This window comes from Amborella trichopoda, chromosome 5, assembly GCF_054954075.1.
Source record: "Amborella trichopoda isolate Santa Cruz 75 chromosome 5, AtrichopodaSantaCruz75HAP2 v2.0, whole genome shotgun sequence".
In the NCBI taxonomy this organism is placed as follows: Eukaryota; Viridiplantae; Streptophyta; class Magnoliopsida; order Amborellales; family Amborellaceae; genus Amborella; species Amborella trichopoda.
Window position 1 is genome coordinate 42,648,074 of NC_142340.1, and position 144,179 is coordinate 42,792,252.

At 35.7% G+C, this 144,179-nt stretch overlaps 6 protein-coding genes, 2 long non-coding RNA genes, 5 other non-coding genes and 1 pseudogene across 45 annotated transcripts; 4 read left to right on the forward strand and 10 right to left on the reverse strand.

Annotated features, from left to right (window-relative positions):
- Window positions 1-3,556: 3,556 nt before the first annotated feature.
- On the reverse strand, window positions 3,557-6,570 carry LOC18434241 (uncharacterized). 2 transcript variants are annotated; one of them, XR_016056360.1, is made up of 2 exons: window positions 4,151-6,570; window positions 3,557-3,891 (listed from the first exon to the last, which is right to left on the reverse strand). XR_016056360.1 is itself a non-coding variant. In XM_006844315.4 (2 exons), exon 2 carries the CDS (start codon window positions 6,060-6,062, stop codon window positions 4,326-4,328), a length of 1,737 nt encoding a protein of 578 aa, XP_006844378.1. In that variant the 5' UTR covers window positions 6,063-6,113; window positions 6,293-6,570; the 3' UTR covers window positions 4,027-4,325. The 2 variants fall into 2 exon arrangements, 1 of the variants encoding a protein (XP_006844378.1); XM_006844315.4 differs by lacking the exon at window positions 3,557-3,891 and having other exon boundaries at window positions 4,027-6,113; window positions 6,293-6,570.
- Window positions 6,571-15,117: 8,547 nt separating this feature from the next.
- Window positions 15,118-43,959, forward strand: LOC18434236 (ATP-dependent caseinolytic (Clp) protease/crotonase family protein). 7 transcript variants are annotated; one of them, XM_088868046.1, is made up of 11 exons: window positions 15,118-15,388; window positions 16,430-16,531; window positions 17,502-17,566; window positions 17,715-17,779; window positions 20,686-20,820; window positions 21,209-21,305; window positions 21,653-21,782; window positions 22,160-22,338; window positions 42,664-42,791; window positions 42,990-43,091; window positions 43,569-43,959. In XM_088868046.1, exons 4-11 carry the CDS (start codon window positions 17,732-17,734, stop codon window positions 43,668-43,670), a joined length of 921 nt encoding a protein of 306 aa, XP_088724172.1. In that variant the 5' UTR covers window positions 15,118-15,388; window positions 16,430-16,531; window positions 17,502-17,566; window positions 17,715-17,731; the 3' UTR covers window positions 43,671-43,959. The 7 variants fall into 7 exon arrangements, 4 of the variants coding, with proteins under 4 accessions (XP_088724172.1, XP_006844374.4, XP_020522868.2 ...); XR_016056363.1 differs by lacking the exon at window positions 42,664-42,791; XM_006844311.4 differs by lacking the exon at window positions 17,715-17,779.
- A 4,355-nt stretch (window positions 43,960-48,314) lies between these two features.
- On the reverse strand, window positions 48,315-57,271 carry LOC18434235 (nudix hydrolase 20, chloroplastic). 6 transcript variants are annotated; one of them, XM_088868049.1, is made up of 9 exons: window positions 56,984-57,271; window positions 56,204-56,268; window positions 55,627-55,799; window positions 55,331-55,411; window positions 54,004-54,129; window positions 52,809-52,888; window positions 51,643-51,758; window positions 49,542-49,662; window positions 48,315-48,612 (listed from the first exon to the last, which is right to left on the reverse strand). In XM_088868049.1, the coding sequence occupies exons 3-9, from the start codon at window positions 55,642-55,644 to the stop codon at window positions 48,543-48,545; spliced, it is 612 nt and encodes a 203-aa protein (XP_088724175.1). In that variant the 5' UTR covers window positions 55,645-55,799; window positions 56,204-56,268; window positions 56,984-57,271; the 3' UTR covers window positions 48,315-48,542. The 6 variants fall into 6 exon arrangements, with proteins under 6 accessions (XP_088724175.1, XP_006844373.3, XP_088724177.1 ...); XM_006844310.4 differs by having other exon boundaries at window positions 55,613-55,799; XM_088868051.1 differs by lacking the exon at window positions 54,004-54,129.
- Window positions 57,272-61,993: 4,722 nt separating this feature from the next.
- On the forward strand, window positions 61,994-64,061 carry LOC148782117 (protein FAR1-RELATED SEQUENCE 5-like; annotated as a pseudogene).
- Window positions 64,062-80,188: 16,127 nt separating this feature from the next.
- LOC148782118 (U6 spliceosomal RNA) lies at window positions 80,189-80,287 on the reverse strand. Its single transcript, XR_016056717.1, has one exon. It is a non-coding gene; the product is annotated as a U6 spliceosomal RNA (small nuclear RNA).
- A 1,606-nt stretch (window positions 80,288-81,893) lies between these two features.
- Window positions 81,894-82,001, reverse strand: LOC148782119 (U6 spliceosomal RNA). The gene has a single exon (XR_016056720.1). It is a non-coding gene; the product is annotated as a U6 spliceosomal RNA (small nuclear RNA).
- Window positions 82,002-82,680: 679 nt separating this feature from the next.
- Window positions 82,681-82,785, reverse strand: LOC148782120 (U6 spliceosomal RNA). Its single transcript, XR_016056718.1, has one exon. It is a non-coding gene; the product is annotated as a U6 spliceosomal RNA (small nuclear RNA).
- A 312-nt stretch (window positions 82,786-83,097) lies between these two features.
- Window positions 83,098-83,205, reverse strand: LOC148782121 (U6 spliceosomal RNA). The gene has a single exon (XR_016056721.1). It is a non-coding gene; the product is annotated as a U6 spliceosomal RNA (small nuclear RNA).
- Window positions 83,206-83,467: 262 nt separating this feature from the next.
- LOC148782122 (U6 spliceosomal RNA) lies at window positions 83,468-83,567 on the reverse strand. The gene has a single exon (XR_016056719.1). It is a non-coding gene; the product is annotated as a U6 spliceosomal RNA (small nuclear RNA).
- A 686-nt stretch (window positions 83,568-84,253) lies between these two features.
- Window positions 84,254-93,860, forward strand: LOC18434233 (Enhancer of polycomb-like transcription factor protein). 7 transcript variants are annotated; one of them, XM_020667196.2, is made up of 5 exons: window positions 84,254-84,690; window positions 84,961-87,759; window positions 88,088-89,806; window positions 92,366-92,615; window positions 92,759-93,860. In XM_020667196.2, exons 1-5 carry the CDS (start codon window positions 84,661-84,663, stop codon window positions 93,409-93,411), a joined length of 5,451 nt encoding a protein of 1,816 aa, XP_020522855.1. In that variant the 5' UTR covers window positions 84,254-84,660; the 3' UTR covers window positions 93,412-93,860. The 7 variants fall into 7 exon arrangements, with proteins under 7 accessions (XP_020522855.1, XP_020522858.1, XP_088724179.1 ...); XM_020667199.2 differs by having other exon boundaries at window positions 84,270-84,690; window positions 84,951-87,759; XM_088868053.1 differs by having other exon boundaries at window positions 84,270-84,690; window positions 92,789-93,860.
- A 3,115-nt stretch (window positions 93,861-96,975) lies between these two features.
- Window positions 96,976-105,735, reverse strand: LOC18434232 (UDP-Glycosyltransferase superfamily protein). 11 transcript variants are annotated; one of them, XR_016056366.1, is made up of 5 exons: window positions 105,629-105,735; window positions 102,497-103,693; window positions 101,112-102,026; window positions 98,073-98,129; window positions 96,976-97,494 (listed from the first exon to the last, which is right to left on the reverse strand). XR_016056366.1 is itself a non-coding variant. In XM_011625069.3 (5 exons), the coding sequence occupies exons 2-5, from the start codon at window positions 103,551-103,553 to the stop codon at window positions 97,249-97,251; spliced, it is 2,280 nt and encodes a 759-aa protein (XP_011623371.1). In that variant the 5' UTR covers window positions 103,554-103,693; window positions 105,629-105,735; the 3' UTR covers window positions 96,976-97,248. The 11 variants fall into 11 exon arrangements, 6 of the variants coding, with proteins under 6 accessions (XP_011623371.1, XP_006844370.1, XP_020522873.1 ...); XR_016056364.1 differs by having other exon boundaries at window positions 102,497-104,073; XR_016056367.1 differs by having other exon boundaries at window positions 105,424-105,735.
- Window positions 105,736-115,861: 10,126 nt separating this feature from the next.
- On the forward strand, window positions 115,862-117,288 carry LOC148782123 (uncharacterized). Its single transcript, XR_016056371.1, has 2 exons — window positions 115,862-116,114; window positions 117,067-117,288. It is a non-coding gene; the product is annotated as an uncharacterized LOC148782123 (long non-coding RNA).
- A 1,542-nt stretch (window positions 117,289-118,830) lies between these two features.
- On the reverse strand, window positions 118,831-129,842 carry LOC105420652 (uncharacterized). Of its 5 annotated transcripts, none has more exons than XR_002280943.2 (5): window positions 129,537-129,823; window positions 128,339-128,504; window positions 127,953-127,988; window positions 126,887-126,963; window positions 118,831-119,966 (listed from the first exon to the last, which is right to left on the reverse strand). It is a non-coding gene; the product is annotated as an uncharacterized LOC105420652 (long non-coding RNA). The 5 variants fall into 5 exon arrangements; XR_966670.3 differs by having other exon boundaries at window positions 126,887-126,976; XR_016056370.1 differs by lacking the exon at window positions 118,831-119,966 and adding an exon at window positions 125,362-125,781 and having other exon boundaries at window positions 125,818-126,976; window positions 129,537-129,842.
- Window positions 129,843-137,463: 7,621 nt separating this feature from the next.
- LOC18434231 (putative strigolactone esterase DAD2) lies at window positions 137,464-139,641 on the reverse strand. The gene is made up of 2 exons (XM_006844306.4): window positions 139,153-139,641; window positions 137,464-138,671 (listed from the first exon to the last, which is right to left on the reverse strand). Exons 1-2 carry the CDS (start codon window positions 139,530-139,532, stop codon window positions 138,212-138,214), a joined length of 840 nt encoding a protein of 279 aa, XP_006844369.1. The 5' UTR covers window positions 139,533-139,641; the 3' UTR covers window positions 137,464-138,211.
- Window positions 139,642-144,179: the final 4,538 nt, after the last annotated feature.

Sequence of the window (144,179 nt, forward strand, 5' to 3'; positions counted from 1 at the left end):
AAGACCTGAGAACAGGAAGAAGCTCGATAGAACTCTCTTCTCCCCTGATATCACTGATAAGGAAGCTCGATAGAATAGCAAGGTTTTTGGAAGGCCTGCGTTTCATTGAAAACAGGGCATGCTTCTTCAAAATAGGGGATGGGGGTTTTGCTTTGTGAGTTTGGAAAAAGCTCAAAATTGAGTATGGGGGTTTTCTCTGTTAGAGAGAGAAAATCAAATGGGGTTCTTGGGGATGGGGGTTTTCAGGAGCATGAAGATTATGAAATTTGCAGGAACATGAATATTAGGTTTGTTGATGGAAATAATGCTTTTTTTCAGACACATGAAGATTATGAAATTTGTAGGAATAGGGGTTTTCTCTATTAGGATTTTTTTTTATATAAATAATATGTTATTTTAGAAATTATACATATCAAGATTTTTTTTTCTCATTTAAAAAAAATACAAGTAAAAATGCGTTTTGCCCGTTTAATTTGTTTTCCAAAAAAACAAGTTTTTAATGTTTTAATGAAAAAAACGTGATTTTTTTGACAAACTTTTCAAAGAAATGTTGTTTTAAACGTTTTTAAAAAAAATGCCAAATTTTTTAAAAAATCGGCGATTTGTTAACTATGGATAAGACCTCCAAACCAAAGCAATATATTTTCTCACTACTTCCCACCCTATTTAAACTTTATACCTGAACCAACTCGTACCTCTTAATCAATCCTGTAATAAGTCTATATACCATACGAAAAAACCCTTGGATCGATCTAAAGGAAAAAATAAACAATCAAGTAGAACGCATTTTTTGTACAAATAAGTGTACCCGTACGGAATTCTTTTGTTTGTCAGTATGATCTCTGTCATCATCTCTATTTCCTTTTTCAATTTGTGATAACCCAAGTTTAACATTGTTTATACACAATATGTAAATCTCTACCATCTAGTTTTAGCGATCGATGGTATAGATGAATTATCGTCTATTGTTCACTCAAAAGGAGGAATAATTCATTGCCACCGTCTGCGATTGAGGCGAACTAACAACATCGGGTAAATGAGATTGTTTATTATAAGATTATTATTATTTTTTTGTTAAGAAAAATTATTATTATTATTTTAATATAAACAGTTTACAACTATTTTTAACCATTGAATATAAAATCTGTTCGAATAAAGAGCATTTCAATATTCAAACAATAATTTTTTGAATTTTATGTACAATTCACGAGACATACCAGCCACCTCTGGGTCAGTAATTGTTGTTTTGAGGTTTGTATGAGGCGCCCTTTTTATACTGTAGAAGTAAGTCACACCTCTAAAATTTGTCTTGAGATATAATTCGAGCGTTAGAAACCTTATGATGGCTTAAAAATCTATTGTTGTATAAACTTTTTTTTCAATTATTTTGACCTCGTTATATCAAAAATAATTACATATACAAATCCGTAAATAATACAACATGGTAATATATACATGGTATACAATCCACTGCCCGTTTGGGTAGGAGAAAAGCAAGAATCTTGAATTTTTGAATTTCAATATTTGATGAATTATATGTTGCGAAAATATAAAATCTTGGATTTTGAAAGTCCAAGGAGAAAGGGTAGGATTCCTCTTTCCCAAATGAGGCTTTAGAGTGCTTGCTCACCTCATAAAAAGAAACAAAAGGGCCAAAGAACATTACAGGTCCAAGAAAAGTAAGACGAACCAAATGTTGAAGTCCTGAACCAAAAAACTTAAAAAATACATAGTTAGATCTATTCTCTATAATACATAGCTAGACCGATTTTTTGGGCTGAATATTTGCACATAATTGATTCTATAAAGGGAAAAAAAACATTAATTTGGTATCCTTGAAGTCCTAATCCCACTGTCTATCAAAGAGAAGGCTTGCATTCACTAAAAATAATGGGACTCATTTTTTTTTGTTTTTTGTCCAATGTCTTTGTTCATTTTTTTTTTTTTTTATTCTTTTTCATCATCCCGATAAGATGCACTCAACAAATTTTTGTGGTCGAACAAACCCTCGTAACTCCAATTGCATATGATGCAATATAAGCTGGGCTTACGATGCAGTAAGGTTCGAGGTTGAGGGCAGGAGCCTCAACATAACGTCCCACCGCCCATTCCCACCATTAACTTGTCCAAAAAAAAAAAAACCAAAAAGAGCCATGGGCTCATGTAATTTTTTTTTCTACATAGAATGGAGAATAATCCTGCTTGGGTTCCAATAAGCCTGGCTCTTAGATCTGATTAATGCTCATTCCTAGATTTCAAACCCAAAGAAGCATGGCTCATGGGATCCTTCCCCAAACAAAATACCCCATCTTCCAAAACCGTTTCTTCATAATACATAAAAAACATGCATCCAATTATTGCTTTTCGCCCTGAACCATTTTTACTACGCAACTAAAATACAAAGGGGAATAGGACGATAGAGAAAAAGTTCCATACAAAAAATAAATATACAATTGTTTTTTGACGTAGATTGTCATCATCTGATCATGGTATGTCATTTTGCTCTATCAAAGGTCGTACCCTCATTGAAGCCAAAAGCCCCTATATTATTTTCTCACTACTTCCAATCATGTCTTTTTATGCCTACCCCTTACCCTTTTTTAACTATAAGTCCCCATATTATTTTCTCACTACTTCCAATTATGTCTTTTTATGCCTACCTCTTATCTTTTTTTAGCCTTCCATTTGAACTTACTCGTACCTCCTAACATGTGTTCTATTTGTACTACACATGGCCAGCCCATCTATGTGTACTTTCTCTCATTTTATTGCCTATTGATATCACACCTAAGTTATTTCGAATTCTATCTCTTCTTATCCTACCACTCATCCATTTCAACATCCTTTGACATGGATCCCTCAATATCCTTATATTCTTTGACATAGATCCATTTGGGAAATCACCAGCCTCAAATATTAAGAAAATATCTGATAAAATGTATGAAAAATATCTTATAGAACCCTAATTTCTCGTATTAATTCATGTTAAACCCTCTATCCGCTTTTCTTTCAAGCGGCATAAGAAATCCCCAAAGATTTCACCGTACCCCTCGTCATTTAACCTTTTTTTTACCTTTCCACCTATTAAAAAAGTTCTCAAGTTGAAATGCTATAAAAGGAGTTGTTGGAGCTAATTTTTATGATGAAAAAATCAATAAAAGCGAGAGATAAGATATGAGAGGGTACGGTGAAATCTTTAGAAGTTTTCTTAAACCGCTTGAAAAGAAAACAAAAGGAAGGTCTACCACAAAATAATATGTGGAATTAGGGTTCTATATGAATTTTTCCTAAAATGTAGTCACCATGCTATAAGCTCTCTAAAGAACATGACCATGTGGATCACCACCATCCAAACAATGGGTTGGACAGTCATGGAGAGAGGGGTAAACATATGAGTCAATGAACTTATCAGCAAGACCATTCCCGTCCAATACCATCCAACACACATTGATGGACGGTGATAAGCCCAAGGCATAATGTCAATATGACCCGACATATCATAGTATATGGTCCTAATTTTTTTTTCTTTTTTTCTAAAAAGAGTGCGAAAGCAATCAAAAAAGCCAAAGAGCAGTTCTGGTTGAAGATCCATACGATCCATATACTCCAACTTCACGATCTGATACTCTCTTAGTCACATTTCACATTCTGTATTTACATGGTTCCCATGTAGCAGTATAGAACGAAATGCGATTTGAGTTTTAACAAACCAGTTTTCTTCCCTATGTCTCAAGTCATGTCTGCCACTTTTGGATTGTGTATGGTAATCATCGTCTTCGAAAGCTGTGGTTTTCTCCATAAGTTTCCTACCTTTGCAGGGTATCGATTTGACATTTCTGAGTAGTAGTTCAGGGTAAGTTCAAGATACTACTACCTGCTATTAACCTGCGTCTGCAATTTAAATTTGTTATATGCAGAATTTGGAAGTAATCATGTTATGAACCCTTTGCATTGTTATGTAATAGATTTACAAAACCACATATCAGGCTGTGTAAATCCTCAAGAGAACTTGCATTGCTCCCAATTCCATGATAAATATTTTTTATTTTATTTTTTTTAAAAAAAAAAAAAAAAAAAAAGACAACCCACAATTGGATATATTTTTTAACATAAACAGAATGCATGGATTGGAAATAAACAATAAACTCACCATTCCTTTTTTAGAAAACTTGAATTTGAATTGCCATCCAAATTTGAAGACCAAGTATACAACAAGGTGCATATAACCTGAGCTTGTGCATTAAAGAAAAAAAGTAAATATTAGGATACAAATCAAATGAACCAGTGTACAAAACTGAGCAATAATGGATGCTGTTTGTATGAGTTCACTTCCTCCTCAAGCTCAAGCTCGTCCACTTCTGAGACCTAACACAACGCCTTGCCATGGCAGGGTTATAAAACCTCCTCATATGATCAGAAAGCCTATAAATAGTACGAAGATCACCAGCTCCCGAAAGTCTCTTCAGAAAAGTATCAAATTTCTGATATGGGAGCTTCATTCCCTTGTCCACAATTTCTTCTAAAAACGCACATGCATCCTCTAATCTATTACTATTGAATAACCCCTCAATCATAGTGCAGTAAGTGTCGATATCTCTTGGGCATCCCTTCTCATCCATATCATCCCACATTAGGAATGCCCTATTGGGTTCACCCACGTCAAAGAACAATTTGATTAGCATATTGTAAGTGTGAACGCTGGGCAAAATACCGACTTCAAGCAACCGGTTGAAGAGCCTGTTTATTTCATCAACATTTTTAAGGTTACAGAGAACCTTAAAGATGCAATTATAAGTGACAATATCAGGTGGGTAACCCTTATCTCCCATCTCATCCATGAATCTGTAAGCTTCTTCTAGTTTCCCAGCCTCACACATGCCTTCGATAAGCTCTAAATAAGTGGAAACATCAGGAAGGCACCCACTATTTCTCATATCTGATAGAATCTTAAGGCATTCATCCATTCTATTGGCCTTTGCTAAAGCTACTATCATGATACAATAAGTCTGTGCAGTGGGAGAAGATACAGTAGAGCCTTTAGTTCTCATAAATTCAAATAAATGGGTTGCCTCAGATACCATCCCAGCCCTGCAAAACGTGCCAATTGCAGTGTTGTATGTGAAGTTTTCTGGGGTAAAACCCATTCCAATCATTTCATCCAAAACTTGCATTGCTTTTATTGGTTTTTTCACTCTACACCAACCAAAAAAGATAATATTGTAAGTTTTCCCATCAGGGTTCAGCTTGGGTTTCAATTGCCTAAACATCGATTCAGCCTCTTCGACCAAACCACATTTGCAAAGAGCATCTAAAAGCAAGTTGAACCCATTGATTTCAGGTTGGGTTCTCACTCTAATTCTCTTCTTCTTTGCAAACTTCTTAAGAGAATTGAGATTCTTCTCCGCATATTGCCTCAATATAGCAAAAAGCACATCAATGGGTACCTTTTCCCTCTTCTTTCTCTTCATATATTCCAATAGATCGCAGAGAATGCGATATTGTCTAGTTTTGTACTTTGTGCTAGAAAGAATATCCATCATCTCATTATAGGTTTGGGGTTGATGCGTATAACCATCTTGTTTACCAGCCCAAGAAAAGAACCGAAACGCTAATTTCTCCTCATATTGGAACCTGTGCAACACCTGTTCTACTAGTTCTCTGTTCATTTGTATGCCAAGTGATTCTAGTGCAGTTTCCATGCCCTTATCAGTGTTATTCGATTCTATTATAGCCTCACAAACCCTAATGCAGTCACTAGAAATTTCGGCATGGTCATCATTTACAGGTATAGATTCACAAACATTATCAGATTCATGGAGAATTCCATTCAAAGAGAAAGAACAGAAACCTGAAATAAAGGATGGAGCTGCATTACAAGGATTCTGATGCGTTTGTATGCCTAAATTTCTAAAGTGGTTTGAATACAAAATGGAGAGAGGGCGAGAAAATGAAGGGGAACAAGAATGTGGGCTCTTGATGGAGCCATGGGATTCAATTGCTGCCGTAGAATGAGACTGAAAAACCCTGATTAATCCTAAACATAGCTTTCCTCTCTTTTGCATGGTGTTCCTTCAGAGAAACACTTTCTCAAATAAAACCCATTAAAAATGACACTGCAAAATCAGGTTTTTCATTATGAAAATGTCATCATTAATCCCAGAAGGGTTATAAAATCCACTAATAGTAATCATCTGAATCAATGTTGAAATTTAATATAGAGAAAAAAAAAAATCCTAGGTATCGAAGTTCATGGAAAGCCAGTGCAACTAACGAGCAGCTCAGGATATGGTACCTTGATGACTCAATGGCCGGAAACTCCTTTTACGGTGGCTTTCCCGGCAAAACCATGACTGTAAAACGATTAATCCCCCAATTTGTACTGCTTGAAGATCAAGCTCCAGGATTGGGAATAACTGGGCCATGAAAACCAGTTGAAACGGGTTTTAGGGCAAGCTAAAGCTCTCGAATAATAAAATTTTGAACTGAAATTAAGGCAAAATTCATCTTCTTCGAATGATCCACAACTACCCTAGAAGAGGAATTACAGGCAAGGATATGCCACCATCTACTGTCTACCGAAATGTAATATCAACTCAAATATAGCCTACCCCTTTGGCCCATGCCAGGCCGCAACGGGCCATAGCTCGGGCCTGGTTGGGCTAAGACAAGCCTTGTCCGTTTCCACGCCAAATTACCATTATTATTAAAAGGAAAAGTTTATATAGAGTCAAAAGGTTCTAAACAATCAAATTTGAAACGTACCTCAAATTTTTTACTAGAAGACGTTGTTTTGATGCTCAAATATCTTCAAATTGATCATTTTGATATCAAGATGCTTGAACATGAGAAAAAAAATAGATGGCAAGTTTTAGAAATAATGTATTCTATAAATAAGCATGAAAAATATATTTTAAGGGTATCACAAAGATTTCCAATATTAAAACCACATTTCTCAATGCTATTTGAAAGTAGGCTCTAATTTGATTGTTTGGAGCCTAGGCTCTATACAAACCACGCCCATTATTTAATAGATTTTCACTGAGTGACCGTTTTAAGTAATTTGGTTTAGACATCCCAATTTTCACGAGACATTGACCATAATTAATCAAGGTAGTGAGCACCTTCACCTTCTCAAAAGATGAAGTTTTGGCAACACAATACCTAATAATCTTTTTTCTACCTTGCTATGAATTTTACTAGGGTGCAGTGAGAAATGAGCAAAGTTATGACTATTTTCTAGAAGCGATAAGCCACAATGATATAATGGTCACTTAGGGTTTGACTGAGGCTATAGATGTCGATAGAACAGTATTGAATACAAGATACCTGTAGCTGGCCCCAAATATTTGGGATAAGGCTCGTATGATGACGATGGTAATGAAATTTAAAGCTTCAAAAATAGTGTAAAATTGGTATATTTACAAACATGTAAAAATACTGAAAATAGCCGGTCTTGATAATGTATTACAAGATGTGTTATTTTTAATAAATAAAATATTTAAAAATAAATAAATAAATAAATAAATATATATATATATATATATATATCCTTACAACTCAAGGCCAAAATTATTGACTAAAGCGTTTCTTAGTGGCAAACAATCTTTTATGGTGGGCTTTCTAGTTGCACGTTACTTTATAGTATAAGGTGCACATTTTAAGTAATGGGATTGTTTACAAATAGACCATTTACTTTTTGTACAAGGATATCACAATCATTATTGTCCCTTAGATTTCAAAATTGGTGGTTGTAAGAGTATAATTGATTAAAACAAAACTCAAAACAAAAAGATTTTTCTTAGTCTTCATGACTCTTTACAAACCATCCAATTTGACATCTAATGAGTGGGAATAGTTGTGACATCCTTGTACAAAAGATAAATGGTCTCTTTGTAGACAATCCCATAAGTAATTTGGCACCACTCCAAGCCAAGTGAGATAGCACCCTCGTATGTTGAGAATACAGAACATGCTTTCTATATTATCTTTCATACTGATCTCTATGATATCTGGTCTATGCTTTTATATTTGAGTAGCAAGCTTTATATGCTTCCTCTACAACATAAAACTTATATGATTCCCCATATCCAACTGTCCATTTTGAATGGAAGGTTAAAATTGACCCAAATCAAATATGATATTCTTCAATTATTTGAGGGGTAAAATTAATATTTCCATGAATTCTATTTTTATTGCTTTAATCCCAGAGAAACATGTCATTGCGAATATCAAAGATATTCGGCCTATTAGTCTTATTGGCAGTCTTTATAAAATCATTGCAAAGATTTTAGCTAATAGATTGCGCCAGGTGATTCACATGGTTATTAAAGGACCACAATCAGCATTCTTGAATGATAAGCAAATTATGGATAGTATTTTTGTCGCACAATAATGTATTCATTCAAAAATCAGGGATGATAAACCATGCCTTATTTGTAAGCTAAACTTTTAGAAGGCATATAATAATATTGGTAATAATGGTCTTAGTGTATCACATTTATATAGTATGTTGATGATACCATTATATTTCGTGATCTCACGGTTACTAAAATCACTTACCTATGGATTTTCTTGAAAAGCGTGGAACTCTTAACTGGACTTAAAGTTTTGAGTAAAACCAAGCTCATTGATATTGGTTGTCCGCAAATGGTAGTATCAAGAATGACACATTTATTAGGTTGTGGTTTTGAGTCCTTACCATAAACTTATTTGGGAATTCCCCTAGTGGATTCGATGTCTTCAAGATCAATTTCAGATTCGGTGGTAGAGAGATTTGAGAAAAACTAGACACTTTGAAAGCTAAAACTATTTATATGGGAGAAGATATTGATTAAATCCACTTTGTTTAACCTCCCAGTATATTTTATGTCTTTATTTAATATGCAAAAAGAAGTTGAAAAACAACTGGAGAGAATTATGATAAATTTATTGTGGGGAGATGACATAAGAATTATGAGATTTCATCTGGTGAGTTGGGAAAAAGTTTGTAGACCAATGAATGAGGGGGGATTGGGTGTTAGGAGACTAAAACATATGAACTCAGTGCTGTTAGTAAAATGGTGATGGAAGATCTATACACAACCTAAGTCTTTTTGGGTGCTTGTTCTGAGGGAAAAATATGGAATGGATTTGAACTTTAGCTGCATTAAAAGTCCAAGAAACAAGATAAGTTTGTCCCATGTTTGGAAAGGTATTGACTTTGAAAGACCTGTGTATCTATGACAATTTCAAAAAATAGTGGGAAATAGAAAATCCACTCTCTTTTGGCTTGACAAATGGATTGGAGATGAACATTTAAGATACATTTTTCCCGAGTTTTCTCAAAAGCTTTAAACCCACTAGCATTTGTAAAGGAGGCTAGTGAGGGTGCTTATACTAATATTGTTTAGTCCATTCCTTGTAGGTACATAAGAGGTACAAACAGATTCATCGAGGAGTATCAAACATTATTAAAATTATAGAATGATACATATTTGACTCCAAATATAGATGATTGCTTTATTTGGGATCTTACAGCTTCGGGAGACTTTCGGTTAAGCCAACCTACAACCTATTATTTTCTTATCGTTGGAGAGAATTAGATGCTGATTTATTCAAGATTAATAAATCGCATGTACCTCTTAAAGCACAGTTATTCTTATGGATCCTGTGTCAAAATAATTTAGCAATTGTTGACAACTTAATAAAGAGGGGGTTTATTATCACCAATGTATGTATCATGTGCAAAGCAAGTGATGAAACTTCACAACATCTTTTCCTATCATGGCCTTTTGTTACTTATTTTTAGAATTGGGCTCGCCAGTGTCTCAATCTGTCATTACCTTTGCCCCAAAATGTCAGAGCGCTTATTAACCAATGGATCACACTCGATATTTCAAAGATGGGAATTATCCTTTGGAGATCTATTTGGGTTAGCCTTCTCCAATCCTTGTGGCATCACAACAGCAAATGAGGCGGAAGCACGAGGTTATTATCAGGTTTGAAATTGCTATGCACTTTGGAAGGTGACAAGATTATCAAATAAGGCTCGGGAAATGTCATTACTTGAAATAACGGAAAGATCAAAATCCCTTGGAGAATAAGGACTAATTTTCATTAAATTTTTGATATTTTGCCTACCTCTATGGCAACGGACAATCATTGTTATAGAGAGGCAAATGAAAAGGTCGATGTTCTTGCTAAATGAGGAGTCCGTACTCCCTCTTTGTTGGTTAATTCTTTTCTGTGATATTGTGACATTACTTGAACATCTTGCATTTTACATATCAATTAATAATAAATAATACGTTACCGTTAAAAAAAAAAAAAAATTGGGCCAGATTGGGGTAGGTAAAAAATAAATAAATAAAAAACAAGGAAAAAAAGAGGGCCAGGACGAATCTGGCCAGTACTGGCCTAGCCCACCCCTTGGGTCACAATATGTCGCCTAAGCCCAACTTTTTTGAGCCACCTGGCCCATTGCCGCCCTTGAGAAAGCTTCAGTTACAGGTTCCTAACTAGGGTGGCAATGGATCCGGATCCTATTTGAGACCCGAGGGATAAACCCGATCCAAATCCGGGTCTAAACCCGGCCGGCAGGGTCTAGATCCGGCCAGACTCGAACCCAGCCCTACCCGTTGCCAACTCTAGTCATAATCAAACATGGTGAGAGAGAGATTAAGTGACCCTCGGTTAACCAGCATTATAATTTGATCCTTCCCGTATTTGGATCACGAACCAATGACTAGCTCTCTTTAGATTGTACTCGTATTTTTATTGGGTCCAAAAGTAGGACTAAATCACCGAAGTGCCCTTATTTATTTAGTGTTGCAAGTTGCGAACGAGATAGTGTATTTTTACAAAAGAAAAATAAAATCCAGTAAAGTAACCACTCGTTGTGCAACTGACAGTGATCATGCTTTTTGTATTACCTTTTGAAGTGGTCAATAATTTTACTAATATTTATTATTTTTATTAAAATTGTTTGAAAAAAAATTATTAAGATATATCAAAGGGATTAACTATTACGTGTTTTACTCATATCTTTTGATTTAATTTCAAAAACAAGGTCATGGAACCCAATGCTAGTCTGAGTAGCCTCGTGGCATATAAAAAATATTTTAAAAATTATTATTTAAAAGAAGTAGAAATGGTATATGATACTTTTTATATGATTTTGGTATCTTTTGGCAAAGATTGATGAGTATCTTGTGCCATAGTCCTTATTTGTATATTTTCTATGTTTTAAAATTTTTTAAAGTGTACTAAGCTGTAAATCAGTTTTTTTTTTTTTAAATCCATTTTCTCTCTACTTCGTAAAGCTTGTTTTAAAATTTTAAAGTTGTTCTTTACTTTATTTTATTTTGTCTCCATTTTTCTTTATTTTTCAGATATTTTCTATTTTTTTTTAGCCATGTGCAAGACTCTGCGGGTCCACTTGAATTCCACCGAATAATTATGCTTGGCCAAGGTCTGAGTCCCTTGGTTGGCTGAGCCGAGTTTCAGAACCTTGTTCAAAATCATATTGAAACGTATACGAGCTAATTGAAATGTTTGAAACTCATAAAAATATTAAATAATTGATAGCCCCTGATCACCAGGCCATTACTAATCCATTTTGTTCAGTGGTTATGCCATTCTTAAGCCATTTTTTTTATAGGTTAGGCGAGGAATAAACCTGCGTTTGGCAAGCGATATTTTATATAGTCTGTAGTTTATACTAGTGTGTAAGAGAATGGAGATTCGGATTAGGATTTGCTGATTTGGATGGAGAATCGGGATTCAATTTCAGATGACCAATTTTGGATTGATGAGTCACTCAGTTCACATCCATTATATATTTTTAATATTTTTATTTTTATTTTTTAGACTACTTCTAGCGCAATAATAATCAATCTAATTTGTTGTTCCAAATATGCAATTCACTTATTAGGTTAGGACTCTAGGGAAACTTTTGTTTGCTAGAAGATAAACTTTCCTTAGAAAAAATAAGTTATTATTCATTGGAAAGTGTACTTATTTGTTCTGAAATGTTTAAATAAATTATAGTTACGGTATTTGATAACCTGTTGGAATGTTACGAGAATTCAGAGTACTATGTTTGATTACCTGCAGAACTGTTGAAAAATATATATGTATTAAATATATTATATAATAAATATATAATATATTATATTGTTAATACTACTATTATAGATAATATTATAATATTATACTATATTGATATATATTATGTAATGTCATATAATACATAATAATATAAGGGCAAGTTTTCTATGTTTCCCTGCAGCATAAAACTTGTATACTTCCTCTTATCCAACCGTCCATTTTGAATAGAGGGTTAAGATTGCCCCAATCACAATGTCATGTCTTTACACTATTTTATTTTTAATTATTTTTCTATAAACTATTTTGACACCAAATTTTGGACGTCCAGTCCTCTATTAAACTCGCACTAGCAAAAAATATAAAAAAAATATTTTTAATAAAATTAAATGACTAAAATACCCCTAAAATTTTTAAGGGGTATTTTGGTCATTATATTTTATTAAAAATTATTTTTATTTTTATTTTTTTTTAGGTGCGCCCCGATGAGAAGTTGACATGTACCAAATTTCATATTCATAAAATTTGTAGAACAAAACTAAAAATAAAATACTTTGATATGTCAGATCTAAGATCAAACGGTGAGTGGCTCTCTTGATCAAAATTGGACGGTAGGAGAAAAATAGATCTTCTATGTTGTAGGGAAAGTATATAAACATTTCCCATAATATAAAAGGTGTGGTTTCCATAAGGTTGCGACCTTAAACAATCCAATTAAGGCGCACCTTCAAATTTGATCATAACATATAATTTTGATGTAAAATATTCTTAGGATTATCTCAAAATCTATTTTCATATCTAATTATAAAATTTTAAACTCAAAAAATGATTTAAATCAAGTAGATCTATAAACATATGAAAAATTTTAAAAATGGATGGTCTAGATAATGTATTGTAAAACGCTCTATTTATGGGACTCAAAGTCATTTTTTCTTTCATAATCATACATCTCGATGTCGAGATGCTAAATTAGAGGGTTTTTAAACTTTAAAATAATATTTTCCGATGGATTTTTTAGGTGCATCCGGGTTCTACATTTTAAGATTGCAGCCTTATATAAACTTTTTCATAGTATAAAATATGAAGAATAACACTATGAGACCCTCTTACACCCATATAAGGAGGACCCCAAAAGATTACCATTAAATTTTGCACATACATATAGAGAAGTTATCACATGGGTGTGGGACTTATTTTTGTAGAGATATGTGCCAAATTTGATGGTGGTCATTTGCGATCCTACTCATATGGGTGTAGAGGGTCTCATAGGAACATTACTCATAAAATAATAATATTATTATATTATTATATATATGTTTAATATATAGTTATATATAATAAATAATATAAATATATTTAGTATAAATAATATATAATATAATTATGTTATTATACTAATGGGTGTGGTTTGTGTAGAGCCTAGGCTCTAAACAATCAAATTAGAGCCTACCTTCAAATAGTGTTGAGAAATGTGGTTTCAACACTGGAAATCTTTGTGATAGCCTTCAAATATATTTTCATCTTTATTTATAAAGTTTAAAGCTTAAAAAATAGTGTAGATCAATAGATATATGAAAACTTAAAAATCTTGAAAATTGACGGTCAAAAAATGCATAACAAAATATACTATTTCCAAAACTTGAAATCTATTTTTTTTTATGTCCATGCATCTTGATATCGAGAAGATCAATTTGAGGGTTTTTGGGTATCAAAACAACCTCTTTTAATATAAATTTTGAGGCAGGCTCTAATTTGATTGTTTAGAGCCAAGGCTGTATATAAACTTTTGCTATACTAACAGTTTTATAACATTATATTATACGGAAATATATTATCTAGTGTGATATATATATATATATATATATATATCCAATAAGTTCCGGATACTATAGCACTTCATGTGTGCCAAACACGAGATTGCTAAGTGTTAGGGACTTAATTGTTATGGAGAAATAAGCTCCTCCAAAACAAACACACCCTAGGAGGTTTGAAATATTGGCTTAAAACTTGACGATTTTCAATCTGGATCGTTAATTTAAATGGGAATTAGTTGGGACTTGCTCAATTCTAGGATGGTACACGTTCTCCTAAAACCCCCATCATGTGTTTTTTTTGTTTTTGTTTTTTTTAAGCTAATTGAATGCTTTTTTAGTTCCCATCTAAATCCTTACCCCATAAACCCTACACTAATTTTTTATTTATTTAATTTATTTTAATGGTGCTATGTGACGGTCAAAGGCTCAGGTAGCTCATGCAAGAGTACATGTTCGAATCCCTTACCCCATAAACCTTATACTAATTTATTATCTTTCGCCTCATGACTTAATACCTCATCCGGATTACCAGTGCCAAAGTTACGTGGTTGAACGATTCGCGCTAAAAATCAGCGATACGAACAGAGGATGGATATTTGGACTTAATTGTAGGGAGAGAGCGACGAAGAAGATTTTGCAATATTAATGGTGGCACTGGGCTGATGACCCAACCCGCCCCGTTAGGCCCACTCCGAAAAAACTAGTGCATAGCCACAAAACGTGGCCCGAGGGTGAGGCCTGGCGAAAAGAGTGGTCCCACTCCTAACGCAAGGGTCGAAATAGGGTTTTAAAAGATCATTATTAAATTTCATCCAGATATTTAAAGAAGTGGTTAAACTACTTTTTTTTAGAAATATGTATCAAATTTAATGGTGATCTTATGATGTCTTACACATAAGGGTGTGTGAAGGTTTCGTAAATTTGTTTTTTTAATATAATACATAAATATATTATATTTAATACTATAACTAAATAAATAATATTTAAATATTAACTCTATTTGGGTCCGGAGGTCTAAGTTGGGTTTGCATAGACCTGGACCGGACCTGAGTATTATTTGGGTCCAAGGTTTAGACTCGGACCCAGACCCGGACCTGGTCTGGTCAGGGTCCATGCCACCCGGCCCAGGGCCCCAACGCTCTACGAACGTTTTTCGTCTCACTGATTCCTCTTGCGCCCCGAAGAAACCCAAAACATGCGATTGCTCCGCTTGCCGAAAGGGCTCTGCACTCTCCCTCTCTACTCTCGCTCTTTCTCTCTCTACTCTTCACAAGACCGCTGCTCCATTCTCTGTAATCTCGCACTGAATAGGTCTCCTTCTGCTAACCCGAAGACCATAACTCTGCGAAACCCCAACTCATTCAGAACTCATTATCGTCCTTTGTCCATAATGGCTGAATCTCAGGATTTTGTGAAGGGGAATGTGTTTCCTAATGGAGTCGCTATCATCACTCTTGATCGACCCAAGGCCCTCAACGCCATGAACCTTGGTATATGTCTCTCTCTCTCTTGATTAACAATCATGAACTGTGTACACTTCTCTCTCTCTCTCGAACTTAGCAGAAATGGCTTACTGTGCATCTGAGTTGAGTGTGTGTATTGCTCTCTCTCCAAGCATGAATGCTATCAATCTCTCTCTCGCTCTTCCATCTTTCTCTTAAGAGACACGAGTTACTCTGATGCATTACTTTTTGGAATGAACATGGATCCTATAAATTTCATTTGGGCTTCTCTCAACAATCATGATTGAATGCCAGAATTGGATCTTTCTCTCTCTATGTCTCTCCCTTGATACCATGAATGCTACCCATCTGAATTGGGTCTCTCTCTCTCTCTCTCTATATCTCGCACACACACGCACAGACGCACACACCTCAGAAAGCATGAACTCTTCACATTCAAGTTGGGTTTTTCTATATATCTATGTATCCATAGAAACATAAAGCCTGTATGTGAAGTATTTGAGTCTTTCTCTCTCACACAAACACACATAACAATATGGATTCCGTTAATGGAGTTGGGTTTCCCAAATCACACAGTAGTGATTTTACACCATCATTGACAACATCGCATGCCATGTCTTTCTCAATAGCATATCACCCATGGACAATAATTTATATAATATGTGACATGTGACACTTTCAGTTTCCTCCGCATGTGCCTGTGATCGGTTACTCTCTGCCTTGGATTACATGAGATTTTAATCTTTATATACATATCCGAGTAGTTTAGTAGTAATTATTCAAAGTTACTTATCATAAAAAAGAGCGGCAGTATTTCAACTTGGGATGCAGTGTTTCCTCATAACGGGTTAAATTTCTTATTTCTTTACTTTCTATTTGTTAGTAAATCATGCTGTCTATTTACATGTCACTACCCCAAGTAATATTATTGTTATTTGATTTTCTTTGTTGTTGATCGAGACTCTCCATTTAAGCATTTTTTCTTATCATTACTTTTTATATTCATAGCTGTAATCCATTTTTGGAGTGTTTCATAATTATAATCCATAAGTTCCTATTTTTTCTTAGAAATGGACTTAAAGTACACTGAGTACCTCGACAAGTGGGCTTCTGATCCTGCAGTCAAGTGCGTGCTAGTTGAAGGCAGCTCACCTCGGGCTTTTTCAGCAGGTAAGTGAAAATGAATTGCTTCCATTTTTAAAGAACATCAGATACACAATACTCAATTCTTGTTACAATTGGGTTTCCCAGGAAAGAAACCCGTTCTAATCATTTTATTTGTAGCGTTTCTCATAAAAAGAAGTCATTGTAACTTATAGCAAGAAAAATGAAAAAGAGCTGTATCCATTATATTTTTCAGAAGGTGACTGAAAGTAGGTGTTGCCATTTTCCATGACATGGGTTCAAGTAGGGTTTTCCAATTAAAATAAGGAACTCGTTATGGTTTTTCTTTCCTTTGTGAGTGTGTGTGTTTATACATATACGCACACGGAAAAGTTTATATAAGGTGTCAACCTTATACTATAGAAGTAAGGCACATCTAAAAGATCCATAAAAAAAAGTTGTTATGATGTTGGAAAACCATCCAATTATCATCTCAACCTTAAGATGTAGGGATGTCCAAATAAATAAATAATTTAAAGTCTTAAAAATGATGCATCTTGTAACATATTATGTAGATTGTCCATTTTTAATACTTTCACGTCTTTGTAGATGTGCTCAACCTGCATTGTTTTTTAAGTTTTTAATTTTATAAATAGATTTACAATCTCTTACAGGTCCTTATTAAAATTTCGAGCACTAAAATTATATTTTTCGACAAGGTTTAGAGGTATCTTACTTGGATTGTTCAAGGTTGACACCTTATGCAAACTACACCCATATATATATATATATATATATATATATATATATATATATATATATATATATATATATATATATAGTTAGTTAGTTAGTTAGTTAGTGTGTGTGTGTGTGTGTGTGTGTGAGAGAGAGAGATTAAGGTGTAGTATTTCTTAGACCTTATTTTTGTTTTCACATTTATATAATTTTTTTTCAATTTTCATGAACGATAGATTTTTGAATTTCTTTGGGATTCTGTGTTAGTTTTGAGGGTTGAAGGTTATGGTTAATGCAGGAATGGATATTAAGGGTGTTGTTGCTGAAATTCAAAAGGACAAAATGACTCCTCTTGTTCAAAAGGTCATTTTTATGAGAGTCTTTCACACTACTAAGTTTTTAACATGTTCAAAGTTCCATCTTCTCTTATCTTCCATCTGCTTGGTATAGATAACAGCTAAATAATAATCATTCGTATTGGTGATAACCAACCCCTTAGTGTAATCTGCAGGTGGAGATGTGAAGTGGATGTCAACCCAATGCAATAGAACCCAAATGATTGCTGTAAATATTGAGGTCTTGAAATATTATTTCATAACTTTGACATTAATCAGTATATAACAAGTTAAACAATTTAACTTCCTTCCATTGAACTGGATTCTTGCAAGTGTTTAGAAAATTGATATTTTTATAAACGGTTGAGTGGCTCTAATGAAAAGGTACTTTTTCTGTTTTTTTGGTTAACTGAAGACATGTCTCAATATTATGAATGGTAGTGGGAGTTTGTGAGTCCTAGATCTAATTTATCTGCTTGAGAGTTTTCTCATTATCTGGTAAATTTTTTGAGCATCTGGCCACTAGAAGACTCAAGAAATCTGATGTGTTTAATTGAAGTAAAAAGTTTGATAATCTGCAATCTAGAGCAATACTTTTGAGATGGTTGCATATATACCATTTCCATTTGTCATTAATTTTTGTTAATTACTAGCGGTGTTTGTGTAGTACTACAGTGTATATTTTTCAACATCTTCTGTAACTAATAAGACTTAATAAACATGGCCCAAACTAACATGATACTGTTGATTTTTATATTAACTATATTGAACATATGAGCACCCAACTTGTGGCATGTGATCTTTAGTTATCTCATAATGTTTTTTTTTACTATAAATAAAAAAGGTAACCTTTTCTCACACACAAAAAAAAGAGTGTGAAATGTGGAAATGTTGAGCATAGACAACTAGAATCTTTCCAAACAAGAAAGATGTGAAATATTGGACAACAGTGAAGTGATATATCATCTGGTATCAAACCCCCAAGAAGAGCTAAAAAACTATACTTATATTATGAAAGTAGACTGGTTGCAAAAGCCAACAAACAAAGTACTCAATTTTGAGGTTGGGAAGTCCGCTGTCATCTAAGCTGATGAAGTTTAAAATTATGATAGTCTATATGTTAAAATTTTTAGTCACACTGTAATCACAATCATATGAATCAAACAAGCGAGGAAGAAAATGAAATAGAACTAAACGTAAATGGAGGAGGTTCCTGGGCCCTTAAGTTATTGGAATACGGGAGAGCAACAAGTTCCCTGTGGATTTAAAAGGTCAACCACCTTTTCTACCTTGAAAGGTGAGTGAGAGTACCAGAGGCTAACCCTAAGCTGCAACATTTAGCTTAGGCTACACAAAACATTCGTAAACAGAGGTCACCACCTCTCTTTATATGATATAGGAGTTCCTTATAATCCCTTTGATAAACCACTTAATGACTTATCAATACGTAGCTATGCTTATTGGTTTTTTATTCATATTTTTTATAATTTGTCTCTTTATATGCATACGCTTCTTGCCTTCTTCGATAAGTATATGCATTTTTATGATAACCTTGATACTATTCACATAAATGCATGAATACCTAAGTAATAAATTCATGAGTACTAGCATTCATGCATGCAATCAAGTATAAAGAAATGCATTTTATTCCACATGTGTATCTTTCAAGCAATGTTTTAAGATAGTGTTTTTAATAGGAGTGATGGGCATATCTAGAAAATGCTCATGTACCCCCCCAACTACATGTTTTGACACACTTCACCATAAGTTTGGGGGAAACCTGATCAACCTGAAAACAGAAGTTGGCCTCACCTGCTAGAATATCCCTCACGAGATCAGACCCTACACCCGCCTTCCAATCTATCTTCAAACCCTTCCCACTCCCCCAATTTCTCATAAGAGAGAATTCTCTTTGAAACCTCTAGTATCTCTCTAAAATATCATAGGTCTAAAATTTTATTTATTTGCATATATTTATGTTCAGCAATTAAACAATTAGCGGGTGCCGTGCTAACCTGATTACACAGTAAATTTGCCCCAATCCTTCATCTAAAATTGTACTTTTAGAATGTCATCGACATATGATATGGTCGGGATGTCCATACCAACAAAAACATTGTCAAATTATCAATTTATAGCAGGCTTTTTGAATATCTGATGTCAAACAAGTAGTAGCCTAAGAGATTCATGGTGGATGTGGATTGTCTGGATCCAAAATATGGGCCAGAAAAGGGTTTGACAGTGGTGATTAGTGTTTGATTTGCAGAGATCGGGGACATCCACATGGAAATAGCTTTTCAGTTCATAAGACATGTTTAGAGGGCGAAAACTTGATTGCTTGGTGGATTTTGATTTGCACATGTGTCATCAAATAGATTGGAGAGGGGGGACCCGTTTGATGTTTTGTACAATTTCATAGAGTCAAAGTGTATCATATTTCTTTGTTTTGTGTACTTTGTTTGGTTTATGGTTTTGAGGTCCCGGCTTGTCCTTTCTGTCTTTGTTAATATGAAGAACGACCTACAAATTTATCCACTAGTGGTCCAATGTGATGTCTTGGTTGGTTGGCTTTGTGTGATATCCATGTCTCTTAATTCTTTTTCCTTGAGGTACAATGCTAGCATATAGCTAGTTGCTAGTCATGCAAAATTGTCTTTGGGAAAGTATGCCATATACAACTCTATCTCTCCCTCCCTCCCCCCCTCCCCCCTCCCCACAATTTTCCACATGTAAATTGAGCATGATGAACCAAGGGCTATGGTTTTTCACTTTTTCCATAGCCCATTGGATTGTAGCATACTTTCAGACTGTCTGTTATTTTTCTCAACGAACATAACTCCTACTTGAATGATAATAGGTAAACTATGGACAAACTGTACACATGAAAGGTTATTAAAACTTAGCTTGGAGAAAGAAAGAGACTCAACCCTAAGCTGTAGCCAATATTGAGCTTGACTTGTTGTTAAATGACAGAAGCCATATGTGCGAATACTTTTATGTGATAAGCAATTGGGAGTTAGGACGATGAACTTTTGTATACAAGCATGTGATTTATGAAAGGCAGAGCATTAGTCTCCAAAATCAATATACATATTTAAATTATTGTTAGCTTCGAAAGTTTCTTTGATTGAAAGTGTTTTTTTGCAGGTATTTACTGCAGAATATTCCCTAATATGTAAAATTGCTGAGTATAGAAAACCTTATATTTGCTTCATGGATGGTGTTACCATGGGATTTGGAATCGGCCTTTCTGGGCATGGACGATACCGGATAGTCACTGAGGTGGGGCTCTTTATTATACAAGGAAACTTCCATATGGATAAATTGTAAATAGGGAAAATATCAAATATTGCTTGGGACATAAAGTATAAATCATGCTAGTTTTCCAATAGCTTGAAATTGCAAAGAAGTGCTGGACCCTTCAACTTTGTTCTAAAGATGATTTTGCTCCCTGTTTTGAATTGAAACTACCATGCATATTAAGACATTTACACATAACGTGTTGAATGGATTGGGGTAAAATGGTTATTTAGAAAACAATTGTCCTATCTCTCACATTGTTTTGATATTCCAAATATCTGAAGAACTTGCATGATTCCCGCAGATGTGCCAAGCATATTTTTTATTGCACTTCACAATCATAAGTAGTTTATTTGTTCTTTTTCTCCAGAGGACTCTTCTTGCCATGCCAGAAAATGGGATTGGCTTATTTCCAGATGTTGGGTTTGCTTATGTAGCAGCAAAAAGTCCTGGAGAAGGAGCTGTTGGTAAGTATGCACTTGGGATCTAAGAAATTCTTATTATAGAATGCCTGCCATCAGGTATCCTAGTCCTTTAAACCATATTATAATCTATGGACTATAGGAAACCATAGTCCATTGGAGTCTTCACCATTCGTTGGAATGAGGATGGTGATGGAAGAGTGTGGAGCTCACCGGAACAGGACAAGACTCCAACTATGTGTTCAACAGTCCCCATCATCCATTTCAAAGGATTGTGATAAGTGATGAGCCTGTTGATTATGGTTTTCCATGGTCCTTTGGATATGCTATAGTTACCCATGAGCATTTTTTATACTGCCATCCATTTATGACTTTGTGCTACTTCATCGCAGGTGCTTATCTAGGACTTACTGGGGAAAGGATTTCAAGCCCTGCTGATGCTCTTTATGTGGGCCTTGGAAGTCACTTTGTACCTTCTGAGAACTTGGCTGCACTCAAAGACTCTCTTCTTGCGTCCAGCTTGTATATCTTTACTCTCTAGTGATATATTCTGTCTTCTATTAGTAATAATTGAAAGCGTACTCTTACTCAACAGACCATAGAATCCATTGGAGTCTTTGCTATTCAATGAAATGACTGACAGTGATGGAGAGGGACTGGAGCCCACCATTGGGTCCTGTTCTGACTTCTGATCTGGTGGATCCCACCCACTCTCGATCATCATCAATCATTTCATTGGACAGTGATGACCTGAGTACGTATGTGATAGTCCATTGGCTCTATTGTAGAGCTTGTTGCACAATGTTCAGTTTCTGATTCGTAGTTCCCATACTAGTTTCTATGCATTCCACATATCCTAGGCTTAGGCCCTTGAAATATTGGATTGTGTTGTCATACAGCTCTGATGATCCACATAAAGATGTCCAAGCATTATTATCGAAGTACAGCAAAGAGCCTGAGTCAGAGGCCCAGCTGAAGTTGCTCTTGCCGCAAATTGTTTCATCTTTTGGCAAGCATAAGTCAGTCATTAGGACAATAAAAGAGCTGAAACAACATCAGCTAAGCTCAGAAGCTCCAGGTACTTGAGGATCCTATGCTCATAAAACTTTTTTTTGATGGGAACACTTTTCTACTTTAAGAAACGATGTCATCTACATTGTGTTTTGATACGTCACTGTGATTTTTACCCTAATATGCAAATATCCCCAATTCACATCATTAAATGTGAATGTTGCAACCATGTCTATTGATGTCATTGGAGATTTCTTCACCTTTGGATTTGCTTCGCATCCTTCTTGTGTTAAGGCATCTGAGTGGCATTGTTCTTGTGATGTTGGGGATAGCAAGTCCAATGGACCACGGAAAATATGGACCATCTCTCTCCGTAATTGTCCATCGTTCTATGGTGATGACCAAATAGGTGATGATTTTTCAATAATCCATAGATTATATCATAGTAGGGATATGTAGGAGCACTAACTAATGTGTAGGGATATCTCATCCTTCTTGTGTTAAGACATTTGAGTGGCATTGTTCTTGTGATGTTGGGGATAGCAAATCCAATGGACCACAGAAAATATAGACCATCTCTCTCTGTCATTGTCCATTGTACTATGGTGATGACCAAATAGGTGATAATTTTTCAATAATCCATTAGATTATATCATACTAGGGATATGAATGAGCACTAACTAATGTGAGGACAACTAGTGGAGCGACAAGGGAGTTTTCGGTGATAGGAGGCCTATATTAGGGATCAACACTGAGTTCATATTTCTTTGCATTGGTTATGGACGAGTTACCTAGGCATCTTTAGGATGAGGTCTCGTGGTGTATGTTGTTTGCAAATGACAATGTTTTAATAGATGAGACTAGAGACAATGTAAATGCAAAGTTAAAACTTTCGAGGGATGCTTTAGAATCAAGAGGTTTTAAAATTAGTCAGATTGAAATAGAATATATGGAATGTAAGTTTAGTAATAATAGGAGCAGAACCGATGAATTAGTTAAGATTGATGACCAAGAAGTAGCTAAAAGAGATTATGTTTGATATCTTAGGTTGATAATCCATGAGAAAGGAGAAATTGCTCATAGAATTAGAGCTGGGTGCACGAAGTGGAGATGTGCTTCTGGAGTCTTATGTGATCGTCGCATAACCCTGAAACTAATGGGGAAGTTCTATCGGACGGCTGTAAGGCCAGCCATGGGAGGGGATGTTGGGTAGTAAAGAAAAAACATATCCATAGAATGATTGCAACTGAGATGAGGATGTTGAGATAGATGAGTGGCAAGACAAGGAAGGATAGAATTTGGAATGAATACATTTGAGGAAACTTAGGGGTAGCTGCAATTGGCGATAAAATGGGCAAAATAGACTTAGGTATTCTGGCCATGTGCAGCATCGACCTAGAACAACATCGGTTAGGAATGGTGATTTGGTTAAGGTAAAAGGCTCTAGAAGGGCAAGGGGAAGGCCCCAAAGGAGATGATTGAAGTATTGAGAAAATATAGGGTGACTTATGGTCTGACTTAAGGTATGGCCCTTTAGAGAGCGAAATGGTGGAACATGATTTGTGTAGTTGACCCAAAATAATTAGGATAAGAACTCGGATAATGAAGATAGTTATTAGATTATATCATGTTTTGATTATTTGGGTTATATTGTCTTCTTATCTATGGGATGAGTGGGCATATCTAATTACTGACCTTTTAAAGGTGAAGTGTAATTGTTTTCATTTCGCAAAATGTTATGTTGTTTGCATGTTATACTTATTTCAAATATATGTTCAGCTTGCTAGTAAAGCCAGTCTTGGTGACCAATATGGGTAGACAAGTCATATGCCCATGTTGCTCTAGCTTGACGCTACAGGTATAGAGACTGCCACATTTTCAACTTAATCTATTGAAGAATTGGACTAACAGAACAGAAAAGTAGAGAGAACAATAAAGGGTTGTTATTTGTGGGTAGAGGGGGAAGGGGGTCAAATGAAAATGAGATGTTGTGGTGAGACATCATGTAAGCTCTCCAAATCATAGGCCTGAGATTATGCCAAATTCAACAAGTGTTTCGGGGTATGTTATGAACAGTTCTGACAAACTCACCGGAGTCTACCCGGACTCGGGCGAATTTACTCGGACTTGGTACCCTGCTGAGTTTGGAACAATGTACACAATGTGTACATGTACAGCACTAACGTGAACACCATAGGGACTGTCTGAGTATTGCGGAACTCGGTGAAGCTCACCTGAGTTTCATAATACTTAGCGAGTCGCTACAATACACATCCGAGTACTGTACACTTATGCTTTTAAAAGGGGTGGCAGAAATCTGCCCCCCATTTCTTCTTAGTTTCTTTAATTTTGAGGTTTAGGGTTTACCCATTTGAGCCAAATCACATTCTTAGTAAGATTTTTTGCCTGATCTATCTACTAGAAATAGTAGATTTGAGAAAACATATTAGATTTAATATATTTTTTAGATCGAAACAACTGAACGATTTTTAGCCCGATTTCGAAAATTTGCAATTTTTTTCTCAATCAATGGTCTATCTTTGATGAAAATTGATCTCAAATTTTATTTTGTGTTATTGATCCAATCATAGGCTTGATTTTCACAAAAACACAACAAATTAGGATGTGAGAGATTTGAAATTTGAATTCACTATTCATTTGAATTTTTCAAGAGCTCGGATCTCCTAGACCTGGAATTGAAACCCAAATACTAGTTTGGGTGTTTTGATTGGGGTTGTTTGAGGAAGCTTTGACAAGGATTTGAGTATTGATATTGATTTGCATTGGGCGCGAAGATTGGGGATCGGCCTTGAAAATTTGGCTATGATCCAGTTTTTTTTCAATTTAAAATTTGAATCAAATAGAATATTTTTATTATTTTGTAATACTTTTATGTTTTTGATGTTTTGTGTTTTTAATTTTTCTGAAATTCCCATTTTTTAGATTTTATATTTTTTTTAAGCCAATGTCATCAGTAAATTCCTATTCCATGTTTTAAATAGTTTTTATTTTGTACGAATTTTTTGTATGTTCATGAGTTTTCTGAATTTTTCAGACTTCTAACCATTTTTCTATTTTTTTTTGCATTTTTCATGTTTTTTGCCCCTCTTACTAGATGAGTCTGGACTCAGGCAAGTCCTGGCCAACTTGCCATGGTTGCTCAGCTTTGGCAGATGCCGAGTACTTTGCCTCAGCTGATTAGAAAAACACTGGGTATTATGAAGGAACAATATCTATTGCATACAATTGCATGAGATTGTAAAAAGCCAAGTACCTTACTGTGTATGCACAACTAATATCCGATTCACTTACAAGAAAATTATACAAAGTATGTACAATGAATAATTGTAATGAGAAATTGCTAAAATGCCTGTGTTCTTTTTTATTATCATAAGTTTTATGACGCTTTGAGAAATTGAAGAATTTTAGGTCTCACATCAATTGTAGAAAATGCTTAGGACAGAACAAGACCACGTCAATTCACTATAACATATTGTTATTCCTTTGAAGTTTTCATTGTAAATGCATGAGTTCCTGATGACGTTATGAATGTAAGCTGAGCAATACTTACAAATTAAGGAAAACATAATTCCCGAGCTCCAAGGGACTGCATTCAGCTGATCTTCTCTTCCCCCCTTCTTTTCTACCATAAATGAAACCTTTAGTCTTATGCTACCAAGAATCCAAGCTAGGGCACTCATTCAAGGGTGCAAAACAACTCAAAATGGTCAAGCCTGCATTATGCTGTTGATATGATGATTTTCATCAAAATAGAAGCTGGGTAGCTTGACAATTGTGGCCGTTCTTAAAATGCTTTGTAATTTTGTAAGGCCTGAAGTTTGACATATCCAAAACAAGAATCAAGGGGATTGATTTCAGCCATTAAAATGTGGAGTAGCTTGTTGCAGCATTGGATTGTGGAGTGGACCGAGTGCCAACCAAATAGTTGGGGTTGCCATTATGTGTGGGAAAATGCAAAGAAATTAATGGGACAGGTCATTGAGAGATTTGAAAAGAGGTCGGCAACATGGGAGAGTAGATACTTTTCCCTTGGGGGAAAGATAAACCTTACCAAAACCCACCTTATCCTCCATCTCGTTCACCTCATAGCCCTCTTCAAAATGCTTGCCTCAGCCTAGAGGACAATAGAGATTCAACAGGATTTTCTTTGTGGAGATTCTGAAGATCGACATAGCCTACACTTGGTCAAGGATGATCATGTATGCCTTCCAAAAGGACTTGAGGGGCTGGCATTAGAATAATAGAAGAGGTGAATGAAGCAGTATTGGGCAAATGGTAGTGAAGAACTACAAAATAGTGTTACCATTTAAATAATGTTTAATGTATAATATTTTAATAATATTTAAATAAAGTGCATATATTTAACATAATATTTAAATGCATTTAAATATATAATTTATTATTTATGGGTCAGGTTCAATCGGGTCGGGGGCCGGACCTGGATCTGGATCCGACCTGAACCCTTGCCACCCCTATACAAAAGGCGCACCTATCACTTGTGGAAACTGGTCATTTTCCACGAGCATGTTGGCCGAGACAGATGGATGATAAAAAATGTCAAATGTTACCGAATGTCGGGTGCTTGGAGAGGTTTTAACTCAGGCAATCCTTCATAGGGTTGCTGTTTCCAATTGAAGAATATAATACACATTAAATTTTGGACAAATATATATAGCTCAAAAGTAGGACCCTTGCTGATTCCTTCTCAAGACTTATCTCTGAAATGATTGAGAGAAATAATGGAGTTGTAGTGTTATCCCCAGCTTTAGAAGAAACCTTAATGAGAAATAGATACAATAGTTCATACAACTGTTAGGTGCTTTGCAAAAATTTTACATTCCACGGGATGGTATATACATAATCATTTGGGGGACAAGAAACTGTGGGACCTTCTTGGTCAAGTCATTTTACTACAGCTTCAGGGACTGTCCCTTTAACAGCCAGTAAAGGTATTGAAAATCCCAGCCCCTCCTAAGATGCAAGCTTTTAGATGGTTCACGTAAGTGTTGACAGTTGACCATTTATTGAACATAGGCATCCTTACAGGTTCATACCAAACCATTGCATTCTTCGCAAGGACGCAGCAAAGTCTGTCCCTCATCTGCAAATCTCGCCTTTGGAGTCTGCTACGACAAGGCATACCTCTCTTCATCTTCTGCCCCTGCTGGTTGACCAGGATCTTAACGGACGACACGGTTATTTCGCATTCATACCTTTATTCTGTTCCAAATTCTTCCATTTATTCGGGGAAAAGGGAGAGGGCAGGCCTTATGCAAATATTTTGTGAGCGGGGCAACTCTTCCTCTTGCTCTAATGCAAAGGAAGACTGGCTTGAGTCTAGGGGCTAAGACCTAAAAGCAACATCCTTCTGCTCGTAAATAGCCTCACTGGAACCCGGGTGCTCTTCCAGTTTGGATACTTGACGAGCTTCTTGTGCTCCTTTATTCAGCATGGAACGGTAGATGTTTCTCCGTTTTCCACTTGGATGGTCGCTGGCCCCTCGGATGAAGTCGTTTTGGCCCTTTAAGTTTGACTTTCCAGGTGCGTAGTGCAGGTTATTGAGTTTATGGCGCCCCCTCCTTTTGGCCCAGCTCCCTCAGCCAGCCAGCCTCTCATGCACTCTCCTCGATGTGCCAACACTAATATTCCTTTCCCATGAAAATCCTCACCTGGAGCATCTGGGATCTAGGAGACCCTGTTAAGCGCAACTCTGTTTGAGTCTTCTGTCTTAAACACTAACCCTCTGCTCTAGCCTTAGTTGAAATGAAGCAACCTCAGCCTACCCTTCATCAAATTCGTCAAGTTTTGGGCACCACGTTGTGCCAATGGCTTGCCCTGGGGGCCCTCAGGGCTTCTGGATGCATTTGGGTCTTCTGAGACTTGGCCCTCCATACCCTCTCCTCTCATATTGCCACTTTCTTGGTCTCTATCGCTCTCTCTGGAATCTCAGATGGTCTGCCCTGGAAATTTACAATAGTCTATGGCCCTAACTCGATTTCCCTTAGGGACTACTTTTGGGCGAAACTTGACATAGTTGCTTCTATGGCCCCTTTGATGTGGTGCATAGGAGGTGACTACAATTTCACCAAATGGTCCTTCCACTGTAAGTCTACCCTTAGAGTCAAATAGAGCATGCTAGATTTCTCCGACTTCATCTTGACGAACAACCTTATTGACATTCCCCTCCAAGGAGCTTATTTCACCTGGTCAAACCACTTCTTTGCCCCTTCCCTATCCAAACTGGATCGTCACATCACTAGTATGGACTGGGATGCCATGTTTCCTAGTTCCCACGCACAAGGCTTAAAAAAATGCTGGGTGAGGTGGCCGGCCTGGACGCTTGGCACAGCGCCTAGGCAGGCACCTAGAACCTCGGGTGCCCTATAGTGAAAATTCTTCAGATATATGCATATATTTGCTGTCCAAACGCACATATATGCATATTATTATGTTAATTTTGCAAGTTTTTGCATTTTTATGTATTGTAGCTAACTTTTCTTATGTAAGCATATCGTATGTTAAGAATAAACATGTTCAAAACTTCAAATCATGGAAAGCTAGTGAAAAAAAAACTTAAAAAAGTCCAAGTCTCCTACTCTACATATTCCATTATCACATGGACCCCAAGTCTTAAACAAACTTACAAGAGTATACAAACCAATAGTCCAAAAAGGCGAAAAATCTAAAGTCCAAATGTCCAAACCAAGATGGTGCGATAAAGGTGAAATACGAAAGAAGAGAGAGAGGACATCTTCATTTCTCTAATCATCATCAATCAGAATCAGAATCAACATCATCACTTTCATCTCCATCTGAATCGGGGCCGTCACCATTAGAATCGTCACCCTCTTCAACATATTACTTTTCTTCCTTAGTTTTTTCTGAATCTGCCTCTCCCTCCTCTATCTCCCTTGCCCTTTTTGAATTACAAACAACAGTTGTTGATCGAGTGGCCCTCCTAAGATCAAAAGCTAGACCCGAAGCCTCCTCGACCATATCCGAGGTCAAACGCTCCCAAGGGAAGGCCTGTTCAGCACCAGGGTCTTTAACGAACCACTCAGAAGCATTCTCCTTGTCTTTTGAAGCAATGGGATCCCTCTTTTGTTGGTTGAACTTCTCCTTGAGCCTCTGATTCTCTCTAACAATATACCAAGTTAGTAAGCTTCCTTTGCTCAAGCCTATTTCTTCTCTTTGTGTGCATCTATAAGAAAAAGTGCATGAGCACTTCCACTAATTGATCCATCTATTAGTAATGTATTATATGTTTGTATCTTCTATAGTAGAAAAATAAGCTTGTAAACAAGAAAAGAACATAAAATACTGTCTCAAATGAACTCCAATTCCGCTTATAACTGAAAGAGATAATTGTCATACTCAGTACCTGAATAGCCATCTTCTTGAGTTTTGGAGTGCTACTCCCACGCCGGCTTCACCATTGGGTTGCAATTTGTGAGCAACCATTATAATAATGTAAGTTTTAACATTATTATAAATAGGGATTGTATAGTAGGACACCATCTATTTTTGTTACAAGGAGGTCACAATTACTCCTAGCCATTAGATGTCAAATTAGATGGTTTAGGGTGTGTCATGAAGTTTAAGAATTTTTTTTTAAAGCTTAAGTCTAGTCAATGACTTTCTTACAACCCCCCCGATTTGATATCTGATGGCCAAAAGTGTTGGTCTCTTTTATATACTATTCCTCATAAATAAGTCTAGCAAATTTAAAATACAATATTAGTTATTAGTAACTTGAAAGAAATTTTCAAACAAAATATATATTTGGATCTGATGTGCTCCTCTGTCTTAGTGCCATTTCTTTCTTGAATGATGTCAAAGCACACTACAAAATGAGTTCTTCAGCTAATATCTTGGATTTCTGGATTAGGAACTAATCTCTCAATGCACTCATTAAAACCATCCATTAGTATATCTTCTCTCAATATCTAGGTCAACATAAAAGAACTTGGGGTTCAAGTAGTACCCCACTACATGCAATGGTCTATGAAGCTGCTTATCCCACTTGTCGTCCATAGCCAGATTGGGCAGTACTTGACCTGATCATGGCCAAAATTCTCTATAATCCTTATTAGCTCCTTCAAATGCATCATATATAAAGCCCATAGAGTGCTTCTCAGCATCAGCCAAGCTCAAGACCTACACTAAGGTTAGAAATACTATTATGGCCTGCTTTACCCCACGCTAAAAATATTTAGAATGAGTAACATCGCGAGCCTTCTTTCCCTTGGCAACTCTAGACCACCACACTTGCTCCAATTCTCTGAAGCAAACATAGTAGTCAATGAGATCCTCCTTTTATGCATGGTCTTAAGACTAAGGTAGGCAGTGGCAAATTTAGTGACCCCATGCCTCACTAGGTCCCTCTTCTTTGTAAACTCGCGTATCATGCTTAGGGTAATTATGTGGCTGTATATGAAGATTCTAACGTCCTTAGTCTTAGAAAGAATTCCTTTAATAGTAAACATATCACCAATAGCCTCCAGCATAAGATTATGCAATATGCAGCACAAGGGGTCCAAAATATGTGAGGCCTCTTCTGGTGAAGCGAATGATATACATCTAAATTAGGAGCAGAATTATCTGTGACCACTTGAACTACGTGCTCTTTCTCAACCTCCTCAGTGCCCTTATCAATAAAGAAAATATATAATGAGCATCATGAACCTTAGTAGAAGCATCAATGGAGCGCAAAAAAACTGTACCCAAGGGACAATTTACCAACAAATTCATGATACATCTCCTACCACTCTATAAACCGGTTATTATGGAAGCCCCAAATTGAACCCACCATCCTTATGGGTTGTGTGATATTCCTCGTGGTGCTCAACCTCTTTCTTCACTAGTGGCTAACTAAGCTCATATTATGGAGTTGGACCTTTCAACCCTAGCAGCATTGTAGGGAAGTTGTTCAAGAGAGTAGCATTAAAAGAAACGGCCGCATGGTAAAACCATTGAACAATCTACTGAACTACCTAGGTTCTATCTTCCTTCTTAAATCTATTTTCAAGTGTCATTTGCTTTTTCCCCTTACCTTTCCCCGTTCTCACTTATTGTTAGTTGTAGAAAAAGTACAAATAGGACATTTCATACAAGGCCTCTTAGATCTAAAACCCCTCTTACTTTTAGAACTCTGAGAAACCGCCACTTGGCCTACCTCCTCTTCTCCTTCGCCCTCATCAGTGTCATCATCATAAAAAATATTGACCCCTAGTCTCAGTTTTGGTATATCATTTTTTTTTCAGCGTACTCACAAATCTCATTGTTTACAAGTTTGAGAGCCTTTTTACATGGGGCAACATCACCTCTAATACCAGCAAGATATGTCTTGAATCTATTTATGCTGGTATTAGAAACATGTCCATAGAAATTGCACATAATTTTGTTTTTATCATTTTTATCCGGGTTTACACAATTCTTCCATCCTGGATCTCCACTAGTAGACCCCATAGAAGACATCTCAAATCTGAAAAAGGATCTCAAATATAGATGATAAACTAACCTTTTTACCTAATCTGTGCTCTTCGATGTTTGTGATGTCAATCGAGCTACAACTCACCTCAAAAGTCTTCTTTTACCTCCACTAGAGCCCTAAAAAGATTCCAATAAGAAAATATAAGCTTTTGGATGCTTATTCAAACCTGAAATAGTTTTATCGATTCCTTGAAATAAGTGTAATCACTTGACATAGGGCTTATAGAGTTATTTTTATTTTAATTATGTTTTTTAATTTTTATCTTGGGGGGTTTAAATTACCCCCCAATACTCTTTTAAAATCTATATCACATGAGATCCCTTAGGGGCTACTTTAAAGACAGGAAAAGGCCCATGGCCCTCAACGCCTGCTCAGGATTGGCGTTCGGCGCCCGCCTGGGATGTTTGGATGGGCACCAAGGTACTGGCGCCTAGGGAGCGACACCTAGGCCTAGGCCTATGCATGTGCCCTCGGGCCCCTTGGGTGCCTAGGTGAGCACCTAGGTGTTAGGCGGATTGTTTTCTAAACATTGCCCATGCCTGAGGTTTACCCAAACCCACCTCTAATCATCGTTCGATCCTCCTTGGCACTCGGCCTATCATTCGAGGGTTTCATTTTGAACTTGTCTGGCTCAAAGAGCCAAATTTCCTCTCTTTGATTCCTTCCCGGTGGGAATCTTACTCTAATTTGGTCCATGGTTGGGTTGGATTCTGTCTTCAAAGAAAACTACAACTCTTCATGGTCTCCTGGAAAAGCTGGTGCCGCCAACTCTTGGGCAACTGCCAAGCCCAAAAGAAGCCTTGCTTCAAACCCTCCAGGATTGGGACCTCATTGAATAAAGTTGACCCTTGACCCCTGATGAACGACACCTAAGATCTTATTCCAAGCGAAACTACTAGCTCCTCCTTAGAAGGGAAGAGATCTTGTAGTTCAAACATTCCAAAGTCAAATGTTTCAAATTTGATGACCACAATTCTGCCTTTTTCCACAAGATTGTTGACTGCAGAAAGCCTGACAATACTATCTCCCAAATCAAAGTCGGAACACAAGTTTTAGACCCAGCCTCCCTTAAAGAAAATTCTATCATCGACTTTTTTACGCAGCTCTTTGCAGCTCCTTCTTGCCCCAGACCAAGGATGGCTGACTTATCCTTCGTTACTATCCCAGCTGACTTATCCTTCTTACTATCCCTCCTAAGAAAGCGGTTTGTCTCAACCGCCCGTTCTCCGAAAGGGAGATTTTCAAGGCCATCAAAGATCTCAGCCAGGATAGAGCTCTGGCCCCTAATGGCTGCCCAGTTGCTCTCTTCAAAACCTTTTGGAGCTCTCTTCGGCTTGACCTGCTCTCTTTCTTTGAGGAATTCCACGGTAGAGGGGTCATTCATAGGGCCATGAAAACCACCTTTATTGCCTTGGTCCCAAAATTGAAGGGACCGTGGAACTCATAGACTTCAGACCCATTACTCTTATCAAGAGTTCCTACAAGATCCTCTCCAAGATCCTTGCTACCTGCCCAAGAGGGTCCTCGATTGGGCCATCTCTCCACCCTAGGGGGCCTTCGTTAATGACTGCAGATCTTGGACAGTGCTTTAGTTGCCCATGAATATATCCACTCTAGGCATTTGTCTAATATCCTAGGTGTGGTTATCAAAATGGATTGGGAGAAGGCCTATGACCGCGTCGACTTGTCCATCCTAGAGGAAACATTTTGCAAGATGGGCTTCCGGGACAGATGGAGGGCTTGGATTCGCGGCTGCATATCGAATCCCTTCTTCTCTATCCTCATTAATGACTCGTCCAAAGGTTACTTCCTTTCCTCAAGAGGTCTCAGATAGGGAGATTCTATCTCGCCCTTCTTGTTTGCTTGTATTAGCCGAAGTCTTTTTTTTTTGAGAAATGTTAACTTTGTATTATGAAAAAGAGGGTGACAGGGTACATACATGGAAAACCGAGAGAACCCTGAGGGTGGGTCTCACGGGAAAAGGAGAAATAGAAAGAAGAGAGGCCCAGGCTTATAAAGTTGCCTGTAACCTATACATCATGGAGACGTAAGAGTGAGAACAAAAGAAAAAGAGAGCAAAAATGAGCTGCTGGGGTATAGCTCGTGTCCAAAAACGGGGTGCTTTAAGGGGTTGCTTGTAGGCTGCAATGTTTCCTAGCTCCGTCTTTCACTAACAAGTCCGCGAGTTCGTTTGACGTCCGCCAGATATGCCTCCAAGAGGCGTCCGTATCCCTGCATAAGTGAGCAATCTCATCAAATATATGAGTAAGATACCAAGGTGGTGGAGCTCTTCCGTTAGCCCATGCTATCATGTTTTTGGAGTCTCCTTCAACTTGTAATTTGTTGCACCCTTCTAAGTTGGAAGGATCTTGGGCCCATGAGCAGAGCCAATGCTTCGGCAAATTGTGAGTCATGGCGACCAAGTTATTCAGAGAAGGTGAAAAGTATCTGTTTGTTATGGTCTCTGAAAATCCCACCCACCCTTGCATGGCCAGGGTTCCCTAACGCGCAACCATAAAAGTTGAACTTGATGGTGCCTTCAGGTGGGGCCTGCCAGTTATTGGTTCTCTTGGGTTTACAAGGCCTGTGTTTGAGTATATTTTGCCAATTTGAGAGGAATGAGTGGCTGCTATGCCTGAGAACATTTTGTGATTTGTGGCCCAAAAGGTGACTTGAGAAGTGATCTTGTGGAAGAGAGCTTTGGAGTTATTAGATTGTCCCTTGAAGATCCTAGAATTTCTCTCTATCCATAGGCTCCATATAATTGCAGCAACTATGGCTGGCTTTGTGCAGGATACCACGGTGATAAAATTCCTCGAAGAAGCTATGGAAGTCTAGGCTGAAAGATTCTCAGAATCTAAGGAAAGGGGCAACCGGGAAACCGTGAAGGCTTGGGGCTTTATCTTTAGGTAGGTCCTTGACTGCATTGAGGATTTCTTCCTCGCTAAAAGGTCTTTCTAGCCATGAAGCCTTCTCAGGCGGGAGGGACAAGAAGTCTAAATGAGTCATGCGGGGCCTACTTGCTCGGGGGTTGGAATAAAGGGATTGGAAGTAAAGTACTATGGCCCTTTCTATGCTGACGGGATCCGTAAGAAAGTTGTCTCCATCTTTGAGGATGGAGATAGTGTTATCCCTCCTGCTGCAGTTGGTGATTCTGTGGAAGAAACCAGTATTAAGATCACTAGTTTTCAACCAACTTATTCTAGATCTCTAGTACCAGTATACTTCCTCTTTCTGCAAGACAGAGAAGTATGCCTGTTTGAAGGAGGACCTTTGGGATGCTTTGGAAGTTGAAACAGATCTAGTTTCTTCTAGCAGGTCCAACTCCTTGATGGAATTCAGAAGAGAGCTTTTGGTTTGAGAAAAGTTACAACGGATAGATTTGCTCCATCCCTCCTCATGGGAAGCTTTGAGAAGTTGAAGCTTCGATTGTAACTTATACCCTAATCTGCAAGAGACCATGTGGGAGAGAGTTCCACCAAAGAGGGAAAAGAGCGGGCAAAGTGTCCTCCTGGAGCCACGCCAGCTCAAAACGGAAAGGCTTTGGGCCTGACGGGGTGGTTGAGGTATCTAACAATATAGGGCAATGGTCTGACGCAGGCTTGGGAAGGGCCAGAGAGTCAGGGAAGTATTCGCCCCACTGAGTCGATAGGAGGAATCTAGTTTGGATAGGGAAGGTTCAGTAGAATGACTAGACCAAGTGAATCTGTTTCCTTAGAGTGGGGTGTCCATGAGATCATTCCTGGAAATGAAATCGGAGAAAGCCATCATCCTACTAGACACAGAGGGGTTATGATTCTTCTCATGCGACCACCTAGTGGTGTTAATGGCTCCTCCCAAACACCAAGCTGGGTGGGGAAGGCTGGCGATCTGATCAAGTTCCTCCCACATCAATAATCTATGAGACGAAGAGTTAGGACCATAGATAGCTGTAAACTGCCAGGGGAGGCCGTCACTGTTTCTAAGGAGGAGGACCGAGACCGAAAAGTCCCCAACTATCGAGGACTTTAAGGAGTGTTCAGTTGGGTTCCAAATGACCCAATCCCTCCTGAGGCCCCTTGTGACGATTTGGCCAGCCATTGGCAAGGCTCCCTTCCTCAAGACCGTTCTGATTAGCCTGAGGTTAGGTTCTGGTAGTTAAGTTTCCAGTAGAGCAATAGCAGAGGGTCGGTATTTCCGGGTAAGGTACCTGACAACCTTCCTTTTAGAAGGGTGTTCCAGACCTCTGATATTCCATGTGATGATCTTCATGGACAAAGAAAAGAGGGGGAGGAGGAGGCCAATCTGGATGACCTCCTAAGTTTAGATTGAGAGGTTGGGTGAGATGTTGGGCTTACGACAATTCCTTGAACAGAGAGTGAGGAATCGAGGTTCAGGAGCTTTCTATTGCCTTTATTCCTCACCTTGAGGCGAGACTCTGCATCAGCTTGGAGGAACCGGTGAGCTGGGCCTTCAGGGCCATTATATTCGAAACCCATGATTCTGTACATATCCCGCATGCGCTTTGAGTGGTCGGTGTTTTCCTTCTCAATATGGTCGGGAGCGATGCCGGCTGCTATGGAGGGGGGAGTGGGTGAGGGTTCCTCTACCTCCGAAAGTTGCAAAGGTGGAGGGAGGTTAGGGTAGGGATCACAAGGCGAGCTAGGGGGTAGGAGAAGAGAGGGGAAGGACGGCTGCGGGTAGAGAGGACGGGCAAAGCAGGGGAAAGAAGGAGACGAAGGAGGAGGAAACGGGAGGGACGGCAAAAAGGGTGAGCCTGAGACGAACCGGGAAAAGGGAAGTTATAAGGATCCAAGGAGGGACCCGAGGGGGGAGAAGAGGAGAGAAGGTGGGGGGAAGAAGGGGAAAAAAAGGGAAAAGATGGTGATAGGTAGGGATAGGTGGGTGAAAAGGCACAACAGAGGAAAGCAAGGTTAGGGGATGACCGGAGGAGAGGTTGGAAGAAGGGTAAAAGGGAGGCAGAGGCAGAGTCAGAGGAGGGGTCAGAAGAAAAAGCATAAAGAAAGCTCAAGGCGCGCCTGGGATCAACCATTCTTGAAGAGTTAGAGGCAGCAGGGGAGGGGAGAAGGGAGTAGCGGGACCAAAAGCTAACAGGGGTGGGCACAGAGAGGTCCACTTGGGATGCGCTGACCTGCTTGACTTGGGGGTTGGAAGGGGAAGATCCAGCCGAGACCTCTTGAGGGGAGAGGGAAGGGAGGCCTCGGGCAGCAGGGGAGCAGAAGAAGGGAGGGAAGGGGAGGAAGGGCCAGAAAGGGGGTGGGAAACAAGTAAGGGAGGGAGGAGGAAGAGAGACCAGGAAGAGGAGACTGGAGAGAATGAGAGGATTTCGCTAGTGGCAACAGAAGGCGGCTGCTAGAGGGCGGGGATAGAAGGAGCTGCTGCGCCAATCGAGGCGAGGGAAGGTGAAAAGAAAGGGGGCAGACCAACTGGTGGGAGGGTGAAAAGGTAGGGGGAGGCGATGCTGGATGCGTGTCCGGGCACATGTCCACCTCAGGAGAAGGGCAGGAGGAGTTTGGGCCGGGTCGGGTAAGAGGATCTACCTGCCGCTTAGGGGGCACTCGGAGTTTGGGCTAAGAGGATCTACCTGCCGCTTAGGGGGCACTCGGAGTTTGGGCCAGGTAAGAGGATCTACGTGCCGCTTAGGGGGCATTCGGAGTTTGGGCCGGGTAAGAGGATCTACCTGCAGCTTAGGGGGCCTGAGTGCCGAGGAAGCTGGGAAGATCGAAGAAGGGGAAGGGGAGGGAGGCAAGGCCAGTTGGCTGGGAGAAGGGGAGACTGGGGTGCAGGTGGCGGGACGGGGGTCCTCAAAGCTAAAGGGGTTGGGTGGGGAAAGGTCAGAACAGTCTACGGGGGCAGTGGGCGAAAGATTGGTTTCAAGGCTCGAGGAAGTTTGATAGCTGGCAGGGGATGGCCGTTGACTATCGCCAACCGAGGGGAGGCAAGGGGAGACGTCAACAGCTACTGACTTCGGAGAGGAAGTCGGCAGAAGGAGAGAGGGGGCTGCGATACCATCATTGGAAAATCGAAACGAGTAGACGTAAGGTTGTGGCCGCGGATGGGTCGAAGGGATTTGTGGCTTCAAGTTTCTCCGCCGGCGACGACAATTTTCCGTTAGACCGTCGACCAACCTCTGGAGTCTTTACAGACAGGGGAGGGACAAGGGGTGTTCCAGAGAAAGTGACAGGAGGGTGGCGAGGCGAACTACCAACAGATAGAGACGGGGAAGAAGCGATCTTCCACCTGTAACCAGATGGACTTAGGAATGACATGGGGATCGAGAGCTTCCACTAAAAGGCGGATAGAGCCCAAAGGTAAGGTTTCGATCGATTTCCAGAGGATGGAAACCAGGGTACCACAGGTTGCAGCTAGTTTCTTGAAGGTGGATGGGGACCAAGCGTGTAGGGGAATGAAGTCTAGAGTCAACCACATCAGTTGTTGCTTAAAAGAGCCTTCCTCCGGTGTCCAAGGCCTGAGGAGGCAAGAGGCCCCTTTGAACTATTTAGGCGAGGGATCCTGGATAATATGCTTGGCCAGGTCAGGAGATGGGCAAGAGAAAGTCCCCCCCCCCCCCCCCCCCCGAAATATTTCGGCACGTGATATTGGGGTCACCCCAAAGGGTTTTTGCCCACTTCTCAATGCCTCTAACGTTGTCATGACGGGACAAATTTCTCTATAAATGACACTTGGAGCTCCTGCTTGCGAAGTTCTGTCACTTCCGGCGAGGTAATGATGCAGGGAGGCTGGGGGGTCAGAGCCACCGCCTCCTGCGAAAAGCTATTAGGGATGGCTGATGGAGCTGAAGGAGGGGGAGAAGCAGGGGAGGAGGCAACGACCTCCCTGAAAGAAGAGGGTTTAGTGCTGCCTTGGGGAGGACCTGGCTAAGAAAGGTTATCATTTATGGGGAAAGAAAGAAACCGGCAGAAATTCTTCCACAGGAGACGAACGTGAGGGTGCAGGAGAAAAGCAATCAGCAGAAGGAGGAGAGGGGTAGAGCTTGTAGATCTGTTCCCAGCTGAGGTGCAGGAATCCTTTTTGTTCCTCTGAAGAAAGAGGTGTGGTTTCCTTGTTCCTAGCTTCTGTAAGCGAGGCTACCAGACGCTGGTTTACCTGAGCTCGTAGTTCTCATCCTTTTCTCTAGCAACCATTTCCTTGTGTAGGCTTTATTCGTCTACTAAAGAGGAACCTAATTGAGATAGGGCCCGTTCTTGCTGCTTCCTTCGCGCTTGGTCTTCCTTGGCTTGATTTCTTCAGCGAGGGGAGGGACGAGGTTAGGGCTTCTGCTTGCTCCCAATGTGCAAAGAGGTCAGGAGAGGGAAGGGACAGTGCCGAGATGGCGTGAGGGAAAGCAGGGAGACGAAGTATGAGAGAGAGTGAAGAATAGGGTTAGGGTTTAAATGTGCAGAGAGGGAAGAGGATCTTAGTTAACATACATTTTGAATGTGGTATTAGCCGAAGTCTTTAGTAGACCATAACTAGATTGTACCAACATGGCCTCCTGGAAGGGTTCTAAATTGAGAATCAAGGCCTGGAAATTTCAACCTCCGATACACCGACGACACCCTCCGCTTTTGTAGAGTGACCACTCAGCAGATTGACTCCTTGCTCCTATTTCTCAAATGCTTCGAGTTGTCTTTGGGGTTCAGGGTGAACATGGCCAAGTCCAAGATGATTGGCATGTCAAAGCGGAAGCCATCAATCCCTCGCTGAGCAAGGGAGATGCAAAGTCGACAATCTGCCATCATCCTACTTAGGCTTGCCACTTGGCCTTGGTCAGCTTAAACAATGGCAGTGGGGGCATATCATCGATAAATTCGAGTGGATACTCGCTGGATGGAAGGGGAGTTCCTTCCTCGGTGGGTAGAATCATGCTCATCAAGGCAACCTCTTGAACTTCCTACATCTTTCAGATATTCCCTTTCCCATATGCCAGCTTCAGTCATGGCTCATCTCGAGCAGCTAATGAGATACTTTCTCTGGTTGGGGCTGTCGGGCGAGGGGGGTAGCAGAAAGTTTCACCTCTTCTCCTAGGACAGAGTTTGCCAGCCTAGACATCTCGGTGGCTTAGGCATCCGTATCCTCACAAGAAACAATACGGATCTCCTTGAAAAGTGGTGGTGGCGCCTACTCACCTGAGAGAATCAACTGTGGCAAGTGAGCTTTCGCCACAAGTACTGTTGTGATACTTCTAGGTTGCTGTCTAGTTGTAGGGCTAACAGTAGATCCTCAGGAGTATGGAGATGTCTCCTCTGCTGTTACAACCTCTTCAAAGCTAATTTCCGGTTCCGTCCTCAGCAGAGCAACAGGGTCAAAGTTTGGTCCGACCTATGGATAGGCAACTCTACCTTGAAGGACCGGTTCACCAACCTTTACCTCCTAGCCAGTAACGGGTGAGGCCACTGTGACTGAACACTTTGATCCCTTGGGCTCCTCTAGAAGTTGGAACCCCAATTTTAGGAGGCCTCTTGCAGATCACGAAATGGCTGACTTCTTGATTCTTTCCTCCCTTTTTCAATTAATCTTCCTTCCTTCCCATGGGGAGGATTGTATCATTTGGTCTCCGGCCATTTTTTGGTTTCCTCCCTCTACCATATACTCCAAATTCCACTAACCTTCCCAGCTCTTCCCCTTCCATCGTCTCCAAGGCCTGTCTCCCCATTATTTCCCCAAAAGTTCACATATTCAATTGGATTGCCTTGTCCGAAAGAGCTCTAACAGTGGACAGCTCTAGAAAAGGTGACTGCCGATCCCTAACAGATGCGTGACATGCACAGCGGAGGAAGTAACCAACGCCCACCTCTTCATTCACTGCGACCTGGCCTGGACTGTGGGGGGATTAATCCAGCTTTTCAACTGGTCATGGGTGACTCTGAGATCAGTCCCGCACCTCTTCAGCTCCCCCTCTACCCTCTTCCATGGTCTAAATTGGGCATCCTTCTTTGGAAGGCCTCTGTGGTAGCCACATTGTAGGTAATTTGGATGGAGAGGAATAACAGGACTTTTTGCGGCAAGAGGGCATCTGCTGGAGGCCTTGAAAGATTGGGTTAGAGTGTTGGTAATCTTCTGGGCTAGAAATCACAAGTACTTCAGGCACTTCTCTTGCTTGGATTTCCACCCAGGAATGGCAAACCTTGTTATACTTAAGGCCCACCTTCACCCATCATACTTCCCTTTGGAGACCACATGAACTTGGCCCATCCAAACTAAATTTTGATGGCTGCTCTTTGGGCAACCCGGGACCAATGGGCATAGAGGGCATTATTAGAGAAGGATGCTCGCACTCTTTTTTCTTTCTCGAAGTTCATAGGGCATGCAGATTCCAACACAGTGGAGGCTCTTGTGCTTCTCAAAGGTCTAAGGAACTTCAACCCTGGTTGGCATCCAGTTAGGCTATAGAGGGGACTCCAAAAACGGTATCGCATGGGTCTCAGGATCCTCACCTTGCCCTTGAAGATTAGACACATTTTTAATGAAATATTTTATATTTGCAGGCCTATGTTTGTCTCAGGGAAACATACTTGGTGTGAGGCCAACTTGACAGCAGATGCCCTTGCTAAAGGAGCTACGTGAGAATACGCACAGGGAACCTTTTTGAGCACCTTTTTGTCCTTCCGGTGCCCATCACCATTTAGATGTACCTAGTGTCCAGTTATTTTTTGGATGTATAGCATTTTTTGGAGCTAACTGTACTCTTTGTATCGAGCGCCTAGCTTGTATCTAGTTTCCTGTAATATTTTTCTCTTAATACCAAATGTTAACAGTTTCCCCCAAAAAACTAAAAATAAAATAAAATGAAAAAATCTGTCCCTCATCTCATGGTCCATTGCAAGGTAAGCACCGCAATTGGGCATTCCTTTATCTACCTATTTGGCTTTTCATGGGTTATCCCATCCTCAGTTGAAGGATACTTGATCAATGGTATACCACCCATACCCAAATCTGGACAGTTGCTGTGGAGAACTGTATATACTGCAAATTTTATGGAATCTATGACTTCTGTGCAGCAGCCACTCTTTCAAAGGGATACAGTCAGAAACCCAGCAAATAATCAACAAGATCAGAATAGTTACAGCATCATGGTCCACTACTAGTAAGGAATTCAGGGGTCGGGCACTCTTCAATCAGTGGCACCCGTTGCCTGGAGGATTACCTGTAAAACTCAATATTCTGGAGTTTGAGATCCACCCGTGGTACCATCCAGCTCAAATTTGATGATCTAGAGGCAACCCAGGCCCCTCAGGTGTTTGTAGTGTCTTTCACAATGATAAGGCGAAGGACTGCTATCATTTTATGTATGTATTGGCTGCGTAGATGCCACTGAAGCTGAAGCGAATGCTCGAAAAACAGGCCTTTGATTGCATGATCTAAGTTGGGATTCTTTGGTAGTGGAAGGGGATTCGTCTAATGTCACTCTATGGGAAAAAGGAACAGAAAGACCACTCTACAAGACCTGTTGGAACCTTCTCTGAGATTTTAGATAGAACCTCTAATATCACAGGGCTGACTAAACACATTTGGAGAGAGTCAAGGCCTGATAGCCTAGCAAAAGAAGGAGACAGCCAACTCGGTCATATCACACCCATAATCTGAAGTCTATAGAACTCTTGTTGAAGTTAACAACAACAACATCATCATCATCATCTTGATGGATCCTGACTAATCAGTTTTCAACATCTGTAATTCCAGATTAATCCCTTTCTTTTCACCCTTTTTTTGTTCCTTTTATCTGAAGACTTAAAAAATTATTGGCTGCAGTTGACTTACAATTATTTGTCCTATTCAGCATGCATTTTTGATAAACTGTCCTCTTTTTGTTAAGTAAAAGGCAATAAAAAGAGATTGAGTTGATATGCTTGCATTGTTGTGCGATTTACCATGCAGTGAAAGAATGGGCTAGTGATGCACTTCTTGGATTGGGAAAAGGTGCACCCTTTTCACTTTGTGTGACGGCAAAACATTTCTCAGAAGTTGCATCTTCACACGGGAACCATGAACATCATCTATCAAAGGCAAAATTTGGCGTCTCCCATTGTGGTTTTGTTTGATTTCTTTATTTATTTGGTAGATATGGTTTCTTTTGCTTTATTTTGTGATTCCAAGGTAAGACATCTTGTGTTATCTTTCTTATATCGCACACTAGAGTGGGAAAGTTCAATCATCAAGATCTATTGCTTACTCATGTCCATTGGAAATTTGTGCTTGTCCAGTTACCTGGTGTGATGAAGACTGAATATAGGATTGCAGTCAGGTCCTCCCTTCGGAATGATTTCACTGAAGGTGTTCGAGCAGTTCTTGTGGACAAGGATCAGGTTTCTTACATTTCAGTTCCCATAACTTAGTTTTCTTGGATTGCTGTTATTTTTTCAGAAGTACTGCTACCGATGAATGCACATGCAGGAATGAAGCTAATATAAAATGTCGAATGGGGAAAAAAAAATAAATAGCTGAAGGCTTGAGAAAAAGAAGAACTAGTAGCAATACTGTCATGAATGGTAGTTTTGAGAAAATAGAAGGTAGTTTAGAAAATAGAAGGTAGTTTAGAGAATATAGAAGGTAGTTTAGAAAATGGGATGCTTCTTGAACATGAACGAGCACATTTTCTTTTAAAGAGAAAAATATAAAGAAAAAAAAGAAAGAAACAGACTGCTAGTATTGATTGAAATTTTTTTGGAAATAGCTGCTCTAACTGACTTCTAGAGTGTTAATGACGTGCGAAACACTTATTCAGGCAAAGGTAATATAACATAAAGTTTGGTTTTTAGCTGGTTCTTTCTATGATTTTGCAGAATCCAAAGTGGAACCCTGCTCGTTTAGAGGATGTCGATCTAAGTGAAGTGGATTCTCTTTTTGAGCCTCTGCAATCTGAAACTGATGAACTACAAGTATAAATGTAAAACATGCTCGTGGCTTAAACACTTGGGCGTCTTAGACATGCCCATGCAAAATACCAGTTCAATAAGCACGGCTCAATTTTTTTTTTTAAAAAAAAGGTGTTACTTTCTCCCTTTTTTTAAGAGAATAAATCATTCATGTTTAAAATATTATGACAACGCATTATGAGTAGTTCGTAGGATTTTGAATTTGGGGGCTTTAATCAGGGTATTATAGTCATTATGCTTCAATATGCAACATGTGTAACACCCTTTTTTTAAGAGAATAAATCATTCATGTTTAAAATATTATGACAATGGATTATGAGTAGTTCTTGGGATTTTGAATTTGGGGGCTCTAATCAGGGTATTATAGTCATTACGCTTCAATATGAGACATGAATTGTGTCCTTATATTGGTGGGAACAAGAATATTTTTCTATCGAGGTTAAGGGCACAAAGGACGGCGTGATTTTGGAGCAAGGGGCAAAATTGTATATTCATTCATCAACTGTAGAGCCCACTTCCTAGAAATTGAGGGCACTTTTGGCATTAATTTTTTCATGAGGTGCTTTTGAAGTAGGGCTTTTCTTTAGGGAAATATGCAAATGAGTAAATGGTCTTAGTTGAAGGAGGTTACAATTGTTCTTGTTTGTCGGATTTTAAATAATGTAATTGTGTCATTGACGGCTCAATGTTCAAAAAGAATTTTTTGAATTGTGTGATGTTTAAGCCATCCAATTTGACATCTAATAAATAAGATCTAATAAATAGGATTGATTGACCTTGAAACAATGGGAAATAGTCTCATAGTACACATCTTTTTTCTAAAAGAAAATTGTTTGATGGGGCTACACTTGTAAAGCTGCACTTCACAACTCATAAAAAATTGGAATTCAAGCATTGGAAAACTTTAATTTCGATCATCCATGCTAGAATAGTATGGTTGTTAAAAAGAATTAGGAGTTTAATCTCTGTATATTTTAACAAATTATCTAGGTTGTCCATTTCACCCTAAAAACACCCTAAAAATAAGTGTTCATGGATCCACAAGGTCTGCACATTTTTTTGAGTTTCAAATTTTATTGTCAATGTCGGAAATTGATTTTAGAGCTAGCATAGAGATTTTAGTTGCCCAAAGTGCTTTTCAAACATGGATTTGAGGTGAGGCTTTGTTTTGTTTTCATAAAGCCTAGGCCTCCCCGGCTCCGCCAACCAAAAAGTTATTGGGGAAACTTCAAAAAGCCTCCCTTGACTCAATTTTCTTTACAACTTCCTCTAATCAGTTTTTTTATCGTAACTTTTCCCCCAAAACTAACTTTTATTACAAATACTCAAGTGAAAAAGTCGTAATTTTTTGGATTAAAATGCTCTCCCCTTGGTCGTTGAATATCGTCGGTGCGACACTTGTAAATGCAACACAGTAGATTGTTGCTGCGGTTTGGTAGTTACGAGGCCTCGTTCCAGCACTTGTAAATGCAAATTGGCATATTGTTGTTGTGGTCCGACAATTTTGTTGGTTCGACGCTATGATGCCTCAGTCCGGCATAAGTTGCATGCGGTTCGACAATTTGTTGGTGCAATTCGGCAGTAATGTAGTTGGGTTTTGGTCAGGCAGTAATATGTACTGAGCTGTCTTTGGCGATTGAGCATCTACGGGAATGTGGCACCTTCATATACAGGCAAGGCTACTTTTGTCTTCCAAACTATGGCTTTTTTTATTGGAGGGACTTGCTATAAAAGTTAATTTTTAGGGAAAATTATACATTTATCCGTTATATTTTGCGTTATTATGGATGTACTGAAAAGTTTTTATTATTACGTGTCTGTCTGTTTTTTATCTTTCATAACACAATTTTTTTAAAATGACAAATTTACCTTTTTTCAGGTGTTCAACAGTTGAATTGAAGGGTTTTTCGGATGTTTAACATCCGAAAATAGGCCAAAGTTTAACGTTCGCAGTCATATTTTCGGATGTTGAACATCCGAAAATGTACATGTGGAATGTAAACGTTAAACTTTCAGACTATTTTCAGATGTTGAACATCTGAAAAACCTTTAAATTTGGATGTTGAACACCCTAAAAAAGGGTAAAATCATCTTTTTAAAAAAATTACGATATGAAAGGTAAAAAAGAGACAGACATATAATAACATAAATTTTTTGGTACATCCATAATAACGTAAAATATACAGATATGTATGCAATTTTCTCTAATTTTTAATAAAAATTGTGATGAAAAAATTGGTTGAAGGAAGTTGTAAAAAAAGTTGAGTCGAGGGATTTTTGTAATGTTCCCAAATTTCTTTAGTATTTCATGATTCAAATTTAGTCTCCCTCATAATAGATAATGTTAATATAGCTAATCTCTTAAAAACAAATCCATTTCACATCATTGGTTCCAATATACAAAACAAAACTGTAACATCTCAAATGTGATAACATTGCAAATATTGATTCTAAAGTGGTTCCCAAAAAATTCATGGTAAAAAAATCTACCAAACTGATGGAGTTGATGCACAGTGTGTTCTCATGGGAGCATAAATACGTGCCCAAAGAAAATGCATAGAATCGAAGGGCAAGCTTTTCTATGCTTCCCTATAACAAAAAAAACTTATATACTTCCCATATCCATCCGTACATTTTGAATGAAGGGCTAAAATTACCCATCACAATATATCACATCTCTACACTATTTTATTTTTAATTATTTTTTTATAAACTATTTTGATACCAAATTTTGAACGTCCAATTTTCTATTAAACTCACACTATAAAAAAATATTTCTAATAAAATAAATTGACCATAATATCCTTAAAATTTTTAAAGGGTATTTTGATCATTATATTTTATCGAAAATTATTTTTAATATTTTTATAGATGCGCCTCAATGAGAAGATGGTCCATACCAGTGTTTTAAAAAACGTCGAGTCGAACCGGACTCGCCCGGTTCGACTCGGAAATCGTGAAAACGGGACCGGATCGCCTAAAAATTCGGAAATCGTCCGGTTCTAGAGAGAATCGGACGATTCTGTACAGTGAATCGCCGATTCACTGTACGGAATCGACTAGTCCGAACAATGAATCGGCGAGTCCGTACGGAATTTTTTTTTATTTTTTTTTATTTTTATTTTTATTTTTATTTTTTTTTTTTTTTTTTTGTAATCCATGATAGATTTTTTTGTAATATTTGATCGCTTTTTTTGTAATCCATGATCGAATTGTTTTTGTTTTTTTGTAATCCATGATCGAATTTTTTGGTTTTTTGCAACCCATAATAGAATTTTTTGTAATCCATGATCGAAATGTTTGTTTTCTTTTCTTGTAATCCATGATCGATTTTTTTGTTTTTTTTGTTTTTTTTGCAACCCATGATAGAATTTTTTGTAATCCATGATCGAATGTTTTGTAATACATGATCGAAATGTTTGTTTTTTTTTTGTAATCCATGATCGAAATGTTTGTTTTTTTTTTTGTAATCCATGATTGAATTTTTTGTTTTTTGCTTTTTTTGTAACCCATGATAGAGTTTTTTGTAATCCATGATTGAATTTTTTGTAATCCATGATCGAAGTGTTTTTTTCTTTTTTTGTTTTTTTTTTTTTTTTGTTTGTTTTTTTTTGTAATCCATGATCAAATTTTATGTAATCCATGATCGAATTTTATGTAATCCATGATCGAATTTTATGTAATCCATGATCAAATTTTATGTAATCCATGATTGAATTTTTTGAAAATTTGTGATTTTTTTTTTTTTAATCCATGATCGAATTTTTTTTTGTAATCCATGATAGAATTTTTTGAAAATTTGTGATTTTTTTTTTTATCCATGATCGATTTTTTTGAAAATTTGTTAATTTTTTTTTAATCCATATTATTCAAAGAGAAAATGAGAGAGATGATGATTCTGAAGCCACCCTATCTCAGCCATATTATTCACATATCGAGTCCCAACAGCAACAGTGTAGGGATGAGCACGAAATACTGTAAATTAAATGCTGAATGACGGTTCATGCAGAGAAAGAACATATCAATATTCGCATATTCATTCAAAAACATGAAAATTCTTAATGGAGTACCCTCATTTTTTATTGAATTCCTAAAAAACAATATTTAAAATGAATTTTAATAATTTTTTCGAATTTTTTTTAAACTTTATTATGACCGATTCACCCGATTCCCGATCCGAATCGCCAATTCGCCGATCCGGATCGGTTTTTTGGAAGCCCGATCCGGGTCACCGATCCGTTTTTTAAACCATTGGTCCATACCAAATTTCATATTCATACAATTTGTATAAAAAAAATAAAAATAAAATAAAAATAAAATAAAAATAAAATACTTTGAAACATCAGATCTAAGATCAAACGGTGAGTGACTCTCTTGATCAAAATTGGACAGCAGGATGGTAGGGGAGGTATAAATCTTCTATAAGGGAAGTATAGAAACCTTTCCTAGAATAAAAAACCATAATTTTATAAACAAAGAACAATTAAACAAGATAAAACAAAGAAGAAACCCAAACAAAGTGAAAAAACCTAATCGATTAGATAAATAATATATATATATATATATATATAATTCAATGGGAAAGACAAACCATTACAGTTTTTTCAAATTTTTTGAAAGTATTATTGCAGTGGTGTCAGTGGGAATAGAATAGAAACCACAATGTGGTGACTGAAATACGAGGGTGCTACCACCACGACCCCAGCCCCTTTCCCTATTAATAAATAATTAGGTAAATTATACATTGAGAGTATAAAATGATGCCAACACCAATTGCCTCAAAACCGAAAGATGTTTGCAACCATTACATACTTGCACATTAAGCTGCATATCTTACATCCCCCCGCACCCCCAAAAGAAAAAAAAAACAAGAAAGAAGAATCAGGAGCAGTCTCCACTCCTCAAGCCCTGAAGCAGTTGAAGATATCCCTGCTCATCTGGACTTATATACCTGTCATGCAAAAAACATAAATTCGTACTTCTTCTCAAGTAGGACATTTGCGAAGAAAATACACAATGTAGGATCAGAAGTAGACCCCATTGTGATCATACTAATAAACAGTTAAGCAGTGCTCCTTCATAAAGTGGAGCACTAGACATCTCCATTACACTTCGAAAACTTTTACATAACTTTAACAAGGTGCATTGGTATTCTAAAATATACACTTCGATGACAAAATATTATATACATAAAAAACTAAGCCAACACTTCGTTGCAATATATTATAGTGAAACGGTTCCATCAGAACACTTTTTGATCAAATGCCCTATATATATATACTTACATAGATAGATAGATAGCTAGGTATGGGATCTATTTTTTTATGAAGTGTTCAAATATATTAATGGGGATTTAATACAACTCACAAGGGAGAACCCGCTTTTTCTTCTTGGTATATGCAATTTTGGAATTAATCACCTTAAAGTTTGCATTCCCTTAATGTCTTTTCATATTGTCATAATTTTTTTAGTTTGTTTATTACAAATCTTTGCCCAGTATGAATGGAGTAAAGCTAAAACATCCAGCCATAAAGAGGCAAAGAAGGATTATCTATTTCGTAGCTCATATGCAAGCGCATAACCAGTGATGAAGGTCCCTTGACTGCATATCCCATGATAGAAACATGAGGATACAGTATTTTAATTTTAATTTTTTATTTTTTGCTTTTTCCGATGATTAATGTTTACATGACACTGTACATTGACAACTCTTATTCTCAGGCTATTGCTATAGGAGACAAAGCAGAGGAACAAGGCCGCGTATCTTGAGTTTGGGGAATGAATGGACATCATAATTTGTTGAAATCTTAATCCATGCATTCATGTCAAGAGCAACAAAAGGAATTCTATAAATAAATGTAAAGGCCAAGGAACCAATACCCATGACGAAATAGGAAATCAATGATAACAAGCGAGCAATTTGGCTTGAAAAATTCTGTTCTCCGAATAATATTGGCGACTTGGGGCACTGGGAATAACTTAAAGCTTTCAACCTCGCCATCTGCCATGCATATTCATATGAGAAGAGCTAAATAAATAAGGCTTAAATGACATCACACTAAAATGAAAAGAATAGTATTCCTTCTCATAAAAAAAAAAAGAAAAAAAAAGAAGACTAAGAAGAAGAAAAATAAAAGCCTTAAAGAACAGGTTTCAGAAGCAACATAACGGTCACAAGAGACATTTAGTAAATAAACCCCATCCAAAACAGGCCTTGAAGCAAAGCATCTATTTCAAGGAATCGGATGATATAAAAATAGACAAAGCATATCAAAATCGAATGACCTAAGGTATTGGTGGTTCCGAATCTTTCTTCATTACTGTTCAATGAAATGGACTGATTGAGAGATAGTGAGACCCACCAGTGGACTCTTGTTCTGTTCGGAGGGTCCCAGTATATCTCCTCAACCATCCGTCACTTCGCTGAACAGTGATGTAGCAATGGACTATGGTTTTCCACAATTATTGAGATTCTTATGTAGGAAAAGAGCCTGGGCTTAATTGGTTAGCATTTGACAATTTGCAATGCTATGTCCTAGGCTCATATCCTACCAAGGGTAGGGGCCCTCTTCCCACTGACACCAAAAAAAAAAAAGAGCTTCTGATGTACTTTTCCCTATAAAAATATCATTTCCATGTTTTACAAAATCAATTTGACTTGGCTTACAGAAACATCCAATAGAAATATGTATTTTCTCTATTTCATAATCAACTGCTTGAAATAAAAAATTACCTAATTTCCACATGATGTTAATTATACAGTTGCCCAAATTTTATAGATTCATTGGCGCACATAAGGGCAATAGTTTTATTCCAGAGGATTCATCCACAATGGAAGATGTGGAGCAAGCTTAAAATAAAAGTAAACTCTACACAGTAGCTCTCAGGTCTAAATACTCTTTCTTGTATCTTTTTTGTATTTCTAGTTACACCATAGGATACCTACTACAAACCTTGATCCAGTGCATAAACTGTCTTGGACTCCACCTCTCGAAGTCCAACTTTTCCCTTCGTACTGGCCTCAGATGTCTAGTACTTGTGTTCTATATCATCCTAACTGACCAGGAAATTGTATCCTTCACAAATCAGACCCAAATAGAATCCCTTATCACTTCCCTTCCAAGTTGAAGTCTTATGTTTGCTGGAGGATAATGACAAACTTCGTTGAAAGTTACTGAGTAGTTATAGATTTAAACATGGTGAATGATGGCAGAAAATAATCCATAGCTTCCTACATCAGAGGTAGAGGTTTAAAGCAAGGACTTGGGTTAGGACTAGCTAGGCTCCCGAGCCAAAGGCAGGTCTGACAGACACAGCTAGGTTTCTGTTAGAGACTCCGCAAGTTCCTAAAAATATTAATATTAAAATACTGGGAACTGGAGAGACAAGGCCAGTTCCCGAGGGTTTGCTTCTGGACTTGGTAGGTTGGAGACAGACTCGTGGAGCTTTGATTCAATCATACATATTCAGCAGTGCAGATTCAGGTTTGAGTTTGATCTTTTCTTTTTCGGCATTATCAACGTAAAACCCGCTCTCTTTCAAAATGAGAAAATTATTATCAAAGGACCAAAAGAGTAATCTGATCACTTAATCTTCTCAATCAGGATCGCTCATTATCCAAAATTAAAAAAGATGAAAAACTTTGCTTCTTGCTTACACTTTTGGTATTCAAATTTGAAATCCGCATAATGTGCTGCATATGGCCTGAGTTGCACACAAATTTAGCTGGTAAGATCTGTGCTTTCCTAGAATTTCAACCCTGGAATAACCTAAAGTTTCTCGATTTCATAGTCTAGGGAGCCAATTTCCAAAGCTTGGACAAGCTAATATTTAATGACTATATTAGAATTCTGCTATAGTTACAAAGTTCTATACAATTCTAAACAAGATGGAGGCATACAGAAATGAGTCGATGGTACCCACTACAGATTTTAAACAATATTACACTAGAAACTGCATCCATCTGTTTTAAAAAACTCACCCTCATTAGCAGGAATGAAACCATCAGGGAGTTGCAAATCAAAGCAAAATAGAACATCTCTCTTGTACCTAAGTCCATCAATCTCCATATAAGAAACAGCTCCAGCTGGGACGACCCTGTAAAAGTGAATCACCTCAGCAATTCAAAATATAATCACAAACAAGATGTCAAATACATAACCCAAAAGATATTATACTCCCTTGGGAGTATACTGTCCATCTACTCCTTGGGGAAAACCCATGTAGGATTAATTTTAGGGCCCCAATTTTTGAAGATTAACCTATTCAACCCATATATTGACCTCAATAAAAAAATTTCCTAATTGCACCCTCTATGCACTTGAAGAAATAATGTCGCAAGATTGAATAGAGACCAACCGATTTTATAGGGTGAGATCTAAGTGGTAGAAAATTCAATATTCAAAGTTTTTTCTTTTGTGAATAATCTTCTAGAGATTGTTAGCTGAATTCCAAAATTTCAGATTGAAAAATCCTCCCAAGTAGATCTTCAGATGAGGGAGTAGATGTATGCTATCCCCCTACAGGAGCGTATCATACACACTCAATACATAATTCAGAGAAACAGCTCCATAATACACTACGCGACAAAGAATGTTTAAAAAATTTCCAGTATCAGAGTTTCTCATGAAACATAGTCTTAAGGTGGATAATATAATAGCCAAAAAGAAAAACAAGAACAACAACAACATAGAGATGTGAAACTCCTAACTGAAAGATGTGCAAAGACTTCTATAACTTGTCCCCTATCATGTAACTATATGGTTTATTCTCTAGTCAATGAAAATCATCTTCTCTCCAAAAATTTCAATATATTAGTTGAAGACGAGGCTAGATTCAAGATCAAATGATGGCCTCGATCTATCATGAATGACAGTGGGGAGATGTTAAGATTGCCAAGTGTTAGAATGAACACAAAATGTTGTTGCATACTGCAATTAGTCTCATTGTAGAGCACATGGTGAGAAGTAATTGGTTTATTTCTTGCATCCTACCATATTGTACTTGAGGCAATTTTGTTTATGTACTTGAATGCATATATGGCACAATCAAAGGGTTTCTCTACTCAGTGAGAATTCAATACTCTCTTAAAATTTTAGCAAGGCCCTAATTCAAACATAAGGAGTATCTTAAGAAAGAAAAGCATACGTATCAGATATAGTTATTGGAATTCCTGCTTCCTCCTTGCATTCCTTCAAAATATTCTCTTTGCAAGAAATTCCATATGGCTGCAAATCCAACCATCATGCATTAGATGCAGATCGTAATCCGATTTTTCTGCTATTTCCATAATTCCAAGAACAAATTCGATCCATTAACAGAGAGCAATAAAGAAATCAACCATGCAGAACTTTGGAGTCCACAAATAGAATGAAGCAAATCACAGAAGAACAACCAACATTCAATCCAGAGGTAATAACCTTCCACAAAAGAAAAAGACAGCACAAATGATATAATCACTAACTGGAAAGCCATTTGGGTTCAAAATCAAGAGATGCTTATTAAAGAAAAACACTAACCATGCAATCTGTCTTTGGCATTACACATTTCAATGTTTCATATTTAAAGCTGTTGCACTATGGGTAATCAATTGTCAATTATGGGACAGTATCTGTATTTGATAAGCATCTAAATATTACATGTATCGGTTATACCATAAGGGAGGGCAAGAGTTGAGATCTTAGAATTCTAGTTGGGGATTTCTTACAATTCTAGGTGTTGGGTTGAGCAAACACTTGGACTGAAATTCCTCAGTGGAAATTTGAGTCTTCAGAACTGGCTTTTTGTGTTACCAGAAGCTCCTTTTCTTTCACTTTATATTCTAACAGCTATCTTCAAGTAAGAAGAAATTGGAAATCTAATCAACTGCAAAGAAGACTAATAATTATGACAAAAAGAATGTAGTGCATAATGCATAGAAAGACTGATGTGTGGCACATTGGAAACCAAGTTGTGTTGGTGACTTATTAGTATGCATTATTTGTATGTTCTTTGTGTACTTGTATTTAATGGTTTTGCTTGAGAGCCTCTTTTTTTTTTTTTTTTTTTTCATATTCTGTATTGTGAACTCAACTGACAACGCTATGATTGTAAGAAACACAATCGATAGAAACATGCCCTCTGTTACAAAATAAGAACAACATACAAAAACAGCTATAAACAAAAGAAACTAAGCAAGTGAACATGAAAAATATTGCAAGCAAACAAAATTTGAATGCCAGAGACTCAACAAGGGAATTGTCAATAGCTTGTTTTGTTAACAAATAAGAATCTTCATGAAAATTCAGGTTTCCTGACGAAGGTTCTAGAGGAACTGCAGTATAGCTCAAAATATGTTCAATACCAATCCCCCAGCAACAAGATGATCAAGCATCCCTGGATAAGTGGGTTTTGAATTACTCCTCTTTCCTATCCAAAGATGTTTCTCTCCATTTTTATTAACGTAACCATTCATATGCACACCATATGCCTGCCAAAGACAGAAAACACACAAGAAAATATGAAATCAGTGGTTCCAGATATTTTGTCATGTTCAAATTTTTATATTGATACATACAAAGAACATCATTTCAAATGGCCACACAGCCACAATGCTTACACTGGCTTTCCAGATAAGATGGTATAAAATGACAAGTATTTACTGTTACTGGTTGGGGAAAAAAAATGAAAAAGTTATGCCTAATAGTCATAATGGTGGCAATATTTAGATGCAGTTGTCTAGTTGTGACCTGCAGACATTGGCACATCTGACTCAAAGACGACCAATGTTCAAGAAGGCGGGTGCAGCCGCCTAGGAGGGCGCCCACATACCTGGGCAGCCCTAAGGGAAGGGGTTGGGGGCCATATGTTGTTTTGTGTGCGAGTGTGTTTTCTGAATATGTGTGTGTATGTGCATGTGCACATATGTGTGTGTGAGGTCTTGCATAAAATTCTTAAAGATCATCCTCTTTTTTTCTTTTGGATTTGTATTTGTGAGAGAGAGGTCTCGAAAACTTGGAGGATATGTTGAGAGAGAGAGAGTCTATGAGAAAGAGGGACCTTGCGTCAAACACTTGGAGCTTATCTTCTTCTTACATGTAAAGAGGGAGCATATGGGTCCATGTATATCTTTGTGCGTGTGTGTGTGAGAGAGAGAGAGAGAGGACGTGCAACGAACCCTTGGAAGCCATCTTCTTATTCTTGTTCTTATAAGTAGAGAGAGCTGCATGGACCTGAGAGAGAGAGAGAGAGAGAGAGAGAGAGAGAGAGAGAGAGAGAGAGAAGGGCAATACCAAGCCTTATTTTTGTTGGGGTGGATTTGAATTATTATTTTTATTTTTTATTTTTTTAAGGGATGGCACTAGGTGGGCACCCAGGCTGCCTAGGCACCGCCTTGAGCCTGCCTTGACCGCCTAGTCTCCATTTATGCATTGAAGAGGACATAGCTTGAATCTGTTTCTTTCCTCCCAAACCTAGTCTCCATTTATGCATATTGCAGCCTCATAAAAGCAAATCAGCTTCCATTTGTACATGAAAATGTCAGCCACATTAAAAATAAAATTGCATAAATATATGAATTTTGAGAAAACTACTTCCAACCCCTCTACTATTACAAGTTGCTCCTAAAGCCATCTTGTAGAATTGAAGTTACAGGGCAAAGTTTCATCTTATGGCTTTTACGATGAACAAACCTTGATACCAAAGTAAGGAGCCGCAGCACGTTCCAATGAGAAGAACACTGGTTTTCCATATGACGAAGTCACAGGGTAGAGCTGACAAAAAAAAACATTGGAAGCAGTGATTGACTCATTGATAACATACTTAACTAATTAACACTATCCCCTATGAACTTCAGTTCTGGGTATTTCACCATCCTCATCCACAACTTTGAAGTTAACATGATTGTTTGGTACATAACTAAACATATTCAGCAGATGAAAACAAATACAGGACTTGGTAACTCTAAGAAATACCTCATTCCGTATACCTGGAATGATTCCCTCATCTAAGCATGTTATTGCATCTCCTACTGCTTCTGTTCTATCTGTTGGTGATACCAGTGATGGATGTAAAGTGAGAAAATCAGCACCATGGTCACCATAACCGCGATCCTTTGTTAGGGTAAACACATTTGGAAACTTTCTCAGATGCTCCACAAAGCTGCCGTAGACCAATATGCACATCAAGTAAATGACACGTGAGCAATAAACTAGAGATAAATCACTTTAAAGGACATTCCTGTTTACTAATAATTCCTCAGTTAAAGCTACACATGAAATCAATGGTGACTTGTTACCCCAACTTTAAATCTTTGTAATTTGTTTCTCTGATCAACAAAAACTTAGTCCCATCATTCTGGAGGACATAAAATTTAGCATGTTTCATGAATTCAAATGCCCTGGGGTAAAGAAAAGAATGCTCAAAACTGAACAAATTGTGACTGGGATATATAAACCAACATAAATGAGTATATGTTATAGATAAATAATATATGAATATCAAAATAAAAGAATGTAATACCCCCTCATATAGTAATGTATATGAATTCAGATCAACAATCTTACCCAGGATGAACATATCCAACAATCTCATCCTCTAGAATGAAAGGCATGAACATAGACCTCGCTTCCTACAATTAAACGCATGAAATGCTATCAGGGATCAGGAGTTTGATTCAATTTCAGATTGCACAATGATTTCAAATATTACTGTCCATGAGATGGTTGAAAAGAAAGACAAGAAACCATGATATCTCGTCCTAGAATGCATTTACTTCAGAGAAGTATTCGGAAGAGATTTGATTGTCAATACATAGAAGAAACAGGGCATGGAAAATGTAAAAGGGTTATCTAGAACAAAGTGTGTGTGTGTGTGTGTGTGTGAGAGAGAGAGAGAGAGAGAGAGAGAGAGAGAGAGAGAGAGAGAGAGAGAGAGAGAGAGAGAGACTCTCCTGAAAACCAGTATTTCTCAAGAAAATTGACTCCCATCAAATTTCAAAGGGTCCCTCAAGCATCAGGTAGACCACACTACTGAAACCTATCTAGAAAATAAATATTTTCCAGGACTTTATCCGAAAAAACAATTCTCAAAAAACATTTCGAAGAAATTTAATGAGTTTAATCACCAAGTATATACAAAAACTGTTAGTTTAATCGTACAGAGAGAGACCAAATCGTGGGCTTAATTTTTAATTAAAAAAAGAGATTTAAATATCAAAATAACAAAAATAAATGATGGATTTTTGCATACAATTGCATATGCACGAGTTATAGAGAGAGAGAATGGTGCGCTAATTAATTGTGAAAATTTCTGAAAATAAATTGTGGGGTTCTCCAAAGACTTACATATCGACGATTACAGATTCGAACCTTGTCGAGGTAGCCATTGAGCCCTGAAAGCTGCTGTGCTTCATCTTCTGCAATGGCAATCCCAAGAACTTGGTCCCATGTAAAGCTCTCACCTTTCAACATGGTCTTGAGAGAGAAACTTCTGGACCAAGAGGTCTTGAGAGAGAAACCCATCTTGAGAGAGAAACCATTATCAAGAGAGAAGCTCCTGAGCCATGGTTGAGTGAGAGGAAAGAAGGAATTGAAGAGGGTCGAGTGAGCCATTAGCCGCCAAAATTTACAGCCAAATGTTAAGAAAAGCCCCGAGTGTTTTATAAGCATGGTTTACATAACGGCCGTCATAACGTTACCCACCTATTACGTTATGACAGGACATACCGGCCGTTAAATACGGTAATCACTGTAAATAACGGGTGTTTTGATCAGAAATTCAGAATTAAGCATTGAAAAAAGTTTATTTAAGGTTGCAACCTTAAAATGTAGAGTTAAAATGCACCTCAAAAATTTAAAAGTTGTTTTAATGTTGAAAAACTCCCTGATTGATATCTCGACATTGAGATGTATGAAAATGAAAAATAAAAAAGATTTTGAATTCCAAAAATAATGCATCTTGCAGCACATTATCTAGACCGTCCATTTTCAAAAATTTTAAATGTTTATAGATCTACTTGTTTTTAACCATTTTTGAAGTTTAATTTGTTTTAATTAGAAATTAAAATAGATTTTCTGATAATCTTAAAAAAAAATTATACTAAAATTACATATGATAAAATTTGGAGGTGCACCTTAATTGGATTATTTAAGGTTGTAACCTTATACAAACCACACCTTTAAGTATTTGAGCGTGAATAGATGGCATGGCTAATTGTTACAATATATACTATTTTTCGAGCTTGAAATCCTTTTTTTTTTTTCACAACCATACTATTTTTGGAAGTTTTTTCGATACCATAATTGCAAGTTGCGATATGTTTTGAGGTAAAGATTAACTAATTTTGATATAATAATAATCATCATTATCAAAGTCTTTTCCGAACAATTTGGTGTCGCTACTAAATAGTATTTATTTTATTTTAGTTTTAATGTTTTTTCATGTTTGTGATAACAATGGTTCAAATTGGTAGACCTTCAAATTTTGGATCCACGATGGATTTTGGAGGGGTGATGCACATGAACAGATGAATACTCATCAAAACTGAAACCTAAACAAAATCACTCGATACTACTATTACACGCCTAGGGTATCAAAATTTGATGAATCATCACTATTATCATCATCATCCAAGCTTAATCCCAATTATTTGGGATGGGTTATACGAATATTGTTTTGTCACTCTACTCTATTAAGGGCCATACCCTTAGTACGACCATGAATCACCAAAATTTGATGTATAATAAATAAAATTTAAAAAATAATATAAAAATATAAAAAAATAATCCCATGAAAACATAAGTTAGTTATATCACCAATTTAGCCTTACTTAAGGTGTTCAAATAAACTAACTGAGCATTCGTGGTTATTTAAAAAAATATTCCTTTCGCTTAGATACTTCTTTAAAAATCCTAAATTGTGCCCCTTCCAAATTAGAAACCCTAAACAAGTAAGGACATTATAGTAATTTTTTATGCTTAAGTGGCCTTATCTAAATGACATAAATATATATATATATATATATATATATATATATATATATATATATATATATATATATATATATATATATATATATATATATATATATTTTAGAGTTAAGTACTTAAACAAGGATTTCCAATGAAAAAAGAGACTACAAAGTTCCTCACTTTGAACAAGCAGGGGTAAAATAGGCATTTTACTTAAGGCACTTAATTCAAATGAAGGTACCCAGCACCAGAACCTCCTATGAAAAAAAGTAAGTTCATAGTTATTGCCCTAAACAAGTATGGGTAAAACAATTATTTTTCTCAGCTACTTAATTCAAGGTAATTGACTGTAGTATCCTCCCATGTTCAAAGTTAAAACATATATATCCAATGAAAAAAAAAAAAAAGTTTTGGTTTTCTAAGCCCTAACAACCAAGGGTTCATTTACTATGTCTTGTTTTGACCTAAGCCAAATGATGTAAGTAACCTTCATTTGTAAATCTTTAAACCCGGAAGATGAGATTTAAATACTAAAAACATGCTCATAGTGCCCTAAATAAGTAAGGATAAAACCATCATTTTGTTTAGCTGCTTAATTTAGGCAAATTGACTGCATTATCCTTCAATATTCAAAGTTTGGAACCCTCAACAAAAAGATCAATGGGTAAAGTGTCCTGTTTCCTAACCATGAACAATCGAGGGTAACATTCATTATTTGTCCTGCCTTGGCCTGAGCCAATTAATTAAAAGAAAAAAAAGTTTACATAAAGGTGAGGCCTTAAACAATTAAATTAAGGTGCACATCAAAAATCAGTAGAAGAGGTTGTTTTGATACGTAAAAATCTTCAAATCGATCGTCTCGACTTCCAGAGAAGCCAATATATATATATATATATATATATATATATATATATATATATATATATATATATATATATATATATATATATATATATATATATATCCCCTACAACATAAAAGATATATATTTTCCCCTTCATCCAGCCATCCAATTTAGATCAAGTGAGTCACTAACTATTTAATCTAGATCTGGCACTTCAGAGTATTTTATTTCTACTAATTATATTAATATAAATTTTGATACGTTCCATCACCTAAATGGGTACACCTAAATAAAATACTTAAAAATTATTTTGATGAAATACAATGATCAAAATACCCTTGAAATTTTTAGGGGCATGTTATTATAAATACGTTTTTATGTCTTTTATAGGTTCGAGTTCAAGAGAGGATTGGACGCCCAAATTTTGGTGCCAAAATATTTTGTATAAAAAAATTTAAAATAAAATACTATAGAGGGTGACATTGTAATAGGGGGTCATCTAAGCTGTCCGTTTAGAATAGACGGTTGGATAGAGAGAAGTATAGAAGTTTTATATTGTACAAGAAACATAGAAAGCTTGCCACACACACACACACACACATATATATATATATATATATATATATATATATATATATATATATATATATATATATATATATATATATATAGGAAAACACTACAAAACACATATAGGTGAAGTTTTACAGTACTTCACTTACGACTTTATCACCGTTCAAAGTTCATCACACTGTCACAGATATCTAATAGTGTTTATTTTTTACAAGTCATAATGATCTGAAATTTGGTAGATGTGTGCGCTTTAGTGAGATGCACATCAATAAAATATAAAACAAATAATTTGAATGATAAAAATTATGCAAAATACCCCTATAAAGTTTTAGGGGTAATTTCATCATTTTATTTTATGTTTATTATTTTTTAATATTTTGTTTTGGTGAGACTTGATCATATATAGATATGCCCTAAATTTTAGATAAATATGATTAGTATAATAATTATAAAAATTCGAATACTATCGGATAACTGTGACCATGTGATGAGGTGTATGTGAAGTACTGTAGAACTTCACCTGTAGGCATTTGTAAATGCCTATATATATATATATATATATATAAGAAATGATATGATGCAACCGTTGTATCTTAATATAATGAGACGGTGTGTTGGCCAATATTTGGCTATGGGATTATGTTGAATCCAACGGGTGAGATTAAAACCCAAATCTCATTTGACCGCCTCTATCTCCCGCTCTTCTCTCCTTACTGTTGCCTCTCTCTTGCCTTCTCCACTTCTATTTGTACCGTCATCTCCTATAATCCTCTCTTTCTCTCTTCTTCCCTCTCCAAACTTTCTCTCTCTTCTTTCTTTACTCATTTTCTTCCTCCATCTCTCTCATTGCTCCCAAAACTCAGAGTTCCAAATAGTCAAGCAAAGTTAGAAGTTCCAAACTCAGAAGGTGCGATTGTTCCACTCATTGTAGAAGGTGTGATTTTTCCAACGAACTCAGAAGTTCCAAATAGCCAAATCAAACTCAGAAGGTGCGATTTTTCCACTCATTGTAGAATGTATGATTTTCCCAGCAAACTCAGAAGTTCCATAAACTCTGATGATGAGCAGTTCATGCGATTTCGGTGTATAGCCAAATTAGGGCTTTTGGTGTAGAAGGAGCGAATTTTCTATAGTTTTCTTGTATTTTTGCAATTCTTGAATCAATAAATAATGCAGATGGTGGGCATTTGTTCTTTGATTTCATTTATTTAGGTAGAGATGGCTGGTGAGCAATGTTCTGTTGTTTTATTCTAGGTTTGGGATTTGATACTTTGATTTCATTTATTTATGTAGGGATGACTGGTGAGCAATGTTCTGAACTACTTTGTTTGAGTTTCTTTTGAAGAATGAGTTGTTTTAATGGGATGGAACTATGACTTGATATCTTTTAAATTTAAGCTAAAAACTTGACACACTGGAATATCACGATTTTGAGAGGATTTTTGAGAAAAATCCCCAAAAATTATGAGTTATCGTCAGAATTTTTGAGAAGTATGATTTTTTAATGTTTATTGAATGTTTTTGGGGGTGTCTTCTTTTGTATAATGAGTTTAATGGCATGCAACTATTCAAAGGTATATGTTTTGTGTCAAGGCTTAGAGATTTCCAGGAACTTGTACAATGTTCTTGGTGAGTTTAACCTAAAAATATTGCTGCAATGAAATTCAAATGTTATTTTTTAGCGATTTTTCATAAGCATCCTGACAAATCGGTAGTTCTGCCAAGTTATATTTTGGATCCTTCAATGCATTTATTGGATATTTGTAAATTTTTTGGCGAATTTCTTTTATGGTTTGTGCATGAAGTTGATTTGTTTTATTTTCTCCCATCATTGCGAAACTCCTAAATTTTTTAAGCTCCCCATTATTTTCTTAGGAATTTTTTATCGTGTTCGAAAAATTTAAAAATTGCAAAGTCCTCATGGGAATGATGTTTTTTTTATAGGTTATTATTGCATACATATTGTCATGGATATTGACAAAGATCAGAGTCATACCCTCACCAATGATGTTGTCAGTTACAATGAGATGAATTCTAGGGTCATTCCTCCTATTGTAGGTGAGGATGAGTATACAGTTGAAAATATGGTGGAAGCTTCTCATTATATCAATGACGATGCTAGAATGATAGAAAATTCCATGGTAAAAGTCGTAATTGACTCTGAAGAAATTTTGGAGTTTGAACCATTTGAAAGAATGGAATTTGAATATCAGGAATCTACGAAGGAGTTATATAATGAATATGCTAGGCAGGTAGGCTTTAGCTTGCGTGTCAGTAGCCTTTATTATACGCATGGTGGAATTGCTAATGCTATACGATTTGTTTGTTCAAAACAAGGATTTTCGAGAGAAGAAATATATAGATAATGAAAATAGAGTTAAAGACCACGTGCATATACTCGAGAAGGGTGTAAGGCAATGATGATAGTGAAGAAAATTGAGAGTGGAAAATGGGTCATTAGGAAGTTCATAAAAGATCACAACTATTTGCTAGCGAAGCCCGGGGAAGTTCAATATCTACGATCACATAAGAAGATGACCAACACGGCAGAACATATTATAGACACATACACCAGTGTAGGATTATTTATGTGCCTTATAATGTTTGTGCTTAGCAAAGAAGTGGGTGGAAGTGACAATCTTGCATTCATTGATCGTCACTATCGAAATCACATCATTTAAAAAAAGAGATATTCAACTTGTCCTTGAATACTTTAGAAATATGCAACTTGAGAATCCTCCATTTTCTATACAATGCAAGTAGATGAGAATGGACATTTGACTAGAATATTTTGGGCCGATGCTAGATCAAGGATGAACTATCAATTTTTTGGGGATTTTGATGTGTTTGACACAACTTATTTGACAAACAAGTATCGAATGCCTTTTGCGCCATTTATCGAAGCAAATCACCATCGTCAATCTGTGTTATTTGGTTGTACTTTATTAGTTGATGAAAGTGAAGAGTCATTTGTTTGCCTTTTTAAGACATGGCTTGAAGCAATGTCTGGTCATCATCCAACTTCAATAATTACTGATCAAGATCTTGCTATGGGAGCAGCCATCAACCAAGTATTTCCAAATACTCTCCATCGTCTTTGCTTATGGCACATTTTGAAGAAAGTGCCAGAGAAGTTGTCTCATGTATATGCAGAACATGGAAAAAGTTTTAGTGATGATTTTCACAAGTGCATCCATAATTCTGAGGCAATACAAGAGTTTGAATCATGTTGGCAAACAATTATTGATCGCTACAATTTAAGAGAGAATAAATGGCTAATCAAAATGCATGGCATCGTGAGCAACAGGTTCCGGGATTCATGCGCAACACCTTTTTGCAGAGATGTCAGATGTCTATAACCCAACGTAGTGAGAGTATAAATTCATTTTTTGATGGCTATGTAAATGCAAAAAGCACTCTAAAAGTTTTTGTTGAGAATTATACACTTGCATTAGAGAGTCGGTTTAGAAATGAGAGAGATGTGAACTTTGAAACAATTCACAAATATTGGGTTTTGAAGACTTACTTTCCAATGATGAAAGAAGCAACATGCATTTATACCAAAGCAATGTTTGAAATTTTCCAAGAGGAATTGTGTCACAGTATTGAGTATGTTGTGATTGAATAAGAGAATGATGGAGAAATCATTTTATTTAAAGTCTTAAAATATGACGAAGAGAAAAGGGTAGTCTTTGTTACATAGCATGTACCTGAAATCAAAGCAACATGTAGTTGTCAACTGTTTGAGTTTGCTGGATTAATTTGTAGACACCTTTTAATTGTTCTTAGAATGAAAATATTTTTAAAATCCCACCTTGTTACATCTTGAAGCGATGGACAAAAAATGCCGAGGACGGGTGTGTAATAGATGGACATGGTCATACAATGCAAGTTGATTTGCATGAATCCTTGGCTATTCTACACAATGAATTGTGTAGAACGAGACAGTTGCTATGCGATACAATGACTCTTGCCGATGCAACTGTCTTGGAAACAGTAGATTACATGGGTCGTATTAATCAGAAGATCAAATGAATCAAATGATTGCCACCAAAGTTGCAAAGATATGAAGTAAAAAGAAACATGTATGGGTGATGCCATCTGATTTCGATGATGGCCAAGGAAAATATTCATTGAATTCACTCATTGGAAATCAATTCCTTTCTTATCAAGTCTTCCATTCATCTTCGAGTTCCACTTCTGGGCTCTATGAGCTCTGTTCATTCTCTCGCCGGAGTTTGCAATATTCATGAATCCAATATCTACACTTGAGCCAAGCCCATTAAGCTTGTCCCTCGTAAGCGCGGCTCTTTGAGCTCTATTCTTCATTATCTCCCCACATTGTGAGTTTCAACTACAAGTGGTTATGAGCTTTCTCCTGAATCATTCCCTCTCCCTCCAAATCTATAGAAAGAGGTGAAGATGTCTTTGAGAAGAAACTTGACAATGTTCTGGTTCTGTTTTCCTCTTGGAGCCACTTCCACTACCTAATAATGTATTGACTGTGAAAGCAATGATAACAAGACATCAGCTTCATGAAGGGAACATAATGTTATTCTGTAACTTCAGGAACCAAAGGATACAAACACAGTGGACAGTTTCCATCTGGGTGGTTCATGTTGGACAAAGTCTCCACTACTTCCTCGCAAACCATTACAAGCATTGGACAAGAAACAAGCTCATTTGCCTTTTCTTGTATAGTTGCAATCAAATGTGCACACCTATTCTCATCAACTTCTTTTCTTAGATGTCACCTTGGCAGCTTCCCTAAGAAGCTGCCTTGCTATTCCCTGCCACATAATTTCAAACATAATAAGTTCAAGTTTTTAATGATAATTCATTCAACAGATTGAGCAATGTAGAAGTCTGCAAATGAATTCCAATTGATAACTACTAGTCTAAAAGTCTTTGATTGATACACATGAAACCAATAATTGAGCAGGAGGCTGTAGCCTCATAATTTCTTTCCCTTAGCTTTTGATGACTGCTTTTGATCAAAATAAAAAAAAAGGCTGCTATCTTTTCTGATACAAAAATAACAGTAAAATAAATTTAATTTTCGTGTGAATTGCTCATGTTAATTAATCTAAATTCTATCCAAACATTTTCTAGACATGAGCACATATTTAGATACAGTTTAGAGTAATAGAGATGAATAAAATGTCATCAAAACACGAATGTATCGGTAATTTTTCTATTGCAAAAATGGCAGCAGAAGCAACAATAATTGATTATAAAATAACGTATTTTTTGAGTTATAAAATCACTGCAATTGATCCTAAGTACTTTCCAACCATTGATTTGTAATTCAAGAATAAGTTGTAGTGAAAATCTATTGTAATGAATGAAAACAAAAAACAAATTGAAATAAAACAACACTTCAACCTTCAACTCTAACCAATATGCTCTAGGTTAAGTGCTCCCTTGGAGAGGCAAAGCTATATAGAAGCTGTAGACATTAGAAGTACATTTAAACCAGTCAAACGCATCAAGTGATTTTTTCATTTACTAAGGATTCTTGTAAATTATTGGACAAAAGTAATTTACAGAACAAGAGAAGCTAGATGGATATTGTTCTTCAAGCTTTTCCCAAGGGAAAGAAATTTAGAGAGAGAGGAAGCGAAAAAAACCCAAGAAGCTTAGGCATATTCACGAACTTCCATTAAAAAGTTTAGTCTTTTGTTGCTATAAAAAAAATAGGGCTTTTGTTGCTATAAAAATACAGGGCACCTTGGATTATGGTGGAAGCATGCATTGAAGGAGAAGGCAGCTTTGATTCATCTTCTATCTCCTCTCACTCTTTCATTATATGCATGTCGCTCTGAGACTCTTGAGGACCAGGCCCACTATTAGTTGAAGCCCAAATGGCCCCCAGAGATCATCCTCTGATTCAAGTTCTGGCAATGGGTGTCGGAAAACCAGTTTTTCAGGGTCAAAGACGGAACAAAGGCTTTGCTGAGGTGCCATTGATAGCAAGCAACACCACTAATTCCCTTCTGATTCAAGTTCTCTCTCTAAAGTTTGTTCTCTTTCTTTCTCTCAAGATATCCCATCTCATTCTACTGCCCTAAACTAGACTCCTCTATTCTCTCTATACCTTTTCTCTCTAAGAATTCCACAGTGAGAGAGCCCTTGGTGCTCTGGCCACAATGGAGAGAGAGAGCACCCCCCTGTTGTCACGGAGAGAGACCAAGGTGGTAAGATTTGAAGCAAATAAAGAGGGATTCAAATTTGACCGTTAAATTTGATTTCGAATTCAAAATGTGAAATTCGGATTAAACAATATTTTTTTGTTGTCTATATGTAAACCATTAGATTAAAGTAGATCGTACGGCTGAAATATAGCCACCACACCGTTTCATTATATTAAGATACAATAGTTGCATTGTATAATTTCTCTTTCTCTCTCTCTCTCTCTCTCTCTCTCTATATATATATATATATATATATAATTGAGTTATGATGGGAGATTTTTTTTTGAAATTTTATTCCCTCTCAAGTAAGAAAAATATCCATGATGATGTTGAATATTGATCCCATATTCCTGACAATGCAAAGGGAATATTGTCATTTCTTCTCATTATTAAGGAATGGATCTTTTCTTGAGCCGACCCCAAATAGTTGGGAAATGGCTGTGATGATGATGATATCATTTCTTAGAAGTAGCTCTTATTTTCAGTTAACTGGATTTGATCGTTGTATGATGTGGCCTTCATTGCTTGACTAAATAAAATAGGTTGGACTTCAGAGGAACTATTTTTGATTTTAGCAGAAAAAAGTAAGACAAGTTGTTGATGAAGAAGCTAAAGGAATGATAACATTATATATATATGCAGAAAAGCCTTTCAAACACCTACAAGCGAAAATGAACAGTGATTTAGCCTACCCTCAGCACCTTCCAAACTTTATCCCATGGTCACAGTTGTATGGTAGTATTTATGTATGCATATGCGGTGCACCTGCTTTGGTACGCCTATATGTATAACGTGTTAAATATTAAACTTGAAATATCATGAAAATCTTCAAGCATTGAATTCTCAAACTATTTAGTTCAAATTGTCTGGAAATTCAAATTAAATTAGGTATTTGTACATGCATTACAATGCACCAGCTTTGGTATGGCTGTAGGTATGACATATTAAATATGAAATTGGAAATATCATGAAAATATTCAAACATTGAATTCGCATAATATTTAGTTCAAATTGTTTAATAATTCAAATTAAATTGGGTATTTGTGCATGCATATGCATTGCACCTGCTTTGGTATGCCTGTAGGTACGCCGTGTTAAGTATTAAACTTGAAATATCATGAAAATCTTTAAGCATTGAATTTTCATAATATTAAGTTCAAATTGCCTAGAAATTCAAATTAATTTGGGTATTTGTGCATGCATACGCAGTGCACTTGCTACGGTAAGCCTATAAGTATGACGTGTTAAGTATTAAATTAGAAATATCATGAAAATCTTCAAGCATTGAATTTGCATAATATTTACTTCAAATTGTCTAGAAATTCAAATTAAATTAGGTATTTGTGCATGCATATGCAGTGTACTTGCTTTAGTATGCCTGTAGGTATGACGTGTTAAGTATTAAACTTGAAATATTATGAAAATCTTCAAGCATTGAATTTGCATAATATTTAGTTCAAATTGTCTGGAAATTCGAAGTAAATTGGGTGTTTGTGCATGCATATGCAGTGCACTTGGTTTGGTATGCCTGTAGGTATGATGTGCTAAGTATTAAACTTGAAATATCATGAATATCTTCAAGCATTAAATTCACATAATATTTAGCTCAAATTATCTAAAAATTCAAATTAAATTGGGTATTTGTGCATGCATATGCAGTGCACCTACTTTGGTATGCCTGTAAGAATGACGTGTTAAGTATTAAACTTGAAATATCATGAAAATCTTAGAGCATTGAAGTCGCATAATATTTTAGATCAAATTTTCTCAAATTCAAAGTAACTTGGGTATTTGTGCATGCATATGTTGTGCACCTGCTTTGGTATACGCCTATAGGTATGACATGTTAAGTATTAAACTTGAAATATCATGAAAATCTTCAAGCATTGAATTTGCATAATATTTAGTTCAAATTGTCTGGAAATTCAAATTAAATTGGGTATTTGTGCATGCATATGGAGTGCACCTACTTTGGTATGCCTTTAGGTATGACGTGTTGAGTATTAAACTTGAAATATCATGAAAATCTTCAAGCATTGAATTCACATAATATTTGCTTCCAACTGTCTAGAAATTCAAATTAAATTACGTATTTATGCATGCATATGCAGTGCACTTGCTTTGGTATACCTGTAGATATGACGTGTTAAGTATTAAACTTCAAACATTATGAAAATCTTCAAGCATTGAATTCGCATAATATTTTGTATAAAATATTTTGAAAATTCAAATTAAATTGGGTATTTGTGCATGTATATGTAGTGCACCTGCTTTGGTATGCCTATAGGTATGACATGTTAAGTATTAAACTTGAAATATCATGAAAATCTTCAAGCATTGAATTTGCGTAATATTTACTTCAAATTCAAATTAAATTGGGTATTTGTGCGTGCATATGCAGTGCACCCGCTTTAGTATGCCTGTCGGTATTACGTGTTACATATTAAACTTGAAATATCTTGAAAATCTTCAAGCATTGACTTCATATAATATTTAGCTCAAATTGTGTGGGAATTCAAATTAAATTGGGTATTTGGGCATGCATGTGCAGTGCACCTGCTTTGGTATGCCGGTCGGTATGACGTGTTAAGTATTAAACTTGAAATATCATGAAAATCTTCATGCATTGTATTCGATTAATATTTAGTTCAAAATGCCTGGCATTTCAAATTAAATTGGGTATTTGTGCATGCATATGCAGTGCACACGCTTTGGTATGTCTGTAGGTATGATGTGTTAAGTATTAAACTTGAAATATCATGAAAATCTTCAAGCATTGAATTCGCATAATATTTAGTTTAAATTGTCTGGAAATTCAAATTAAATTGGGTATTTGTGCATGCATATGCAGTGCATCTTCTTTGGTATGCCTGTTGGTATGACGTGTTAAGTATTAAACTTGAAATATCATGAAAATCTTCAAACATTGAATTCGCATAATATTTAGTTCAAATTGTCTGAAAATTCAAATTAAATTGGGTATTTGTGCATGCATATGCAGTGCACCTGCTTTGGTATGCCTGTAGGTATGACGTGTTAAGTATTAAACTTAAAATATCATGAAGTTCTTCAAGCATTGAATTCGCATAATATTTAGTTCAAATGGTCTTGAAATTCAAATTAAATTGGGCATTTGTGCATGCATATGCAATGCACCTGTTTTGGTATGCTTGTAGGTATGACGTGTTAAATATTAAACTTGAAATATCATGAAAATCTTCAAGCATTGTATTCGCATAATATTTAGTTCAAATTGTCTGGAAATTCAATTTAAATTTAGTATTTGCATATGCAATGCGCCTGCTTTGGCATGCCTATAGGTATGATGTGTTAAGTATTAAACTTGAAATATCATGAAAATCCTCTAGCATTGAATTAGCATAATATTTAGTTCAAATTGTCTTGAAATTCAATTTAATTTGGGTATTTGTGCATGCATATGCAGTGCACTTGCTTTGGTATACCTGTAGGTATGACGTGTTAAGTATTAAACTTGAAATATCATGAAAATCTTCAAGCATTGAATTCGCATAATATTTATTTCAAATTGTCTAGAAATTCAGATTAAATTGGGTATTTGTGAATGCATATGCAATGCACCTGCTTTAGTATGCATGTAGGTATGACCTGTTAAGTATTAAACTTGAAATATCATGAAAATCTTCGAGCATTGAATTCGCATAATATTTCGTTCAAATTGTCTGGAAATTCAAATTAAATTGGGTATTTGTACATGCATATGCAATGCACCTACTTTGGTTGCCTGTATGTATGACGTGTTAAATATTAAACTTGAAATATCATGAAAATCTTCAAGTATTGAATTCGCATAATATTTAGTTCAAATTGTTTGGAAATTCTAATAAATTGGGTATTTGTGCATGCACATGCAGTACACCTGCTTTGGTATGCTTGTAGGTATGACGTGTTAAATATTAAACTTGCAATATCATGAAAATCTTAAGCATTGAATTTCCATAATATTTTGTTCAAATTATATAGATATTCAAATTAAATTGGGTATTTGTGCATGCATAGGCAGTGCACCTGATTTGGTATGCCTGACGTGTTAAGTATTAAACTTGAAATATCATGAAAATCTTCAAGCATTGAATTCACATAATATTTAGTCCTAACATTTGGTTGTTTGAAAATTCAAATTAAATTGGGTATTTGTAGGTTTAAGTTTTTAAAATTTTATAAATTAATCTAATGCACGGGCTCTCAAGCTATTGGAATTTTGAAATGAAATCAAGCTTATCTTACCATGGAATTCAAAAATAGTTAATTAACACATAAATTAATTTCATTTAATAGATAGACATCTAATTAAAAAGTCATAACACAACAATGACAATAACGACCTATATTTTTAAAAGATCCTTATAAACTATGCTTTACATTTCCATCACATACAATGACAACAATGCCATTGTTTTATTGCTATGATGTTATAGATTTCATTGTGCTTCTATGTAGTCTCTATTGCATATTTACATGATCATTTACGTGATCGCTTATTTCATTCCTACGTGCAATGCACATAATCCGACTAGTAGTACTAAAATAGTTGATTTGATAACTTAATGAATTTTTAAAATGTAACTCTAAAAAAAAAAGAATTTTTAAAAGTGATTCGACTATTTTAGTGATATTTTCTCTTTCTTTGGTATGCTTGATAAAATAGGATTTCAATATTCAAAAGGTTTAAAATTTGATATTTTCTCTATTTATAAAGCAGAATTGGCCCTATTACAAGCAACGAAATGGACTTATGTCAGTACATAATTTATTCGTGAAATGGAAGGAAAATGGTCATTCCCTTCCTACACAAGCCATTAACAAATAGAATTTACACTTGGAAGCATCTCCCCCTTTTCATTTCTCCAATTTGAAATTGCCCTCTCCCATGTATATTTAAACAAGTTAAAATGTTAAATAGTTGATATCTCATGTATATTTTGATATTTTTTTCCAAAAATAATTATCTATTTTATTGCATTATCAAATGAATATATTCATCAGATGAAGGATTATTTAATAAAAAATCCTTGGTCTATGCATTGGTCAATGGAGGTGCCATTTCTTTCGAGGAGAAGTGGAGGACCAGGGTATTGGAAAGAAGTTGCAGGTGTGTAAATGGGTTGGATCAGATTTGGGTTGGGCCTGACCCGAGTTTAGCCTAATCCAATGTGATAAGGTCCAAGGTTTGTCTTGACCCAGAGGTGACCTCTTTGGTTGGTCGGGTAGACCCAACCCAACGAGGTCAGGTTCAAGCTGGATTGCAACCCAACCATTCGGGTCTAAATTTTGGATATGTACTTGGACATGGTTGGGTCAAGTCGACTTGTTGTTAGCGGGCCTACCCGACCTGATTACAACATCTGCATATCCTTACAGATAACTTGGTTGGATCATAATGTTCGAAATATAACAACACAACACTTGTCCAAGTTCTTCATACAGAATTTATATTTGGGTGAATAAGTAAATAAAGAAAAAAAAAGGGTCGGGATCATGGAAGTAGCACCCCCATACCCTAGTCACCACATTATGGTTTTCATTCCCAACACCTTCAAAAAATTAACTTCTAAACTATTTGTCTTATCCTTTGTCAGGGAAAGGGCTGGGTTGTGGTGGTAGCACCCTTGTATCTAGTTTCCATATTGTGGTTTTTAATCCTGTTGACGCCACCCAATGACTCGATAAAAAAAATCTAACTCCATGATCTATCTTAAAAAAAAAAAAAAAAGGACAGGGCTATCAATTACCCAAAAAAAACATTAAAAATAATTTGCTTGAATGTTCTTGAACCAATGTTTCCTCCGCACAATAATTTTTGTAAAGGGTAAAAAATGCCAATGTGATTTTAGACCCCCCATTGCAATTATTATTATTTTTTAAAGGAGAAATTACAGTTTCAAAGGTTTCTCTTCACCTTTGTGAAACACAAGGTAGGCCCAAGTGCATGATGTGCATGATGAAGTCACATGAGAAGAGAAAAGAAAAAAAAAAGAAGACAAGGAAATGAGGTCACAGATACACAAGTAAATTCCCCAAATCCTGTGATCCATTGCATAGGACTTTGCATAACACATTTGTGATTTGTTTTGGGAAAAGTGTTGCGTGAGTCAGCGGCTACAAAAGCATGCCAACTCACATACGTCCATCATCTTTATGGACGTTGTATAAAAGTGTACCTTCCATAGATTTCATATAGATGGTACACCTAAAGATACCAAAAAAAAAAAAAAATTAAAATTTTATTTTTATTTTCCTATTCATGATCACCTTGGCTAGATGATGAATCCATAAAAAAAAAAAACAAAAAAAAAGAGATAAAAAATTCACATCTAAAATGGATTTTAGAGGAGGCCGCATGTGTACAAATGAGTCCGCAGACTCATAGAAACCCCATTCATTGTTTGCTTTTTTATATTTGGAAATATTATACAAGACCTAGGCTTGCGATAGAGTGGGGGGACTATTATTTGGAGGGTTAAAACCCTTCTCCATTAACTGTTAATTGAAGGATTTATTTAAATTTTCATTTTACTGAGGTGCCATGTTAAAAAATATCTTAAAAATCTCAAATTATCCTTGTTCAAGGACAATCAACCTGAATAAAAAAAAAGGCATTTCAATAATTTGACCAACTAAAAACAAGCAAAGGTACTGCTATAATTTGGTCAGTGTTTTCTAGGCCACTCCCAGGGTCCTACAATTTCATCATTTAAACCACCCATGCCTTAAAAATGAAGTTATTGGTGTTATTTTGAAGACTGTTCCGCTTTAGAAAAGTAGAACAAAAGGTTTCACAGGAAAAATTTCAATTCGTCTCCCCAAAGCTAAATAACTAGGGCCAAAAAGGTCATTTTGCATCGACAGTGAAAAGACTAGGTTGCCCCTAATAGTTCAGTATTGGGAACACATAAGTCGTATTTTTAAAGAAAGAAATTGTGTTATGCATTTAAAAATAAAATAGATAAAGGTACAAAGGTAATTTTTTGCCAGCCAATTGTTTCTAATGAAATAAGATAAAATTACCAAAATACCTCTTATTGTTTAGCTTTCTCAATAGGCCAAACAAGCATAACTCGAGAAATTTCAAATTTGATTTTGAGGAAGTATCAGACTGACATAGAAATTTTAAAGCATATCCTTAAAAGATGGTTGTAATCTTTTGACCCTTTTTATGATATTACAATTCCTTGGTATCTTTTGGCCCCTTTTATCAATAGGAAAATGGTTTGATAGAGTTGCATCCCTACCAAACTAAATAAAGCCTCACTTATAACTCATCAAAAATTATAATTCAAGCATTCGAAAACCTTTGCAATGATCGTCTTGGCTTGAATAATATGGTTGTCAAAAGAAAAAAAAAAGATTTCAAGTTCTAAAAATAATATATATTGTAACAAATTATCTAAACCATTTATTTATCTTTGAAAGTAAGTATTCATATATATGCTAGATCTGTATCATTTTTTGAGTTTCAAATTTCATTGTCATTATTTAAAATTGATTTTATAGCCATCATGGGGATTTCCAATTGTTGCAAGTACTTTCCATATGATGTTTTATTTTGTTTTCATAAGACCTAGGCTTTATAAAAACCTCTTCCTAATCAATATAATCATGTACAATGTACCTCTTGCAAGAAAGTAATCTTATGACCCTTTTTATGAAAGTTGTAGACTAGGGAAGTAGGGTAGACTCCACGTTGTACGTGGTCATATTGGCATTTGATTTTCTGTGTGTTCGTTGTGAGTAGTGTTTTAAAATCCAATTGGTAATTTAATATTGTCATAGCCAAACCGAGTCAAGCATGTAGGCGAGTCTGATGACTACTGCACACCCACTGATTCTGGGCTGACTCGCTTGTCCATAAAGGGCTAGTTGTGATCCATAAAATCATAATTCCTACCCATAAAATCATATATTCTTACCAAATGAAAACAATTGAATGAAATACAATTTTACCTGATTATTAGGTTTCGACCGGTGTTCGAAAATCGAAATGGCCTGAAAAACCGGCCAAGGGTCGGTACTGAGTAATTGGTCAATCGGCCAAGCTTGGCAAGACCCAACCGGTCAAAAAAGTGTTTAAAAAATACAAACAAAATCTAAAAAAACATGAAAAGTATATTAAAAACATGATTAAATAAAGCACATCTAAATGGAGTTGAAAATTAGTGAAAAAAATGAATTTTAAAAATTAATTTGTGTAGGGCATTTTTAGTTTTTTTTTTTAAATATGGAAAAATGTAAAAATAAGTATCAATAGCCAAACCAATTTTCAATCTTTGCTAAAATGATGAAAAACATTGAAAAATACAATATAAGCAAATCTCTCATTTTTTAAAAAAATAAATAAATAAATAAAAAATATATATATATATATATATAATACTCCATTGAATCGCTAAAACCGGTCCAAACCGAAACCGAGTAATGACTGATTCTGATCTGACAGCACTCGATTTTGCAAACACTCGTATCGACTTAATAAGGAGGAGGGAAGTATTCATATGATAGTCACACCCAAGTGGGGTCACAGGCTTGGCAACTTTAAAATAAAGCTTATTCATTTCATGCCAGCGACAGGAAGGCCCTAAATATGTAAATGCATGGACCATACATTGATACTTGTTTATCTAGTGCCCCCAACATTCTTAGAATGCCAAAATCGAGAATTCGCATATTAGATATCAGATTTTTATGGAAAGAAAGAAACAAAAGAACTTTTAAAAGAAACGATCATTGAAGACCAAAATTAAAGCTTGCCAAATCGAGGAAATTAGAAAACTAATACGATATTGTAATTCAAAGAGATTACCAAATTGAGCCCCCAAGAGAAAATCGAGCTTGAATACATGGCTCCTAGGGTAACCCTAGCCTAGACTAAATTGAGCCACAAAGAAGGTTAAGATCAAATATATAAACCCCACCATTAGAGGGTTACTTCAAATTAAATTTTAATGGTAGTTCCCATGCTAACCTCAACCCAACTGACATAAGTGGATTGGTATAGGATCAACTAGGATATTTTGTGGTAATATATTTAGAACTATGTTGAGATGGCACAACAAATGAAGCGGCAGCACCATAAATGAGGTAGAGATTAGATCTTTACGGTAAGGTCGCAACCTTACAATAAAGATTAAACAATTTGATAGCATTTAACCCCAATTTTTATGATGTTAGGGTCATTTTAAGGTCGCAACCTTAATTCTACATCTTAAGATTGCAACCGCATATAAACTTTTTTTCTAATTAGTAATATGGAAAAGGACTTGTACCCACTTCATGCAAAATATAGTCCATGTTAAAACCCTGGGGTCCATAAAAAGCCAATAAATTAAATTCCATTTCCCATGTAGAATGCCTTTGTTCTTATTTAATTACCTCAAAACCTCTTTTCTTTTATTTGATTCTCTTGTAGGTCCAAAAGTGAAAAAAAGGCTTCTTATTTTAATTACCTCAAAGCCTCTTTTCTTTTATTTAATTCTCATGTTGGTCCAAAAGTAAATAAAAAAGGCTTCTAAAGCATAAGCTCTTGAAAACAGAACCCTTCCCACACCTTTCTTCATGTTTTTATGTACATGTCATTTGTTCTCTTTCTTCCTGTTTATGAGTCTCTCTCTCTATAAAATTACCCCTTTGCTGCAGAAGCTCTCTCACCCTTGGATTGTAGAAGAGCCCCACCAAATCTCTCTACAATATACTTCCTCTCTCTCTCTAACCCCCTCCTCACTTAAAAACAAGCTTATTTCGGGCAATGTATTCAACATTGGCCCGAGGGGAGTTATTCGGACGAGTCTGGACTCATTAGAGCCATGACAAAAGCTTTAAATTTTTTTAAAAAAATGACAAATAAAACAAAGGAAGTAAAAGTAAAATGGAACAAGAAACAACCTTAACGAGTTAAAATAAGCTGAAAGAGTATAAAAAAATTGGGTCTAAAAATTCATCTATAGTTAGGGATATTTAAAAAAATATATAAAAAACAAAATATAAAAATGGGAATTTTGGTAAAAACCATTCACTGATCTTTATCAAAAAATCAAGTCATGTACAAATAAATTACGCCACATTCCTATATTTCTTAATATTTTTTAGAAATGTTTTATTTTGAGCTGTTTATAATTGTATATATACAGGGCAACTCGGCTGAGTCCAGCCGGGCCAAGTCTCGAAACACCGTTCAAAACAGTGTGAAGGAAGTTTTGTGTAGGCCCTTGCCACGTATGGCCTATATAATATGATCATACCACTTGGCAGCACCAGATTTGTTTAGCTCCAATCACCCAATTTGTTCTTAACCGCACTTTTATGCCCGAGTGGCAACGGGTCGGACTTGGAATGGAAGCCCAAAATGTAGTATGGGACTCATATCCGATCCGAAAACTAAAATATCTATGTATTTAATTATATTTAAACATATTTCATATATTGAGACTCAAAATATATCACCGGGCCTGGACCTAAACTTGACCGGACCCAATCAAACCTATAACCCGACCCGTTAGGTCTAATTTTTTAACCTATACCCGAACCTGGATCGAGTCTACCCCTTGAATCCCGGGTTACGTCCGGGTCCATTGCCACCCCTAAATTACTTAAGCACTATGGCCTTTCAAAGCCTCTATCTAAGTACTTCGTGTTGATGGGTAGTGGTGGCATTGCAGTGCTGCCTACACCGCTATTTGAAGAGACTAGAGAGAGAGAAGGTTATTTAAGGAGTTGGAGATGAATTGGAGAACGTAGTGGAGTTGACCAAACCGCACCTTTTTTTAAAAAAAAGTTTATATAGAGGCGAGATTCTAGACAATCAAATTAGAGCCCACCTTAAAAATTCCTTTGGAAGAGGTCGTTTTGATGCTCAAATATATTCAAATTGATTATATCAACATCAAGATGTATGGATGAGAGAAAGAAATGGATTTCAAGTTTTAGAAATAGTGCATCTTGTAATGCATTTTTAGACCATCAAATTTCAAGATTTTTAAGTTTTCATAGATTTGTTTGATCTACACTATTTTTTAAGCTTTAAATTTTATAATTAGATATGAAAATATATTTTAAGTCTATCACAAAGATTTTCAATATTGAAACCACATTTTTCAACACTATTTGAATGTGAGCTCTACTATGATTGTTTAGAGCCTTAGCTCCATACAAACCGCACCCTTTTTAGTTTTTGACAAAATATTACTTCCATATCAAACATCAAAGAAGAGTCATCATCATCATTAAAGCCTATTCCCAACATCAAAGAAGAGTACATCAATATATAAAGACACTAATCTACATATAAAACCAAAACAATATAGTACGACACTTTGATGAGAATCTCCTCATGCCCAAGCCCCAACCTAGCCGATTCATTAGCGACCCCATTAGCTTCTCAATAAACATGTTGAAATGAGGTATTCAAACCTCAAATAACCATCCACGATTTCAAGTCAAATGCTTTAAAATTTAAGACATTCTTTGCTCCTTCTTACACCATTTAATGACATTCATAGAAAGCCCCCTCACAATTATTGAAGTATTCATACATTTTTCTTTAATATTCTTAATCCTTATGCCAAAACAATCATCTTTGATTCACCCCAAAAAAAAAGAAAAGAAAAAAAAAAAAGAATCATCTCTGATACGTTACCCTGTCGTTTTCCGTAGTCTATCAAATAATTCCCCAAATTACCGTATTAAGCCGTCAAATCCAATTGGTTTAGAATTATCAAAAAAACTCTCATCAAAGTTTGGCTTGATCATACTTTAAGGTGGTGCATTCTATACCGCTATTGGTCTATGTTTAGCATGTGCCAATCTACCCACTTCATGAGTATTCACCATGATATTGAAATTAGATAATACTCCAAAGCTCCTTTGTACTATTATCGAGCTGGTTATGGTTTCTGGAATCTTTTTCTTCAATCTCTCTTTATCTGATACACTCCCCTAAAAAACCTTTCTATTTCTTTTTTTTCATACTTCCCACAAAATTGCAGCTCTTCATACCACCATCCTTATCTTCGACAATAACAACAAATTAATATCTAGGATAAGTACGATGAAATCCTAATTTATCCAGTGCCCACACCCATTTTCTATATGTGAAACTACACTGTAAGAATAAATGATAACTTTCTCTTCATCATACTTGCAGAGAATGCAAATATTTACTATTAATTTTTTGCTATTTTGGAATGAGTCCACAGTAAGTGTTTTCCCCGTAGACAAAACCCAAAGAGAGGTGGAGAGAGAGAGAGAGATAAGGTAGAAAGAGAGAGAGAAAATGGGCATGAGAAAAGCGATACAAAGAGAGCGTTTCATGGGAGTTTGTAAGCTTTTATTCACTTTTATACGAACGGGGAATTAAATAGAAGAGAAAGGGTTTTGGAGGTAATTATGGGGAGAAAAAGTTAATGATGGGGATCTATGAGTTTTTCATAGACTTTTAAGGATGTTAAAATTTTTTTTGTTAATATGAATATTTATAATAATTTTTTTTTGAAACTCGATCAAGTTACTCAACCTTCTACTACGAAAAATTGTACCTCAGTACAAATTTTGTGGTAGAAGGTTATACCTAATACCTCAGTACAAACTTTGCCCACTTAATAAACTTAATAAAAGAGGGGCATCAGGAACCATTCTTTATTTTATATTAATTTCTCTCTCTATAAAAGAAAGCATACCCCTTTCATCTCTCTACTAGGCGAGGACCCTCTCTCTCTCCGGTCTACAAACTACTACACTCTCCCCCTTCCTCTCTCTTGTTCTCTCTCTTTTTGTCATTTTATCTCCCTTTAAAAGGGGTGGAAATGTACAAACTTTGTCATCTTTCTTTCTAAATTGGAGATCGATCCATGTTTCAATTTCTCTCTCCTCCAAATTGAAGGTCACACAAATGCTGGCTTGTTATTGCATGCTACAAACAAGCCTATAGAGCACTAGAGTTGTCTCAAGTAAAGAAAAAAAGTTAATACTTTTTACTGAGTTGTCTCAAGTAAAGAAAAAAAGTGAATACTTTTTACAAGTCATGGTAGTATCACCATTTGTGCTCCAGTTAAAAGTCTAGGCTTCTATTCTCACACATTTAAAACCACTATCAATTTTTTAAAAAAACGATTAGAAAGTTATTGCACAAAAAATAAGAATCCATCCACTTATTTATAAAGAGTGAAAGGTGGCAATTACCAAAAAAAAAAAAAAAAAGGAAAAAAGAAGAAAGGTTGGCTATTTGTTGTATTATGTGACTGTGAACCCAACAATCACCTTCAACGGTTAGCTGTGGATGAACTCTTCCAATAATTGTAAGCGCCAAGCCAAGAGCCAACAGTCATCACGCACCCACGCCCGCGCCCCAATGGCTAGAACTCAACCGCCTACTATAGTGTTCAAACGATGAGTCCTATTGAGTAACCATGTCTCTAAAAAGTATCGAGCTCAAAACTTGAGCTTAGCTGGTGTTTTCAATAGTGACTGTTATTTATATTGGCTATGACATTGACCTTAGTGTAATCATGGTTGAACAAAATCTGCAAATCCATGACAATGTTTCTTCTTTTATCTATTATTTGTTGAAGATAACATGGGCTCTGTTGGGTTCAATGGATGACATTGTTAGAATCACCTTCTACCATTCTGCCTCATTCGTTGAGCAAGGCGATTATAGGTCCGGAATATGTCAGAAATATTTCCCCCAGTGGCCGAGGAATACTCCTCCAGTCCCAACCTGGCTAGAGTTTCCATGCATGGCCTTCCATGAAAATTAAATTTTACCGTGCCCTCTTGCGGTGGATCCGATCAAGTTTGATCTCGAGGGCCTTGAACAATCAAATTTTGTAATATCTTCAAAATTGGCTACTAATATAGCTCATTCCTCTTTATGTAAAGTAAGATTTGGAAATAAATGCATGTGTCATGCAAGGTCGAATTATCTCATATACCAATACGAAATAGTTTTTACTACTAAAGATTTGTCACCTTGTGCAAGTGCCATGCTAATCTTCTCTGTATCATTTCAATTTTATCGGATGCTTTCGAAGAGACTACCATTATTACGGCGTGTTTGCTCATTCCCATAAATGGCATTCGATATTTTTATAGTAAGTTAATGTAAATCAATTTATCAAGGTTTTTAAAGTCGGCATCGGTAACAGGGAATTCCAATGAAAGTGGGACGATCTCAAATGGCTGGACCAGCCCAGACTCCTAATATTTTCGGATTTTGTATGATTTGTTAATTACTTACATTGCAAGAGTCAGAAGTAAATGGTCTGTCCAAACAAGCTCTTAGCTATCATGCATAAACAAATCTATATGCTATGCAGTTACACTGAGTTTATTGTATACTGATTAAAAATTTCCCAACATCAAACCATGCATTTACCATTAAATAACTTCATTATGATTATCATAATTAACCAACCTACTTGACTTAATTTATTTATTTACTTTTTTAACATATTTAAATAATAAAATAAACTAATAAATAAATAAATTAATGGTATCATCGGCTTTTACATTGCTGCATACCACAATTTTCTAAAGTGAATATAAACTCAATCATGATTACAAGGGAATGATTGTATTCAGGAAAAAGTTCAGTTTATTCAAATTACAGGCTTTGAAATAGAAAAGCATATTGCACTCAAAATCCCCTCAAAGAATACAATTCTAGTGCCATGGGCATCCTTTGGATCAATGGAGAATCACCTTATGCTATTACCAGCTTTGTCCTCTATGTTAATAGTCTTTGTCGTTTCAAAGTTGCTCAGTATCAAAGTTGTTCAGTATCCTCATTCACTAAACAAGTTGATATAGGTCCAAAGTACATCAAACAATATCTCCCCTAGGAGCTCAGAAGACCATTCTTACATAGATTAGCATGGCCATGACATGGCTACTAATACATGGGTAGATTAGCATGGCCATGCTAATCTATTATTAGGCGTATCATTCTTGTGTAAGGGCCATGCAAAGTTTCTTTGCATGGAAACCCATGCAAGGAAATTTTAGCAGTGGTTTCCTTGCATGGGTTTTCATAAACAATTAAATTTAAGCAAGCCCTACAGAGGTGGATTTGATCAATTTGATCTCGAGTGCTCTGAAGGGGCATATCTACAATATATTTAAAACTGATCACCAGTATAGCTCATTTTCCCGATAAATAAATTAAGATGTTAATTGGAAATAAGTGCAATTGTCAGGTTAGGTCAAATTCTCCTCACATTCCAAAACAAAATGGTTGTTACTGCTACTACTAGTAGTGATTGTCATACTTATGCTCGGGCCACGCTGATCTAGTCTTTATCATTCCAATTTTATCGGATGCCTTTTAAGATATTACTACTATTACGGCATATCTGCACCTTCCCATAAAGACATTTAATACTTTTATAGTCAAATAGTCATTATCATTATCAAAGCCTTTATAGTGTGCTGATGTAAATCAATTCTGATATTTACGTTAGCATCGATAATGGGTAATTCTAATGCAATACTATTGATGAAATTGGAATTCTCAAATGGCACGAGCAGCCCAAACTCTAAAATATTTCGAATTTCAAATGATTTGAAATTAATTACTTGCATTACAAGAATTAAAAGTAAATGGTTCGTCCAAACAAGTCAGGTCAAATTATCCTCACGTTCCAAAATACAGTTGCTGCTACTGCTACTAGTAGGGTGTGCCATACTTGTGCAAGGGCCATGTTGATCTACTCTTTATCATTCCAATCTTATCAAATGTCTTTTAAGAGATTACTACTATTACGACATGTCTGCACTATCCATCAATGACATTTGATACTTTTATAGTCAGCTGATCATCATTATTATCAAAGCCTTTATATTCAACTGATGTAGATCAATTTCTTGTATTTAAAGTTAGCATCGATAATGGGTATTTCTAATGTAATACTATTTATGAAATTGGATCAATCTCAAATGGCACGAGTAGCCCAAACTCTAAAATAGTTCGAATTTCGAATGGTTTGAAATTAATTACTTGCATTACAGGAGTTAGAAGTAAATGATTCGTCCAAACAACCGAGGTCAAATTACCCTCACATTCCAAAACAAATTTACTGCTACTGCTATTAGTAGGGCGTGTCATACTTCTGCAAGGGCTGATCTACTCTTTATCATTCCAGTTTTATTGAATGTCTTATAATAGATTACTCTTAATACAACATGTTTGCACTTTCCCTCGAATGATAGTTGATACTTTTATAGTCAGCTGATCATCATAATTATCAAAGCCTTTATATTCAGTTGATGTAAATCAATTTCTTGTATTTCAAGTTAGCATCGGTAATGGGTAATTCTAATGTGATGCTATCAATGAAATTGGATCATTCTCAAATGGCACGAGCAGCCGCATTATAGGAGTTAGCAGTGAATGGTCCGTTCAAACAGCCCAGGTCAAATTATTCTCACATTCCAAGACAAAATTGCTGCTACTAGTAGGGTGTGTCATACTTGTGCAAGGGCCATGCTGATCTACTCTTTATCATTCCAATCTCATTAGATGTCTTTTAAGAGATTACCACTATTACGGCATGTTTGCACTTTCCATCAATGACAGTTGATACTTTTATAGTCATTTGATCATCATTATTATCAAAGCCTTTATATTCAACTGATGTAAATCAATTTCTTGTATTTAAAGTTAGCATCGGTAGTGGATAATTCTAATGTAGTACTATCGATGAAATTGGATCATTCTCATGTGGCACGAGTAGCCAAACTCTAAAATATTTCGAATTTCGAATGATTTGGAATTATTTACTTGCATTACAGGAGATAGAATTAAATGGTTCGTCCAAACAGCTTAGGTCAAATTATCCTCACGTTCCAAAACAAATTTGCTCCTACTGCTATTAGTAGGGCATGTTATGCTTGTGGAAGGGCCATGCCGATCTACTCTTTATCATTCCAATTTTATTGAATGTCTTATAAGAGATTACTACTATTACGGCATGTCTGCACTTTCCCTTGAATGACAGATGATACTTTTATAGTCAGTTGATCATCATAATTATCAAAGCCTTTATATTCAACTGATGTAAATCAATTTCTCGTATTTAAAATTAGCATCGATAATGGGTAATTCTAATGTGATATTATGAATGAAATTGGATAATTATCAATGACACGAGCAGCCACATTATAGGAGTTAGAAGTAAATGGTCTGTCCAAACAGGCCAGGTCAAATTATCCTTACTTGTCAAAACAAATTTGCTGCTACTAGTAGTGTGTGCCATACTTGTGCAAGGGCCAAGCTGATCTACTCTTTACCATTCCAATTTCATCGAATATCTTTTAAGATATTACTACTATTACAGTATGCTTGCACTTTCCCTTGATAGTTGATACTTTTATAGTCAGTTGGTCATCATCATTATTAAAACCTTTTATAGTCAACCGATGCAAATCAATTTCTCGTATTTAAAGTTAGCATCGATAACGGGAAATTTTAATATAATACTATCGATGAAATTGGATCATTCTCAAATGGCACGAGCACTCCAAACTCCAAAATATCTCGGATTTCGAATGATTTGCAATTAATTACTTGCATTCCAAGAGTTTGAAGTAAAGGTCCGTCCAAACCGGCATTTGCTGTCAAATATAAATAAAAAAATAAAAATAAAATAAATAAATAAAATTATATATATATATATATATATATGTATATATATATATATATATATATATATATATATATATATATATATATATATATATATATATATATATTTACTATGCATTTATCGCACTGAATTTAGTTTATATTATTTGAAATTTTCTCAACATCAAACTATATATTTGATTACAAAGTAACTTCATTTTGATTATCAAAATTAATCATAAGTCTAGCTTAATTTATTTTATAGAGAAAGACGCGGGCAAATATGGTCAAAATAGGAAAATATCAGGACCACTTTGTAATACCAGTACAACGTTACGGGTAGAATAGTAATTTTTAAGCAGCATGGCAAGTTCAAAACCAACAGAAAAACAAGAAATTAGGGCAAATGTGCAAAAACCAGCACCATCTCCCAGCCTTACAGACCATCTCCACCGTACATATCAACACTTGGAAAAATCTCGATCGTACGAATAGTCCTCGTTTACCCCGAAATACCAGATCTCCATTTATTGCCGTTAGGGTTTCCATCTCAAATCTCCGATCTCAACCGTCCAATCCATTCATCGGACGGCCAGAATTCCCCATCCCCTCCAAAAAAATCCATACTAGTTTTATTATTTCAGGAAAATTACTTTCTAAACCCTAGGTCTGGCAGGCGGTGACGAAACCGGTTTCTTTATCTTTCGTTTCATGGCTTTTGGGAAACTAACTCGGCAAAAACCCTAGATTTACAGTTTCAGAAGCTCATGAAACCTTTAGCCGTGGCCATATGCGTGACCTCCTCTATCTGATCTTTCAGGTACTATCTTTTTTCACTATTTTGGCCATGATTTTATGCTATAAAGGCCACAATTTGGGATCTTTTCTATGAAGCTATGTATGTTGGAATCAGACGGATCCGAGTCTTTTATAAGGTTCGTGAACCTTTTATTTTTTTGTGTGAATATCGATTTTTGGATACAACATTTGAAATTGGGGTTTGTTTTTGTGCATGATGAATGATGGAAATTCAGGTTTTGCTTTTTGTGCATTTTTATGGTTTAATTGGGCGTCTTGTAGGGTTTTGTAGATGGAGAACAATGTAGAATTCATTGGTTCCGATAAAAGCTTTATGTCATCAAAATCTGTGGATGTGGAGAGCCTGTATATTGAAAAACCTGGGGTTTCCGGGGGTGAATTAGGGTTTGATACCCATGGTTCTAGCGAGAAGAAGCCGTTGAAAAGGAGCCGGACGTCTTCTCGCAAGGCTATGCATGGTTCGGGAAAGCTAAAGACTAAGCATGATGGGCCTGGTTCGGGAAAGCTCAAGCCTAAGCAGCCTAAGCGTGATGATGGGCCTGGTTCGGGAAAGCTAAAGAAGAGAAGAGGCAGGAAAGAGGTTTCTCTAAATAGTTTAGAGCCTCTTCCTAAGAAGAGAAAGAGGGTTGTCAATAACAATGGTTCAGATAGTGGTCCTATTTCTGAGAAGGATAAAAATTTGATCTTTGGCCGAGGCAGGAAGACCACTAATTCCAGTCACATTCCAAACCTCGTCAATAGGAATTCTGATGTTCAAAATCAGAAAACTAAGAAGAATTCGGACACAGGTCTGGTTCAAAATGTTGGAAAAAAGAAGGTGCATTTGAGCAATGTTTCAGAAAGTTTTGGCGAGAACTCGAGCTTAAAAGCTCAAGTTGGTTCAAAGCGTAAGAGTCGCACTACCAGATGGTCGGAAACTTCTAAGAGAGTGTCAGCTTCACCTGCTGATAACAAGCATGGTGGCGCTGAGGCGCTTGGAGTAGAAGAGAAAGCTGAGGAGCTTGGAGTAGAAGAGAAATTTGAGGAGCTTGGAGTAGAAGAGAAAGCTGAGGAGCTTGGAGTAGAAGAGAAATTGGGTTTGGTACCCTCAATAGTCCGGAGAAAGAGGCGTTTTAGAAGAAACAAGCAGTCAGCTAAGGATAAACTAGATGAACCCATTAACAATATTCTGGCTTCACCCACTGATAATAAGCATGGTGAAGAAACTGACAGGCTTCTATTAAAGACAAATTTGGGTTTGGGATCCTCAATAGCTAGAAAAAAGGGATCCTTTAGACGAAACAAAGAGAATGACACTCATAAACTGGATCGACGCACAAAATCTAAGGGCATTAACACTAGTTCGACCATAGAGAATCCCAACCGAAACAACATTAAAAGGAGGAGGAGGACAGGAGTGAATCTGGCCCATGTTGCAGTTTTGGCCGAGAACTCTTTGCACAGAAGTCCAAACTCCATTGCTTCTGATTCTGGCAGTGGGGGTGGTAAACTAGAGATTCCTCTAGGAGATGAGCAAGAAAACCTTGAACAAAATGCTGCAAGGATGCTTTCTTCTAGGTTTAATCCTAGTTTTGGTGGGATTTCTGGAAAATCTACTGGTTCTAGACCTGAATCCACAAGTGGGTCTTCACTAAAAGCTTTGCCCCATTCATCGCCAAAGAGCTTAGAGGCTCGTGCGTTGGTGGGTGGCAAGATTTTGGGGGAAGATAGAAAGGGCAGGGTCTTGAGGCCAAGGAAACATGAGCATAAGGGGGTTAATAGAAAGAGGCGTCGGTTTGTGGAAGTAAAAATTCACGATTCAGATGCTCTTTGGGCTGTTAATAGGAGAATCAACGTTTATTGGCCTTTGGATAAGATGTGGTACCGAGGCATTATCAAGAATTATGACCCAGAGACTAAGTTGCACAACATTCATTATGATGATCGAGATGAGGAATGGCTTTCACTCGAATCTGAAACCTTCAAGATTCTCGTATGGCCTGGTGAGGCATCGAACCGATTTGGTTTTTCAAACGAGAGATCAAGGTCAAAAGAAAGTAATACCCATGAAAATGGATATAAAAATTCAAACGAGAGGTCAAGGTCAAAAGACAGTAATACCTATGAAAATGGAGATGAAAATTCCGGTAAAAATATGGATAGCTTCATGGAATCAGAGCCTATAATATCTTGGCTGGCACGTTCTTTAAAGAAGGCTAATTCTTCCCCAAATAATTCAGAAATGAAAAAGCTATCCGGCATTTCTCAAGACAAACCTCTTTTCGTTGGTCCCAAAAGCTCCTCATTCCAGAGTGACACAGGCTTGTCTAGAAGTAGCCCCCGTTATGTTTATGTTAGAAAACGATTTCACAAGAGAGAACGTGGTCGAAACAAGAGTCTGGAGGAGAGTTTGTCTTGTAAAAGCACACGTGTGTCTGTGAGCTTTCTTGATTCTGTTGCTGATCAGTTGAGGTCTTCTGTGAGCATTCTTGATTCTGTTGCTGATCGGTTGAGGTCTTCTGTGATGGATGATGCATGTGCTTGTGTTGGGATTGATCAGGAGTCTAAGGCCCTTCTTTTATACAATATACTAGATCAAGCAATGTTCTTGTTAGTTTTGCCCCAAATTTGGAAGTTCTATGTTAGAACTGTAGATGAGAGCTTTTGGGTTTATCATACTCTCATGCTCCTTCACTATGGCACTCTAGTGGCTTTGTGGCCTAAAGTTCAGTTGGAGATGCTGATTGTGGATAGTCTTGTGGGGTTACGGCTGCTACAATATGAGGGGTGCTTGATTCAAGCTGTAAATTGTTTGTGCTTGATCCTGAGTTTTTTTTGTCAGTCAGATGGAATGCAGGTTTCTTCAAAAATGTCAAGGATCCAGTCACCAGTTACTTCTATTAGGTTTAAGCTCTCTTACTCTCAAGGTGTGGGTAGACATCTCGTGCTTGTCTTCTACAACTTCTTGGAGCTGAGGAGTTCAAAATGGCGAAACCTGGATGGACTTCTTCGGGACTTCTCTCCAGTCACCAGGACATTGCCTCTGGCCGATTGCATGAATGTGATCTCTTCAACCTTGAAGAACTTTGAGGTAACATCACTTCCTGTCAAGCCAAAAAAAAGTTTCTATCCCCTGTATCACTATTGCCAACTCCTCTCTGTACATTTCTTCTGATTTCCTTTTTATTGGGGTGGACGTTTGGCACTTAACATCTTGAATTTGTGTATTTTATGGTCCCAATTGACATGGGTTTGCTGTTACGTCCTTTTATTTTCTGTGTTGGTTTAAGGATTTGAGAAACCACTGAATATTATTTTTTGTTTTCTTTTGTCCATCATTTGGTTTAGAACATTGAGAAAATTTTGAGGGTTTGTTTTTTATTTATTTTTACAGCAACTATTGTTTTATCTTTATCCAGAGTTTACGAGAGGAATCCTTAAAAGAATTGATGTACCAAGATACAATCAAAGCACCGGTGAATGTAAATGGTATCTCCACATCTGGCATTTCTGACGGGGATCATGGAAGCATTCCTTTATGTTATCATTCTTTTGCCACCATGCCTACTTCCTTTTTCGGGCTGCATATGAAGTTGTCGATCGGAAATCCTACCGCCTCTACTAACTTTCAAAGTTTTGCTCCAGCATCAGCACTGAAGAACGCACTTCACCCTGAAATTATAACCAGTGATGTGGCTATGGTGTCCTCTCCTGTTGAGGATTCCTTAGTTCATGTCAGGGAAGCCATGCAAAAGAATTTGCTAGAGCAAGCTTCTGCAGTACCATACGAACAAGAAAATGTAGAGGCTCATGTTTACTCCAATGAGAATGGAGTAATCAAATCCCCTCATCAATTCTCAAAAGACAAACTCAATGTGAACAACAGACCTGTGGGCTCACTAAGCTTGGGTAAGGCCAATGGGGATGATTCTCATCTCCATGGGAGTGAGATTCGTTTCCAAGGGTATCAGGAGAGCTCAGCTTCAGTTTCTGAGGTTGTTTCTTCCCCAAATGAGTCTGAAGCTGGTTGCATTTCTCATGATGTCAGTGATCAATCCCTTTCTCCATTACACCAAGTAACAAACCTGTCATTTGATGGGGTATCTCAAACTGCAGGAGGTTCAAATTATCTGTCAAGCTGGGATTCTGAGAAGTTGGGCTCTTGTCGCCAAAACCCAACTGGCCCTAGAAGCATTTGGCCACGTAATCGCTTTGGTTCGGTTTCTTCCTCTTTTTCTTATCGCTCGAAGTTGTGGCAGGATGGGGTCTCTAGAAAGCCCCGGTCTCAGCTTTCAGGGCCATTACGTTGCAAGGATAACAATGTTGACTTGAAACCAGCTCAATATCATCGAAGGGGCCGGCCCTATAAGCAAACAAAGATCGATAAGCCAAAGAGGATCGTTCAAGATTCTGGTAGACCGAGGAGGGGTCCTGAGTCATTGTCTTGTGATGCAAATGTGTTGGTCACAACATCTGATAGGGGGTGGAGAGAATGTGGGGCTCAAGTTGTGCTTGAGTCTTTGGATCGTAATGATTGGAGGCTCGTTGTGAAGCTTTCGGGGTCTACCAAATACTCACTCAAAGCACTAAACCCTATGCCGCTCGGGACCACGAATCGATTCACTCATGCTATGATGTGGAGGGGTGGGAATGATTGGAGCTTGGAATTTGTGGACAGGGCTCAATGGGTTGTTTTTAAGGAGATGTATGATGAGTGTTGCAACTTGAACAGTCGTGCCCGCTTGGTCAAGAACATACCTATACCTGGAGTAAGAAGGATTGAAGTTCCTGATTCTGATGGGGCGGGTGTTCCTTTTATCCGCACTTCTAAATATATCAAGCAGGTTGGTACTGAGGTTGACATGGCCTTGGTTCCCTCACGGGTTGTTTATGACATGGATGGTCATGATGAAGAATGGCTTGAGCATAATGAGCTGGATATCACAGAGGAAATGTTTGAGAGGGCAATGGACAAGTTTGAAAAGGTTGCCTATGCTCAACAGCATGATGATTTTACTGTTGATGAAGTTGGTCGTTTCACGGCTGGAATTGGACCCATGGAGGTTATGAAAGCTATTTATGAGTATTGGCAACAAAAGCGGCTTAAATTGGGCATGCCGTTGATTCGGCAGTTTCAGGTATCACACTTATCTTTCTGTACCATTTATCCGAAATCACTCATTGCATTCATGTTTAGACATCTAGCTTGCTAGAACATAACATTTCGTCACTGTGATTTTTTGAGCTTTCAAGGTCTTTTGTTGTATAGGCTACTGCGTGCTGCTGATATTCCAGTAACAGAAACCTCTACAGTGAATTGTTGTAAAATGGAACATTTGAGTGCCATTTACTTTAAAAGATTTGGCAGGACAATGCACTTTTCTTGTGTTTTAAACCATTAATCTGGAGAAATGTGGTCATGATATACTTCTAGATAAGAGATTCAACAGTGTGAAAAAGGAAAAGTAATTCTTGATGAATGTAAAAGTCTTGTCTTTTTCTCACGTTCATGATTTAATTTTTTCTGCTTGGCTCGACTGTCGAGCTCAGCCACCAACCTGACTGAATTATTGGGCCGAGTGCGATTCCTGCCTGAGCCAAAAAAGGGCCAAGGGACTGAAAAATAGTAACAGAAAATTGTGAATCAAAAAAAAAGAAAGATAAAAATAATAAAAAATACAAGGTCATGTTAAATGGGAAATTGTATATAAAACATGGAGTATGAAAAAAGTTCAAATAGAAAATTTTGAGAAAATGGAAAAATCAGAAGAATAGAAAAATCACAAAAAGTATTTACAAAGTGAACTTTAAATCAATTTTAATTGATTTAGTTAAAAAATCAACTTACGGATTTAAATTTAAAAAATGAAACATACCCAAATTTTGAGGCCAATCGCCTGATCAGCATGAATTGATGCCTTAAATCCTTGTGAAAGCTTCATCACACACGCCGAATCAAGAACCCCAAACCAGTTTTGAGTTTGTATCTGGGCGATCAGAGCTCTTGAAAAATTCAGATGAATAGTGAATCCGAATTTAAAATTTCTTGAAATCAAATTTTTTTTTTTTTTGGGTTTCTTTTTCTTCATGAAAGTCAAGCCTATTGTTGGACCAAGAGTTCAAAAAGAGGCTTATGGATCAAATTTCATTGCAGATCAACCATGGATTGCAAATAAATCACAAGTATCAAAATCAGGCTTTAATTTTCAATCTAAAAAATCTATTAAATGTAATGTTTTTCCTCAAATCTAATGTTTCTAATATATAGATTAGCCTATAAAGATACAAATGACTCAATTTATGTTCAAATTGTTAACCCTAGCAAATCAAAGAAAATAAAGAGGATAAGGGGGATGAATTTCTACCCCTTTTAAACTTAGACTAGTACAGTACTTGCCTAAGCACCATACACTTACTGTATATATTGTGTACCTCCGAGTTTTGGGGGGTTTCTGGGCTTGGTACCCTACTGATCCTGAGTAACTCGGGCAAGTCGTAGCGGATCTGCCTGAATTTTCAGACATTGTTTTGAAATTTCATGCTCTGTGAGTCTGTTATTTTATTAAGTTGCATATTGGCTTTGAAAGAAATGCTGCGGTGTTTTGTGCACTTGGGAAATGATTTTGGGAATTACCGGAAGCAGAACAATCTGCCAGCGGACTGTCATTTGAGGCAGTATTGTGGAACATCCAGTTCCTTTTTAAGGCATATGGAATTTTGAATTTGCCAAATATGTAAATAAAGTAATTAACCTTGCAATTCATGTCCTTAATGGTTTTCTCGTTATGAAGTTCATTGCTGATTTCTATGTTTGGCTGGAATAGCCTTTCTCATTCGAGACCCACCGAGCTGTGTAGGGGTTTTGTTTTTCCAAGATTTAGTACTCTCGTTTGATCTGTCTCAAACATCTTGAGCATTTGGCTTTTGTCTTGCCCATCTATATCTTATTAGTTATTACATTATTTCCTCTAGGCTTTTCTTACTGGGTGTTTTCAAATGTTTTGACTGGTTATTAGTCTTAGGAAAAAGTTTATATAAGGTATCAAGCTTATACTATACACATATGGTGCACCTCAAAACTCATTAGAAAAGGTTGTTTTGTCACTAGTAAACCCTCCAATTGATCATCTCCACTTTGATATGTATGAATATGAAAGAAACATTGAATTTCAAGTATTAGCAATAGTACATCTGGTAGCACATTATCTAGACCGTCCATTATCAAGATATTTAAGTATTCATGGATTTGATAGATATGCACTAGTTTTGGAGCTTTCAATTTCATATTAGGGGTGAAAAATACATTTTTTAGGGCGATCATACGAGTTCCGGCCCCTAAAATGCATCTTATAATGAGATTTTGAGGTGCACCTTACTGTGATTGTTTAAGGCTGACACCTTATACAAACCTCACCCTTAGTCTTCAGATGCATTAGAATGCTGCTTGCTTCTCTGCTAGCAATAAATTCCCTTAGTCACAACTTGTCCTTGTTGGGCACACATTTCTTTGCTTCTATGCATAGAAGTCTCTTTATGACATGAAGCGCACACGCTACCCTATTGATTGATATATAGAGATTTATACAGAGATAGAGAAAAATAGGCTCACCTTAGTATACGAGATAAGCACGGAAGTGGACATTCTTTACCCAAGTATGGGTTTCTGAAGTCTCATTTGGTTCTTGTGCTTTGCGCAGCCTCCATTATGGGAGCGATACCAGCGACAGATGAAAGAATGGGAATCCCGAGTGAACCATATTCACAATGCTTCAAATGGAAGCAAAGAGAAGGCGACACTGCTCGAGAGGCCACCAATGTTTGCTTTTTGTTTGAGGCCACGGGGACTTGAAGTTCCCAACAAGGGTTCAAAGCAAAGGTCACAAAGGAAACTATCTGCGGGGGCCTCCAGCTTCATTCAAAGAGAACATGATTCTTGTCAAGTTTCAGGTATACATTTTATTCCTCAACTTAATGAACACACACACAAAAAAAAATTCTTCCTCAACTCACTAGCAAAAGTTACAAGAAAGCCATATTCACTATTCTTTCTTCTTGATGGGCCCATTTTCTCTTTCATACGTTTAATACAGGCAGAAAACTTAATGGGTTTTTGGGTGTAGAAGAGAAGTCCTTAAATACCATCCAAAGCATTGAGCTTTCAGAAGAAGCAGCATTTAGAGGAGTCCGACCAAGGATCAGTATACTGCAAAAGGAGGGCCCCAAACTCCAAAGAAGTGATTCTTCACAGTCTAAACGAGGGTGGTCCATTCAAAGACCAACTCGAAATGGGGTTCTTCGTGTTTGGGGCACAAACTCACCCAAATGGTCCAATAACAAAGAGTGCCAATCAGATGGGATGATGGGTTCTTATAGAGAGAAAGCTGAGCGTCCTTATAGAGATAGAGCTGAACACTTGAATGGTGCAAACTTTGAAAGCCAGTTCAGAGTAAGAGATGCTGCTAGTTCTGCACAGCATGCCTCTAATCTGGCTAAACTCAAGCGTATCAAAGCTGAAAAGCTGTTTCAGAAGGCTGACCTTGCTCTTCACAAGGCTTTTGTGGCTCTTTTGATTGCTGATGCAATACAAAAGGCAGAGAAGGAGAGAGACGTAGAGGTCACCACATCCCAATCTGAAAATGAAGAGAGACCAAATGGTCATGAGCTCAGCATGGAAAAAGGGGTCAATGGTCTGCTAGTTGATGATGTAGCGAACAGACTGGCCTTAGTGCCTTTTTCCCAATAGAGTGATGGAGTTCTAAAAGGGTTTTCTTTGTCCGTGGCTGTGTATAAGAGAAGAAGATTGCTTCATTGAATCTTTACACTGCCAGTACTGACCAAATTATGGTGGCAATATCTGATTTTGCAGTGGAAGAGTTTTTACAGTAGGTACCTCTCCATGAATTTCAGAACTTATACAACGAGCAAGCAACATTGGCATGTAGGAATTTGCATTGGTGATCACTGTACAGAATTGTTTCTTTTTTTTTTTATCTACTTTTTCTCCTTTCCAGAAAGTCTCTGTCTTCTGCCTTTGCTTGAGCATTTGGCTATAATAATAGTGCACAGCCATAACTTTTGGATTTTGAAGTTACATGATGGATTTTGAAACGCATTACAAGGTGAGAGTTGCACCTGGATCTTGTCTCATCTTATTCTCAACATTTTATGAAGATTTTCATGTGCTTTTGCTTAGTTAAAGGTCAGTCAGAAGTGGTAGTTTTGGGGTTGACCTTTTTGCATCTTTCTTGCTACATTCTTGTACAGTTTAAATTAAAATTCCTAGCAACCCATGTGACATTATTTAACACAAACTTTGAGATGCCATGATTATATGCTTCATCTTAAGAAATCCTGGAGATTCTCTCAGCTTAAAAAGTCAGATTCTCTCAGCTTAAAAAGCTGTAAGCTTTGTCAACTGTTGTGCAACCTATCAAGCTGAAGGAATGAAAATTGTCACGAACAGGTTATCTCAAACTTTTGGTTCCTCTGTATTGAGAGTTTTCATTTAGTTATGTTAATGTATCATCAGAAGTATCTGATTAGGCTGCTTAATGTTCTGGTTTACCCTATAGGATTTCTGTGAATTTATCGCCCTGGAGAATTGTTTTATTTATAAAACTGCTCCTGTTTGGTGTCCTAAGGACTTGTTTCTGTAGGAAGATGAGACATCTGCAATCCTCTCCTCTAATGAGCTAAGCAGAACTGTCTGTTGTGAAATCATATTACGGGTCACTTCATATAGGTTAGGACTTTGCTCATTGATCTGTCAACTGGATTTTGAGTTATTGATATGGATAATTTTTAGTTTGGCCTTTGTTTTAAGAAGCTTTAAGGTGTGTTAGGTTTACAGTGACTTGGGTGCTTATGAAGTCTTGAGTGACACTGATGAAGGTATGTAAGCATCTGATAATTGAACCTTTGTATATGCCAATGCTTCTTGTGAGAACATGGATGACAATACATGTAAATCTCAGACTTTTGAATTGATCGAGAAATAGTTGCCCATCATAAAAAAGACTTGGATGTGAATAAAGAGACCCTACGAGGAAGATTGGTTAAGATTGCCTCATTCCCCCCTTTAAATAGGACTTTGCCCAAGAGCCAGTGGGGTTCTGCGTGGATTCTTGGGGTAGTTATTTGGACACCATGATGCAGGTTGTTTCTTAGTTTACTTTTGCAATCATTTGTGAATGCATGCTATCCTTGAGTACTACATGAACAATAAGAGATGTTGCCCTCTATACATAATGGAATATGATGTCAATAGTTCTCCGGTTTCAGAATGGTTCCAAACTATGTGATTGAAGTGATGTGCCCATGTCCACGAGTAACAACATTGTGCATTGTGCGGCGATTTTGGTTTTAGGGATTTGCTATATTAGCTACTATGAAAACATGAAAGTTTTCTTGTAGTTATTATGTCTAGTGTAACATTTGCTATCATTTAGGAACTTTAGAAGGAGAGGAAGTGGCTTCAAAGGGTATGACCATTGATAGAGCATAATGGTAGATCGGGATTCATGTAGCCGACCTTAGTTATTTGGAAAAAGGCTTTAACGACGATGATGATGATGATGGATGGAGAGTAAGTGGAGATCAAGATGGTATATGAGGTGCTGTTGCCAGGGAGCTTGTTAGCATTGGCATGCACAGTTTCTTGGGGAAAAGAAGTAATGGATCTGCAAAAATTGGCATGAAAGGAAAGGAGCATGATGAGGGAACATTGGGAAGTTTAAAGTAGAAAAACATATGAGAAAACTTTAAGTAATGGAGAAATGTGAAGTTTAAAGTCGAAAAACATATGAGAAAACTTAAAAGTAATGGAGAAACTCTTGTGCTACGATGTTGCTTAGAGTTCATTGAAAGCCTCACGAGGAAATGTATGGAAAACTTGGAGGTGCATAGAATACATGGTAAAAGAAATGTTCATGTGTGAGAGAAAAATGTAGAAATGGATGAAGCATGGGAAGTTTAACTTCTCTTGTGAACCATCCTTAAGTGTCAGGTCTCTAGCCAAAAAATTCGCGTGTTAGATGGTTTCATATGTCAATACGGTTACTAGTTGGTGAATATAATTTCAGAATAAGTCCTGTTATTTTGAGAGACAGAGAGAGAGGTGTTGACATCACATCTTGTTTAAGTGCATGCACATCACTGGGAAAAGACTGAATAGGCATTTTATATGGTGGTGTGTATAGAATAATGCTAATATAAACACACCGTCTTTTGTCATTTGACTTATTTCAAATGAGTTGATGACGGACGGACGGACGGACGTACGATGGAGTGAGTGACAGAGAGAGATTTACTCCATTACTTGGGTTATGTGTGCGTTACTTGGGTGATGAGAGAGAGATACTCCATTACTTGGGTGTTAAGAGAGAGAGAGAGAGACAGACAGTTACTCCATTACTTGGGTTATGTGTGTGAGAGAGATTTACTCCATTACTTGGGTTACGGTGAGGTTTGTATAAGCTTGTCTCTTTATGCTATAAAAGTAACGTGCGCTTATAAAATTTACCTTTAGAGATTGCACTTGGTATCAAAAATCTTATGATAAAACACTTGAAATCATGGAAACAAACGGTCCAAGATGTACTACTTTTTGGACTTAGAATTCTTTTAATGGTGCAGTTTGTATAGAGCCTAGATTCTAAACAATCAAATTAGAGCCTACCTTCAAATGGTGTTGAGAAATGTGCTTTCAGTACTGGAAATCTTTTTTATAGCTTTAAAATATAGTTTCATTTTTATGTATTAAGTTTAAAGCCTAAAAAATAGTGAAGATCGAGAGATCTATGAAAACTTGAAAATCTTTAAAATTGATTGGCAAAAAATGTGTTACAAAATACATTATTTTCAAAACTTGAAATCCATTTTTTTTGTCATGTACAAGCATCTTGATAACTAGATAATCAATTTGAAGATATTGGAGAATCAAAACATCCTCTTCTAGTGAAAATTTTGGGATAAGCCCGAATTGATTGTTTAGAGCCTGGGCTTTATATAAACTTTTCTCTTCTTTTAATTCTTCTTGTCCATTCATCTCTCCAACACCAAAACACTTTTGAGGTGGTGCACCATACTTCTACTGCATAAGGTTGCAACAATGTATAAACTTTTTCGTTTCCCAAAAAAAAAAAAAAATCTTTTATAAACTTTATCTTTCTCCAAAAAAAAATCGTATATAAACGTTTTCCCTCGGGTTATGGCCCCCAAACTCACTTCTCTATCTCTCTCTCTCTTACTAGTGTCCAGAAAACCCAAAAATACCAGAGGGACCCATAACAATGTAAAGCCCAAAACCTGAAAACAAGAGAGGGTACCATAAGTATGTATCCCCTAGTGTTCAACAATTCTCTCTCTCTCTCTCTCTCTCTCTCTCTCCTATCCTTTGAAAAAGCGAAAAGAGAATTGGAATCATCGATAGGCGCTCAAGCAATCTAAGAACATCTACAAATGACAAAAAATGGAATCAACACGAAGAGGATAAAAACAACAAAAAAGGGGGAGAAAGATGGCAGCCTCCTCATTCTGCATCCGAACGTTGAGGCACATCAAATAATGCTTATACCCACATTCACTTGATCTTCATGACCTTGTGGAGTACCCCTGCCAATCTATTGTACATGTGATGCTTGAGGAACATCTTCTCCACCTTACTTCTCCCCTGGAGTCCCATTCTCTCTCTAGCCCATGGGTTTTTAAGAAGAAAATGTATGTTTTGAGCAAGTATAGGGACCCCGTCTCGGCCAAGAGGGTGTAGAAGTCCATTAACTTCGTGATCTACAATCTCTCTTGTGCCCCCAGCATCAGTCCCAAGAATCTGTCCAAAAAAAAAGAGAGAGATATTGGTTCATCTACATGACAATGCTAGCCTTGTTATCCAAACTAATGCGAAACTCTCTCTCTATCATAAAAATTCACACCAGGATGGGCAACAATACTCGTATCTATGAAGTCAAAACATGACTACGGCGAGCTACATCACCCATCCCATCTCTCTCTCTCCCTCCATACACACATACACAACAAAACCAACACCTTAAAAATCTACATCAACATATCTATAAAACTCTCTCTCTCTCTCTCTCTCTCTGGTTTAAACCCACATATCAATGAGCTACATCACCACTCTCTCACAGCATAGCAACCACCATACTGGGCTACATCACCCAACCCTCTCTCTCTCTCTCTCTCTCTCTCCCTGAGCAAACCCACACTAAAATGAGCTAAATCTACTATTTATAGTGTCAAGGAGTGGTGACAGCTGCCATTCTGTATGCGTTAAGCATGTGGTGGATTTTCCCTGAATAATGCGCATAATTTGAAAGGCGACATGGTTTCCCTTTTACTTATGACAATGAAAAAGAAAAGAAAGAGATAAAACATAGGTGTACATACCGGTAATCCAAATGCCATTGCTTCGATTGTTACTCTACCAAATGTTTCCCCGTGCCCCTGTCAAGCAAACAACCCAAGCAAATAAAATGATTTTGCAGGAATTTATGAAAAGAGGAATAAGAATTACACAAAACTGAACCGGAAAATTATATATACATGTGCATATATTCCCACAAAATCAATAGCTACATTTCATCTTTCTACTAATTAAGAGAAAACTGAACCTGAAGTTAAAACAGAGTCAACATTTTTCAAGTGTGTGTAGTGCATTAAGTTGAATGCTGTTGCAATTATTACAGGTTTTCCTAAATCAATAAACATGACTTTATCCAGAAAAATGGTTCATTAAATTGAAATTCAGTGCCTTATCGTTTCTACGTTTCAAATATTTGGTTAATTTGCTGTATATGGCATCTTATCAATATGAAGTGGCTCTGTTGCTGTTGTAGTTGGTTTTCTTTTTTTTCTTTACATGGTATCTCAATACATTAGGCGAATTCCATCTTTCTTAATGTATGCATAATAACATCGTAATTACCTTGTACATACACAATGTTACATTGATAATTGGTCAAACTATACTTTTACTCTTCTCTGGAAAAATTCAACATAGTTTATTCAACTTTATGTCAACAACAGAAAAACATGCATTAATCATATCCATAGTACATTAATTGTGCTCTCTGAGAGATTATTTGGACAGATTTCCATTTCAAAGCTACGGGATTAACTCTTAAGGAGTTAGCTTTGGATTTCGAAGTAAACAAAACTAATACGGATATTTATAGGTCCCAGCTTCCCAGGAAGAATTGGAACAATTCTCTTTCCTTATTTTCTTTAAAGAAGTAATATAATCTCACTTGAAAGAGAAGCCTAGTCACACCGTCATATGCAATCGCATTGTCAACAATGATAATCAACTCCTAACTTCCATATTTCAAATCCAGTCCTTGTACATCATAACTGCCACAACCTACATCCATTTACTCTTAAAGAAGTTCTCACTACGGCCAATTTGCATGGGAAAATTCTTCAATAAAGAGGGACACATTCTATTTTGGTGTATTCAGTTCAGGATTGAGAAAAGTACACACGCACACAGGCTCTAGGGTAGTTGCTCAAAAATCCTCATTTTGGTTCTCTACAATCCTACAGATTTATAAGTATGGATCAAAGAATATATAGTTCGTGGGGTCTAAACAATACATCTAATCTAGTCAATAGTGGGAAACACTTGAGCATTTCCCTTGCACTTAAGCGTTTCCCTTACCCCTAGACTGTGGTATGTAAATTTTGCTCTTCAAGATTTACTCCAAGCTTGCAATCAAGTGCTTATTTCCTCTATTCTGCTTCCTGAAACACAACCTTTATCTGAAGGAAAATTGTTTCATGCGGGATGGATCACATTTCTACAATATGCGGTTCAAATGTATAAAGCATCCATCTTGAAGATGGATGCAAATAGGTGGTCCATCTAAAAACAAGTGTAACTAATGGTCCAAATGTTTTCTTAATATAATTATTATTTCTAGTTTTTAATTTTTATTTATTTATTCATATTCATGATCTCCATGTTAAAGATTATATATTCTCTAAAAATTAGAAGAATTCAATTATATTTAAAATACATATTTATTGCCAAGCCCGCATTTCAACAATATGCGGGCTGGCCGCATAGAAACCGTGTCCTTATCTGAATTAGGATACTGTTTTGACAAGTCAGTGGACTCAACTATTTAGACGCATCCCCCTCCAAAATCCATTTTAGAGATGGATTTTGGATCCAAATTTTTAGGGGTTGATAATGTCAACCATGTTGATCATGATGAATCTGTCAATCTGAAAAAATAAAAATAAAAATAGCATATTTGGATTTTTACTTTACATCATTCAGTTTAGTTTTTGATTGAGGTACCTTTTTCTTCGCAGCCCATAACTGTCTCTTGATGCATCAAACACTTTCCCTTAAATTAGTATAAGAACTCATAGACTATTTTTAAAAGGTTTTAGAAAGGTAGATAAATTCCATCCAAGTACTCAACACTGGGGTCAATTTAAATCATAGTGGGTAAAAGATAATAGTTGCTTCCATAAATAAACACCTACGGAACAAAGTGATTCATTGCTCAAGTTGATTACATATCTGCACACAACAAAGCTACTCTTGCCATTGAGAAGATGAAATGAGCATGCTCAAGACCTAAGTTTCAAGTTTGCTTTTCATTGAACAGAAATAGATGAATGCAAAACTGGACTAGACTTAAATTGCTGACACATTTATAGTATAAGAAAAGTATACAATGACACCATTTATTTTTGATATGAGAAGATGACAATTATCATTAACCGTTAGATTTGAAATTTGGCGGTTGAGGATGTGTCATTATTTGGGCATAAAGTCCAAAATAAAATTTCTGGGATGTTGTGACACACTTTCACCTATTGGATTTCATATCCAATGGCCAGAAGTGATTGTGACCTCCTTTGTACAAAAAATAAAAGGTATCGTTTGTATAAGGTTGCAACCTTAAACAATCAAATTAAGGCGAACCTCCAAATTTTATCATAAATATAATTTTGCTGTAAAAAAGTCTTAGGATGGCTTGAGAATCCATTTTCATCTCTAATTATATGAATCTTAAACTCCAAAATATGGTTCCAATCATGTAGATCCATAAACACTTGAAAATCTTGATAATGGATGGTCCAAATAATAGGTTGCAAAATACACTATTTTTAGGACTCAAAATCTTTTTTTTTTTTTTATATTCATACATCTCGATGTTGAGATGATCAATTAGAGGGTTTTCCAATATCAAAAGAACCTTTTATGATGGATTTTTGAGGTGCACCTTAATTCTATATTTTAAGGTTGCATCCTTATATAAACTTTTTCCAAAAATAAATGGTCTCATATTATACAACCCCTCTATTCTAACCTTGCCAGATTTAATCCCATAGTCATCAAAAGAAAGACACAAAACTAATTATAGGACTTAACATCGAATGTAAAATGGAAAAAGTTAGATTTAACGGCACCTGGGCATTTATCACATAAACATCTGCTGCAGCATAGAGAGATGCCACATTGGTAGTTGCTGGAGTCCACAACATTAATTTTGATAGCTCAGGATGCTGAGACAGAAACCGCAGAATAACCTTCACAAATAACACTTTGTTACTCTTGGACCCCATTGAACCAATCAAAATTTTTAGACCCTGCTCCTGCCTGTCTTCATTCTCTGACAACAACTTCCTTCTTTTACGCCTTTTGGGTTTGCCACCCTTGTGCTTGTGACCACGAGGTGGAGAAAGAATAGAAAAATTGGAGCTCTTATTTTCCGAGTCACTCACAATATCGCTAGTTGATCCAAAAGATTTGAAGGATCCATTTGTTGATTTGTTGTTTAAAAGACTGGGTTCAAGGAGAATCCTCGATTGCTGATTCTTTTCCATGGTAGGATGGTCTTGGCTGGTTATATTCAATGAGAGGTGACTCTCATAATCTATGTTTGAAGAAAAATTCTTGCTGATTGTTAAAAGAGCCGATTCAAGAAACAATAATTGGCCCTTTCCGGGGTTGATACTACTCAGAGTCATCACAAGCATATCATTAGGAGTTAAACCCATCTCTCTCCTGATTTCATCTCTCAACAACTTTCTTCTCTCCAGCATTTTGTCAATGCTGAATGTAGGAGTACTTAAGGAGGTATTAAAACCTGCGACAAATGCCAATTCATCATTTACAGAGAGAGGAACAATATCCAGAGGGGATTTTAACCGAATGTGCTCCTCTTTGCACCAGGTTAACCATTGCTGAGATTGCGATTCAGATAAGAAAAGCAATTTCTTCACTTTATCAAGCATGTTTTTAGCCCGGTCAAAATATGGCCGCCTATTCTCCATGATCCACCATATAATTTGACTTCCACTGCTTGGGTAATTTGCAAGATACTGTTCTGGAAGACAAAAACAATCATGAATCTAGTATCAGACTGGCTCAGTGATGAAAAGAGTAGACAGATACGAAAAGAGTAGATGGATGCGACAAAGGGCTTCTCTCTTTATATTAGAATAACCAGATTTCAATATGAATTCAAAAACCATCTGAAATACTATGATTATTTAAAAAATAATATGAAAACCTTTTAAAGAAATGATCTGTCCAGGATCGAAATATGACTTCAATGTGTCACAACAAAGGGCAAAATACCCTTGACTGTGCTACATTCAAGCATCAGTATTATAAAGTAAAAAGAAAGCATATGAATATATAAATGTATGCGTTTATGTGTCAACAGTCATCACCAATGATAAATCAAATTACAGCAAAGCTATAATTTTCCAGCTAAGAATTCAAAAGATGTTGGAGCATAAATATCCGAAAAACAAAACAAAAGAAAAGTTTGAAAGGTTTCTCTTACCGATCCAATCAGAACATACTGCCGAACCTGCAATCACTAGATCTGCCTTCATGGCAACCTTGTAGCTGAAATCAGCCTTGTCCTTGAGCACTTTGATACCCCGCCTAGAAAGCTCTGCCATCAATCCACCTTTCTTGCTAAGAACCACAGCAGACACAGTTCCCCCACAACTGAGAAGCTCAGTTGCGAGCTCCATCATTGAAAGAGGGGCACCAGTCATGGAGAGCTCATGAAGTATAACAACAAAAGATCTACCCCAAACCATATGAGCAAATTCCCCTTTCCTATCACAGGTACCAGACCTCTTTCCTGCACTCCACCCCAAAACACTGTCTTCCACATTACCAAAAGGCCCAACAACCAACCCATATGAAGTATTTTTGCTTGGCATCCCATCAAATTCTCCTACATTAAACATGGTATTATTCCCAGTATTTTTATTGCTTCCTCGAGCCCCCACTTTACCACTTTTTTGCTTGGTTCGATTAGACCTTTTAGGTTTCCTTGTAGTGGTACCACGCTGAATAGAAACAAGTGAAGCCTCCTTTGTGGTCCAATTTCCCTTCTTCTTCAATGATTCTATGAGCAACCTCTTTTGGTCTGACCCTTGTTGATCTTCTTTGGGTTGCTTCTTGTGAGAAACATTATATAGTAAAGAATTCACGTGGTTTGTATGAGGTTTATTTTGGGGATCTAGACTCTGGTTTGATGCTCGGTTGCTGATATTTGTTTCCTTAGAGTTGCTTTGATAACCAAGGAACTGTTCATTGTCTTCGTGATGGGCCCATCTTGATTGCACATAAAATCCCACATAGCTCCACACTGCAATTATAACTAACAAAGGTAGCAACCTCTTGCTTCTGACCCAATATGCAGGGCTTGCACGTATTCGGCCTTCTTTACGAGGAGTATGACTAAAATGAGACCTTCGAAAAGATGGAGAAGATCGAGGGGTTAACCTCCCCGAGAGAGTAGATTTCAAGCTTCCACTTGGCCGTAAAGAGATCTGGCGCAATGTTCCTGGTAGTTCTCTTCGATTATTATCAGTCTCGTCCATTGTAACCTCAAATACCCACAAGTCAAACAATCATCCTCAAATACCTTATTTCCTGCATAATTGTCAAGGACTTCCCTTAACCCTGAGTCCTTGACTTTCTAACAGACCCCAAGCTAATCTAGAAGATCTCTGATATAAACCTGAATTCATAGCATGCATAAACTGAAATAAGAAAACTCACATCCTTGCATCATCCCTATGTCGGAATTGTTAATCCAAAAACATCGATCATGTGCCCAAAGTACACCATGTCTATATCACATATATGAAATCACGTATGTATAAGTCCTTGCTATCTTCAACCATGAGAATAGAAACATCAAACTTAGGACCATTGTATATGTGCATTACGAAACACAAACTATGGAAATCCCTCACATTAGATTGCCAAATAGTTACTTCATATTAGTGCTCCAAATACACAAGGAACCCAAATTCCCCACTCAATTCATTTGGATCCAATGGAAATCCAACTGAGACACTGTGACCAAACCTCTACCGCACCAACATACCCTTTTACCTATTAATGACATATTAATCAACAAAACACAACCATTACTGCAAGAACTGATAGCAGAGCTGATTATTATATTTTTTGTGATGGAACTAGAGATCCTTGAATGCCAACTAGAAAAAATACATATTCACGCTATTTTCAATTCAGCTTAAATAAATAGTTACTAAGTAAATAAGAAATAAGCTGATCATTCAGATTCAGATTCTGAACCTGCTTTTCTAGGTAATTTCAGAGTTCAAATCAATTTGCAAATTACTAAGAATATAAGATTTCATATGCGAGTCGACACATTACTGTTTCCTGGTATCAAATATGTGTAAACCGACAACTCTTGACCTAACAAGTTAAAAGACGAACTGTTCTCCAGATCATAATCAATGGAATTACACATAGCATTAATCAATATACAAAACCAAAATCCATAAGCGCGACTAGAGATGAATAACATTAGTACATTACTCTGTTCTTTTATCTCAACTTTACGCAGACGTACTATCTTTGAACTACAGAGTGATAAAGATTAAAGAATAACTTATCTTCAAGTTTCTAGCAAGGAAGAGTAATTTTTTTAGAAAATTAGTCTACAGATTAATAAGAATCAATCAATACAGGATTCATAGCATAATGGACTGCATTTTTGTGCAACAGTGTGAAAATGAACTGGTCTTGGAGAATGTTAGTAAAGAAAATCAGAATTCTTCAGATTTACAGAGGACTCTGAGTGTTACTGACTGAAAAAGGAAATGATCTTGCAGATCTTTAGAGAAAAAAATGCCAATCCATAGAAACTACAAAGTATTCTGGAAATTTCACAGTGAATTTTGAAGTTATCTTTGAAAATCTTTTGCAAAATAAACCCTACTTCCTTGGATTCACAGAATGTTTTTGAGTATTACAGATTGAAAAATGAATTGATCGTGAAAATTCTTAGTAAAATAATCCAAATTCATTTTCAAAGGTTTTTGGAGTGTCACAAAGTGAGAATGAACCGATTTTTGGCAAATGAACCCTGATTCCCAGGATTTTCACAGAATTCTGAGTGTTCATACTGAAACATTAACTGATCTGGCAAATGTTTAGGAAACTCAACCCGTGCATCTAGAGAGGGTTTCAGAGCTACAAATGAGGTTATATTTTCCCAAGTAACCCGTATTTTTCTGATTTACCAAGGATTTCAAGTGTTACAGAGCGAAAAATGAGATGATCATACTGATCTTTAGTATAAGTTTAAGTTCTTTGCATTTACAGAGGATTTCTGAGTGTTTCAGAGCAAAAAATGAGCTGAAATTTACAATATCTAGTAAAAGAAGGTCCAAATTATTCGAATTCACATACTCTATTTTAGTGTCATACATTGAAAAATGAGCAGATCTTGAAGAATTTTAATCAAAGAAATCCCAAGTCTTTGCATTTACAGAGATCTTCAGAGTGTTTCAGAGAAGAAAAACGCGCTGATCATTTGCAAAGAAACCCTAATTCTTCGGATTTGCACAGAGGTTTGAGAGTCAACTAAGAGTGAGCAATGAAGATCACGGCTGAGATTCATCAAAAAACTTACAGATCCGCAAATGAACGGAATTTATGGCCCTTCGATACAAAGTAAGAAATCCTGTGCGTAAAAAAGCCCGATTTTATCGTGTCTGAAATTTTGAAAGATACTGCCTCGAAGTGAGGTCGTGTGTTGGCGTTTATATAGGTAACATTTACGAAACTGCCCTCAGATTAGTTAGAAAAAGACGAAAATGCCTTTGAATTGTTTCGTGAAAATTTCGTGATGTAGCGGGGAACTGCGGCTTAGGGGAAATTTTGGACTTCCGAAGTATCGGTAAGTTTTGGATTTTGGGCCTGCAGTGTGCAATAAGGTGCCTTCAAATAGTATCGAGAAATATAGATTTAATATTTGAAATCTTTGTTATAGCTTTAAAATATATTTTTATATCTAATTATAAAATTCAAAGCTTAAAAAACAGTATAGATCGAACATATCTATAAAAACTTCAAAATCTTGAAAATTGACTGTTAAAAAATATATTACAAGATGCACTATTTTCAAAACTTGAAATCCATTTTTTTTCTCATGTGTATGCATCTTTAGTTCAAGATGATTAATTTGAGAATATTTGGGCATCAAAACAACCTCTTTTAGTGAAATTTTTTAGATGCATCTTAATTTGATTGTTTAGAGAGCCTAGCAATTATATAAACTTTTTTTTTTTGGGAAAGAAACATATTTCCCCAGTTTTGAGATTGTGTATGGACACAATTTTTATGAGTCTTAGGGCTCATGCATCATTTTATTATTATTATTATTAATGTTAACAAGAATTTGATTGAGTAAATGAAAGGGTACAAGTGCTTAAAATAAATGAAAGAGAAGTAAGAAAGAGACATTGAGGACAGTACCCAGAGGGAGAGAAAAGAGAAGCAATGGAGATTACTACACGAGTGGAGGGATGAGAAGTAAGTACTTAAGATGTGACCTCCTTTGCTAATCGATCTACTTCCCAATTCTTTCTCAAAAAACATGTGAAATGATGACTTCTTTATCTGAGAGCAAGAAGAGAATCTTGTTCGGGGTTCTTACTCCATCCAATAACACTTACCGAATCCCCCAATTATCGTTCGGTACCGTGTGGGATTAAGCTTCCTTGCTCCTCTAAACGCCCGAAGTTTTGCTTCATTGATATCACAGAACTGCATCCCACCCAGATAGGACCATAAAACATTCCCCTAAGAATCCCTTAACAATCTCCCAGATCCCGCTACTTGCTCTTTTCCTTGTACACTACCATCAAAATTGAGCTTTAGCCATCTTTTTTTTCTAATTCATTTTTGAGAAGGGTTCTAGACTTAAATTTTTCAGGTATATATATAACCTCCAACATGGAGATCATGAATGCGTTTAAAAATGAATTTAAGATAGATGTGAAACCTTTTTAAGTTTTTTAAGTATATATATATGACGACAACTCCACATCTATCTTTAAGATAGATGTGAAACCTTTTTGCCCTTTTGTAAATTTTACCCCTCTTTCTTTTTTTTTTTGGTAATGTCAAAAAGTGCATTAGATAAGGAGACGTAATTCATACTTTGGAGGACGCATCCTTACATTTGAGTCCCCCAAGACATAAACCATCCATCCAAAGATGGATCTAAATGATAGTTCCTCCAAAAACAACGGTAAAATCAACGACTCAGATATTTTCTTCTAAACATATTTAGTTTTTGTTTTTTTATTTTTTACACCTTAATAGCCTCCATGTTAGGGATTATATATTCCTTAAAAATCACGGTCAAATTTTATTTTAAGAATAGATTATTAAAGGGGGCCACATTTCTATGTATGAGTGTGGGGACTCATGGAAACTGTCCATTAGACGAGCATCTCCAGGTGGCGTTTTTTGGGTGTTCAAGACCAATCCTGTTTAAGTGCGGTCTCCTTTCACAAACTATCTTGAAGATGGGTATTTCTTAGTACTTTTTTGCATGTCTATAATCTCGATGACTGTGATTATGATATAAAAAATTAAAAATTGAATTTTAGAATAGATTATTCTAAACCTTATTTTTGAATTGTTTTGAAAATCTTAATCCTTCGTAAAGAACCTATTCTTAGGGCTTAAATTTTATTTTTTTGAGTTTCACGATCTTGGTGGTAAAGAATAATTGTCTATCAAATTTTAGCTCCAAGATCTATCCCCTGAAATGGACTTTGGAAATGAATGCATTTAAATAGAAACACATCACAATTTTCTCCTTGGTAATTTTTTTGAGGATATGTGATGGAAATAAAAAAAAAGGGGAAGTAAAATCTGGAATATAACAATATTTAAAAACAATTTTGATATTAGCAAAAATATCATTTAAATGGTCTGACCTTTTACAAAATTATTAAGATAGTCAAATCATCTAATTTAACATCAGAATTATTACTTTATAAGTTTCATTTCACTCAAATATCTCTTAAAAAAATTGTTCAAAGGTATACCCTTTCTAAAAGCCTGATGAAGTCAGGGGCGCCTCAATTATTTGGCACCACTTAAGTGGCACAGGGAAAATTGTTATTTAAGCTTCATAAATTAGAATAAGGGTTTCCAATGTAAAAAGTGAAAATTTGGTTTTGCATTGCATGAACAAGGGTTTGCATATAGACTTGATTCTGGAAATGCATCAAGTGAAAAGATTTCCTCTTCCCGAGGGAGGATACTATCCAATTGGCAAAACCCATATTATGGATACCTTTTGGATTTCAAATTTCGGGGGTGTAATCTTTATAATCCATAGAATAATCTCAACATAAACAATTTCTGAAATAAGCTGTCTATGTACTGCAAAAAACTTATGCCTCAAAATTGAGTAGAGTGTCGAATTTTTTAAGGGTTAGATTTAAGTGTTACAAAACTTAAAATGCAAAAATAATCATTTAATGGTCATTATATGTTCTCCAAAACTTTATATTAAAAAAATTCTTCTAAGTAGAGCGAGGAGGAGATGTACAGTATCCTCCCTGAGGAGTGCGCTCTTGATCAATACCAATATTGTTATATTCACTTTGGAGTCTTTTTTGGTTTGGTGAGAAAAATAAAGCAATTCAGTGCTTCGGCCATATAAAAATAAAAATACTTTTATACAGATTTTTCTTTGCTTCGACCCGAATCTAACCGAAGCAGCTCGAAATTGACTAAAACGGTAGCATCAGACTTCGCTTCGCTTTGGTCTAGGTCTAAAATCCGAAGGCTTCAACCTCTTCGGTCGAAGCAAATTGAATTTCACAACAGTGATCAATACTAGGACTCGTTGTTATATTCTTCATTTGTACACATGGAAGCAATGCCGAGAAAACTAAGAGGACAAATTAGGCCTTAGAAATAGTCCCCGACTTCACCATTTTTGTGAATACCATGTCTTATTCTCCTTTTCATACAGAAGGAAGAATACATGGGGAAGTATGGAATAATTAGGGCACTGATGGGTCAGATATTTTAACCATTTAAAACATTGAATAAATTTGGGCAAGTCCTCCTTATGTAAAAATGGAACGTAAAAGGTAAATTGGCAAAAGAGATATAGGGTGTTTTGGGCAGTTCCAAAATGATTCATTTAGCCATTTTTACAGAAGATTGGGCTCCATAGTTCCTTTTCCATCAAAATATGGTTGGTGAAGTGCTTTGGATATGATAATCATATGTCAAAAGAAGAACCTTATTTTTAGGATGCATCCAAGGAATAGGTAGGAAGTCATTGTCACATTAATTGGAATCACAATTAGTTATTAGGAAAGTAGTTGGGTGTGCATTATGATACATGTATTATTCAAGCTAAAAGATTTTATGCTCCTGCACGAGCATACGATCCATTTTTTCTTTTAGATATAATCCAATCTAGGAGTAATTTTAGGATCCAAAATTTTGAGAAAGTAGCATCCCTAGCCCATAGACTAACCTAAATAGAAAAATCCTCTAAATGACACGCTTTATGCACTTGAGAAAATGATGCTTTGAGATTGAACATAGACTGTCACTTTCTTCTGTGTGTATGTGTGTGTGGGGGGGATCTATGTGTTACAAAATCAATTTTTTTTTTTCCTTGGAAAATAACTAGCTAATGATTCTTAGGGAGTTCCCAAAATTTCGGAATGAAAAAAATCCTCCTAAGTAGGTCTTCTTCCTGAGGGAGTTGATGTACAATATATGCCCTCGTGGGAGCATAGTATTCAAACTCATTATACAATAGTATAATAGTGTCATCACATTCTCCAACTCAACAATGTATCCATACATGAGCCATCTCTTTGAATGACTTGAACTAAAAAATGGTTCACCTCCATGGTCCATGATTAAGTATAGGCAATAAAAGATGAAATGTATCATATCTGTATTATGGTGTACTTCACAATGTTTACTGTTTTCTAATGTACGAGACACAGAAGTCAACCAGATGGGAAAGCAGACCTTGTGGCGTACACATCTGCCGTCCATTTCTGAAAACAAATCTCCACGGTTCAAGTATAAATCTTGAAGGCCCACATGGTGTCGCACCAAATGTGGTTGTACTTCAGTTGTGTTAAACCAATTTTCGACTATATTCATAAATTTACTCAGTGGGATTGGGAATCGTTTGATCCAGATCAGATCTAATAAGCGACTAATCTGGGCACTTTATGATACTCATTTATCAAACCGACCTAGTAGGAATCGCTTGGTTTTGTCTGTGACCTGGTGATCCTGCTAGTGGAATGAGATCAGAGAACCGAGTGATTATAATTTATGTGATTTTTACCTTTTAGTTATTTATATTTTTTGACCCCGGAGAATAGCCAATTTAGATTGAAATTGCTGATCCGAATCAATGTAGCCATGACACCATGTAAAATTGAACAATGTGATGTAGTAGCGGAATTATATTTTTCATGAAAATGTATACAATGAGACTATTTATTTTTTATATAAGAAAATCATAATCATCATTTAACGTCAGGTTTGAGATCGGATGGTTGAGGATGTCATTGTTTGTTAAAAAACAATGTGCAAAATAAAATTTCTCGAATGTTATAATGCACTTTCATCCATTGATTTTCACATCTTGCCTAAACATAATTGTGATATCTTTGTACCAAAAATAAAAAGTTCACACAATCCTATTTCTTATTATGCACACTTTTCAATTATGCTATAAAATGAGATCATATGATCTAATAATAAACTATATCTTTTTTTCTTTCAAAAATTAGTAGTAAACATATTGCTTCTTGTGCATATTTGAGAAAACCTTTTTCAAGTCGGCAGCTGTGTTCATCAACCTTCCATCTTCAGTGTACTTCAAAATTGAAATAATGGAAATTCCATTCTTTCTGGGTGTGGTTTCTATAAGGTTGCACTTCCAAATTTTACCATAACATATAATTTTGGTGTAAACAATTATTAGAATTATCTCAAAATCTATTGTCATATCTAATTATAAAATTGTAAACTTTAAAAAATAGTTAAAATCAAGTAGATATATAAATATATGAAAATCTTGGAAATGAACAGTCTAGATAATGTGTTGCAAGACGCCACTAGTTTTGAGACTCAAGAGCTTTTTTTTTTCCATAGTCCTACGTCACAATGTCGAGAGAAAAACTTTAACCCCCTTCATATTCATACATGCGGGGCTCAAACCATTGTGACCGCATTTTGTTTTTAACTCAAACAAATGTAAAAAAGACATTTTTTTTGTATGTCTTTTAAAAGGCCTACTCTCTTTATTTCTTCCCAGGTTTCTCCCCAAACCTCTCTTTCTCTCCCTACGTGATTCTCCCCAAACCTCTCTCTCCTGGCTTACGCCCTATTAGCCAAAGGCCTCTATCGCTCTCTCCTCGTGTTGGCCAATTCTAACTATCGCTCGCTCCTTTCCCGGTGAACCCAAGAACCCCGCTCCTTTTTGTTCGACTTAGAATGGGAGGAAAATTTTCTCAATAATGCTCATTTTTCCGGCAATTCTCAGCGAATTTCTAGCCATTCAGGGGAAAACTTTGGTGAAGTGGGGGGGAAATTTGACAAATTTGGGGCAAATTCCACCGAGTTTTATGACGTGACGAGGAAACTGGTTTTTTTGTTTCCTCTCATTGATGTAAAGCCAAGAGATGGCTTTGTGAGCTATGGAGAGCTTGAGGGATGGAACGTTAGGTAGAGGCGGAGAGAGAGATGGAGATGATGGTTTCGGTGAGCTTGGATTCTGTGTGTAATTTTGAATGAGAAGATCCATTTGCCCCCATTTTCTGTGAAATTTGGGAGGCACATTGTTGGATTTTGCAATCTCCAATAAAAATTTGGTTTTTTTCTATCTTTGAGCAAGGTTTCTATACTTCCTCTACAATATATAAGATATATATGCTTCCCCTCATCCAGCCATCCAATTTAGATAAATGGGAATGAGAATGAGGAAGTTCTTATGGGAATTGCCCTAAATATTGCACAAGTTTTAGATGGGTGAGAATCCAGGTTAATGTGAATCATACACAGGTCAACAACTTAACAAATGATATGAATTCCCATTTCACTGCTTTAGAAGGACAAGTGGATGTACTTCAACATAATGCGACCGTGAGGTTTGATGCGATGATGGACGGTTTGGGAGCAATAAGTATACTTTTATCTCTTCTGCTTTTAAAGAGAAAGGTTTTTATACTTTCTCTACAGCATAGAAGATCTATCCTTCCCCTACCGTCCACCCGTTTAATTTTGATCAAGAGAGCCACTCACTGTTTAATCTTAGTTCCGATGTCTCAAAGTATTTTATTTTTAATTTTTTTTTATACAAATTGTATGAATATGAAATTTGGTACGTGCCATCTTCTCATTGGAGTGCACCTATAAAAAATATTAAAAATAACTTTCCGATAAAATATAATGACCAAAATACCCCTTAAAAATTTTAGGGGTATTTTGGTCATTTTATTTTATTGAAAATATGTTTTTTATATTTTTCACTAGTGCGAGTTTAATAGAAGATTGGACGTCCAAAATTTGGTGTCAAAATAATTTATAGAAAAAAATTAAAAATAAAATAGTGTAGAGACGTAACATTGTGATTAGAGCAATCTTAGCCCTCCATTCAAAATGGACGGTTGGATAAAGGGAAGTATATAAGTTTTATGCTGTAGGGAAGCATAGAAAGCTTCCCCCTTTTTAAATTATTCGGTTCTTTTTTAAATTGTTTAATAAGTACAAGTTTATTTATATCAGTGCCTTAATTTTTAAAATCATACAAATATAAGTAGATGCAATTATTTTGTTATACATCTAAGTGCTCTTAATGCCGATGTGTTATTTTCAAGGAGAAAACAAAAATTTTGTGGGGCGTATGTCTATTAAAAGTTGAAACTTATTTGAGTTGAATTTGGTTTATCAATTAGGGTTGGGTTGGAACAGTATATAGGTGAATAGCTTATTGACAAAGACTGAGGTTTTGAGCTAGTTTGGTTTAGGAATGAGGCCAACACATTTTCATGAGATGGAGCATTTTAAGAGAAGAAAGTGATCCTGTTGAGTGATCAGAGCATAGTTAGCAAGTCCGGGAATATCGGCTCATCATAAAATAAAAAATAAATTGTTTTTATTTTAAAAAGTCGCATGAAAAAATCAGGTAAAAAATAAGGATCGACAAAAATACTTCATATAAAGATATCGCTAATATATCGGATGAGGCTCAAAAAATAGGAGTAAAAAATTCGGATAAATTTATAATATTAGAAAATTTGAAATTCTAAAAAATAAAAATTATGTCAAAGCCATCAATAACTAATTCATGTATAAAAACTTTACTAGACTAATATAATTAAGTCAATTAATTTAGATACCTCATAACTCTTAGCCAATCATCCAATATTAAATACATACTTAACTAATATATACCAAAAAAAATGTATCATATAAAATCTACCCATTCAATACTTTAAGAAACATCACAATCTACCCATTCAATACTTTAAGAAACATCACAATCTACCCGTTCAATACTTTAAGAAACATCACACTTACTTATTACGTATCAAAACAACTATACTATATAAATTTATTCAGTAAATACTTTAACTATGGTATGGCGACAAATATACTATTTAAATTTATTCATTAAATGCTTAAACATCACACCTACTTAGCAGGTATCAAAAAAATACACGATTTTTGTTTTCTCATTACAGTGATTTGACTATGCTATGGTGACTATGGTCACTCCATAACTATGATAAAGCTTTATAAATTTCTTTAATTGAAAAGAAGTTCGTAGAAATTTGGGTTTCACATCTCAATGTTTACGATTAAAAAAAAAGGGAAAAAAAAAATTCATATCTTCAACATGCAATTTGGCTTTGAAGAACACAGTGGGGATAAAAATGTCTATTTTAGGTTTTTTTTTTAAAATAAATTTTTTTTTTTCAAAAGCATGAAAGTAGCAATGGCTGCAATACACAAAACAAGGAAAAAATGAATCTTTCAAAAAAAAATTATAGGAAAAAGAAGATACGATTTTTTGGCCTTATTTAAATCGTACCATGAAAAAAAGCACATTTTAAACGTTTTTATGAAAACTACATGATTTTTTGCCAACCTTTTGAAATTTAAAACTGTTACCATAAAAACGCAGTTCTTTTGAAAAAATCGTCGATTAAACGGTGATTGGCTAACTATGGTTCAGAGTGCCCATATTAATTATGGCTTTTTTGTGCTTTCTAGAACCAAACCATAGTCATTAAAATCAGGGGCAGGATTAGAAGCAATTTGGGGATCACAAGTGGGAAATTGAGAAACTATAGATCCTATTGTAAGGAGTGCCTTCCATTCCATGCATATTTTAGGGATACTTGATCCCGACTTTTTGGGGATCTAGCTCTCAACCTTTTGAGGATCTTGCTCCCGACCTTTTCGATTATACAACAAATTAAGACTACACTGCTTAAATTTTACAATTTCCAATGAGAATTGGAATCAAACAGTGTTGTACTAAGAAGTAGATCTATTTGAGGACTAATTTGTTTATTTCTATAAAAATTAAACAAACGTAGTCTTCAAATATATAAGAGGACATTACGTGAGAATTAATATGAACTCTGAAGTGCATATGCAAATACTATGAAATATGATATATTCAATGTCACTGTGACTGTCCCTGACTCATGTCGCTAGGAACTGTAATATGATGTCATTCATGCTTTCTTCTATCTACAAAGAGGAAGAAAAATTTATGCAATGTTTATAGCATATTTTCACATGAATGTAGCTCTATGGCATTATTATACACAAGCAAATAGCTTGCACAATAACACTGGCTACTGTTTAAGTATGGCTGATTTTTTATGGCCATTACGAGTTTGAATATTTACAGTTCATCTCAGACATTGGTTATTGGCTTCTCGTTTTGTTTATGAGATTAAGAAGTTCCTGTTAAAACATTTCCTGAAGGTTAAGTTCCTTCTAAAATTGAATTCTTTAACTGAGACATGCCCTCGAGGGAGAGGGAGAGGGAGAGAGAGAGAGAATTGGGTAGAATCTTTTGATGTTCATTTTCGTTGAGCTTCAGCTCTTTTTAACAGTCCCTTCACCCACCTTATATTGCATTTCGATGCAAGCATAAAACTTTGCCACCTTTCCTATAAAATTTTTTACTTCACCCCCGAATAGTTGGTACAAGATTCGCTTGATGACGATGATCTTAATTTCTAAATTATTGAAATTTTTTATTTATTGATAATGATAATTTGATTGCACGGATCCGATCCGTTAATGGAAGTGGAGGTGGACGTGGTCGTGGACGTGATCCCGGACACAACAATGGGCATGGGCATGAAGATCAGTGAGGACGTTTTTCATTGCTGTTGAAGTTTTCCCACTCAAATAGTTAGTTGACTTTAGGGAGAAAGGAACAATGATTTAAACACCTCACCTTTCCTTGACAAAGTAAATCAAATAGCTAATTATCTAATATATATGGAAAAAGACTAGATTAGCCCGCTCGCGCCCCCCTTCAGTTGCGCCCAACGGTCATGATGATGAGCTTGTTTTTTTATTATCACGATACAGCGTTTGCAAAGGCTTCTGTTTTTTTTTTCAAAAAGATTTTTTTTAAAAAAAGTGATTGACAAAACAGGACAGCGCGCACCGACACCCTTTCACGTTCGAAATACGATTTTTTAAATCGTTTGATTGAAAAAATTAGACAGCCGTCTAACTCATCGGTCCGACGTCGAACTCACTCCTACGTTTCCCCTCTCTCTCCTCCCATATTGTTTTGTTCTCTCTCTCTCTCCTGTGTATTTGGGTAAAACTTCTTCATCCCACTCATGTTGCATCTTTGGCCATGGTCGCTGTTTTCCTGCTCGATGCGCTGCCACACGCGCCCGTTCTCTCCACTCTCTCTCTCCAAATCCCAGTATTTTTCAAGTGAAACCCTAATCTCTCACACACCATCTCTCCGATCTTTCTCGCTCTAAATCCCTGTAGCTTTTTGAGATAAAACCTCATCTCTCCAATCTTTCTCCCTCTAAACCCTGTGGCCTTTTGAGGTAAAACCTCGTCTCTCCAATCTTTCTCTCTCTAAATCCCTGCGGCTATTGGAGTAAAACCTCATCCGTCGTTCACCATCTTTCCACTCTTTCTCTCTCTAAATCTATATGTTTTTTTTGGATAGAACCTTACTATCTCTCCACTCTTTCTCTCTCTGAATCCCTATTGTTTTTTGGGGTAAAAACTCATCCCAAACCTTGCTCTCTACCTTGCTCTCGCCCGTCTCTTAAATGCCCAAAACAATACAGGGAAAACCAAATCCTCAAGCATCAAGTATGATGTTTATTTTTCTTTTCCAATGGATTTTTTAGGTGCATCTGTATTTCTACATTTTAAGGTTGCAACATTATATAAACTTTTTCCTTCCAAAAATCCATCCTAGAGACAATCTAAGATACATTAAAGTTACCCTTGATGAATTTCCTTGAGATCTACGATACTGCAGCAAGAAATGGTGTTTTCATATACTTTGCTAAGAAAAATCAACTGTGATGAATGACTAAAAAAAACAGTTTAAAATGGTCTGCTGATAAGGTTAAAATGCATATTTTTCCTGTTATAATTATGATCATGGTGGTTGAGATTGAGAAGTTAAATTTTAAGGCAAAAGTTCCATCTCTTATAAAAAAAGATACCACATGTTTGCCTCTGCTGTCTTCTTTGAGCTTATGCCTTGTAATTGATCGACTATTTGCCTCTGCCGTCTTCTTTTCTTTTCCTTTCTAATTCTTCTTTTTCTTTTTTTGAATTGAATTTTTCTTTTTCATAGATATTTTTTTTGGGACATTGTTTATTCATTGAACATTGTCAAGATGTTTTTAAATATGAGTTCGATTTGATGCCTCAAGAGCGCAATGACAATATATCTAATCCAATTGTCTTTACTTGGAAATTTTGAACTCTTTACTATTTGTGAATTTTCTTAGTGCATCTCTTTTTATTATCTGGCAGGCAGTCGCACTCACCATATTGCGAGTAGTTCTCAGGTGAGAAAGTTTGTAGAACCTTATATGTAAATATTTTTACACAGTCCCATTCAGATTTTTTATTCTATTCTGTGCTTGTCATGGATTCTGTTCTATTGAGGTTTAACAAACAAATCATGTTAGGCTTTTGCTTTAGACCTGAATAGTTTAAATAAATGCCACTGGATCATGTGAGAATTGCTGCACTTGGGTGACATTGAATCATCTTTCTGATATAATCCCTATTGGATAATAATTGGTTGGTGTCCTGTGATAAACTTGACTTAAAATTTGCACAAACATTTGCCAAGAATGGATATATTGATCATAGATTTCTTATGTTGAGAGATTGCTCATAGCAGATTTCTTGAGTCGTATTGAATTCAAGGTGTTTTCTTATGTTTAGGTGATTGTGTCTCGACCATTTTTTGATTGAGTGGGTTTTGGCCATATGGTCTGGGCTGATTGCGAGTAAGATTAACATGAAATTGTGATATGTATGTTATCAGGTATAACCAACGTTCTAAAAAACGCCGAGTAGAACTGGACTCGCCCGGTTCGACTCGGAAATCTTGAAAAGGGACCGGATCGCCCAAAGAATCGGAAATCGTCCGGTTCTAGAGAGAACCGGACGATTCTGTACAGTGAATCGCCGATTCACTGTACGGAATCGGCGAGTCCGAACAGTGAATCGGCGATTCCGTAAGGTTTTTTTTTTTTTTTTTTTTTTTTTTTTTTTTTTTTTTTTTTTTTTTTTTTTTTTTTTTTTTTTTTTTTTTTTTTTTTTTTTTGTTGTAATCCATGATAGATTTTTTTGTAATACTTGATCGATTTTTTTGTAATCCATGATCGAATTGTTTTTGTTTTTTTGTAATCCATGATCGAATTTTTTGGTTTTTTGTAACCCATAATAGAATTTTTTGTAATCCATGATCGAAATGTTTGTTTTCTTTTCTTGTAATCCATGATCGATTTTTTTGTTTTTTTTTTTTTTTTTGTAACCCATGATAGAATTTTTTGTAATCCATGATCGAATGTTTTGTAATACATGATCGAAATGTTTGTTTTTTTTTTGTAATTCATGATCGAAATGTTTGTTTTTTTTTTTGTAATCCATGATTGAATTTTTTGTTTTTTGCTTTTTTTGTAACCCATGATAGAGTTTTTTGTAATTCATGATTGAATTTTTTGTAATCCATGATCGAACTATTTTTTTCTTTTTTTGTAATCCACGATTGAATTTTTTGTTTTTTTTTGTCTGTTTTTTTTGTTTGTTATTTTTTGTAATCCATGATCGAATTTTATGTAATCCATGATCGAATTTTATGTAATCCATGATTGAATTTTGTGAAAATTTGTGATTTTTTTTTTTTAATCCATGATCGAATTTTTTTTTGTAATCCATGATAGAATTTTTTGAAAATTTGTGATTTTTTTTTTAATCCATGATCGATTTTTTTGAAAATTTGTTTTTTTTTTTTTTTAATCCATATTATTCAAAGAGAAAACGAGAGAGATGATGATTCTGAGGCCACCCTATCCCAGCCATATTATTCACATATCAAGTCCCAACAGCAACAGTGTAGGGATGAGCACGAAATACTGTAAATTAAATACTGAATGGCAGTTCATGCAGGGAAAGAACATATCAATATTCGCATATTCATTCAAAAGCATGAAAATTCTTAATGGAGTACCCTCATTTTTTATTGAATTCCTAAAAAACAATATTTATAATGAATTTTAATAATTTTTTCGATTTTTTTTTAAGCTTTATTCTGACCGATTCACCCGATTCACGATCCGGATTGCCGATTCGCCGATCCGGATCGGTTTTTTGGAAGCCCGATCCGGGTCACCGATCCTTTTTTTAAACCATTGGGTATAACTCATCTAAAATTGTAATTCAAGTATTAGAAAATTTTTGCATCAAATTATTTGGCCTTGAATATTACAATTGTGGGAAAAAATTAAGATTTAAAATGTTGCTTAGTATTTGCTATTGATTGCTGTCAATTGTTACAACTTGTGCCAATCTTGTTTCTCATTGTGGATGTGAAACTAGATGGCTACATTATTGCATTGACCAAGTTCAAACTTCGAAAGAAATTTCAATTGAATTTGTGAAATACCTATGCTAATAGATTTTGACAAAGGAAAATGCTCTTATTGTATAAAACCCTTATTCCAGTATAATTGAAATAAATTATGTTGCAATTTATTCTGATAAGCTCTTCATTCTGATATCACAAATTACTACCTTTTTTTTTTTTTGGAAATAGACAAAGAAAGTAATATAAGAAACAAAAAAAAAGTTCCCATGTTTATATTTAAGTAGCCATCAAGAGTAACTTTAATGTATCTTAGATCGTCTCTAAGATCGATTTTCGAAAGGAAAAAGTATACAATGCACCTAAGAAATCCATTGGAAAAGAAAAATAAAAATCATGTACATAAAAATCATACATGATGCTTGAGAATTTGGTTTTCCCTGTATTGTCTTGGGCTTTAAGAGACGGGTACGAGTAGGGTAGAGAGCAAGGGTTTGAGATGAACTCTTACCCCAAAAAAAAAACAGGGATTCAGAGATAGAAAGAGTGGAGAGATGGTTGAGGTTTTACCCAAAAAACATATGGATTTAGAGAGAAAAAGAGTGGAGAGACAGTGAACGAGGGATGAAGTTTTACTCCAAAAAGCCACAGGGATTTAAAGAGAGAAAGATTGGTGAGATGGTGTACGAGAGGAGATTTTACCCCAACAAGCTATAGAGATTTAAAGAGTGAAAGATTGGAGAGATGGTGTGCGATAGATGAAGTCTTACCTCAAAAAGCCATACGGATTTAGAGAGAGATTGGAGTGATGGTATGCGAGAGATTAAAGTTTCACCTGAAAAATATAGTGATTTAGAGAGAGAAAGAGTGGAGAGAACAGGAGCGTGTGGCAGTGCATCAAGCAAGAGAAACAGTGACCATGACCAAAGATACAACGTGAGTGGGGCATAGAAGTTTTACCCAAATACACTGGAATAAAAGGAGAGAGAGCAAATCAATATGTGGAGAGAGAGAGGGAAAATGTAGGAGTGAGTTAGACGTCTGACCGATGTGTCAGACGGCCGTCCAGTTTTCTCAGTCAAACGATTTAAAAAATCGTATTTTAAACGCGAAAGGGTGTCAGTGCGCTGTCCTGTTTTGTCAGTCACTTTTTTTAAAAAATCGTTTTTGAACGCAAAAGGCAGGCTTCGCAAACGCTGCATTGTGACCGTAAAAAAATAGGCTTGTTATCATGACCATTGGGCGCAGCTGAAGGGATGAGTAAGTGTGCTAATCTAATCTTTTTCCTATATGCATATATCTAGTAAAGAACTTGTGCGTCTTTGTGTGTATGTGTGTGAGAGAGATATCTTAATCTGCTCAAGACTATGTTTAGTGGAAGATGCCGCGAGTGTTTCGATTCAATCAAAAGTTTTGATTAACAAATAAGTTTGCTTACTTCCTTCCCATTTGGGGATGTAAATGGAAACAGGTTGGCTTGGTCTGCTATTCGTATGTTTTGTACTCCCTGAATTTGAAGAAGAAACGCAGAAAGCCACTCCTAGTGAAGAATAATCTGCTTTTTATTTCAAAAGAATTCGTTCCTCAATGGAGTTGTGGGCCTATCCAAATGGGCCCTCGTGAGAGACCTTAAATCATTTTGCAAAGTTGTATATATGATAGTATTTTTTAGGGTGTTTAAAATAAGGGAGTTGTTTGTATAAGGCCGGGGACCTAAACCATCAAAATAAGCCATGCCTTCAAATAGTGTCAAAAAATGTTGTTTCAATATTTGTGATGGCCACAAAATTTATTTTTATATCTAATTATAAAATTTAAAATTTTAAAAATAATGTAGATCGAGCAGATATATAAACACTTGAAAATTGATGATCCAAAAATGTATTACACAATGTACTACATCCAAGACTTGAAATTTATTTTTTTCTTGCCTGTACATCTTGAGGTTGAGATCATCCATGTGAAGAATTTTGGTTGAAACAACCACTTCTAATGTTTTTTTGATCTCCACCTTAAAAAACCTTTCCCTTTACAAAGGGGGAAACCTTTCTGGATATAGGAAACTTATGTATCCTACCAAGACCGATGAAGTTATGATCCCATGGCTCATAGTATTTCATTTTTTATTTTTTCTTATATACATGAAATTTAGGACATGTCATCTTCTTACAGGGGAACATCTAAAAATTTATAAAAATATTTTCATACAATAAAATAACCAAATTACCCCTAAATTTTTTTAAGGTTAGTTTGGTTGTTTTATTACATTAGGATCGCACACATACACAAAAAAAATATCTCCATACCTCTTATTTTTAGGTTTCATTTCACAAAAGAACTAATGTTTTAAAAAATATCTTGGGACATAAAAATTGTAGATTTTATTCTTTTAACCCCTAAACTAATTTAAACTTCTTTTTTTAGAAGTCAACAAATCTAAAAAGACATGCTTTTTCTAAAAACCATCCGCCCAAATTTCTAGAGAGATAAGGGCTTCATGGAGGTGAGAGGTTACAGGGAGGAGAGAAATAGTTGTTTGAAAAAACACAAGAGGAGAGAGAGTGAAAAAGACATAAGAAGAGAGAGAAAAAGAGAAATTTGAAATATATAAGTGAAAAGATATAAATAATTGGGTTTAAAAATAACGTGTCTTTCTCACATTTGTTTAGGTTAAAAAATAGGTTTGAAGTGGCTATGGGTTAGAATGTCTTTTGAAATCTTGGGTTATCAAGAAATGCAACCTAAAAATAGGGGATAATGGAGATATTTTCCCTAAAAAATACTAAAAGGTGCAGTTTGCATAGAGTCGAGGCTCTAAACAATCAAAGTAATGCATACGTTCAACATAGTGTCGACAAATGTAGTTTCAATACTAGAAATCTTTGTTATAGCCTTAAAATATGTTGTTATCTTGAGTTATAAAATTTAAAGCTTAAAAAATAGTGTAGATCAAGCAGATATATGAAAACTTCAAAATCTTGAAAATTGACGATCCAAAACTGCATTACAAAATGCACTATTTTCAAAACCTAAAATCCATTTTTTTGTCATGTCCATGCATCTTGATGTTGAGATAATCAATTTGTGGATATTTGTGCATCAAAACAACCTCTTCCAGTAAAATTTTTTAGGTGGGCTCTAATTTGATTGTTTTGAACCTCGGCTCTATATAAACTTTTTCCAATACGAAAAAACTTTCTTGACTAAGATTATATAGAACTTCATCTATGGCTCATCAACATCTAAAGTCCACAAGATGGGTACTATTATCTGATAGAATTTGAATTTTAATAATTTTCTACAAAATTAGATTGGACCTTAGATTTTGTAGGTGTATGCATCTCAGTCAGCTGCACCTAAATAAAATATAAAAAATAATATAAATAATAAAATGACTAAATTACCCATATGAATCTTGCATGTATTTTTTTATTATTTTTATTAAGTGTGTGTTGGTTAAATGTAGACACAGTCCAAATTTCATATGCAATTAATTTCTAGAAAAATTATTAAAATTATAACACTATCATGCACTTGTGACTAATCGATGAACTTTAAATTATGAAAAATTATAGCCTATGGGTAAAAAATGAACAGTGTTTTTGTCCATAGGCTCGACATTGTTTGATTTTTTCAAACAGCGTCGATAAAAAAAAATGTTTACCGCCATGAACAGAGCATGTCTGCGGCAGTATTTTTTCACACACGAAAACATAGGCAACCACCACGGTTCCAGTAGATCTGTTACAGTTTTCAAAATAAAACTGCTACAGACATAGCATGTCCGTTGCGGGGCAAAGCACTATTCAATTTTCAATTTCACTTATAAGCATTTGTAACGCTTTTCCTCTATATATATATATATATATATATATATATATATATATATATATATATATATTAATGATCCTATGAGACCCTCCCATACCCATCTGTGTAGGACCCAAAGGATCACCATTAAATTTGGCAAGAATCTCTAAAATAGCTATCACATGAGTGTGGGACTTGACTTTTCTAAAGATCTGTGTCAAATGTAATGGTGATCTTTTGGGGTCCTACACACATAGGTGTGGGAGGGTCTCACAAGGTCATTTCCTATATATATATATATATATATATATAGGATTTTGTTATGCTACACTACTTGTCGTGTATACCCGTAAAGTCCTCAACATTTTTTGATACTTAAATACCTTATCCTATAATGTAGTCACCTTTTGAATTAGGGTATTTTAAATAATTATTCAAGGATAAAATAGAAAATTCTAATAAAAACAAAAGCATTTATTAACAATAGTATGCAATGACATCACCGACATGATGTGTAACATCACCCACATGATGCATTAATTACTAATAGAATGCCAATATTTGTTTATAAAAATTTCCATTTTAGAAAGCTATAATCTTTTCTGGTAGGAACAAAAGAAGGTTTAAGAGTATGGGCATTTTTTGCCATATTAATATATGGGATTAAAGCTTCCTTCTTAACTTCATGGTCACTGATTTTATCAATCAGCTCAATAATCAAATTTTCCTCTTTTGAGAAAATATTTAAACTCAATCCATTCATATCAATGATGGCTTTATAAAAATTACAATGGAAATATCATTATGATATTTGAGTATCACCATCATTTGAATTTCAGTCAGAACTTGAAAAAATTAATTATGCATCTTCAATCTCTCCGATGAGCATCTTCTCATCAAATTCAGAAGAACTATTTGATGATTCTTTTTTAATTAAGAGGATGTTGTACAATTGTTTTTTAATAATGTCTTCAATTTCAAGAGCATTAATTTTTTTTTTACTCTACATTTGTTCTTATAATGTCCTACTTTACCACAATTAAAGTAAACATGTATTTTTCTCTTTCCCTTCTGTTTAAAAGGTTGTTCTTTTACAAACTCCTTATAAAATTTGTTCTTAGAAGATTGATCCCATTTTAGCTGATTTATACTTCTCTCATCTTCGAGATTTTTTTTTATGTTGTGAATTAGAGATGGTAAAAGAGGGTTATAACCGAGATGTTCACAAAAATCTCTAAGTTTTTTTTGCTTGTCATTCTTGTGCGATTTAATACGCTATGTGAGTGATGTCACAGTCCTATTAATGACAAAAATTACACTTTCAAAAAAAAGGTTCCATGTACAAAACAATGATATAGAAGTGTCCAAAATTTATTGAATACAATGATAAATTACTCTATAGTAACATAACCCATATATATATATATATGGTTTTTTAGGCTACACCACTTGGTGTATACCTTAAAATCCTAAACATTTTGAACACTTAAATACCCTTGAATTGTAATACAGATTTTTTCAAGTAGGAGCATTTTGTTAGTAGTTAATAAATATTTAACGCATCATGTGGATGATGTCACACACTATGTCAATGATGTTATTTTCCACTATTGTTCATAAAAGCTTGTGTTTCTATTAGGAATTTATACTTTACTATTGACTAATTACTTAAAATACCCCTAGACAAAAAGTTACCACACTATAAGATGGGGTATCTAAGTGTCAAAAAATATTGGGGACTTTATATATATATATATATAAAGGTTAAAGTTAGAAAGGGTTGTAATGAGTGTATTTATCAAAAATGTCATTACTTAGGTAACTTAACCATTAAGCAATAGCAAATTTGAAAGTTTTACAAAAGTACAATGGCATTTTGAAAATTAGTATCCATGAATTTTATTTGTAGAGTGGCATTGTCTTTAATAAAAACTTCAACTTTACCCTTTATGGAGATGACAAAAGTACTTCTTATCTTACAATAATATTTACAAAATTACCCTTAATGATGAAGATATCACAAAAAATAACTTTTTTAAAAAATAAACTACAAAATTAATAAATCCACCTTCACAACGCTCTTTATCTTTAACCTTTGCAATTTGAAGGGTTGTGAAATTTAGATTATCCAACATATATATAGGAAAAATATATAATGAGACTATTTAGCTTTGGTACATGGTTGTCAAAATTAATCTTGACCATTGGATGTGAAATTGGATGCCGACATTTATTTCATTGACCAAGCTCAAAGTTCCAAAGAAATTTTTTGAAACTTTGTGACACATCTAAGCTATCAGATTTCACATTGTATGGTTATCAGCAATTGTGACCTCCTTGTACCAAAAGTAAATGGTCTCATCGTGTATGTAGATGTGTGTGTATATATATATATATATATATATATATATATATATATATATATATATATATATATATATATATATATATGGGAAATGTTGACGTAGACCTACTAGCCTACAACTACATATAGGTCCAACGGCTCAGATTCAATTTAGACCGATCTGACGGACACGACATCATTTCGTATTTTAATTTTAATTTTTTTCTACAAATCCAAATCATGTGAAATTTTAAGCGTTTATTCTTCTTATCAACACGCACCTAATAAAAATATTAAAAAATAATAAGTCGAAAAATATAAATTGTCAAATTATTTTTCATTAAATATTTTTTTGATATTTTTATTAGATTCTAATATTTTAAAGAACACACTTAAAATTTCAAGTGATTTAAATTTATATAAAATAAAATAAAATTCAAATATGCAATGTAATTAAAATTCAAATATGCAATGTAATCATGATCATTGGATCAACCTAGATTGAATCTGAGCCGTTGCGCCCATATATAACCTAGATTGAATCTGAGCCGTTGCGCCCATATATAACTGTAGGCTAGTGGGCCTACGCTGGCATTTTCATATATATATATATATATATATATATATATATATATATATATATATATGGGAAAAGATGGGATTAGCCCACTAGCTCATATAAACATATGAGACCCAGATTGAATCTGGTCCGATTTGACGATCACGGATGTCCGGTAGTGCTTGAATTTTATTTTATTTTTCTACATATCCAAATCACTTGAATTTTTGGTATGTGTTCTTCTCATCAATGCGCACCTAATAAAATATTAATAATTTATTCGTAAAAACAAAAATGACCAAAATACCCCCAAAACTTTTCGGGGGTATTTTGATCAATTTATTTGATATTTTTCGAAGATCCACCTATTTTTTATGAACACACACCTAAAATTTCAAGTGATTTGGATGCAAAAAAAAAAAAAATTCAAACACTGTTAGACATCCATGATCGTCAGATCGGTCCAAAATCAATCTGGAACGTTGGGCTCATATGTTCATATGAGCTAATGGGCTAATCCCGGTGTGCGTTCATTGGGCTCACATGTTCATATGAGCTAGTGGGTTAATCCCAATATGTATTCATAAAATAAGGTGAATATTCGAAAAATATCAAAAAAATATTTTACATGAAATAAATTGACGAAAATACCCCCGAAAAGTTTCGGGGGATATTTTGGTCATTTTGTTTTTACGAATATTTTTTTTATATTTTTATTAAGTGCACCTTGATGAGAAGAACACACACCTAAAATTTCAAGCGATTTGGATTTGTAAAAAAGAAAAAAAAAAAAAAAATCAAACACTACCAGACGTCTGTGATTGTTAGATCAACTCAGATGCAATCTGGGCCGTTAAGCTCATATGTTCATATGAGTTAGTGGGTTAATCCCATCTTTTCCCTATATATATATATATATATATATATATATATATATTACTTTGTCAAGAAAATGTGAGGCTTTTAAATAATTGTTCCCTTGTTAAAATCGACTAATCTATTTGAGTGGAAAAACTTCAACATCAATGAAATGAGTCCTTACTAATATTCATGCCCATTGTTGTGTCCGCGGAGTCGTCCTCTGCATCCACGTCCACGTCTGTGTCCATCTTCTAGGAACTGTGCGATCAAACTATCAATCAAAAAAATCATTATTCCCTTTTTGTACACTAAGAATATTTGATTTAAATTAGTTGCCAATGATTAAAAAAAAAAAAACAATGTCTATGCCTACACTTTTCTTTTAAAGCACATACGAAGCACTACATCTCTTCTTGGTAGTTGAAACTCCCTCCCTTCTAGAAAAAACTATACCATGGAAAAACTTTCCATAAGCAAGTCTCTCATATCATTCTTTAATTTGTCGATCTTGGTAGACTTTTTTTCTATCCACGTATCTTCTTATGAATTAGAGTTGGGTGGGCCAAGTGAAAATGTGCATCCCGAGTTTAATATCATCGTCGCATTCGAACGAAAGAAACTTAAAGAGAAGTTCTATAAAACAACTATAAGACCACCCATGCATTATAGGATTTCTTATGAATTAGAGTTGGGTAGGCCAAGTGAAAATGTGCATCCGAAGTTTTATATGATCGTCGTATACGAATGAAACTAAAAGGGAAGTTCCATAGGACAATTGTAAGACTACCCATGCTTTATGGGATAGAATGTTGGGCGATCAAAAAACAACGTATCTACAAGACGAGTGCAGTGGAGATGAGGATATAGGATAACTGAAAGGCCAGTCATGCTTTATCGGATAGAATGTTGGACGGTCAAAAAACAATATATAGTGATTTGGTTCAAGTGGAAGGCTCTAAACATTGATGGAGTGGTGAGAGTAGATATGGGCACTTATGGTTTGACTGAGGATGACCAGAATGGCAGAACAAGATTTGTCTAACCGACCCCAACTAGTTGCGACACGGCTCAGACAATGATGATGATATATTCCTATAAATTTTAAAAAATCTATATTTTCTATTTAAATTATAACTTACATGTTATACATTTTTCTCATGTAATATCATACAATTTGAGTGATGAGACACTATTTTCATGTCAACAAAAATATTGTTAAATATGCATTGATTGAGAGTATAACATACCTATTTTTCCGATAACGCCAATGCCTTAGTGTAAATCTTGCAAAAACAAGTATATAATTAATACAACTAAATATAATTTGAAGAGGATTGTTTATTATGAGACCATTTATTTTTGGTACAAGAAGGTCACAACTTTTCTCGGCCATTAGATATCAAATCTAATATATTAAAATATATCACAACTTTTGAGAAAATTTGTTTTGGATTTTGTGCTCGACTAGTGACACATCACCACCCATCCGATTTCACATTCAAAAGTAAACGGTTTCATCATAGACATTTCCAATTTGAACTATAAATACTACAACCTTATATTAAGGTTCTATTTGACAATATAAGAAACATACATTAGTCTAAGAGGAATGATCAAGTAGATCCAAATGTACCTAAATAGGGTAGTAACCAGCCTAACACCATTGATTTGAAGGATGGACATCAATGGAGAGGACCTACTACTCTGGGTCCTTTCATGCCTTGGATGACCTCACTGTCTCTCCAATAACTTGATGGTGGTCAGCTGGTGTGTCTATCATATTTGATATAGAAACAATTCTACAAATCATTTGTCCAACATTAGTTCATTTGACAAAAGGAATAATTACAACAAACCTTTTCAATTATCATGCTCCTTACTGTGACTATAATCCGTTAATCTCATATTAACGGATTTTATCAGTAAAGTAACTAAAATTACAGATAAACAATAATAAAATAATACTTATATTTTCTCATAAATATCAACAAAAATAACATATTACAAATAATGTCATTATTTTTTACAATATCAGTAAAAGTGATGATAAAGTTACTAATAAATGTTTTTTATAATGCCAGTTACTGATCAAATTCACTGATAATATCCTGGTAGTTACTGATAAAACACCAGTAAGTAATAGCATTGGTAACTATCAATTTTTCTAATTTACTCGTAAATATTACTAGGTAATATAATTATTAATTAATATCAATTAATTACTTATAAATATCAATTTTTTGAGAGAATACTTTGCTGATTAACTGTATATTAATGATAAATAGCACTTTTACCATGCATATTAGTAAATAGCAATATTACTGATAAAGAACAGTATGCATATTAATAAATAGCATTATTACTGCTAAGAACAGTAAACATAAACCAATTTCAATATTGACCAATAAATATTAGTAAATTCGTTAAAATTCTTGCTCTAATAAATATCAGATTTATCATTTTTCAAATAAATACCGGTACAGAACAGTTTCTCATAAATATCATAGGTTTAAATATCAGAAAATTTCATTTTCCCCCTTTAAGTATTAGAAGAATGCATGGAAAACCAGAGTACTGAATCACAAAGCAACAAAACCAGTTGCATAACATTACCATCACATTAATGTTCTGATATTGCTGAAAAATATATAAAATATCGATTTTTCCTGATGAGCATTTAGTAGATGCATAGTTACTGAATGAATATCAGTAAGCATCATATTTACTGATAAATATCAGTAAATATCAAGTCAACCCGTCCACCAAATCGATAACACCAAACAAAAACAAAATGACCAGAAAAAAGAGAGAGAGAGACGAAAAAGCAATACCTGGAAATGAAGTCTAGGGCTCGAAGAGAGGGCACATCGATGGGGGTTTAGGGTTTGAGAAGAGAGAGAACTCATAGATAAAAGATAGAGGGGTTACAGAGGAGAGAGAAGGGGAGCAGGTGCTTCGGGAGAGGCTCCGTGAGAGAACTCATAGTAAGGGCGTTTTCCTAATCCTTAAAAAGAGAGAGATAAGGGGGTTTCAGCCGTAGAAGCCCTGCTTTATAAAACACATAGGCGTTAGGTCCTGCTGGACTCAGAACCAAAAAAAATTATGGGACCTAGAACCGGACCTGACCAGGCCGGAAGCTATTGGACCCAAACTCAAATGGACCTGAACCGGGACCGATAAAAAAATATATATTTAAGTGTTATGTTAAATATTTTTAATTAATATTTAAAGGGTACGGTTTCTATAAGGTTGTAACCATAAACAATCCATTTAAAGTGCACCTCCAAATTTGATAATCGTATATAATTTTGTTATAAAAAAATTTTACGATTACCTTCAAATCTCTTTTCATCTCTGATTATAAAATTTGAAACTCCAAAAAATAGATAAAATTAAGTAGATCTATAAATATCAGAAAATGTTAAAAATGAACAGTCTAGATAATGTGTTGCAAGATACATTATTTTTGGGATTCAAAATCTTTTTTTTTTCATATTCCTACATCATTGAGATGATCAATTAGAGGGTTTTTCAACACTAAAACAACTTTTTCCAATGGATTTTTTATGTGCATTTGTAATTCTACATTTTAAAGTTGCAACCTTATATAAACTTTTCCTATATTTAAATATTATAACTAAAAAGAAAAAGTTTATATAAGGATGCTATCTTATAATGTAGAACTACGGATGCCCCTCAAAAATCCATCGGAAAAGGTAGTTTTAATGTTGAAAAATCATTTGATTGATCATCTCGACATCGAGATGTATGACTATGAAAAATAAAAGGATTTTAAGTCTCAAAACTAGTGCATTTTACAACATATTATCTACACCGTCCATTTTCAAGATTTCAATATGTTTATAGATCTACTTGATTTTAACCATTTTTTAAATTTAAAATTTTATAATGAGATATAAAAATAGATTTTGAGATAATCCTAAAAACATTTTACATCAAAATTATATACCATGATAAAATTTGAAGGGCACTGTACCCGCTACACCTATATAGGCGTCCGTATGCCAACTGCACCGTAACTAAAAATATATAGTTATATTATAACTATATATATATATATATATATATATATATATATATATATATATATATATATATGAAAAGATGAGAGAGAGAAAATCATCAGATCGGCTTAGATTCAATTTGAGATATTGGGCTCATATGTTCATATGAGCTAATGGGCTAATCTCATATTTTCATTTATATATATATATATATATATATATAAGGGTGCGGTTTCCATAAGGTTGCAACCTTAAACAATCCAATTAAGGCGCACATCCAAATTTTATCATAACATGTACTTTTGTTGTAAAAAATTCTTAGGATTATCTTAAAATCTATTTTCATATCTAATTAGAAAAAATTAAATTTAAAAAATGCTTAAAATCAAGTAGATCTATAAATATATGAAAATTTTGAAAATGGATGGTCTAGATAATGTGTTGCAAGATGCACTATTTCTTATATTCAAAAACTTCTTTTTGTCGAGGTGATCAATTAGAGGGTTTTTCAAAATTAAAAGAACATTTCCGATAGATATTTGAGGTGCATATGTGATTCTACATTTTAAAGTTGCAACCTTATATAAATTTTTCGTATATTTAAATATTATTAAAATAATATATATTAAAAATTAAATATTATTTATATAATAACACTATTCAGGTCGGGACTATATGGATCTGAATAGTGTTTGGGTTTAAATATTGGACCTAGACCCGAATTGCAGGGTCCAATTCCAATTCTTTGGCCCATACACGGGTCCGAACGATAGGTCCTGAGTCCAGTCCGGGTCCATTACCACCCCAAGATGGGCCGTCGTGGTTCTGCTCTCTTTACAATTCCGTCCTTTGTGGTTTGGTAGGCTATATTGGCCTGTTGGGTCCATCCTTGGGTGCCCGTATTATTGAGGGGATGTGTCAAATATGCAAAGCTAACGGTGATCTTACCGATCAATTTGATACAAAATGCATCCAAACAATACGAGTACGTGAAAATATTTTCGTTAAAAGTATTTTCACACGAAAGTAGATCAATCCCACTTTTTCACGCCAATTGGTCTAATGCGAAAATATTTTCGAGTCAAAGTTATCTTAATTTTGATGATACTTATGGAGGATATGGTATTTGAATTCTAATATGTCAATTTCAGCATCGGGTGTCTATCGGAACTAGGCTAAAATGGGTCATGGCTAAGGAAGGGCATATAATACATTTTCAGATCAAGATTTTAATATTCGGACCCTAAAATTTCACTCAACCAAAAATGAGGTTCCTGCCCATTAGGGCTGGTAATTCACCTGGACCCGACTCGATCCGCTTCCGGGTATGGGTCCAAATTTTGAACCGGAATAGTAAATCGACCAGGTGGACCCACCACGTACCCGACTTTGTTATTTTAAAATATTATATAACATTTTTTATATGTAAATTTACAAAGGTTAATACAATAATATATACATATTATTTTATCTTCTTCTTATAGCCTTACCCACCCCTTCTATATATAATATATATTAAGGTTATAAATAAAATATAAATGTTATATATTAATATAAATTTTATATATGTTTTTCTTTTCTTTTTCTTTTTTTGCAGGTCTTCTTATTAGTCTTAAAATGAGAAATTGATGATTGAATTATTGCCCAAATCTTCTTATTAGCAATATACATGTTTTTTATATTTTTAAATTTTTAACTAATTTTTTATTTTTTCAATGTATAATCTGCCAGGTCCAAGTTCAGACATGTATTCTCCAAATAAATATCAGGTTTGGGTTTGGGTCTAGAGAATTTATGGTTAGAATTTATTGGTTAAAGGTGAGTCTTCAAAGGGATTAATTCCACCCTTATTGCTCTTATCCCCAAAAAGTTAGTGATTGTTGAATTGTTTGACATCAAACCTATTAGTCTACTGTCTAGCTTTTACAAGATAGTAGCTAAAGTTCTAGCTGAGAGATTGAAGATTGTTCTCCATAATCTTATCTCTCCAAAGCAATCTGCCTTTATCTAGAATCGCCAGATCACTGATAGCATTTTGGTGGTACAAGAGTGTATCTATTCTAGATTGAAGAGCCACCTTCCTGGTGTCATTTTAAAACTAGATTTGGAAAAAGCCTATGACCGAGTGGAATGGGGAGTGTTATTGGAGATTCGTAAAAATATGGGCTTTGAAAAAAAATAGAGGAGCTGGATTTATGGTTGCCTGTCCTCTGCCCACTTTTCGATTCTGGTCAGAGGTAGCCCTTCTGGCTTTTTCAAGGCTACTAGGGGGCTCCACCAAGGAAACCCACTCTCCCCTTTCCTTTTCTCAATATATGCAGAATGTTTTAGCCTCATGCTCTAGAGGGTGGAAGTGTGCGAAAGGCTCTTTGGCTTTTTAGTTTCAGAGCATAGCCCTAGAATATCCCATTTGCAATACACAGACGACACTCTTATTTTTTATGAAGCTTCCGAGGTTCAAATTTCTAATATTGGGTGTTTCCTAGATTGTTGTGAAGCTACACTGAGCCTTAAGGTTAACTACCATAAGACTGCACTGATTGACATTAATTGTCACCCTGATTTGAGCCTTTCCTTGGCTCAACGTTTGGGTTGTACAGTTGGGTCATTTCCGTTTACTTAATTGGGCATGCCTATTTTTTATTCTCGGCCTTCTGTTTCGGTATGGGATAAAGTGGTGGAAAGGGAACAAGTCAAGTTGGATTTATGCAAGTCGAAATTTTTATCGTTGGGAGGGAGGATTACTCTGTTGAAGTTCTGTTTAGCGAACCTGCCAATATACCTTATGTCGCTTATGCACATGCTAGCCTCGGTTATTAAGAAAATTGAAAAGTCAATGTGCAATTTCTTGTCGGGGTCGTTTAGTGAAGGGCGGAAATTTCATCTGCTTAGATGGGACCATTGCACCCCTAGGAGTGAAGGGAGTCTGGGCATTCGTAAGTTAAAATTTACGAATGACGCTCTGCTCTGTAAACAGTGGTGGCACAGCTTTCAGTGATCCAACCAATTGTGGGTCGAGGTTATCTTTGAAGTATGGCAGAGATAAGCAGGGGATGTCGTTAGGTGGTGGACGCATTAATGAAGCGTCCTTTTTATGGAAGCCCATTTTCAGATGTAGACTGATGATTGCTAGTTGTTTTCGTTGGCTTGTTGGTAGTGGTACTTCGATTGCTTTTTGGCATCACAAGTGGTTGGGCGACGTTCCCTTGAAAATTAGTTTTCCTGACCTCTTTGCCAAGGTTCTTCATCCTGATGACTTGATTTCTGAAGTATTGGAGGTAAGAGGATCTCGGGTGTTTTGGCATATCTCTTTCCCGTATGATAGGCTTAATGGAGTTATTTATCGAAGATGGTTAGAATTGTTGAAGTGGTTGGAGTCTGTCTATATATCCTAGAGCTCTCAGGATGAGCTCATCTGGGAATTTGAGAACGATGGTATATTTTCGATCAAGTCTTGTTATAGACTATTCTTTCATGACAGTTGGAGATGGTCTCTTCCCCAAGTGTCTAAAGTATGGAAATGGCTTATTCCCCATAAAGTGCAAGCCTTCCTTTGGTCAGCCGCACTCAACAAAATATTAATAGTAGATAATTTGATTAAGCAAAGGAAAGTGTTACCAAATTGTATGCCTCATGTGCAAATTTAATAAGGAATCTAGTAACCATCTGTTCATTCACTGTAGAGTGGCATCTAATTTTTGGTACTTGTTCCTTAGACTCCTTGGGGTTAGTGCTCCTCTTCCGTCTTCAATGGTTAACATTGTAGCTCGTTTGCATTCAACCATCTTCCTTCTTATGGAGTTCTGGTTTGGCAAATTGCCAGAGGTGCAGTGGCGTGGGAGATCTGGAAGGAAAGGAATAGGCGTACCTTTGATGGTATCAGCCTATCAGAGGATCGTTTATTTGATAATGTCAAATGTACAATCTGGCAGTGGTTCTCATCACTAAGGAGGGTTGGGGTGTATCCCAAGCAGATGTTATGCTCAATTTGCAAAACTTATTCCTACTGGGGAAAGTGAAGATGAGACCCAAATGCTTCTGGTCTCCTCCGGAACTTGATCGATTCAGGCTGAACTTCAACGGAAGCTCATTAGGCAACCCTGGGTTAGCTGGTATTGGCGGAGTTTTACGCAATGAGCAGGGAGTAATCGTTTTCTCCTTTGCGGGTCCATTAGGCTATACCACAACTAACCAGGTGGAAACTTGCCTCCTTGCTGCTAGGGATAAAGTTGTTTATCTCTAGCAACATTGGCAATAGATGCATCTTTGAAGGGGATTCTTTAAATGCTATTGGTTGGTGCAACAACGAGTTACGCACCTGGTGGAAATTGCGGTCAATTTGGTTAGAAATTTTGGACCTCTCTGCCCCTTTGTCTGTTTCTTTCTCTCATGTTTTTCGAGAAGCAAATGCTTTTGCGGATTCCCTCGCTAAAGGTGGGGCGTCTTTGTCTTCCCTTATAGCCTCTAACGATGTAATCTCTTTTATTTAGTATGATCTAATAAAATTTGGAATGTTTGCTAAAAAAAAATATTTTGAACTTCGTAATCTACCAAAACCACCCAATTGGATATCTAATAGTTAAGAGCAGTGTTTAAAAAAACGTCGAGTCAAACCGGACTCACCCGGTTCGACTCGGGAATCGCCATGGACGGATCGAATCGGCGAAAAAAACGAGAATCGTCCGGTTCTAGAGAGAATCGACGATTCTGTACAGTGACTCGCCAATTCACTGTACGGAATCGGCGAGTCCGAACAGTGAATCGGCGAGTCCCGTACGGATTTTTTTTTTTTTTTTTTTTTTGTAATCCATGATAGATTTTTTTGTAATACTTGATCGATTTTTTTGTAATCCATGATCGAATTGTTTTTTTTTTTTGTAATCCATGATCGAAATTTTTGTTTTTTTTTTTTTTTGTAACCCATGATAGAATTTTTTGTAATCCATAATCAAATTTTTTGTAATCCATGATCGAAATGTTTGTTTTTTTTTCTTGTAATCCATGATCGAACTTTTTGTTTTTTTTTTTTTTTTGTAACCCATGATAGAATTTTTTGTAATCCATGATTGAATGTTTTGTAATACATGATCGAAATGTTTGTTTTTTATTTGTAATCCATGATCGAAATGTTTGTTTTTTTTTTGTAATCCATGATCGAAATGTTTGTTTTTTTTTTTGTAATCCATGATCGAATTTTTTGTTTTTTGCTTTTTTTGTAACTCATGATAGAGTTTGTAATCCATGATTGAATTTTTTGTAACCCATGATCGAATTGTTTTTTTCTTTTTTTTGTAATCCACGATTGAATTTTTTTTTTTTTTTTGTTTTTTTTTTTTTGTAATCCATGATCGAATTTTTTTTTGTAATCCATGGTAGAATTTTTTGAAAATTTGTGATTTTTTTTTTTTAATCCATGATCGAATTTTTTTTTGTAATCCATGATAGAATTTTTTTTAAAATTTGTGATTTTTTTTTTAATCCATGATCGATTTTTTTGAAAATTTGATTTGTTTTTTTTTAATCCATATTATTCAAAGAGAAAATGAGAGGGATGATGATTCTGAGGCCACCCTATCCCAGCCATATTATTCAGCAACAGTGTAGGGATGAGCACGACAGTGCAGGTGAGCATGAAGGATGGACAATCTTCGGGGATTTTAGATTGGGAACACAACAAAACATTAACACTCAGGGATTTGATAATAGTTAGACGCCTGCTAATATCGATGATTCGTTTTTAGATCGAATCAATGAATTGTTAAACGAATTCAATCAATGGCACCAGCGTGACCAAGAAGAACAATAACGTCGTCTATCATTTTATTTTTAGATCATATGTTACTAATTTTATGCTTTATTGTAGTCCATGTATGTTGATATACTTATTCCATGATAATTATATGTTTATCCTTTCGTGTAATGTAAATTAAATGCTGAATGGTGGTTCATGCAGGGAAAGAACATATCAATATTCGCATATTCATTCAAAAACATGAAATTTCTTAATGGAGTACCCTCATTTCTTATTGAATTCCTAAAAAACAATATTTATAATAAATTTTAATAATTTTTTCGGATTTTTTTTAAGCTTTATTATGGCCGATTCACCCTATTCCTGATCCAGATCGCCGATTAGTCGATCCGGATCGATTTTTTGGAAATCCGATCCCGATCACCGATCCGTTTTTTAAACCATTGGTTAAGAGTAATTGTGACATCCTTATAACATATATAAATGATCTAATGGTACGGGATTCCCACAAGAATCCTCCGCCTTTGGGTTTGCAATTTGCACTCAATACTTGCTTCCTTATAACTTCATAGTTCCCATTCAAAAAAGAGATACTCGCTTCCTTTTATAAAAAGGACACGGTTTTGGTGAGTCGGACGATTCACCCATTACCATGCTCTCTCTTATCTATCTAATGTTCATCTTTAAGATGCATGTCAAAAAGTTACATGTACTAAAAGTTAAAAAGGATGGTGAATAAAGGAATTTTAAAAATATCCACATTTATTGGAAAAAAATTCAAAATTTAGATCATTATCATGGTTGAGATTATTAAAATTTGATTGAAAATACATCTTTAAGATATAATTTCTAGGAAAAATGCACAAGAATAGTTTGAAAACTTATCAAAAAAACCTTTTTCCCATAAAAATTCAAATAAAAAGAATATATATATATATATATAATGAGACCATTTAGCTTGTACGACGTGGAGTGGATTCATTTGTTTCGTTGACCAAAGTCAAAATTCCTTATATACAATCCCATCATACATATTACATAATCAAACATCCCAAACTCAACAGCCCTATAATTCTCCTTCAAAGCCACGTGGTCCCTTCCAAATATAACAAACATTTGCAAGAACATTTATGTCTCAAATAAAACTTACACAACTCCATATAACAACAAAACCCAATTCAAGACTAGTCCAGTCAAAACTCAAAAGTCCATAATATATTTGTTTGCTTCCTACCCATGCATGGTTATCAAGAGCGACAAACAAGCCCTAATCACTAAAATAAAGAACCACAGAGAGAGTGGGGTAGAGAGAGGGAGAGAAAATCAAGACTAAGAGAGAGAACCAAACCCAAATCACAAAATAGAACCAATTTTGTGGTTGTCTTTCTTCACCATGCATGGAGAGAGAGAGAGAGGGAGTAGAGAGAGAGAGGAGGGAGGGAGTGGGTAGAGAGAGGGAGATAAGAAAACCAAGCCCAAATCACAATCGTGCATAAGAGAGAGAAAGGACCATGCAAGAGAGAGAGAAAGAGAGCGAATGCAAGAGAGATAAAGCGAGCCATGCAAGAGAGAGAAAGAGAGGGGTGGAGAGAGAGAGAATTGTCTTTCTTCACCATGCAGAGAGAGAGGGAGAGGGAGAGATAGAGAGAGCCAGGCAAGAGAGAGAGGGGTGGAGAGAGAGAGAGAATTGTCTTTCTTCACCATGCAGAGAGAGAGAGAGAGCATCTCATCATAAGACCAATGCTTCAGCTTCACCATAAGCATGAGGCAATACTGTGTCTAGGGCACTAATCAACAAAGAAGGGGCAGTGACGTGAGGGACATGGCCCTCAACATCAAGGACCTCCAGTGAAGCTTTCCCTCCAAGCTCCCTCTTCAAATACTCTGCAACAAACATTGGAACAGCACGATCCTCCCTTGTTTGAATCAAAACACAAGGCACCTTCAACTTTGGCAAAATATCTCTATAATCACTCAAAAACACAGTCTTCAAAATAGAGACTGCAATCTCAGGCTTCATACTCTTTAAACTGTCATTGAATCCTCTCACTAAAATGGGGTCTTCTGATCCCAACACATACGGAGCAAAGGTTTCAGTCCATGCGGTATAATCAGATTCCATGCTTTTAAATAAAGACTCCAATTCAGACCTCTCAAACCCACCTTCATAGCCCTCTGAATTCAAATACCTGCAAAAGTTTCACAAATAGAAAAGGTTAGAAACTTGGGAGGGGAGAGAGAGAGAGAGGTCATGATGAAGAGAGATAAATAAGGGAGAAATGGGTTCCAGATAGGAATAGAGAGTGGGGTAGAGAGAGAAAACAGTGTGATTTTGGAGGCTTAGCAATGGGTTTTTGGGATTCTGATGGAAAAGAAACAGAGGTGTCAAACACTGAGAACATGAGTTAGAGAGAGAAACAGAATTAGAGTGAGAAAAAGAGTGAAACTCTGGATTCTGAGAAGTGGGTTTTGAGGCTTTTGATAGAGGATACCATTCTAGACCTTTTTTGAGTCCCTTGATTGAGGATATCATGGGATACTTTAACAAAGCACTGGCAGGTTAGAGAGAGAACGCAGGCTTTAGAGAGAGAAAGAAGCTTTAGAGAGAAAAAACAGGGGTGGATTCTGAATTCTAGGAGATGGTTTTTTGAGCCTGGCCCTGGGGCAGACCTTGGAGAAGCGCCAAGGAGTATCAGACTCTGAAAAATCTCTGGTCTTTTAATGGCAGCAAAGCAACCTATCATGCCAGACATGGAATGACCCAAAAAAACACAGTTTTGAACACCAAGCTCCTCGAGGAGAGAGAGAAGATCATCTGAAAAAGCTTCAAGAGAGGAGTATATCTCTTCATCATAGAGTTTTGGGTCCACATGTCCACACCCAACCATATCATAGACAACCACTCTGTGATTTTGCAGGAGATGAGGGAGAATGTATTGCCAAATGGCCTGGTTACTTCCAAAGCCATTAGAGAGAATGAGGGTTCTCTCTCCTGAACCCAAGATTTTTGCATTAAGAGAGGATTGAAGGGAGGGTTTCATGTTTCCCATGGTTGAGAAATTGAGGGGATTCTGATGCCAAAAATGGAAAAAAATTGTGAAGAGAGAGAGAGAGGAACAAAAAGCAGAGATGCCCTGCCTTTGAATTGGACACTACTGCCTTGGAATGGAGGTGCACTTAAATAAATTAATAAACAGAGAGAGAATGAGAGTGTGGGGGATGGGATAAGACTCAGTCTGTGAATGCTCATGTTTGAATGGAGGTATTGCAAGAGTGCCCTCCAAGACTTTATTTTCACTTATTGGGCGATCTAGAAATTCAATTTTTTTTTTTTGGGGTAAATTAATGTTTGAATGGAGGTATTGCAAGAGTGCCCTCCAAGACTTTATTTTCACTTATAGGGTGCTCTAGAAATTCAATTTTTTTTTTTTGGGGTAAATTAATGAGGATGATGTCCGGGGCCTTTATCAGTAAAGTGTGTGACATAAGGACTTCCTAAAGGTCACCCATCCTAGTACTACTCTTTTGCCTAGACAAGCTTAACTTCAAAATACGTATGAGATTTGGTGTATTAGTATAAATATAACTTCACCCCAAATTTTACTAATTTGATATATGTGATTTTAGAGTTTGGTTTAGTAACCTCTAAATAACATTGCCACCCAGTTTCCCCATGTGGCGTTGGAGGGGTTGGACACTCTTTCTATCTCTCTCCCAATGTACTCTCTTAGAGGTATCGCAATAGTACCCTCAAGTCAAAATTTTGGATATTTATCTCATTGGATATTTTCAAAATCAAATTTGCCATTGGGAAATATATAATCTGAATGGGATTGTCTAACAAAATATATGAATCTGAATGGGATTGTCTACCAAAATATATGAATCTGAATGGGATCGTCTACCAAGATATATGAATCTGAATGGGATTGTCTACCAAGATATAGAAAATTTGAATGGGATTGTCTACCAAGATATATGAATCTAAATGGGATTGTCTACCAAAATATATGAATTTGAATGGGATTATTGTCTACTAAGATATAGAAAACACAATCATTCTCATTCATTAGATGTCAAATTGGATAGATTGGGGTAAGTTATGAAGTGAGATTTTTTATTTTTTGAACTTTATGTCTGTTTAATGACACTCTTACGACTATCCATTTTAAAATTTAACGAATAAAAATAATTGTTACTTTTATGTACAAAAGATAAAAGATCTTTTTATAGATTAAATCTGAATCATGGTTTGCTCTCTTTTATGGCCAATAAACCTATCTATTCTCTACTCATGAGGTGGCGTTCTCCCCCCCTCTCTCTCTCTCTCTCTCTCTCTCTCTCTCTATATATATAGACACATTTGTCCTTTAGCGTTTGAAAAACTTGAGGCCGCTAAGCTTCCTTTATGCTGCTCATAAGGGGTAGGTGGAAAGGTTGTTTTGGCCTCATTTACCTTTCAGAAAAACTTCAATGCTGGAACCTTGACTTTCCTTATTGTCGATGTTGATATTTTTTGATGTTTTATTAACAAATTTATCAAAAGAATATTCATGAGAGATTCTCTATTTAATATTTTTATATATTTGGACCTTTCTCAACTCATGATCATGTATTTTTAGAAAAGTTAGTTCTCGCCAAAGTACATCTTTGAGATACTACAATAAATACAGTGGGTGTAGAAATATACCAAAAAGAATCACATTCTAAATATTGGAAATTTTATTTTATTTTTTCATATTCATGATCATCTTAACCTAGAATATGAATCTCCAAAATTCTGGATTAAAAATCCATCTTTAAGATAGATTTGGGAGGGGGCCTACCCATGTACAATATGAGTCTTAAAATCTATCTCAAAAATAGATTTATTAAGCGGCCGCATTTCTACATGTGCGGGCTTGGCCGCATAAAAACCGGGTCCAAAAGTTTATGTGAATAATTTCATGCAAGGGTTGTACAGTAGTATAATACAGCCACACCTCTAGAAAACCATGTTTTTGGCATTTGTATAACCCCAAATTTAGTACACACATTCTCTTCGTCCTAATAATCAATCATATGAAAAAAATTCAATTTGCACTTTAGATATGGTCAAAATTAGTGCCCTCCAACAATGAATCTCGACAATCTATTTGGTGAATTTCAAGATCTAGGCCTTTGCAAATTCAAAATCACCTTTTCCTTTTCTAGCATTGTTAATCTAATGATGATAACGCTGTCCAAATATTTTGGGAATAAAAAAATCCTTCTGAGGCTTATATCTAACGATCTCACTAAAATGTATAGCTTATATTAATTAGGCTTGAAAAACACTTCCTAGGGCCTTTTTTCAAAAAAAAAAAAAAACAATTTGTGATTGTTCTTTGGAATGAAAAAAGGGTACATTTAAAAATTCGTATCAAACAAATGTCTCTAACATGGTTTTTTGAAGATGGGTTGCATTATATTGTTATACAACCGTTGCATGAAATCATTCCACAAAGTTTATTAAATTGTAGAATTAACGTGCACTTCAAAAATCTATTGGAAAAGGCTATTTCGATGTTGGAAAACCGTCTAAATGATAATCTTGACATCAAGATATATGGAAAAAAAAACAAAAATAAAAAAGATTTCGAGTCCAAAAAATGATGCATATTGCAATACATTATCTAGACTGTCAATTTTCAAGATTTTTATCTATAGATCTATTTGATTTTGGAGTTTAAAATTTTATAATCAGATGAAAATAAATTCTCAGGCCATCCTAAGGATTTTTTACACCAAAATTATATTTCGTAATTCGAACAAGAAACAATGATTTTTTAACACTAGAAAATGCAAAATCATTTTGAGCTCATAAATTTCCATATATGATGACCCACCACTCCAAACACTTTTTTAGCCATGGACTTGATTTGAGAAGGTCTATCAAATCACCGATAGCACGATGTTTAAACTTTGAGGGACTAAATAAGGAATCTGGTCATGTGGGACTATGTAATCATTTTCCTGTAAATACAAGTCCCGCATGTATATAGACATGATTACTTGAGGGGATTGTATATTATAAGATTATTTATTATTTACTTTTAATACAATAAGTTTATAATTATTTTTAGCCCTTGGATGCCATATCCGACAAATTAAAGTGTTGTTACAATATTTGAAAAAATTTATTTTGAGTTTGTACCCAATCGATAACACATCCTCTACTACCTAATTTCCCATATAATTGTCACTAATATTTATGAACTTCTTGTATCTAAAGCAAACAGTCTTATCGTGTATATTTCCTTACCAAGGTGCAAAAATCTCCAAAATGTGCATTGAAATGACCCAAAATGCATTCAAATGATCATTTAATATTAATCCATCCACCCATAGATAGACTTATTGTACACCATTCACATACATACATACATCATGTAGTCGGCAAAAACAGATACATAATGTTTGTGTTTGTTTGTATTTTTCATGGTTGTATTTATCAACACATGCAATGTACTTCACATGATGTGAAGTTACATTCACATGTGGCACACTATCAGCTATATCTATCCGGTGTAGGTTCATGCATGGTTGCATGCAATGATATAATCACGATGCAAGCAATTTGGAATTAGATTAGAGTAAACTTTGGAATGACAATTACTCTTAAATATAGTGGCCCATCCTCTTAATTGTCTTTTTCTCTTTTTGTAAATTGTTACCTTAAATTAAGACATAAATGTCTATTGTCAATACTCCTAAATTCAGCCTTAATTGCCCGGGTGTTAAAATGTGGAGATGGGTTTTATAGTAATTATTATTAGAGAAAATATGGGAAGGCTAAAAAAGACGTTGTTGAAAATAGTTCAGAAAACTATGGGGACTTATGGTCTCACTAAAGGTATAGCCTTAAAGATAGCAGAATGATAAACCACGATTCGTGTAGCCTACCTCAATTAATTGGAAAAAAACTATAATGATGATTATTATTGGAAAAAATATGTCTCTCATTTATATTGCATAAGTCATTTAAGTTCACTTGTGTTGGCTTGATCTTTACGAAACAACAATACAAATAAAAAATATGAAATAGTATGTACTTTTGCCGGAGCATCTCTTATATTTTCCTTGTGTCTAAGACTGCTCTTAAGACTTTAAATTTGGGGATGTAACCTCCTCAAACCTTATAAAATAGGAAATGTTTACAATAAGATTAACTACTTATGAGATAAGAATGTCACAATCATTATTGATCGTGAGATATGAGATGGTTATAAAAATATCATTGAATAGGCACAAAGTTCGAAAGAAAATCTCTCGAATACTGGAACACCCTTCAATTTGGTGGATTTCATATTCAATAGCTAAAAGTAATTGTAACCTTTATACAAAGTAAATGATCTTATCGTTTATACTCCAATTTAAAATAAAGTCACACCCATTGTATACATGCAAGCTAAGATACCATGTTACTGGCGAATTAGAGATTGCTCAATTATTGGATGGTCAGATCTAGTACTTATGAATCAAAAATGCATTTCTTTTTGGAAGTATGCATCTCGTGATATGAAAAGATTTCATACTCTCACATAAGTATACTTACCCATTTGCTTCATTAAATAAAACTCAAGCTAAGAATACTTTTTGGATGCCAAATTTTGGGATACAATATCCATACCAACCTCAAAGGAAAGAAATATTGTGTGCTAAATGTGACTAAAAAA

What these genes read in the sequence shown, in the direction of transcription:
- LOC18434236 (XM_006844311.4), top strand. Translation starts at nt 15,289, where the DNA reads ATGGCTGAATCTCAGGATTTTGTGAAGGGGAATGTGTTTCCTAATGGA. An exon ending in ACCTCGGGCTTTTTCAGCAG is followed by an intron (nt 16,532 to 17,501) that starts GTAAGTGAAAAT and finishes TGGTTAATGCAG; the next exon opens with GAATGGATATTAAGGGTGTT. An exon ending in TGACTCCTCTTGTTCAAAAG is followed by an intron (nt 17,567 to 20,685) that starts GTCATTTTTATG and finishes GTTTTTTTGCAG; the next exon opens with GTATTTACTGCAGAATATTC.
- LOC18434241 (XM_006844315.4), bottom strand. Translation starts at nt 6,062, where the DNA reads ATGCAAAAGAGAGGAAAGCTATGTTTAGGATTAATCAGGGTTTTTCAG.
- LOC18434231 (XM_006844306.4), bottom strand. Translation starts at nt 139,532, where the DNA reads ATGGGAAACATGAAACCCTCCCTTCAATCCTCTCTTAATGCAAAAATC. An exon ending in CTCCTTGGCGCTTCTCCAAG is followed by an intron (nt 138,672 to 139,152) that starts GTCTGCCCCAGG and finishes AAACTTTTGCAG; the next exon opens with GTATTTGAATTCAGAGGGCT.
- LOC18434233 (XM_006844308.4), top strand. Translation starts at nt 84,767, where the DNA reads ATGTATGTTGGAATCAGACGGATCCGAGTCTTTTATAAG. An exon ending in CAACCTTGAAGAACTTTGAG is followed by an intron (nt 87,760 to 88,087) that starts GTAACATCACTT and finishes ATCTTTATCCAG; the next exon opens with AGTTTACGAGAGGAATCCTT. An exon ending in TGATTCTTGTCAAGTTTCAG is followed by an intron (nt 92,616 to 92,758) that starts GTATACATTTTA and finishes CGTTTAATACAG; the next exon opens with GCAGAAAACTTAATGGGTTT.
- LOC18434232 (XM_011625069.3), bottom strand. Translation starts at nt 103,553, where the DNA reads ATGGACGAGACTGATAATAATCGAAGAGAACTACCAGGAACATTGCGC. An exon ending in TTTATGTGATAAATGCCCAG is followed by an intron (nt 98,130 to 101,111) that starts GTGCCGTTAAAT and finishes TTTGCTTGACAG; the next exon opens with GGGCACGGGGAAACATTTGG. An exon ending in CAATGGCATTTGGATTACCG is followed by an intron (nt 97,495 to 98,072) that starts GTATGTACACCT and finishes TTTTTTGGACAG; the next exon opens with ATTCTTGGGACTGATGCTGG.
- LOC18434235 (XM_006844310.4), bottom strand. Translation starts at nt 57,250, where the DNA reads ATGGCTCACTCGACCCTCTTCAATTCCTTCTTTCCTCTCACTCAACCA. An exon ending in ATCTTGTTGCTGGGGGATTG is followed by an intron (nt 52,889 to 54,003) that starts GTATTGAACATA and finishes TTGGATTTGCAG; the next exon opens with CCATATGGAATTTCTTGCAA. An exon ending in GATTTCCTATTTCGTCATGG is followed by an intron (nt 48,613 to 49,541) that starts GTATTGGTTCCT and finishes TTTGCATGACAG; the next exon opens with GTATATAAGTCCAGATGAGC.